At 33.9% G+C, this 144,179-nt stretch overlaps 6 protein-coding genes, 1 long non-coding RNA gene and 3 pseudogenes across 7 annotated transcripts; 9 read left to right on the top strand and 1 right to left on the bottom strand.

The window, feature by feature from the left end:
* The first annotated feature begins 2,993 nt into the window (after positions 1 to 2,993).
* Positions 2,994 to 10,647, top strand: LOC149260164 (bidirectional sugar transporter SWEET3b-like; annotated as a pseudogene).
* Positions 10,648 to 10,733: 86 nt separating this feature from the next.
* LOC149260163 (uncharacterized) lies at positions 10,734 to 20,198 on the top strand. The gene is made up of 5 exons (XM_089457070.1): positions 10,734 to 12,806; positions 12,920 to 14,310; positions 14,740 to 14,849; positions 14,982 to 16,708; positions 20,082 to 20,198. Exons 1-5 carry the CDS (start codon positions 10,734 to 10,736, stop codon positions 20,196 to 20,198), a joined length of 5,418 nt encoding a protein of 1,805 aa, XP_089313196.1.
* Positions 20,199 to 57,698: 37,500 nt separating this feature from the next.
* On the top strand, positions 57,699 to 58,881 carry LOC149260162 (bidirectional sugar transporter SWEET3b-like; annotated as a pseudogene).
* Positions 58,882 to 67,427: 8,546 nt separating this feature from the next.
* On the top strand, positions 67,428 to 68,998 carry LOC149260161 (bidirectional sugar transporter SWEET3b-like). Its single transcript, XM_089457055.1, has 7 exons — positions 67,428 to 67,497; positions 67,592 to 67,679; positions 67,843 to 68,065; positions 68,178 to 68,339; positions 68,461 to 68,583; positions 68,659 to 68,853; positions 68,939 to 68,998. Exons 1-7 carry the CDS (start codon positions 67,428 to 67,430, stop codon positions 68,996 to 68,998), a joined length of 921 nt encoding a protein of 306 aa, XP_089313181.1.
* A 9,712-nt stretch (positions 68,999 to 78,710) lies between these two features.
* LOC149260160 (bidirectional sugar transporter SWEET3b-like) lies at positions 78,711 to 80,126 on the top strand. The gene is made up of 6 exons (XM_089457047.1): positions 78,711 to 78,747; positions 78,926 to 78,962; positions 79,126 to 79,348; positions 79,488 to 79,653; positions 79,706 to 79,833; positions 79,935 to 80,126. Exons 1-6 carry the CDS (start codon positions 78,711 to 78,713, stop codon positions 80,124 to 80,126), a joined length of 783 nt encoding a protein of 260 aa, XP_089313173.1.
* A 14,230-nt stretch (positions 80,127 to 94,356) lies between these two features.
* LOC149260159 (uncharacterized) lies at positions 94,357 to 94,849 on the bottom strand. Its single transcript, XR_016248040.1, has 2 exons — positions 94,805 to 94,849; positions 94,357 to 94,523 (listed from the first exon to the last, which is right to left on the bottom strand). It is a non-coding gene; the product is annotated as an uncharacterized LOC149260159 (long non-coding RNA).
* A 2,190-nt stretch (positions 94,850 to 97,039) lies between these two features.
* Positions 97,040 to 98,622, top strand: LOC149260158 (bidirectional sugar transporter SWEET3b-like). The gene is made up of 6 exons (XM_089457031.1): positions 97,040 to 97,092; positions 97,428 to 97,650; positions 97,790 to 97,951; positions 98,071 to 98,181; positions 98,283 to 98,477; positions 98,563 to 98,622. The coding sequence occupies exons 1-6, from the start codon at positions 97,040 to 97,042 to the stop codon at positions 98,620 to 98,622; spliced, it is 804 nt and encodes a 267-aa protein (XP_089313157.1).
* A 9,433-nt stretch (positions 98,623 to 108,055) lies between these two features.
* Positions 108,056 to 109,672, top strand: LOC149260157 (bidirectional sugar transporter SWEET3b-like). The gene is made up of 7 exons (XM_089457025.1): positions 108,056 to 108,125; positions 108,220 to 108,307; positions 108,471 to 108,627; positions 108,826 to 108,987; positions 109,109 to 109,231; positions 109,333 to 109,527; positions 109,613 to 109,672. The coding sequence occupies exons 1-7, from the start codon at positions 108,056 to 108,058 to the stop codon at positions 109,670 to 109,672; spliced, it is 855 nt and encodes a 284-aa protein (XP_089313151.1).
* A 9,739-nt stretch (positions 109,673 to 119,411) lies between these two features.
* On the top strand, positions 119,412 to 120,896 carry LOC149260156 (bidirectional sugar transporter SWEET3b-like). Its single transcript, XM_089457017.1, has 6 exons — positions 119,412 to 119,448; positions 119,627 to 119,663; positions 119,827 to 120,049; positions 120,189 to 120,350; positions 120,472 to 120,594; positions 120,696 to 120,896. Exons 1-6 carry the CDS (start codon positions 119,412 to 119,414, stop codon positions 120,894 to 120,896), a joined length of 783 nt encoding a protein of 260 aa, XP_089313143.1.
* A 9,870-nt stretch (positions 120,897 to 130,766) lies between these two features.
* LOC149260155 (bidirectional sugar transporter SWEET3b-like) lies at positions 130,767 to 132,701 on the top strand (annotated as a pseudogene).
* Positions 132,702 to 144,179: the final 11,478 nt, after the last annotated feature.

Raw genomic sequence — 144,179 nt, 5'->3', positions numbered from 1 at the left:
CAAAACCTCTCTTCCTTGGGCTATTTTTAACAATTATAAATAATAAGTCAAAATTTGATAACTTCAATTCAAATTAAAAAATTAATTTCTATAACATGCAAATATTTACTATTATAATAATATTATTTACTATTTTAGGAAATTAAATTATTGAATTGTTTGAAAATAGAAAAATAAATAAACACAAAATTTCATGGAAACATTCTTTAAAATTTTATGAAAAGATTCTTTCAAATCTTTCAAATCACTCTAAATTGTTTTTTTAATATATTTCTAGGCTTTTATGAATCATATTTACAAAATTAAAGGGTTTATAAGACTAATCCTATTAATATTATCAACATTTAATATATTAATCCTAGTGTTTAATATTCATGTTATGGGTTACCATGAATATGTATAATATTAATATTCCCTCTAGTTTATAATATTAATACCTTGTGTTCTCAATATTAATCTCTTGAATTTTTAATATTAGACTATTGGATTTATTAATCTCTTAGATTTTCTATAATAATTGGTTAGATTGATAATATTAATCCTTTAGATTTAATATTATTACATGGGTTTATAATGCATTGGATTTATATTGATATAGATAATATTATCATATTATTATAATATAATAATTATTATTATAAATTGCAATTATAATTATTATAATTATTTCATTAATATTATAATATTATTTTATTATTATGGATATAATAATATAATAATTATTATTAAATTTATATCATTAATATCTATCAATATTTCAACCAAATTTATTAATATAATTGATATAATATATCAATTACATTTATCATAGTATGTATCACATGAAAAATTGTATTGTTTGTGTAATAGCTTTTACGATTGTTCATGGAATAGCTTTTACTTTGTTAGTGGGTAACATGATGGTAACATAAAACTGATTCAGAATGAAATATAATATAATATACTATATATTACCATTGATATTATTTACATGTTTAAGGTGGACTCCTTAATTTCATAAGCATATACTTATATTATTCTTTATTATCCCATAACTATTTTCTCAAAATACGGGGGTGACGCAAATCAAATATTCTGGGCTATTACCCTACCCATTTCGCGAACTATGCTACCTCGCCTTCTTTCTCACTACCCTGAATCCCATGCCTACCTTGGAGAATAGAGAACTTAGTTATAATTTTTATAGCCACATAAGAGCTAAGTTAGTTATAATTCCCAGATAAGAGCTCACTTACTCTCTCACCACCTTAACTTGGATATAATTCCCGGATAAGAGCTCAATTACACTCTCGCGACCTTACCTTTTTCAATGACATCAGTGAACACAAACTATGTGATTTTAGAATTTTATATCCTTTCATGCTTTACATTTCATGTTGTTTGAGTGTTGCATGTACAATACTTAAAGGGTAATTAGATTTTATGATTTAGGAAAATTAGATTTTATGATTTAGGAAATGATGATTTTTATGATTAGGAATATTTGTTTTCGGGATAATGAGAGGACTACGTAAATTTTTAGGTTTATAATAACATGCTTTTTAATAGTTTTATGCTGAGTGTTTAAAATAACCCATTTTACTTGGTAGTTGTATATCACGACTAAAATACATTTCAATGTTTTAGGCTATGTTCTAAAAAATTAGTATGTAAACAATTTAATTTAAATGTAGCATAATGCTGAAACTAATTGGACGACATAGAAAATTTATAGTTATGATGATTTTAAATTTAAAGTGGATTAGTTTAAGATTTTAAGTCAAATTGATATTTCATCAAGAATGAGGAAGACATATATACTTAATTTGAGCTACATAAATTTTATTTCAGAAAATTTTAATGTAAACTAATTAAATTTTTTGATCTATATTTCTTATTTTTATCATCAATAAATTTTATTATTTACAATATAATATAGGGGATATCATACTACTCAAAACCTTAGTTTTATTGATTTCTATATTTTTAATTGGGATTATAAGCTTATAAGGTAAAAAACCATACATAAAGGCACCAAAATAATAAAAATGAATAGAAAACATTTTTAAACTCCCAATTGAATGAAAATAATGCTTATGCGTACCTAGGCAGAATGACGTAAAGAAAAGCCACGGGAAATTAAAAGGCAACAACCATCAAAGCATTCCTAAAGGCAGCACTGAGTGGCATTTCCAAACTAGAGCAAACCCTAGACAATAAACTAAAATCTGGGACACTAAACCCTAGACATTTGTAAAATTGTGGAGTTTGATATCATAAACTCTTGGCCACCAAAATTTTAGAGTGTTCTAATTGTTTTTATGTGAAAAATGGATTTAGTATTATTGAAAAGTTTGGGCCACCAAAATTTTGGAGTTTGACATCAAAAATTCTTGGCCATGAAAATTTTGGAATTTGACATAAAAAATTCATGGCCACCTAAATTTTAAAGCTTTCTAATTGTGTTTTTGATAATGTAAATGGATTTAGTATCATCAAAAGTCATGAGCCACCAAAATCTTAGAGCTAGATATCAAAAACTATGGGCGGCCAAAATTTTAGAGCTCGAAAACTCTAACCTATATTTACAAAAAAATTTGCCTAATTTTACCAAAATCATATGGAAATTTTCATAATTTTCTAGGTGGGAAAATTGGAAACCTAATTAGTCTAAACAAAACCGAACCAAACCAGATGAACCTAACCTAGTGGGATATCATAATCGATGCGGATCTATGTTTTCTTACCTTACTGTACTCGTAATATTTACCCAGCATTTGTGATATTTTTATGCTACCATCTCGTCTTTTGCTCTGTTGTCGAATAGGTGAGAATATACGTGCAGGGACCCGCAGAGATCACGTTCCCGGAACCCTTCAACGAATGGAAGTAAAATTTACACCAGAGCTATAAGTATGCACCCCACACTATAGTATCTTCACCCCCTCGTTTTTCGCTTTTAAGTTTAACCATCCCGCAGACACAGAGTTTCGCGTTTCCAGAACATAGAAACGATGAATAACTTTGTACGTCTAGGGGCTGGCATTTTAGGTTCGTCAACGCTACCGTACTCCGCAATATTATGTTAGCTCTCTTTTTTCTGTTATTATAAACGTCATAGTTTTCAAGTTGGACGTATAGATTGAATGTTTAGATTCTAGTTCCTGTTAAACTGTAGCTGAACTATATAGTAACGTCAGCGTCTGGTTAATGTTACATGACTTTACAGGAAGTGCCATTGCTCTTCTTATGTACGGAGCATCAATGTAAGTGTAATAGTTATCACCGCATAACCCATATTATTAATTTCTGATATTATTTTAGTGTAATCGCCCTGAATAGTACTAGGTTGAAGCGAGTTAATAAACGATGATAATATTTTAACCCTGAACAGAACCACATTCAAGAAGGTGATCCAAATGAGAAGTACGGAGAGTTTTTCAGGCTTTCCATACGCAATAGCGTTGTACAACTGCATTCTGTACACGTGGTATGGATCGCCTCTAATCAGCAATGGGTGGGAAAACATTGTTGTTATGGTTGTCAATGCTGTTGGCTTCCTACTTGAGTGCTGCTTTATTTGCATCTATCTCACTTTCGCTCCACCTAAACCCAAGGTATTATCTTGTCATATTTATTTGCTGCAAATAGTTTTGAGGTTCCATAAGACCTATTTTTGTCAATCAACATGACATAGATCCTTGGTATCATTTGGCAGTTCAAAATCAGTTAATGTTCAATGAATATTTTTTGCAGAGGAAAATGGTAGGAATGGTTATAGGCGTGTTGATGGTGTTTGGAACTATTGCAATAACTTCCTTTTTGGCTGTCCATGATCACAACAAAAGGGAAGGCCGTTGTAGGAACTGCAGGATTAGTGGCAACTGCCATTCTCTACGCTTCTCCACTATCTGTAATTGTAAGCTTTACACTGCATTAGCTCTTTATAATGGCGCATCCATCGTTTAGATTTAGTTATTGTTACGTGTACAACATGGCATTTATTGTTAATATTTCTTACCGAGTTTCTTAAACTGCAGAGAACGGTAATTCAAACCAAGAGCGTGGAATTCATGCCCAGCTTCTATTTCTCCTTCTTTGCTTTCCTTGGGAGTGTGCTTTGGATGGTATATGGCGCTCTTAGCAAGGATATCATCATCATGGTAAGGTTACTACTTTATATCAGAGAATTCCTCTGGCGTATAGTGTTTCTTGTTCTCACTGACGTTATAAGCTACAACTGAATCATACTTTGTTTTTGCAGGCACCAAACTTTGTCGGTGTGCCATTAGGGTTGGCTCAGATGATTTTATTCTGTGTTTATCGAGCCAAAAAGAGCCAACGCGTTGAAAACGAAAAGATGGATGGAGGCAAACAACGGGACTTTATCAAAGAGAGGAGCGACGTGGAAAAACCAAAATGCCCCTTGGATGACCAAGATATCGAAATGCAGTTGAATGTATGACTTGGCCGAAGCCGACCAAACTCTTTATCCTCTGCGATAAAATTTGCATCGTATTTTCGTTATTTTACACACTTGCTACTGTGCAGCCATATCGAATTACGACTCGGGCTTTCAGTCAGTGCATGATACCGAAGTGTGATAAGTTCATGTAAAATTTTGTGGACTCTATGATTTATTAAAACAGTCCAGTTTCCATATCTGTCATTCAGCAATGTCCGTAAATCTTGTGCTATCTATATAGAAGAATGTAAAATTTAAATCTATTATCATAGAATTTAATTAAATTTTGAACCAGCCAAGCACAAAACATTTGGGGTATCCATATGCGTAAAGCGAAAGCAACTTTAGTGCAACTCTCAGCTTCGAATGCGATGCACGCCCTAACTCGAATTTCAAACAAATGGCTGACAAATGCATGACGAAATCATGACTGAAATATGCCAGACAGAATAATGGAAAGCGCAAAACAGTAGGCTTGATGTAACAGATGCAAGAGCACAAATGCCCTGGGCTATAGAACTCAAATAAATTATTAGCTATCCTTAAACATTAAATAACTTTTTAGCAGGAGTGACATGTAAAGTTCATATAATTTTCACAACTGTAGTATGTTGTTTTTTTTGGGAATTAGTTTTTTTTTTGGGAATTAGAAATGTATTAATTATTTCTTTTATATAGGTTTTGGTAGGTTATCTGGAGTCTAGACTCTAAATATTGACGGTTAGTAAAGCATGTGAATTAATATTGGTATAAATATTATTAGTACTTAAAAAAAATTCTACACTGTTGAATTCAACAACATTGTTGTGTGTTATTATAGGGTGTTATGGTTACTAATTTAGTGTTTAATTACTATAGCAATTTAATTTCCGCCTATGTCTAAGGAATTTGAAGAATCTTTTATCTAAGAATGATGGATGTTCTTGTAGAGTTGTTACCCAACCATTGCACTTAAGAGCCTCTACCAAGAACCATAGTTGTAATAGTGGAGCCCCCATCTTAAGCTGTAGCTCCATCTTAAGTTGTAGTCATGAGCCTAGAGCCTCCATTGTAAGTTGCTTCCCTAAAGTGTTGTCATGGTGAGCTTGAGTCACAGTAGTCACTTTATCATCAATAAGAACTTTATGTGACTCAACTTAATGCTGGGAAGTGTTTCAAAAACCATTTTTGAATGGGCCATTTGCAGAGAAAACTCTACCACTTTGAGCAAGGGGCTACCATCATATGTAGGAAGGAAACAATGGAACAAAGCGAGCAATAGAGAGATAAACCGAATCAAGGGTTTGTAAACCCACACTACTACATGTGGGGGGTGTTTTCAGACAATATTTAAGACAATTTTCGAGTCAATTGTCTTAACTTGAGAAAAAAAGAAACTTGTGTATTGTCTTAATTATTGTGTTTAAGCGGGTTTCTCAAAATTATTGTCTTAAAAATTTGTCTCTATAAAGACAATGTCTTAAAAATTTGTCTCTATAAAGATAGAGACATTAGTATCTTAATTTCCCACAATTCATAATTTCTACCCAATAAAATAGGAGGGGGTGGAAGATAAGGACCACTGAAAATATCCATTCTTTGATGAATATGATATTTTCCAATATTTATCATGGTCTTGAGCTTGCAAAAAACCTTCAAACAAATACAATTTATATGCAAAACAAATGAGAGTTGTAGATTCCACTCTAGCAAACAACTAGGGCTCACAATGCTCATCCTTTTGATATGGTGGCTTCCTCAAATACCAAATTTTTCTCATCACCCCCTCAACAAAAGAGACTATGAAAGTAACATAACTAGGAGTTTTTAATGGATGTGGGTTTCCAAAGTCCTTGATTTGGTGTATCTCTCAAATGAATTTGAAAATGGTCCTCTATACTAGGGCATTTTTAATGGAAATGGGTTTACAAACCATTGTTTTGGTTTACCTCTCGATTTCTTTCTTTGTTTTATTGCTGGCTTCCCACATATGATGGTAGCCCCTTGCTCAAAATGTTAGAGGTTTCTATGAAAATGGTTCATTCAATAGTTGTTGTTCAAACAGCTATCAATATCAAGTTGAGTCACTTAAAAGTTTTTGTAAATGATAAAGTGACTATTGTGACGCAAGATCACAATGGAAACACTTAGGGAGTTGGCTTACAGTCGAGGCTGTAGGATCGTGACTACAATTTAAGATGGGGGCTCGAGTATAGCGACTATGGTGCTTGTTAGAGGATATTATCTGCAATGGTTGGGGTAGCAACTCTACAAGAGCGTGATTCATTCTTAGGTAGAGGATTCTTCAAATTCCCTAGCCTCGTACCACTATGGGAGACATAGGAGAAAATTAAGTTGCTATAATAATTAAACACTAGATAAGTCACAACAACATCCTATAATAACACACTAAAATGTTGTTGAATTCCACAATTTAGAAGAACCTTTAAAATGCTAATGATAATTATATCAACTTTAACTCACATGCTTTAATAACTATCACTTTATTTAGACTTGAAACACCACATAACCTACCAAAACCTATACAAAAGAAGTAATTAATACATTTCTAACTCCAACCAAAAACAACATTGTACAATTGTGGAAACCATATGAACTTTACCTGTCACTTATGTTAAAAGGTTATTAAATGTTTAGGGATAGCTAATAATTTATTTGACTTCTATAGCTAGAGGGAACTTGAACTTTTGCATCTACGGCATCGAGCCCATTGTTTTCCCATTATTGTGTCGGGAAGCCATGATTGTCTAGAAGGAAGTTATTTTCATCTTCCACCTTCTTAGTATTGCAAATCTGGAAAATTCTATCATCCTAGGGAGTCTTGGGAGTAGACGATCGCTTGGTGTCACTCTGAAGTTCACGAGATTTAGTTCTAATCCTAGCAATATCCATTTTACTCTTAGTGCTAGTCAACATAGAGAGATAATTATGGTTATCAACGGTGGGGTTGATCACCTCCTTATAGTACCTTAGCTTCCTTTTATCCTCCATCTTCTTAACATCCCACATCTTGTCCCTAAAATTGGGGTTAATGGTATCTTTGATATTGTCCTTGCTTCCCATGATGATCTCCTCCTTAATCCCCCAAATTTTTAGAAAATACTGAGCATCCTAATGCCACCCAAGCTTGGGGCAGATGTGTGGGTTTTGACTAGAGTTAGAAGAAATTTTTGGCGGCCTCTTGGATTCCATATTGTGAAGCTTCTTCTTATACATCAGATATGTAAACATAGTCGCACTTTCAATGGGGGACAGGCCAACTTCGATGAAGAGGATATGATACGGAGTATTTCCCTTGATGTTGAGGTTGTAGTTTATGAACTGCTTTTCGATCATTTCAATATTTCTCCACAACTCCCTAGATATACTGCACCCCCAAACTTCACATATCTATAAGATAACAGAGATGATGAGAGTCTCAAAGAGGAACTTTTTTTACTCCAAATGTAAAGATCAACTGCCTTACAATTGTTTTCTAGCACATAACAAGCTTTGAAACCTCCAATAATTCTTTTCTTGATGCTATAATTTGAGTGGAGCTGATGAGGAAAGTTAATACCCAAATATTTATAAGAAGAAACCTACTCAAGAAAATTGTTATCATAGACACAACTACCACGGGTGATGTTTTTACACTAGCCTTTAGTTGACTCGATTTTTTTTCCTCTCTCCTCCTCCTAGCACAAGGAAAAACCGCCCCCTGGTTCGACTTGCTGATGAGGCCCATACTTTAATATTTAGATTATTATTTTAAATAATATTATTAATAATATTATTATTTTAAATAATAATGATAATAATAATACTTTTATTAGTATAAATCAGTAATATTCATTCATTTGTTAATTCAAGAAAATTTTAGGAAAAAATCACATAGAGAGTATTTGGTCAACGCGTTTCGAACCACCGAGTGTGGTCCATCTACAGGACACCACCGAGTGTGGTCCATCTACAGGACAAGATGAAGAGGCAGATCTCGGAGGAAGTTTAAATAAGATGATAGGTCAACCTAACGGTTAGAGGAAAATGACTATATTTGAATGGGGAGCGAATTTATATATATATATAATATTATAAACGAACCAAAATTCTAATTACATTAAATTTCTTAAATAATTAATAAATAATAATTTAATTTATTGAAATAAATATTTAATATATTAATTAGCTTATTCATTCCTTATTTATTAATGTATTTGTTTATTTGATTATCCAAATAGGAAAAATGGAGTAAAATAAAATAAAATAAAAATATATAAATAACTAAATAACTAAACTAAATAAAATATAAATAAATAAATAATAAAGAGGATAAATAAATATATAAAAATAAAAATATAACCCAATTATATATATATATATATATAATAAAGGGGATAAAGAAACAATAATAAAATGAAAACTATTTAAAATTATATAGAAAATAAGAAAGACGGTGTTAAGAAAAAAACATATTATTAATAATAATAATAAATGTTAATAGTAATAATTGAAATTCATCACAAATACATAATATTACTAAAAAAACAATAAAAATAAATAATAAGAGAGGGGGAATCCTCTATAAAACAAAAAGGGATAAAAAGCTCAGAAAAAGAGGGGAAAGAGTAAGAGGAGAGGGTACTAATTTTCAAGTCATCATCCCTACTAACGTTATTAGAGGATCCCTCAATTCCAATGGCTTCCTTAAACTTGCATTGATGAAATGAGAAATTTTTGCGAAGAGCTTAACCTCCACAATGCATATGTGATGCTTGGTCCTCCCAAGTTTGTTAGCAAAAACATGTTCTTTAACCCTTTGGTCAATAGACCAACCCATTTCTCCTATGTATGAGGACCCACACAAACATATGATGACATAAACACATTTCAAAATCCATAGGGTTCACCTAGTCTTTAACCGACTTTAGGGAGCCTCTAATGGTGTTGAGGGGTCTAAAGGTCGAGGGAACATTATGTTTCCTCGGGATTCTCACAATATTTTCTGTCGTCCCTTGGATGAAGCGGAGGTGAGCTCCTGAATGTCGATCAAATGTGTCAGTCTTAACCTTACGACCCTTACTATCTTTGACGAAAGCTTTAACAAACCTCTCTTCCTTGGGCTACTTTTAACAATTATAAATAATAAGTCAAAATTTGATAACTTCAATTCAAATTAAAAAATTAATTTCCTTAACATGCAAATATTTAATATTATAATAATATTATTTACTATTTTAGGAAATTAAATTATTGAATTGTTTGAAAATAGAAAAATAAATAAACACAAAATTTCATGGAAACATTCTTTAAAATTTTATGAAAAGATTCTTTCAAATCACTCTAAATTGTTTTTTTAATATATTTCTAGGCTTTTATGAATCATATTTACAAAATTAAAGGCTTTATAATACTAATCCTATTAATATTATCAACATTTAATATATTAATCCTAGTGTTTAATATTCATGTTATGGTTTACCATGAATGTGTATAATATTAATATTCCCTCTAGTTTATAATATTAATACCTTGTGTTCTCAATATTAATCTCTTGAATTTTTAATATTAGACTATTGGATTTATTAATCTCTTAGATTTTCTATAATAATTGGTTAGATTGATAATATTAATCCTTTAGATTTAATATTATTACATGGGTTTATAATGCATTGGATTTATATTGATATAGATAATATTATCATATTATTATAATATAATAATTATTATTATAAATTGTAATTATAATTATTTCATTAATATTATAATATTATTTTATTATTATGGATATAATAATATAATAATTATTATTAAATTTATACCATTAATATCTATCAATATTTCAACCAAATTTATTAATATAATTGATATAATATATGTTGGGATAGAATTCATGCTTCACACTGGGGTTGACGATATGGAGGATCGGTATGGAGGAATGCATGGGCTAGGGTTTGATCCGGGAACCCTAGGCCATAGGCCTAGGTGATGCAGGTGGCACAGGGAAGGCTCTGTCGGTACGGGGTTTGGCGTAGCTGGCGTATACACCGAGGACGGTTTAGGCGGACAACTGGAGAGGGCGACAGCTGGGGATTAGGACTGCAAGCGTTTTGGTTCCGGAGAACGGGGTTTTGCGGTTTACGGCTGTTTTCGGTATTACTCTTTTGCGAATCCTCTGTGGTGAAAACCCCTCTGGCGGTATTTCCCTTGCGGTTTTTTCTTGAAACGGTCAAAACAGAGGTGGTTTCTGCAGCTTCTCATCGGTTTACGTCTGTAAGGCGGTCTCAGATTTTTACGGAGAGTTTTAACCATGGTAAAACAAAGCGAATCGGTTGATCTTGACCCAGCCCCGGAAGACATTCTTACGGTCTGGGTAAAGGAGGTCATGGAGAAAAATATCAATGAGATCTTAGGGCATTCAGTCAGCCAAACGTCTGCATTATTCCCGGGTGGAGGTCCGTGGCGTTCAAATCCGGCAAAAGGGTTATTGGAAGAAAGTTTGGAGCTCGCTAGCGGTTTCGGAAAAGGAGGCAGGGTTTCGGAGGAGATAAACCCTCATGCATGGTCGGGCTCGCTGAAAGACAAGGTTAGTTCCTCGCCAAACAGTAAGTCCCTTTCCCCTTCAAAAATTTTTGTTTCATCGGGCGGCCTTGAGGACATCATCAATTTTTCCCAAAATAAAGGGGTGTGGAGGACGGTGGGGGGTGTTCAGTGTGTTGGGAAAGGTTCGGGAGATAGGAACAGCCAGCCGGCTGTTAACAGACCCCTCTTTACAAAAGAATCTTTGCAGAGTTTTTCCAAGGAGGAGGAGGATCTTGCGGGTTCTTGCAAGCCTTCGAATTCGGGGGTTTCGGCAAACCCTTTTGTTTCTGGAAAGGCGGAGGTAGGCGGCTTTACGACATCAGGAGAAGCGGGAAGTCCTGTGGAGGGTTTGATTGAAACCCCATCCGGAAATGAGTTTCAAAGAATCGTGGATGATGGAAATTTCCATCAAAGGGATGAAGGAGGTTCGAACCCTGACTCAGGAGGTAGAGAATCGGAGCCGGCACCTGAGAAGGTAGGGGAAAAAAGAAAGAAGGCCAAAGCGTGGAAAAAGAAGCGGGTCACAAACCTGGTTCTAGGGATGGACGTTCAGGTCGAGGATGCTCTGGATGTGGCAGAATGTACCCTTGTGGGCAGAGCAAGAGGGAGGTATGTTTCTGGAAAATTTTTAAAGCAGTGGGCAGAGAGTCAGTGGTTGGAGACCCCGGCAAATTCATTCAGGACCGCCACGTTGGTAAAGGGTTGGTTTATGGTTAAATTCGATTCTAAGGAAGCTATGGAATGGGTCGAGGGGAGAAACTGGGCATTCGGGAATAGGCCTGTATTTTTTAAAAGATGGTCTCCTCTGTTCGATGCTTCAAAGGAGAAGGTTGACGAAATCCCTGTATGGGTCAGGGCACCAATTCTCCCTCCGTTCTTATGGGTGGACTCAGTCTTTAAGTCAATTGGGAACCATTTGGGCACGTATCTGGATGTTGATAGATCTTTCCTGCATACCTTAGAAAGAGCGGTGGCGAGGATCCTCGTAAGGCTTAATCCGACGGATGGGCTTGCTGAATCGTTTACTCTGCAGTATAAGGACTATGTTTATGAGCAGATCTTAGATTATGAACTTTTCCCCTTCAGATGCCACCGCTGTCATGAGTACGGGCATTTAGCGAGGGATTGCCCGCTGGGGAAAAGAAGAAGGAAGGCACAGTACAAGGAAGAGGAATGGGAGGGAATGCTGGGGAAATCCGAGGTTCAGATGAAGGCAAACAACACTGAGGTAGATCATCAGAAAGAAGATCCTATCCACCTGTCGGAAGAAGGCGTGCCGCGGGAGGAGGAGATTCCGGCTCGTGATGCAGAGGTCCAGCCCCACATGGAAAAGCCAGAGGCAGCTCTGGTCGCCCCATCTGAGGAAGCCCCATCCGGTATGCAGTCTTCTCCATTATTTTTCTCTGTAAATTCTGAATCTTATAACGGTGACATAGCGTCGGATGTCCCTATGGTTCCAAATTATGATGATCCTCTTCAAAACATTGAATCACTCTCAGAAGCTATTCCTTCTCTAAATCTGAACTGTGAGGATCTTCCTAAGAAGAGTCAGGGGTTGGGTAGTTCGTCTGCTGTCCGACATTATAACCTCAGATCTCACAATAAGAGACCCGCCTTCACCCATGACATCCTGGAGACGGTGGGTGGTCTTAGTCCTGAGACGTCTAAGGGCACCTCTAAGAAAGGCAGAGGACGGAAATCTCTTTTTTCAAAAGCTCAAGTTAAGGCAAAATTTGATGTGGCTGACGGGAAACAAATGTCGATTCCTGGGGCGCTTAGAGCAGCAAAAACCCCTGAGTCGGTTATCAAATGATCTGTCTTTCTTGGAATTGCAGGGGTTTAGCTAGTAAACCCAAAAAACTAGCTCTGAAAGATCTAATCACTCGTCACAACCCGGATTTAGTTTTCCTCCAGGAAACCCTGGGCAAAAGTGCTGAAGTTGAAACCATCCTACGATCCCTCTTTCCGGGTTGGGTTTTCACTGTACTAGATGCTGCTGGTCACTCTGGAGGTCTTGCCATTGGTTTCAAGGAAGGAAGATTTAAGGTTCAAAATTGCTGGGGTATGCCCCATGCTCTTGGTATGGAGATCCTCTCTAATGATTTTGATCAGCCTTTGTTGTTTATAAATGTGTATGGACCCTGTCAGGGTAGGGTCCCATTTTGGAATGACTTTTTTTCTAAAGAGCTGTTAACAAATAAAAACCTGATAATAGGGGGTGATTTAAATTTCTCTCTGGGGATTGCAGAAGCCTGGGGGCCCTCTGCGAGGGAAGACCCGTTGACAGATTTTTTCTCAAAAGCTCTTCAGACTTTTAAATTGATTGATGTAAATATTATAAAGGCTAAGCCGACTTGGAGGAACAGAAGAACGGGAGAGGGGAGAATTGCAAAAAGATTGGATCGTTTTCTCATTAACGAACCGCTGGCTTCATATATTCCTCTGTTCAGGCAATGGGTGGGGGAAGGGGGAAACTCGGATCATTTTCCCATATTCCTTGAATTCTCAAAGCCCCCTTCTAAGCCGGCCTCACCTTTCAAATTCAATGCCTCTTGGCTTCAGGAGGAGTCTTTTCAACAGCTTTTCAGGAATACCTGGAGACATCCGGGGCCAAATTCTCCGGATAATAAAGGAGCCCATTTTATGGAGAATTTAAAAAGGCTTAAGAGAGCAACCATCGAATGGGCTTCAGCCAAAAGAAGGAAACAAAATGAGGAGTTGGTTAAAATTGACGAGGCTCTAAGTTTGCTGGAGGATCCTGAATCTGATGCTTATGTAACCCAGGAGTCGAAAGAAAAAATTTTGGCTTTAGAAAAGAGTAGAGCAAAGATTTTGTTGGACAAAGAAGAGGAGTGGAGGCTGAAAAGTAGGGCCATTTGGTTGAAAGCTGGGGATGAAAATACAAAATTTTTCCATAACTATGCAAAGGGCCGGAAAAATGCAAATACTATATGGAAGATGAAAGATCCTGAAGGAAGGGAGGTGTCTTCTTTTGAAGCCGTTTCCTCCCTGGGTAAGAGCCACTTTCAATCTCTCTTTTCTGATCCTGGGGGGATCTCTTTAGCCGAAATTATCAGAACAGCCCAAGCTTTCCCTAGGTTCGTGGAAGGGGAGGAAGCTGAAAACCTCTATAGGGAAGTGGATAAGGAGGAAGTAGAGCGTATTATAAAAGCAATGCCAAAAGATAAAAGCCCGGGCCCGGATGGCTGGACTATAGAGCTATTTTCTCACTTTTTTGATCTTATTGGTGATGAGCTTACTGAAGTTGTGGAGGAATCTAGAAAGAAAGGAGAAATCTATGGCCCGTTTAACTCAACTTTCATTGCCCTCATCCCAAAAAAAGAGAATCCGGATTCTTTTGAAGACTTCAGACCCATCTCCCTTTGCAATACCATTTACAAGATTATTGCAAAAATCATTGCGGTTCGTCTAAAACCTATTTTATCTGTTTGTATATCAAATGAGCAATTTGGATTCCTGGACGGTCGGCAAATTCATGAAGCGATAGGTGTGGCCCAGGAAACCATCCACAGCATCAGACAAGCAAAGAAAAAAGGGGCAGTGTTAAAAATTGATCTTTCCAAAGCCTATGATAGGATTAGCTGGTCGTATCTCAGGTTATTATTGACACATCTTGGATTCAAGGTGGAGTTTATAAATTGGATAATGGGGTGCATTACAAATGTAAGTTTCGTTGTATTGATAAATGGGGCTGCCTCTCATTTTTTCAAAAGACAGAGAGGTCTGAGACAAGGATGCCCTCTTTCTCCCTTGCTCTTCCTCCTCACTGCTGAAGGTCTCAGTAGACTGATATTAAAAGCCAAGCGATCAGGTTTGCTCACAGGTTTGGAAGTTGTTGTTAACCTATTCATAACTCATCTCCTATTTGTTGATGATATATTGTTATTCATAAATGGGAATATAAATGAAATAAAAGTTCTTAAAGACATCATTGACCTGTTTCTGAAAGCTACAGGACTTCAAATCAATCCCAGAAAGTCTCATTTTATCATGGAAGGCTTCAACAGGCAAGAGGAGACTGCAATTACATCCTACTTGCCTTTTGAAACCTGCCATATGGATCGGCCTTTCAAGTACCTTGGCTTTTGGTTAAAGCCGTCTTCATACCGAAAACAGGATTGGCATTGGTTAGTGGCAAAAATTGAACAAAGGATATCCCACTGGAGCTTCAAGTGGTTTTCAAGAGCTGGTAGATTGACTCTAGTAAATTTAGTTCTCCAAGCCATTCCGGTCTTCTGGGCAGCACTGACATGGATTCCCAAAGGGATTATTCATAAAATCAAGCAGATTTGTAGCAGATTTCTGTGGTCTGGTTCTAAGGAAGACTCTGTGCTTCCCTGGGTAGCTTGGGATAAGATTGCTAGACCAAAGGAGTGGGGAGGGTGGGGAGTAAAGCAGCTCGTGGATTTTAGTCAATCTCTGGTGGCAAAATCAGGCTGGCGAATTGTTAAGGCGGAGAACCTTTGGACTAGAGTAGTCAAAAGGAAATACATTGATCCAGTACCGCTTGAAGACTGGATCAGAAGTCCAAACAAGAAAGACAGAAATTGCTCGGTCATTTGGAAGGCAACTACTGAGGCGTTTAAAATTATTGAACAAGGCTTAGCATGGCAAGTGGGGAACGGAGAAAATCTGCGGATTGGCAAGGATCCATGGGTAGGGTGCAATGACCTATTTGCATTATCTCCTGGTCTGATTGCACATCTTGACGCAAAAGGAATCAAAAATTTAAATCAAATAGCAAGCATGGAGTTATCGTCCATCTGGGGACAGGCTTGGAAATCAGAAGAGGACTTGGACATCGATCCCATTTGGAGAGCTGAGTGGCGGGGTTTCATCCAGGAACTAAATCGATCAAATGTCAGGCTAAAGGACAATCCAGATTCACTGGTTTGGGCACATGCAGAGACTGGTTTTTACTCCCCAAAGGCCGGCTATAACTTCCTGATGAAAATAAAGGGATGGGACCCCCCGGTTTGGTGGGCGAATCCTCTGTTTAAGCTGAAATGTCCCAAAAAGGCCAGAATCTTTCTCTGGTGCGCCTTAAAAAACAAGATCCCTACTTGGGAAATTCTACAAGCTCGCTTCAAGCAGGGGCCGAGTAGATGCCCATTATGTCTGGTTGAATCTGAATCCATTCCTCACCTATTTTTGAGCTGTTCTTTCACTAGACAAGTCTGGGAGGAAACAAAAAAACTTTTGAACATTACCGCGAGATGGGAAGGGGAAGATCTATCTGCTGCTTGGGAATTTTGGTGGTCCCACTATCCTGAGAAAAACCTGAGGAACCTTCCTCCTATTGTCTGTTGGGGTATTTGGATTGCCCGGAATGGATGCATTTTTAAAGAAAAAGCCACCCCAGCGGATGTCATTGCAATTCAAGCCTCAACTATTTTTGCTAGCATTCCTGAACCGGAAAGTCCTTCACCATCAAACCAGCGAAAGGAATTCATCATCAGAGAAGGCATCCCATGGGCTTTCTTTGATGGGGCAGCTCAAAACAACTCCGCTGGAGCCGGAATTATTATCCATCTAAGTCCCTCACATACATTAAAAGCCTCAGTGGGTCTTGGGATGGGCACAAACAATTTCGCTGAATTATCAGCCCTAAAACTTCTCCTTTGCTGGCTCATTCATAGAAATGTCCTCACAGTTCAGATTTTTGGAGACTCTGCAAATGTTGTAAACTGGGTCAATGGGAAATTTAGATGCAGAAATTATATGATGATGCCACTGTTAGAAGAAATTCAAAATCTAAAACTTCATTTTAATGTTTTCTCCATTGATCATATTTACAGGGATAAAAATGAAGAGGCAGACAGGTATTCTAAAGCAGGTTTACAGCAGATTCTGGGTTCGTGGAGGATAACAGAGCAGTTTCAGGATCAGATCCGTGTGTCGGATCTTCCACCATACTCATAATATATCTCTTTTTCTGTTCTGAACATGCTTGAAAATGCTCCTGAAGCAGGAGAGACAGTTATTTTTGTTTTTTGATATTATGCATTGGGTTGTTTTTCCTTAAAAAAAAAAAAGGAGGCCCAGATACTTTGAGACAGTTTGGACTATTATTTTTTGATATGGCTGTACAGGCCGCGTTCAGGAGAACTTTTTAGTCTCTTGTTAAAAGACATGGTTTAAAGACACCACAGAGGAGATTTGAATATCTCAATGGCTCAAGCAATTTTTGCTGAATGTTCACTCATTCGATTGTAACTTTTTTATTTTGACTAATAGAAAAGTTCGGCTTTTTTCTTCGGAAAAATAATTGATATAATATATCAATTACATTTATCATAGTACGTATCACATGAAAAATTGTTTCTGTAATAGCTTTTACGATTGTTCATGGAATAGCTTTTACTTTGTTACTGAGTAACATGATGGTAACATAAAACTAATTCAGAATGAAATATAATATAATATACTATATATTACCATTGATATTATTTACATGTTTAAGGTGGACTCCTTAATTTCATAAGCATATTCTTATATTATTCTTTATTATCCCATAACTATTTTCTCAAAATACGGGGGTGACGCAAATCAAATATTCTGGGCTATTACCCTACCCATTTCGTGAACTATGCTACCTCGCCTTCTTTCTCACTACCCTGAATCCCACGCCTACCTTGGAGAATAGAGAACTTAGTTATAATTTGTATAGCCACATAAGAGCTAAGTTAGTTATAATTCCCAGATAAGAGCTCACTTACTCTCTCACCACCTTAACTTGGATATAATTCCCGGATAAAAGCTCAATTACACTCTCGCGACCTTACCTTTTTCAATGACATCATGGAACACGAACTATGTGATTTTAGAATTTTATATCCTTTCATGCTTTACATTTCATGTTGTTTGAGTGTTGGGTGTACAATACTTAAAGGATAATTAGATTTTATGATTTAGGAAAATTAGATTTTATGATTTAGTAAATGATGATTTTTATGATTAGGAATATTTGTTGTCAGGATAATGAGAGGACTATGTAAATTTCTAGGTTTATAATAACATTCTTTTTAATAGTTTTATGGTGAGTGTTTATAATAACCCATTTTACTTGGTAGTTGTATATCACGAGTAAAATACATATCAATGTTTTAGGCTATGTTCTAAAAAATTAGTATGTAAACAATTTAATTTAAATGTACATAATGTTGAAACTAATTGGACGACATAGAAAATTTATAGTTATGATGATTTTAAATTTAAAGTACATTAGTTTAAAATTTTAAGTCAAATTGATATTTCATCAAGAATGGGGAAGACATATATAATTAATTTGAGCTACATAAATTTTATTTCAAAAAATTTAAATGTAAACTAATGAAATTTTTTGATCTATATTTCTTATTTTTATCATCAATAAATTTTATTATTTACAATATAATATAGGGGATATCATACTACTCAAAACCTTAATTTTATTGATTTCTATTTTTTTAATTGGGATTATATACTTATAAGGTAAAAAACCATACATCATAAAGGCACCAAAATAATAAAAATGAATAGAAAACATTTTTTAACTCCCAATTGAATGAAAATACTGCTTATGGGTATCTAGGCAGAATGAAATAAAGAAAAGCCACGGGAAATTAAAAGGCAACAACCATCAAAGCATTCCTAAAGGCAGCACTGAGTGGCATTTCCAAACTAGAGCAAACCCTAGACAATAAACTAAAATCAGGGAAACTAAACCCTATACATTTGTAAAATTGTGGAGTTTGATATCATAAACTCTTGGCCACCAAAATTTTAGAGTGTTCTAATTGTTTTTATGTGAAAAATGGATTTAGTATTATTGAAAACTTTGGGCCACCAAAATTTTGGTGTTTGATATCAAAAACTCTTGGCCACGAAAATTTTGGAATTTGACATAAAAAATTCATGGCTACCTAAATTTTAAAGCTTTCTAATTGTGTTTTTGATAATGTAAATGGATTTAGTATCACCAAAAGCCATGAGCCACCAAAATTTTAGAGCTCCATATCAAAAACTATGGGCGCCCAAAATTTTAGAGCTTCACAACTCTTACCTATATTTACAAAAAAATTGCCTAATTTTACCAAAATCATATGGAAATTTTCATAATTTTCTAGGTGGGAAAATTGGAAACCTAATTAGTCTAAACAAAACCGAACCAAACCAGATGAACCTAACCCAGTGGAATATCACAATCGATGCGGATCTATGTTTTCTTACCTTACTGTACTCGAATATTTACCGAGCCTTTGTGATATTTTTATGCTACCATCTCGTCTTTTGCTCTCTTGTCGAATAGGTGACAATATACGTGCAGGGACCCGCAGAGATCACCTTCCAGGAACCCTTCAACGAATGGAAGTAAAATTTACACCAGAGCTATAAGTATGCACCCCACACTATAGTATCTTCACCCCCTCGTTTTTCGCTTTTAAGTTTAACCATCCCGCAGGCACAGAGTTTCGCGTTTCCAGAACATAGAAACGATGAATAACTTTGTACGTCTAGGGGCTGGCATTTTAGGTTCGTCAACGCTACCCTACTCCGCAATATTATGTTTGCTCTCTTTTTTCTGTTATTATAAACGTCATAGTTTTCAAGTTGGACGTATAGATTGAATGTTTAGACTCTAGTGCCTGTTAAACTATAGCTGAACTATATAGTAACGTCAGCGTCTGGTTTATCTTACATGACTTGAAGTGCCATTGCTCTTCTTATGTACGGAGAATTTATGTAAGTGTAATATTTATCACCGCATAACCCATATTATTAATTTCTGATATTATTTTAGTGTAATCGCCCTGAATAGTACTAGGTTGAAGCGAGTTTGTTGGACACCTAATCCTAAAGGGTTAGTGTGGAATTCGAATGGACAAAGCAGTCCAAGAGACCTTGGGATCTGAATCCCAAGAGTCACCTATTGTACTATAAATGTACATCTTTTGTTAATAAAAATTACACTCACTGATTTATCTTTCCTATTGTGTTTACTATCCATGTGAGTTTAACATGGTATCAGAGCCATGATGTGTGGCCTGTGTAGTTTTTTCATGGTTTATTTTAGCTGAGCGCCTCTGTCCTGCGTGCCTCTGTCCTGACACTGAGCACTGTCCTGACACTGCGTGCCTCTGTGAGACTGCACATTGTCCATAGTTATGCCCTACTGAATGGGCGTTTTTGATATTGAATGCACCTGAGAAGCATAAGCGTTCATGCAGAAAATATACCCTTGATAATCTGCCCTGACATCGTATAATCTGCTGCCATGGGTGCCAAATGGTGTATCAATCTCAGGTGGAATTGAGAAGAACGTTAAGGCAACGTACAAAATGATGCTTTCTGCATAGAAAACGCTCCCCCTCACTGTCCACCTACTCTAATGCTCTGAAATCTGCCTGTCAACCCTGGCGTTCATGAAAGTTGGTTGTTGCTGAGAGATTGGCCCGTGTGTGTGTCGTTTCAATTTCCTCAGCCAGTGGTAATGCATTGGCAGAGTAACGTTTCTGCTCAGCACTTTACAACATGTTTGAGTGCCGAATGTGAGCTCTTTGGGCGCTGTGTGAGTGGAATGTGAGCGAGCTCCATTTTGAAGATTGTGATTTGTATTATTATGTCTGTCAGAGGTGTTTTGCTGAAGGTTGGACGCTGTGCATTGAAACCAAAAACCAAAACTAGAATGCCATTTGAAAGCGGCAAGAAATCCCTTTGAATACAGAACGCACCTATGCTGGGAATGGCGATCAAATTATCCTCTTCTCCAACGAGCTCAGACGCTGCAATGCACAGAACCGAAGATTGAAAGGGTTCTTCTTCTTGGCGGTGTGTAGAGGATTCAGATTTACGGTTGTTTGGAGTTTGTTGATAGTCACAGCAATCGCATTGTCTAAGAGTGATTAAAACGTCAGAGAAGAAAGGCAAAGAGCTTTTGGACGGTCCAGTTTCAAGAGTAATATAGAAAGCGGTGTTTTTGAGCCACTGCCAGACGAAGGCACGAACAGGGATGCATTGACTAAGTTTGCCAGGGCACTCTCAGATGAAAGAAAATTGCGTCGCTAATCCTCGGAATAGCATCCTCTGTACCTGGAATTGCTGTATTAAATAAAATCTAAATTGGAAGAATCTCTCGGACAGCAAAATTAGAGGAGAAACCTGATGGGAAGTGAACCTGTGAACCATTCCACTACCAAATTTATTCTCTAAGTTATATAAATAACTGGATTATGGAGGCGCCGTCGGCAATCAAGTTTTGTGAATGCTGTTAATTACGTTGAAGAGCCCACTCATGTTTCCGCCTGAGGTTTTCCTCCTCTTCAGGAGAGAGATCGTTCTCAATGTCGAAAATCTGGCGAATCTCTTCTACGGTTTTCCCAGTAAGCATGTTAGCAACAGTTTGACATGTGAAGTCAAGGGGTCTATATCCAGGTAGTTGGCTGTCGTTATAAGTGCAAAAAAAAAGAGAGTGGGTGGATCAGCGATTAGAGGTGTCACAAAATTGGTTTTCCATATTTCCACACTAACGGCGGCTGCTGCATTGTGGGCATGATGGAGTTCGCAGAAATCCTTAACCAGTTTCAAAATTTTGCTTGAAACGTTCACGTTCAGCACAGGAAAGGGTGTCGTTATCGTTATACCATCACTCTCAATCGACCTCTTGAGAACGTTGGACATCAATGCCACTGTCGTAATGCAGGTCCGTGGAAGCGTAAAACAAAGAATGATATTCTTCATTGTAAGCACCTTTTATTTCATAAAGACAGCTCAAAGTAGCAGGTAGTGGCAGCATCGAATATCGAGATTGTATCGCCCCTTCAGAAAGGAGTACGATCTATTAGGGTTTCTAACAGTTGGATTCAACCTCTGACAAGGAGCAGCAATTTCTTGAACGAGAATGGAGTTAACCCAAATGCAATCCTATTGTTTTTAAAGAGGGAAATTCTGCTTAATGCAATATTCAACGAATATTCAGTATACCTTTGATTATGCTGTTCATGGTATTTAAACGCTGCTGTTTGAACAGCAAAGCTTATGCGCATCGTTCATGGTATTTAAACACTGCCTATTGTAATATTTAAACGCTGCTGTTTGAACGCTGGTCATTGAACGCTGCCCATTGCATAACACCCTTGCAGTGAGAACCAATTTACTCTCGGTTTTGTCAAAGTTCAAGACTCTGCTGCACCGTGTTTCCTCAGAGCTTGTAAAAGACCAATCTTTGCGGGGATCTTACCAGAGAATTTGTTGTTTGAGAAATCCAGAAGTTGCAGGCTGTTGAGATCCCAAAGCCAATCCACGGCCACTTCTTTGATAAAGCCTCCAGATTAGCAGCTACATCAACTGACTTGAAATGTATTTTTTAAGATCCTGATCTGAACTCTGTATGGATCGAACCCGCTCTTGAGATGATAATGACATTATATCTTTGAAGAAAAGAGGTATTGACTCGCTGATTCCAGAGTTGTTGATTCCTTGTTATATTCACTACTGCATAAGTATGTATGGTTCATGAAAGTAGTGTTCTTTTAGCATCACAGTGATTGTTGTTGGTTGATTGGCACATTGATTGTTAAAGTCCAGAAAATGCCTTTAATTTATGATGTATTAGATTTATTAAATACTTTGATACAATCCAATGACGATGGGATGGTAAACATCAACAAGGACAATCTTTCCGATATCATAAACTGTCTACAGAATGCACAGGAAAAGATTGATTTTCTGCAACTGGAATCTCAGTTCCAGCGAGATGAGCTTCAACAGAAGCGTAGTAATTCTGAGCCTATTGAGAATATTGAGACGGACTCCCATCAACATCAACAGTATAAAGTTGAGGTTGAATCACATCCAGTGCCCTATTCAAAAGCAGTTGTAAATGCAGATGCAGAAACTCAGTCTGCACTTCCCAAGCCCATCATCAGACCTTGGGAACAGCTTGTCCACAACAAGCACAGAACTGGTCTTGGATATGACAAGGACTTGTCCTTTCATATTCCAGACTATGCCAAGCCCATTCAGTTTCAGAGTGCTGGATTCATTTATGACAGTTCACCTGCTTCTCATGGCAGCTCACCTTCAGCTGTTCCAGATTCTGCCCCTCTTCCACAGCAACAACAACAACAAAAACAACAGATCGTGAAATGCCAACACTGTGATCGAGTTGGCCATATGAAAGATCACTGTTTTGATCTTCATCCATGTGAGCACTGTCATAAAACCAGCCATTCTTCACACAGGTGCTTCAAAAACAAACGTCCTGCAAGAACAAAGATTCATCTTGGATGGATCGCTTCTTGGCAATGGGCATCAACAGCCAAGAAGATATTCCAAACACATGTCAGAACTTGTTCCAGAGTACTGAACAGTCTTGCAGTTGAGTTTTCTCCATCTTCTCACCTTGTATCTGACAGGGGGGGAAATGATGGTCATCTACAAGCTTCAAAGTCACATCAAGCGAGCCTGAGCCACAACCTGCCACACCAGTTTCAGAGTTGTAGCCAGAGACAAAGATGCCCGTGATCACAGATTGAGAACACTTCCTCTAGCAGAAGGCACCAGCTTCTTGCCAGTTTTGGAAGAGTTCCAGGAATTGCATTAAGCATTCCAGAGTTGTTGGTTATCCTTAAACCATCACAAGTTGAGACTTCCCTTTTCAGGTTGAAGTTTTACCTTTTATGCGGGGTGAGACCTCCCTTTTATGGTTGAAGGTTTCCCTCTTTGAAACAATAGGATCACTTCCTCTAGCAGAAAACTTCAGTTTCTTGCCAGTTTTGGAAGAGTTCCGGGAACTGCACTAAGCGTTCCAGTGTTGGTGGTCATCCTTAAACCACCGCCCTTTTTATACCAACATTTCATAGAGCACATTCAGCCTAGTGCTGCCATGCATTCTTTGCACATTTTGTATTACAGCTCTCTTCTTGGACTCATACATAACCCTTCGGATTAAGGGGGGGAATGTTGGACACCTAATCCTAAAGGGTTAGTGTGGAATTCGAATGGACAAAGCAGTCCAAGAGACCTTGGGATCTGAATCCCAAGAGTCACCTATTGTACTATAAATGTACATCTTTTGTTAATAAAAATTACACTCACTGATTTATCTTTCCTATTGTGTTTACTATCCATGTGAGTTTAACAGAGTTATTCAAATGAGAAAGGCAGAGAGGTTCATGGTATTAATAAACGATGATAGTATTTTAACCCTGAACAGAACTGCATTCAAGAAGGTGACCCAAATGAGAAGTACGGAGAGTTTTTCAGGCTTTCCATACGCAATAGCGTTGTACAGCTGCATTCTGTACACGTGCTATGGATCGGCTCTAATCAGCAATGGGTGGGAAAACATTGTTGTTATGGTTGTCAATGCTGTTGGCATCCTACTTGAGTGCTGCTTCATTTGCATCTATCTCACTTTCGCTCCACCTAAACCCAAGGTATTATCTTGTCATATTTATTTGCTGCAAATAGTTTTGAGGTTCCATAAGGCCTATTTTTGTCAATCAACATGACATAGATCCTTGGAATCATTTGGCAGTTCAAAATCAGTTAATGTTCAATGAATATTTCTTGCAGAGGAAAATGGTAGGAATGGTTATAGGCGTGTTGGTGGTGTGTGGAACTATTGCAATAACTTCTTTTTTGGCTGTCCATGATCACAACAAAAGGAAGGCCATTGTAGGAACTGCAGGATTAGTGGCAACTGCCATTCTCTACGCTTCCCCACTATCTGTAATTGTAAGCTTTACACTGCATTAGCTCTTTATAATGGCGCATCCATCGTTTAGATTTAGTTATTGTTACGTGTACAACATGGCATTTATTGTTAATATTTCTTACCGAGTTTCTTAAACTACAGAGAACGGTAATTCAAACCAAGAGCGCGGAATTCATGCCCAGCTTCTATTTCTCCTTCTTTTCTTTCCTTCGAAGTGTGCTGTGGATGGTATATGGCGCTCTTAGCAAGGATATAGTGTTTCTTGTTCTAACGGACGTTATAAGCTACAACTGAATCATGCTTTGTTTTTGCAGGCACCAAACTTTGTCGGTGTGCCATTAGGGTTGGCTCAGATGATTTTATTCAGTGTTTATCGAGCCAAAAAGAGCCAACGCGTTGAAAACGAAAAGATGGATGGAGGCAAACAACGCGACTTTATCAAAGGGATGAGCGACGTGGAAAAACCAAAATGCCCCTTCGATGACCAAGATATCGAAATGCAGTTGAATGTATGACTTGGCCGAAGCCGACCAAACTCTTTATCCTCTGCGATAAAATTTGCATCGCATTTTCTTTATTTTACACGCTTGCTAGTGTGCAGCCATATCCGAATTACGACTCGGGCTTTCAGTCAGTGCATGATACCGAAGTGTGATAAGTTCATGTAAAATTCTGTGGACTCCATGATTTATTAAAACAGTACAGTTTCCATATCTATAATTCAGCAATGTCCGTAAATCTTGTGCTATCTATATAGAAGAATGTAAAATTTAAATCTATTATCATAGAATTTAATTAAATTTTGAACCAACCAAGCACAAAACATTTGGGGTATCCATATCCGTAAAGCGAAAGCAACTTTAGTGCAACTCTCAGCTTCGAATGCGATGCACGCCCAAACTCGAATTTCAAACAAATGGCTGACAAATGCATGACGAAATCATGACTGAAATATGCCAGACAGAATAATGGAAAGCGGAAAACAGTAGGCTTGATGTAACAGATGCAATAGGACAAATGCCCTGGGCTATAGAACTCAAATAAATTATTAGCTATCCTTAAACATTAAATAACTTTTTAACAGAAGTGACATGTAAAGTTCATATAATTTTCACAACTGTAGTATGTTGTTTTTTTTGGGAATTAGTTTTTTTTGGGAATTAGAAATGTATTAATTATTTCTTTTATATAGGTTTTGGTAGGTTATGTGGAGTCTAGAGTATAAATATTGACGGTTAGTAAAGCATGTGAATTAATATTGGTATAAATATTAATAGCATTTAAAAAAAAATTACACTCTTGAATTTAACAACATTGTTGTGTGTTATTATAGGGTGTTATGGTTACTAATTTAGTGTTTAATTACTATAGTAATTTAATTTCCTCCTATGTCTAAGGAATTTACAGAATCTTTTATCTAAGAATGATGGATGTTCTTGTAGAGTTGTTACCCAACCATTGCACTTAAGAGCCTCTACCAGGAACCATAGTTGTAATAGTGGAGCCCCCATCTTAAGTTGTAGCTCCATCTTAAGTTGTAGTCACGCGCCTAGAACCTCGATTGTAAGTTGCTTCCCTAAAGTGTTGTCATGGTGAGCTTGAGTCACAGTAGTCACTTTATCATCAATAAGAACTTTATGCGACTCAACTTAATGTTGGGAAGTGTTTCAAAAACCATTGTTGAATGGACCATTTGCAGAGAAAACTCTACCACTTTGAGCAAGGGGCTACCATCATATGTAGGAAGGAAACAATGGAACAAAGCGAGCAATAGAGAGATAAACCAAATCAAGGGTTTGTAAACCCACACTACTACATGTGGGGGGTATTTTCACACAATATTTAAGACAATTTTCGAGTCAATTGTCTTAAATTGAGAAAAAAGGAAACTTGTGTATTGTCTTAATTATTGTGTTTAAGCGGGTTTCTCAAAATTATTGTCTTAAAAATTTGTCTCTATAAAGACAATATAGAACATATATTATTCTTGTCTCTATAAAGATAGAGACATTAGTGCCTCTTAAGAGACAGTTTCATTTGTCTCTATAGAGACACTTTCATTTTTGTCTATAGAGAGACTTTCATTTTTGTCTATTTAGAGACAATTACATTTTTTTCTCTTCAAGGACAATAGCTGAGATTAAAAACGTACCATTTCTATAAAGACTATATGTCCATAATTCCAACTATTGTTTCTCTAGAGAGAATATGAAAAAATATTAAAAAAAAAAAATAGAATCATTTTAAATGTTATTTTGAAGTGGTTTCAACATTTAATGTTCGCAAATAGTGATTTTAATTACTTGAAATCTCTGTTCTTTATGGAAAAAAAAGGAATAAATTCAAATTTTTTGAAAGCTAACAATAACGTCATTTTTAATATAAATGAAAAACAATTTCCAAAACTTTATAGCTTTGGAAAGAAACCTTGAAAATAAGAAGGCAACGCACGTATATTTGTTGAAAATACATTCATGTCATTGAATTCGAACATGCAAGATCCTTAGTTGGAACTTCATTTCATAACATATTATGAGGCAAAAAAAAATGTTCAAGATATCTCCATTCTATAAGAGATTTCACTCTCGAACATTTAAATCCCAAATCTTGAATCCCATTAAAAAAATCAAAATTCACATTTCCTTAATTTCCTATCATCCCCTAAGGCCTAGTAGATTGTAGCATACAGTTTAATTATAGTTCCATGCTACCTGAATGCTTTTGCTTTTTCAGTTAAAATGATCATAAATTTCATAATCCATAAAATGATATTATGTTCTTAAGAATGCTTGCTTGGTTATTATCGCTTCATCCTAGGGGACAAATGCATGGCAGAATCATGGCCACCCGACAGAATATTGGGAAAACAATGGGCTCGATGTCGTAGATGCAGAAGTTCAACTGCCCTCTCGCTATAGAAGCCAAATACATTATTAATTATCCGTAAACATTTAATAACCTTTTAACATAGGTGACATGTAAAGTTCATATAATTTCCACCACTTAGGTTGCCCATACCAAAATTTACTATCTATTTTTAATGTCATTTAATTTGTCATGGGATATGTAAGGTACAATTATGAGGTGCACTTAACTTTCCTTAAAAACTGCACAAGCAACCTTTCCTCCTCAAATTCTGAATCCATGTCGACTCCTACATCCCAACCATCATTTGAATTTTTATATAAATTTAGATAAACAAATTCATATAGTGATATCTACATTGGGGGATCAAAAGGGTTTTTATAACAAAGGTGGTTTCAATTTCATCTTGTACATGTGTATCTTCATTTTCTTCACCATGTTTTCTCTTTTCGTCTCATACAAAATTATTATTTTCTTCGAAAATTTCTTTATTAAATTTGTTTATATTGTTTATGACAGCTACACTCTTCATGTCTTACATTTATTATTCTACATCGATAGGCGCTTCCATGACTTCTTAAATTAATATTGCAATATCAAAATCCTCTAGTTCGTTTGTCACAATAATCACTTCGTCAACAACTGCAATGCTCCATTGATCGGTGCTGCTGACATTTTCACTTTATGTCCTTTGTAGAATATTTCAAGCTTCTTTGGATGTGGTTTTTGTAGCAATATTAGGAGGCATCCTCTCATCCAAGCCTTTTTGAATAAGAAACAATGATGTTTCATACTCCTTGTTCTCTTCAAGTTTCTCCCTCTATCCTTGAGTCATGGCCTCATAGGCTACCTGGCTTGAGGGTTCTTCAAATGCATTCAAAAAAATGTCCCATAAATAATCTATTAGTATCTTAATTTCCCACAATTCATATTTTCTACCCAATAAAATAGGAGGGGGTGGAAGATAAGGACCACTGAAAATATCTATTCTTTGATGAATATGATATTTTCCAATATTTATCATGGTCTTGAGCTTGCAAAAAACCTTCAAACAATTACAACTTATATGCAAAACAAATGAGAGTTGTAGATTCCACTCTAGCAAACAACTAGGGCTCACAATGCTCATCCTTTCGATATGGTGGCTTCCTCAAATACCAAATGTTTCTCATCACCCCCTCAACAAAAGAGACTATGAAAGTAACATAACTAGGATTTTTTAATGGATGTGGGTTTCCAAAGTCCTTGATTTGGTGTATCTCTCAAATGAATTTGAAAATGGTCCTCTATACTAGGGCATTTCTAATGGAAATGGGTTTACGAACCATTGTTTTGGGTTACCTCTCTATTTCTTTCTTTGTTGCATTGCTGGCTTCCCACATATGATGGTAGCCCCTTGCTCAAAATGGTAGAGGTTTCTATGAAAATGGTTCATTCAATAGTTGTTGTTCAAACACCTATCAATATCAAGTTGAGTCACTTAAAAGTTTTTGTAAATGATAAAGTGACTATTGTGACGCGAGATCACAATGGAAACACTTAGGGAGTTGGCTTACAGTCGAGGCTGTAGGCTCGTGACTACAATTTAAGATGGGGGCTCGAGTATTGTGGCTATGGTTCTTGGTAGAGGATATTATCTGCAATGGTTGGGGTAGCAACTCTACAAGATCATGATTCATTCTTAGGTAGAGGATTCTTCAAATTCCCTAGCCTGGTACCACTATGGGAGACATAGGAGAAAATTAAGTTGCTATAATAATTAAACACTAGATAAGTCACAACAACATCCTATAATAACACACTAAAATGTTGTTGAATTCCACAATTTAGAAGAATCTTTAAAATGCTAATAATAATTATATCAACTTTAACTCACATGCTTTAATAACTATCACTTTATTTAGACTTGAAACACCACATAACCTACCAAAACCTATACAAAAGAAGTAATTAATACATTTCTAACTCCAACCAAAAAAAACATTGTACAATTGTGGAAATCATATGAACTTTACCTGTCACTTATGTTAAAAGGTTATTAAATGTTTAGGGATAGCTAATAATTTATTTGACTTCTATAGCTAGAGGGAACTTGAACTTTTGCATCTACGGCATCGAGCCCATTGTTTTCCCATTATTGTGTCGGGAAGCCATGATTGTCTAGAAGGAAGTTATTTTCATCTTCCACTTTCTTAGTATTGCAAATCTGGAAAATTCTATCATCCTAGGGAGTCTTGGGAGTAGACGATCGCTTGGTGTCACTCTGAAGTTCACGAGATTTAGTTCTAATCCTAGCAATATCCATTTTACTCTTAGTGCTAGTCAACATAGAGAGATAATTATGGTTATCAATGGTGGGGTTGATCACCTCCTTATAGTACCTTAGCTTCCTTTTATCCTCCATCTTCTTAACATCCCACATCTTGTCCCTAAAATTGGGGTTAATGGTATCTTTGATATTGTCCTTGCTTCCCATGATGATCTCCTCCTTAATCCCCCAGATTTTTAGAAAATACTGAGCATCCTAATGCCACCCAAGCTTGGGGCACATGTGTGGGTTTTGACTAAAGTTAGAAGCAATTTTTGGGGGCCTCCTGGATTCCATATTGTGAATCTTCTTCTTATACATTAGATATGTAAACATAGTCGCACTTTCAATGGGGGACAGGCCAACTTCGATGAAGAGGATATGATACGGAGTATTTCCCTTGATGTTGAGGTTGTAGGTTATGAACTACTTTTCGATCATCTCAATATTTCTCCACAACTCCCTAGATATACTGCACCCCCAAACTTCACATATCTATAAAATAACAGAGATGATGAGAGTCTCAAAGAGGAACTTTTTTTACTCCAAATGTAAAGATCAACTGCCTTACCCAAATATTTATAAGAAGAAACCTACTCAAGAAAATTGTTATCATAGACACAACTACCATGGGTGATGTTTTTACACTAGCCTTTAGTTGACTCGATTTTTTTCCTCTCTCCTCCTCCTAGCACAAGGCAAAACCACCCCCTGGTTCGACTTGCTGATGAGGCCCATACTTTAATATTTAGATTATTATTTTAAATAATAATGATAATAATAATATTTTTATTAATATAAATTAATAATATTCATTCATTTGTTAATTCAAGAAAATTTTAGGAAAAAATCACATAGAGAGTATTTGGTCAACGCGTTTCAAACCACCTAGTGTGGTCCTTCTACAGGACAAGATGAAGAGGCATATCTCGGAGGAAGTTTAAATAAGATGATAGGTCAACCTAACGGTTAGAGGAAAACGACTATATTTGAGTGGGGAGCGAAATATATATATATATATATATATATATATATATATATATATATATATATATATATATAATATTATAAACCAACCAAAATTCTATTTACATTAAATTTATTAAATAATTAATAAATAATAATCTAATTATTTGAAATAAATATTTAATATATTAATTAGCTTATTAATTCCTTATTTATTAATGTATTTATTTATTTTATTATCCAAATAGGAAAAATTGAATAAAATAAAATAAAATAAAAATATATAAATAACTAAATAACTAAACTAAACTAAATAAAATATAAATAAATAAATAATAAAGAGGATAAATAAATATATAAAAATAAAAATTGAGGGCGTGCATTAAAAAGAATAAAACTAAAAATACAACCAATTATTAATATATATATATATATATATATATATATATATATATATATATATTCACACACAAAATAAATAGTAAAAGGGAAAAAAAACAATAATAAAATGAAAACTATTTAAAATTATATAGAAAATAAAAAAGGCGGTGTTAAGAAAAAACATATTATTAATAATAATAGCAAATGTTAATAGTAATAATTGAAATTCATCACAAATACATAATATTACTAAAAAAACAATAAAAATAAGTAATAAGAGAGAGGGAATCCTCTATAAAACAAAAAGGGATAAAGAGTTCAGAAAAAGAGGGGAAAGAGTAAGAGGAGAGGGCAGAAATCCAACAGTTACTAATTTTCAAGTCATCATCCCTACTAACGTTATTAGAGGATCCCTCAATTCCAATGGCTTCCCTAAACTTACATTGATGAAATGAGAAATTTTTGGGAAGAGCTTAACCTCCACAATGCATATGTGATGCTTGGTCTTCACTGCATGTTCCGCTAAAGCCCAGGATTTGGTCCTCCCATGTGTGTTAGCAAAAACATGTTCTTTAACCCTTTGGTCAATAGACCAACCCATTTCTCCTATGTATGAGGACCCACACGAACATGTGATGACATAAACACATTTCAAAATCCATAGGGTTCACCTGGTCTTTAACCAACTTTAGGGAGCCTCTAATGGTGTTGAGGGGTCTAAAGGTCGAGGGAACATTATGTTTCCTCAGGATTCTCACAATATTTTTTGTCGTCCCTTGGATGAAGCGGAGGTGAGCTCCTGAATGTCGATCAAATGTGTCAGTCCTAACCTTACGACCCTTAGCATCTTTGACGAAAGCTTTAACAAAAACTCTCTTGCTTGGGCTATTTTTAATAATTATAAATAATAAGTCAAAATTTGATAACTTCAATTCAAATTAAAAAATTAATTTCTATAACATGCAAATATTTACTATTATAATAATATTATTTACTATTTTAGGAAATTAAATTATTGAATTGTTTGAAAATAGAAAAATAAATAAACACAAAATTTCATAGAAACATTGTTTAAAATTTTACGAAAAGATTCTTTCAAATCTTTCAAATCACTCTAAATTGTTTTTTTAATATATTTCTAGGCTTTTATGAATCATATTTACAAAACTAAAGGGTTTATAATACTAATCCTATTAATATGATCAACATTTAATATATTAATCCTAGTGTTTAATATTCATGTTAGGGTTTACCATGAATATGTATAATATTAATATTCCCTATAGTTTATAATATTAATACCTTGTGTTCTCAATATTAATCTCTTGAATTTTTAATATTAGACTATTGGATTTATTAATCTCTTAGATTTTCTATAATAATCAGTTAGATTGATAATATTAATCCTTTAGATTTAATATTATTACATGGGTTTATAATGCATTGGATTTATATTGATATAGATAATATTATCATATTATTATAATATAATAATTATTATTATAAATTGTAATTATAATTATTATAATTATTCATTAATATTATAATATTATTTTATTATTATGGATATAATGATATAATAATAATTATTAAATTTATACCATTAATATCTATCAATATTTCAACCAAATTTATTAATATAATTGATATAATGTATTAATTACATTTATCATAGTATGTATCACATGAAAAATTGTTTGTGTAATAGCTTTTACGATTGTTCATGGAATAGCTTTTACTTTGTTAGTGGGTAATATGATGGTAACATAAAACTGATTCAGAATGAAATATAATATAATATACTATATATTACCATTGATATTATTTACATGTTTAAGGTGGACTCCTTAATTTCATAAGCATATTCTTATATTATTCTTTATTATCCCATAACTATTTTCTCAAAATACGGGGTGACCCAAATCAAATATTCTGGGCTATTACCCTACCCATTTCGTGAACTATGCTACCTCGCCTTCTTTCTCACTACCCTGAATCCCACATCTACCTTGGAGAATAGAGAACTTAGTTATAATTTGTATAGCCACATAAGAGCTAAGTTAGTTATAATTCCCAGATAAGAGCTCACTTACTCTCTCGCCACCTTAACCTGGATATAATTCCCGGATAAGAGCTCAATTACACTTTCGCGACCTTACATTTTTCAATGACATCAGGGAACACGAATTATGTGATTTTAGAATTTTATATCCTTTCATGCTTTACATTACATGTTGTTTGAGTGTTGCGTGTACAATACTTAAAGGGTAATTAGATTTTATGATTTAGGAAAATTAGATTTTATGATTTAGGAAATGATGATTTTTATGATTAGGAATATTTGTTTTCTGGATAATGAGAGGACTACGTAAATTTTTAGGTTTATTATAACATGCTTTTTAATAGTTTTATGGTGAGTGTTTATAATAACCCATTTTACTTGGTAGTTGTATATCACAAGTAAAATACATTTCAATGTTTTAGGCTATGTTCTATAAAATTAGTATGTAAACAATTTAATTTAAATGTAGCATAATGGTTAAACTAATTGGACGACATAGAAAATTTATAGTTATGATGATTTTAAATTTAAAGTAGATTATTTTAAGATTTTAAGTCAAATTGATATTTCATCAAGAATGGGAAGACATATATACTTAATTTGAGCTACATAAATTTTATTTCAAAAAATTTAAATGTAAACTAATTAAATTTTTTGATCTATATTTCTTATTTTTATCATCAATCAATTTTATTATTTACAATATAATATAGGGGATATCATACTACTCAAAACCTTAATTTTATTGATTTCTATTTTTTTAATTGGGATTATAAACTTATAACGTAAAAAACCATACATCATAAAGGCACCAAAATAATAAAAATGAATAGAAAACATTTTTTTAACTCCCAATTGAATGAAAATAATGCTGATGCTTACCTAGGCAGAATGACGTGAAACTAAAAGGCAACAACCATCAAAGCATTCCTAAAGGCAGCACTGAGTGGCATTTCCAAACTAGATCAAACCCTAGACAATAAATTAAAATCTGGGACATTAAACCCTAGACATTTTTAAAATTGTGGAGTTTGATATCATAAACTCTTGGCCACGAAAATTTTGGAATTTGACATAAAAAATTCATGGCCACCTAAATTTTAAAGCTTTCTAATTGTGTTTTTGATAATGTAAATGGATTTAGTATCATCAAAAGCGATGAGCCACCAAAATTTTAGAGCTCAATATCAAAAACTATGGGCTCCCAAAATTTTAGAACTTGACAACTCAAACCTATATTTACAAAAAAATTTGCCTAATTTTACCAAAATCATATGGAAATTTTCATGATTTTCTAGGTGGGAAAATTGGAAACCTAATTAGTCTAAACAAAACCAAACCAAACCAGATGAACCTAACCCAGTGGAATATCATAGTCGATTCCGATCTATGTGTTTTTTACCTTACTGTACTCGAATATTTACCCAGCCTTTGTGATATTTTTATGCTAACATCTCGTCTTTAGCTCTGTTGTCTAATAGGTGACAATATACGTGCATGGACCCGCAGAGATCACCTTCCCGGAACCCTTCAACGAATGGAAGTAAAATTTACACCAGAGTATGCACCCCACACTATAGTATTTCACCCCCTCGTTTTTCGCTTTTAAGTTTAACCATCCCGCAGACACATAGTTTCGCGTTTCCAGAACATAGAAACGATGAATAACTTTGTACGTCTAGGGGCTGGCATTTTAGGTTCGTATGTTTGCTCTCTTTTTTCTGTTATTATAAACGTCATAGTTTTCAAGTTGGACGTATAGATTGAATGTTTAGATTCTAGTTCCTGTTAAACTGTAGCTGAACTATATAGTAACGTCAGCGTCTGGTTTATCTTACATGACTTTACAGGAAGTGCCATTGCTCTTCTTATGTACGGAGCATCTATGTAAGTGTAATAGTTATCACCGCATAACCCATATTATTAATTTCTGATATTATTTTAGTGTAATCGCCGTGAATAGTACTAGGTTGAAGCGAGTTATTCAAATGAGAAAGGCAGAGAGGTTCATGGTATTAATAAACGATGATAATATTTTAACCCTGAACAGAACTACATTCAAGAAGGTGATCCAAATGACAAGTACGGAGAGTTTTTCAGGCTTTCCATACGCAATAGCGTTGTACAACTGCATTCTGTACACGTGGTATGGATCGCCTCTAATCAGCAATGGGTGGGAAAAAATTGTTGTTATGGTTGTCAATGCTGTTGGCATACTACTTGAGTGCTGCTTTATTTGCATCTCCACCTGAACCCAAGGTATTATCTTGTCATATTTATTTGCTCCAAATAGTTTTGAGGTTCCATAAGGCCTATTATTGTCAATCAACATGACATAGATCCTTGGAATCATTTGGCAGTTCAAAATCAGTTAATGTTCAATGAATATTTCTTGCAGAGGAAAATGGTAGGAATGGTTATAGGCGTGTTGATGGTGTTTGGAACTATTGCAACAAAAGGAAGGCCATTGTAGGAACTGCAGGATTAGTGGCAACTGCCATTCTCTACGCTTCTGCACTATCTGTAATTGTAAGCTTTACACTGCATTAGCTCTTTATAATGGCGCATCCATCGTTTAGATTTAGTTATTGTTACGTGTACAACATGGCATTTATTGTTAATATTTCTTACGGAGTTTCTTAAACTGCAGAGAACGGTAATTCAAACCAAGAGCGTGGAATTCATGCCCAGCTTCTATTTCTCCTTCTTTGCTTTCCTTGGAAGTGTGTTGTGGATGGTATATGGCGCTCTTAGCAAGGATATCATCATCATGGTAAGGTTACTACTTTATATCAGAGAATTGCTCTGGCGTATAGTGTTTCTTGTTATCACTGACGTTATAAGCTACAACTGAATCATACTTTGTTTTTGCAGGCACCAAACTTTGTCGGTGTGCCATTAGGGTTGGCTCAGATGATTTTATTCTGTGTTTATCGAGCCAAAAAGAGCCAACGCGTTGAAAACGAAAAGATGGATGGAGGCAAACAACGCGACTTTATCAAAGAGAGGAGCGACGTGGAAAAACCAAAATGCCCCTTGGATGACCAAGATATCGAAATGCAGTGGAATGTATGACTTGGCCGAAACCGACCAAACTATTTATCCTCTGCGATAAAATTTGCATCGTATTTTCGTTATTTTACACACTTGCTAGTGTGCAGCCATATCGAATTATGACTCGGGCTTTCAGTCAGTGCATGATACTGAAGTGTGATAAGTTCATGTAAAATTCTGTGGACTCTATGATTTATTAAAACAATCCAATTTCCATATCTGTCATTCAGCATTGTCCGTAAATCTTGTGCAATGTCCGTAAATCTTGTGATATCTATATAGAAGAATGTAAAATTTAAATTTATTATCATAGAATTTAATTAAATTTTGAACCAGCGAAGCACAAAACATTTGGGGTATCCATATGCGTAAAGCGAAAGCAACTTTAGTGCAACTCTCAGCTTCGAATGCGATGCACGCCCAAAAACGAATTTCAAACAAATGGCTTACAAATTCATGACGAAATCATGACCGAAATATGCCAGAGAGAATAATGGAAAGCGGAAAACAGTAGGCTTGATGTAACAGATGCAAGAGGACAAATGCCCGGGCTATAGAACTCAAATAAATTATTAGCTATCCTTAAACATTAAATATCTTTTTAACGGAAGTGACATGTAAAGTTCATATAATTTTCACAACTGGAGTATGTTGTTTTTTTTTGGAATTAGAAATGTATTAATTATTTCTTTTATATAGGTTTTGGTAGGTTATGTGGAGTTTAGAGTCTAAATATTGACAGTTAGTAAAGCATGTAAATTAATATTGTTATAAATATTATTGGCATTTAAAAAAAAATTCTACACTGTTGAATTCAACAACATTGTTTTGTGTTATTATAGGGTGTTATGGTCACTAATTTAGTGTTTAATTACTATAGCAATTTAATTTCGTCCTATGTCTAAGGAATTTGAAGAATCTTTTATCTAAGAATGATGGATGTTCTTGTAGAGTTGTTACCGAACCATTGCACCTAAGAGCCTCTACCAAGAACCATAGTTGTAATAGTGGAGCCCCCATCTTAAGCTGTAGCTCCATCTTAAGTTGTAGTCACGAGCCTAGAGCCTCAATTGTAAGTTGCTTCCCTAAAGTGTTGTCATGGTGAGCTTGAGTCACAGTAGTCACTTTATCATCAACAAGAACTTTATGTGACTCAACTTAATGCTGGGAAGTGTTTCAAAAACCATTGTTGAATGGGCCATTTGCAGAGAAAACTCTACCACTTTGAGCAAGGGGCTACCATCATATGTAGGAAGGAAACAATGGAACAAAGCGAGCAACAAAGAGATAAACCGAATCAAGGGTTTGTAAACCCACACTACTACATGTGGCTACTACATGTGGGGGGTGTTTTCAGACAATATTTAAGACAATTTTATAGTCAATTGTATTAATTTGAGAAAAAAGGAAACTTGTGTGTTGTCTTAATTATTGTGTTTAAGCGGGTTTTTCAAAATTATTGTCTTAAAAATTTGTCTCTATAAAGGCAATATAGAACATATATTATTCTTGTCTCTATAAAGATAGAGACATTAGTGCCTCTTAAGAGACAGTTTCATTTGTCTCTATAGAGACAATTTCATTTTTGTCTATTAAGAGACTTTCATTTTTGTCTCTTTAGAGACAATTACATTTTTTTCTCTTCAAGGACAATAGCTGAGATTAAAAACATACTATTTCTATACAAAGTATATGCCCATAATTCCAACTATTGTTTCTCTAGAGAGAATATGAAAAAATATTAAAGAAAAAAACAGAAACATTTTAAATGTTATTTTGAGGTGGTTTCAAAATTTAATGTTCCCAAATAGTGATTTTAATTTCTTGAAATCTCTGTTCTTTATGGAAAAAAAAGGAATAAATTCCAATTTTTTTAAAGCTAACAACAAAGTCATTTTAAATATAAATGAAAAAACAATTTCCAAAACTTTCCAGCTTTGGAAAGAAACCTTGAAAATAAGAAGGAAACACACATATATTTGTTGAAAATACATTCACGTCATTGAATTCGAACATGCAAGATCCTTAGTTGGAACTTCATTTCATAACATATTATGAGGCAAAAAAAAAAATTCAAGATTTATCCATTCTATAATAGAGTTCACTCTCCAACATTTAAATCCCAAATCCCGAATCCCATTAAAAAAATCAAAATTCACATTTCCTTAATTTCCTATCATACCCTAAGGCCTAGTAGATTGTAGCATACAGTTTAATTATAGTTCCATGCGACCTGAATGCTTCTGCTTTTATAGTTAAAAAGATCATAAATTTCATAATCCATAAAATGATATTATGTTCTTAAGAATGCTTTTGGTTATTATCGCTTCATCCTAGGAGACAAATACATGGCAGAATCATGGCCACCCGACAGAATATTGGGAAAACAATGGGCTCGATGCTGTAGATGCAGAAGTTCAACTACCCTCTCGCTATAGAAGCCAAATACATTATTAATTATCCATAAACATTTAATAACCTTTTAACATAAGTGACATGTAATGTTTATATAATTTCCACCACTTACGTTGCCCATACCAAAATTTACTATCTATTTTTAACGTCATTTAATTTGTCATGGGATATGTAAGGTACAATTATGAGGTGCACTTAACTTGCCTTAAACACTGCACAAGCAACCTTTCCTCCTCAAATTCTGAATCCATGTCGACTCCTACATCCCAACCATCATTTGAATTTTTACGTAAATTTAGATAAACAAATTCATATAGTGATATCTTCATCGGGGGAACAAAAGGGTTTTTATAACAAAGGTGGTTTCAAATTCATCATGTACATGTGTATCTTCATTTTCTTCACCATGTTTTCTCTCTTCATCTCATACAAAATCATTTTTTTCTTCGAAAATTTCTTTATTAAATTTGTTTATATTGTTTATGACAACTAGACTCTTCATGTCTTACATTTATTATTCTATGTCGATAGGCCCTTCCATGACTTCTTAAATTAATATTGCAATATCAAAATCCTCTAGTTCTTTTGTCACAATAATCACTTCATCAACAACTGCACTGCTCTATTGATCGGTGTTGCTGACATTTTCACTTTATGTCCTTTGTAGAATATTTCAAGCTTCTTTGGATGTGGTTTTTGTAGCAATATTAGGAAGTATCCTCTCATCCAAGCCTTTTTGAATAAGAAACAATGATGTTTCATACTCCTTGTTCTCTTCAAGTTTCTCCCTCTAACCTTGAGTCATGGCCTCATAGGCTACCTGGCTTGGGGGTTCTTCAAACCCATTCATAAAAATGTCCCATAAGTAATCAATTAGTGTCTTAATTTCCCACAATTCATAATTTCTACCAAAGAAAATAGGAGGGGGTGGAAGATAAGGACCACTGAAAATATCCATTCTTTGATGAATATGATATTTTCCAATATTTATCATGGTCTTGAGCTTGCAAGAAACCTTCAAACAATTACAATTTATATGCAAAACAAATGAGAGTTGTAGATTCCACTCTAGCAAACAACTAGGGCTCACAATGCTCATCCTTTCGATATGGTGGCTTCCTCAAATACCAAATGTTTCTCATCACCCCATCAACAAAAGCGACTATGAAAGTAACATAACTAGGAGTTTTTAATGGATGTGGGTTTCCAAAGTCCTTGATTTGGTGTATATCTCAAATGAATTTGAAAATGGTCCTCTATACTAGGGCATTTTTAATGGAAATGTGTTTACAAACCATTGTTTTGGTTTACCTCTCTATTTCTTTCTTTGTTGCATTGCTGGCTTCCCACATATGATGGTAGGCCCTCGCTCAAAATGGTAGATGTTTCTATGAAAATGGTTCATTTAACAACTGTTGTTCAAACAACTATCAATATCAAGTTGAGTCACTTAAAAGTTTTTGTAAATGATAAAGTGACTATTGTGGCGCAAGATCACAATGGAAACACTTAGGGAGTTGGCTTACAATCGAGACTGTACACTTGTGACAACAATTTAAGATGGGGCATCGAGCATTGCGACTATGGTTCTTGGTAGAGGATATTATCTCCAATGGTTGGGTAGAAACTCTACAAGAGCATGATTCATTCTTAGGTAGAGGATTCTTCAAATTCCTTAGCCTGGTACCACTATGGGAGACATAGGAGAAAATTAAGTTGCTATAATAATTAAACACTAGATAAGTCACAACAAAATCCTATAATAACACACTACAATGTTGTTGAATTCTACAATTTAGAAGAATCTTTAAAATGCTAATAATAATTATATCAACTTTAACTCACATGCTTTACTAACTATCACTTTATTTAGACTTGAAACACCACATAACCTACCAAAACCTATACAAAAGAAGTAATCAATACATTTCTAACTCCAAGCGAAAACAACATTGTACAATTGTGGAAATCATATGAACTTTACCTGTCACTTATGTTAAAAGGTTATTAAATGTTTAGGGATAGATAATAATTTATTTGACTTCTATAGCTAGAGGGACCTTGAAATTTTTCATCTACGGCATTGAGCCCATTGTTTTCCTATTATTGTGTCAGGAAGGCATGATTGTCTAGAAGGAAGTTATTTTCATCTTCCACCTTCTTAGTATTGAAAATCTGGAAAATTCTATCATCCTAGGGAGTCTTGGGAGTAGACGATCGCTTGGTGTCACTCTGAAGTTCACGATATTTAGTTCTAATCCTAGCAATATTCATTTTACTCTTACTGCTAGTCAACATAGAGAGATAATTATGGTTATCAACGGTGGGGTTGATCACCTCCTTATAGTACCTTAGCTTCCTTTTATCCTCCATCTTCTTAACATCCCACATCTTGTCCCTAAAATTGGGGTTAATGGTATCTTTCATATTTTCCTTGCTTCCCATGATGATCTCCTCCTTAACACCCAAAGTTTTAGAAAATACTGAGCATCCTAATGCCACCCAAGCTTGGGGCACATGTGTGAGTTTTGACTAAAGTTAGAAGCAATTTTTGGGGGCCTCTTGGATTCCATATTGTGAATCTTCTTCTTATACATCAAATATGTAAACATAGTCGCACTTTCAATGGGGGACAGGCCAACTTCGATGAAGAGGATATGATACGGAGTATTTCCCTTGATGTTGAGGTTGTAGGTTATGAACTGCTTTTGGATCATCTCAATATTTCTCCACAACTCCCTAGATATGCTGCACCCCCAAACTTCACATATCTATAAGATAACAGAGATCATGAGAGTCTCAAAGAGGAACTTTTTTTACTCCAAATGTAAAGATCAACTACCTTACAATTGTTTCCTAGCACATAATAAGCTTTGAAACCTCCAATAATTATTTTCTTGATGCTATAATTTGAGTGGAGCTGATGAGGAAAGTTAATACCCAAATATTTATAAGAAGAAACCTACTCAAGAAAATTGTTATCATAGACACAACTACCACGGGTGATGTTTTTACACTAGCCTTTAGTTGACTCGATTTTTTTTCCTCTCTCCTCCTCCTAGCACAAGGCAAAACCGCACCCTGGTTCGACTTGCTGATGAGGCCCATACTTTAATATTTAGATTATTATTTTAAATAATATTATTAATAATATTATTATTTTAAATAATAATGATAATAATAATATTTTTATTAATATAAATTAATAATATTCATTCATTTGTTAATTCAAGAAAATTTTAGGAAAAAATCACATAGAGAGTATTTGGTCAACGCGTTTCGAACCACCTAGTGTGGTCCATCTACAGGACAAGATGAAGAGGCAAATCTCGGAGGAAGTTTAAATAAGATGATAGGTCAACCTAACGGTTAGAGGAAAACGACTATATTTGAATGTGGAGCGAAATTTATATATATATAATATTATAGACGAACCAAAATTCTATTTACATTAAATTTCTTAAATAATTAATAAATAATAATTTAATTTATTGAAATAAATATTTAATATATTAATTAGCTTATTCATTCCTTATTTATTAATGTATTTACTTATTTGATTATCCAAATAGGAAAAATTGAGTAAAATAAAATAAAATAAAAATATATAAATAACTAAATAACTAAGCTAAACTAAATAAAATATAAATAAATAAATAATAAAGAGGATAAATAAATATATAAAAATAAAAAGTGAGGGCATGCATTAAAAAGAATAAAAATAAAAATATAACCAATTATATGCGGATAAATAAATATATATATATATATATATATATATATATATATATATATATATATATATATATATATATATATATATATATATATCCGCACACAAAATAAATAATAAAAGGGATAAAAAAAACAATAATAAAATGAAAACTATTTAAGATTATATAGAAAATAAAAAAGACGGTGTTAAAAAAAAAACATATTATTAATAATAATAATAAATGTTAATAGTAATAATTGAAATTCATCACAAATACATAATATTACTAAAAAACAATAAAAATAAATAATAAGAGAGGGGGAATCCTCTATAAAACAAAAAGGGATAAAAAGCTCACAAAAAGAGGGGAAAGAGTAATAGGAGAGGGCAGAAATCCAACAGTTACTAATTTTCAAGTCATCATCCCTACTAACGTTATTAGAGGATCTCTCAATTCCAATGGCTTCCCTAAATCAGAAATTTTTGCGAAGAGCTTAACCTCCACAATGCATATGTGATGCTTGGTCTTCACTGCATGTTCCGCTAAAGCCCAGGATTTGGTCCTCCCAAGTTTGATAGCATCAACATGTTCTTTAACCCTTTGGTCAATAGACCAACCCATTTCTCCTATGTATGAGGACCCACACGAAAATGGGATGACATAAACACATTTTAAAATCCATAGTGTTCACCTGGTCTTTAACTGACTTTAGGGAGCCTCTAATGGTGTTCAGGGGTCTAAAGGTTGAGGGAACATTATGTTTCCTCAGGATTCTCACAATATTTTCTGTCGTCCCTTGGATGAAGCAAAGGTGAGCTCCTGAATGTCGATCAAATGTGTCAGTCTTAACCTTACGACCCTTACCATCTTTGACGAAAGTTTTAACAAAACCTCTCTTCCTTGGGCTATTTTTAATAATCATAAATAATAAGTCAAAATTTGATAACTTCAATTCAAATTAAAAAATTAATTTCTATAACATGCAAATATTTACTATTATAATAATATTATTTACTATTTTAGGAAATTAAATTATTGAATTGTTTGAAAATAGAAAAATAAATAAACACAAAATTTCATGGAAACATTCTTTAAAATTTTATGAAAAGATTCTTTCAAATCACTCTAAATTGTTTTTTTAAGATATTTCTAGGCTTTTATGAATCATATTTACAAAACTAAAGGGTTTATAATACTAATCCTATTAATATTATCAACATTTAATATATTAATCCTAGTGTTTAATATTCATGTTAGGGTTTACCATGAATATGTATAATATTAATATTCCCTTTAGTTTATAATATTAATATCTTGTGTTCTCAATATTAATCTCTTGAATTTTTAATATTATAATATTGGATTTATTAATGTCTTAGATTTTCATAGTACGTATCGCTTGAAAAATTGTTTGTGTAATAGCTTTTACGTATGTTCATGGAATAGCTTTTACTTTGTTAGTGGGTAACATGATGGTAACATAAAACTGATTTAGAATGAAATATAATATAATATACTATATATTACCATTGATATTATTTACGTGTTTAAGGTGGACTCCTTAATTTCATAAGCATATTCTTATATTATTCTTTATTATCCCATAACTATTTTCTCAAAATACAGGGGTGATGCAAATCAAATATTTTGGGCTATTACCCTACCCATTTCGTGAACTATGCTACCTCCCCTTCTTTCTCACTACCCTGAATCCCACGCCTACCTTGGAGAATAGAGAACTTAGTTATAATTTGTATAGCCACATAAGAGCTAAGTTAGTTATAATTCCCACATAATAGCTCACTTACTCTCTCACCACCTTAACTTGGATATAATTCCCGGATAAGAGCTCAATTACACTCTCGCGACCTTACCTTTCTCAATGACATCAGGGAACACGAACTATGTGATCGTAGAATTTTATATCCTTTCATGCTTTACATTTCATGTTGTTTGAGTGTTGCGTGTACAATACTTAAACGGTAATTAGATTTTATGATTTAGGAAAATTAAATTTTATGATTTAGGAAATGATGATTTTTATGATTAGGAATATTTGTTGTCGGGATAATGAGAGGACTATGTAAATTTTTAGGTTTATAATAACATGCTTTTTAATAGTTTTATGGTGAGTGTTTATAATAACCCATTTTACTTGGTAGTTGTATATCACGAATAAAATACATTTCAATGTTTTAGGCTACGTTCTAAAAAATTAGTATGTAAACAATTTAATTTAAATGTAGCATAATGTTGAAACTAATTGGACGACATAGAAAATTTATAGCTATGATGATTTTAAATTTAAAGTAGATTAGTTTAAGATTTTAAGTCAAATTGATATTTCATCAAGAATGGGGAAGACATATATACTAAATTTGAGCTACATAAATTTTATTTCAAAAAATTTAAATGTAAACCAAATAAATTTTTTGATCTATATTTCTTATTTTTATCATCAATAAATTTTATTATTTACAATATAATATAGGGGATATCATACTACTCAAAATCTTAATTTTATTGATTTCTATTTTTTTTAATTGGGATTATAAACTTATAAGGTAAAAAACCATACATCATAAAGGCACCAAAATAATAAAAATGAATAGAAAACATTTTTTTAACTCCCAATTGAATGAAAATAATGCTTATGCGTACCTAGGTAGAATGACGTAAAGAAAAGCCACGGGAAATTAAAAGGCAACGACCATCAAAGCAATCCTAAAGGCAGCACTGAGTGGCATTTCCAAACTAGATCAAACCCTAGACAATAAACTAAAATCTGGGACACTAAACCCTAGACATTTGTAAAATTGTGGAGTTTGATATCATAAACTCTTGGCCACCAAAATTTTAGAGTGTTCTAATTGTTTTTATGTGAAAAATGGATTTAGTATTATTGAAAACTTTGGGCCACCAAAATTTAAGAGTTTGACATCAAAAACTTTTGGCCATGAAAATTTTGGAATTTCACATAAAAAATTCATGGCCACCTAAATTTTAAAGCTTTCTAATTATGTTTTTGATAATGTAAATGGATTTAGGATCATCAAAAGCCATGAGCCACCAAAATTTTAGAGCTCGATATCAAAAACTATGGCCGCCCAAAGCTTGACAACTCTAACCTATATTTACAAAAAATTTTGCCTAATTTTACCCAAATCATATGGAAATTTTCATGATTTTATAGGTGGGAAAATTGGAAACCTAATTAGTCTAAACAAAACCAAACCAAACCAGATGAACCTAACCCAGTGGAATATCATAATCGATCCCGATCTATGTTTTTTTTACCTTACTGTACTCGAATATTTACCCAGCCTTTGTGATATTTTTATGCTACCATCTCGTCTTTTGCTCTGTTGTCTAATAGGTGACAATATACGTGCAGGAACCCGCAGAGATCACCTTCCCGGAACCCTTCAACGAATGGAAGTAAAATTTACACCAGAGCTATAAGTATGCACCCCACACTATATTAGCTTCACCCCCTCGTTTTTCGCTTTTAAGTTTAACCATCCTGCAGACACAGAGTTTCGCGTTTCCGGAACATAGAAACGATGAATAACTTTGTACGTCTAGGGGCTGGCATTTTAGGTTCGTCAACGCTACCATACTCCGCAATATTATGTTTGCTCTCTTTTTTCTGTTATTATAAACGTCATAGTTTTCAAGTTGGACGTATAGATTGAATGTTTAGATTCTAGTTCCTGTTAAACTGTAGCTGAACTATATAGTAACGTCAGCGTCTGGTTTATCTTACATGACTTTACAGGAAGTGCCATTGCTCTTGTATCTATGTAAGTGTAATAGTTATCACCGCATAACCCATATTATTAATTTCTGATATTATTTTAGTGTAATCGCCCTGAATAGTACTAGGTTGAAGCGAGTTATTCAAATGAGAAAGGCAGAGAGGTTCATGGTATTAATAAACGATGATAATATTTTAACCCTGAACAGAACTACATTCAAGAAGGTGATCCAAATGATAAGTACGGAGAGTTTTTCAGGCTTTCCATACGCAATAGCGTTGTCCAACTGCATTCTGTACACGTGGTATGGATCGCCTCTAATCAGCGATGGGTGGGAAAACATTGTTGTTATGGTTGTCAATGCTGTTGGCATCCTACTTGAGTGCTGCTTTATTTGCATCTATCTCACTTTCGCTCCACCTAAACCCAAGGTATTATCTTGTCATATTTATTTGCTGCAAATAGTTTTGAGGTTCCATTACGACTATTTTTGTCAATCAACATGACATAGATCCTTGGAATCATTTGGCAGTTCAAAATCAGTTAATGTTCAATGAATATTTCTTGCAGAGCAAAATGGTAGGAATGGTTATAGGCGTGTTGATAGTGTTTGGAACTATTGCAATAACTTCCTTTTTGGTTGTCCATGATCACAACAAAAGGAAGGCCGTTGTAGGAACTGCAGGATTAGTGGCAACTGCCATTCTCTACGCTTCTCCACTATCTGTAATTGTAAGATTTACACTGCATTAGCTCTTTATAATGGCGCATCCATCGTTTAGATTTAGTTATTGTTACGTGTACAACATGGCATTTATTGTTAATATTTCTTACCGAGTTTCTTAAACTGCGGAGAACGGTAATTCAAACCAAGAGCGTGGAATTCATGCCCAGCTTCTATTTCTCCTTCTTTGCTTTCCTTGGAAGTGTGCTGTGGATGGTATATGGCGCTCTTATCAAGGATATCATCATCATGGTAAGTTACTACTTTAGATCAGAGAATTCCTCTGGCGTATAGTGTTTCTTGTTCTCACTGACGTTATAAGCTACAACTGAATCATACTTTATTTTTGCAGGCACCAAACTTTGTCGGTGTGCCATTAGGGTTGGCTCAGATGATTTTATTCTGTGTTTATCGAGCCAAACAACGCGACTTATCAAAGAGAGGAGCGACGTGGAAAAACCAAAATGCCCCTTGGATGACCAAGATATCGAAATGCAGTTGAATGTATGACTTGGCCGAAGCCGACCAAACTCTTTATCCTCTGCGATAAAATTTGCATCGTATTTTCGTTATTTTACACACTTGCTAGTGTGCAGCCATATCGAATTACGACTCGGGCTTTCAGTCAGTGCATGATACCGAAGTGTGATCAGTTCATGTAAAATTCTGTGGACTCTGTGATTTATTAAAACAGTCCAGTTTCCGTATCTGTCATTCAGCATTGTCCGTAAATCTTGTGCAATGTCGGTAAATCTTGTGATATCTATATATAAGAATGTAAAATTTAAATCTATTATCATAGAATTTAATTAAATTTTGAACCAGCGACGCACAAAACATTTGGGGTATCCATATGCGTAAAGCGAAAGCAACCTTAGTGCAACTCTCAGCTTCGAATGCGATGCACGCCCAAACTCGAATTTCAAACAAATGGCTGACAAATGCATGACGAAATCATGACTGAAATATGCAAGACAGAATAATGGAAAGCGGAAAACAGTAGGCTTGATGTAACAGATGCAAGAGGGCAAATGCCCTGGGCTATAGAACTCAAATAAATTATTAGGTATCCTTAAACATTAAATAACTTTTTAACAGAAGTGACATGTAAACTTCATATAATTTTCACAAGTGCAGTATGTTGTTTTTTTTTTGGGAATTAGAAATGTATTAATTATTTCTTTTATATAGGTTTTGGTGGGTTATGTGGAGTGTAGAGTCTAAATATTGATGGTTAGTAAAGCATGTGAATTAATATTGGTATAAATATTATTAGCATTTAAAAAAAAAAATTACACTGTCGAATTCAACAACATTGTTGTGTGTTATTATAGGGTGTTATGGTTACTAATTTAGTGTTTAATTACTATAGCAATTTAATTTCCTCCTATGTCTAAGGAATTTGAAGAATCTTTTATCTAGGAATGATGGATGTTCTTGTAGAGTTGTTAGCCAACCATTGCACTTAAGAGCCTCTACCAAGAACCATAGTTGTAATAGTGGAGCCCCCATCTTAAGCTGTAGCTCCATCTTAAGTTGTAGTCACGAGCCTAGAGCCTCGATTGTAAGTTGCTTCCCTAAAGAGTTGTCATGGTGAGCTTGACTCACAATAGTCATTTTATCATCAATAAGAACTTTATGTGACTTAACTTAATGCTCGGAAGTGTTTCAAAAACCATTGTTGAATGGGCCATTTGTAGAGAAAACTCTACCACTTTGAGCAAGGGGCTACCATCATATGTAGGAAGGAAACAATGGAACAAAGCGAGCAATAGAGAGATAAACCGAATCAAGGGTTTGTAAACCCACACTACTACATGTTGGGGGTGTTTTCAGACAATATTTAAGACAATTTTAGAGTCAATTGTCTTAACTTGAGAAAAAAGGAAACTTGTGTATTGTCTTAATTATTGTGTTTAAGCAGGTTTCTCAAAATTATTGTGTTAAAAATTTGTCTCTATAAAGACAATATAGAACATATATTATTCTTGTCTCTATAAAGATAGAGACATTAGTGCCTCTTAAGAGACAGTTTCATTTGTCTCTATAGAGACACTTTTATTTTTGTCTATAGAGAGACTTTCATTTTTGTCTCTTTAGAGACAATTACATTGTTTCTCTTCAAGGACAATAGCTGAGATTAAAAACATACCATTTCTATACAGACTATATGTCCATAATTCCAACTATTGTTTCTCTAGAGAGAATATGAAAAAATATTAAAAAAAAAAACAGAATCATTTTAAATGTTATTTTGAGGTGGTTTCAACATTTAATGTTCGCAAATAGTGATTTTAATTACTTGAAATCTCTGTTCTTTATGGAAAAAAAAGGAATAAATTCCAATTTTTTTAAAGCTAACAATAAAGTCATTTTAAATATAAATGAAAAAACAATTTCCAAAACTTTACAGCTTTGGAAAGAAACCTTGAAAATAAGAAGGCAACGCACGTATATTTGTTGAAAATACATTCATGTCATTGAATTCGAACATGCAAGATGCTTAGTTGGAACTTCATTTCATAACATATTATGAGACAAAAAAAAAATGTTCAAGATTTCTCCATTCTATAAGAGAGTTCACTCTCCAACATTTAAATCCCAAATCCTGAATCCCATTAAAAAAATCAAAATTCACATTTCCTTAATTTCCTATCATCCCCTAAGGCCTAGTAGATCGTAGCATACAGTTTAATTATAGTTCCATGATACTTGAATGCTTCTGCTTTTTCAGTTAAAATGATCATAAATTTCATAACATAAAATGATATTATGTTCTTAAGAATGCTTGCTTGGTTATTATCGCTTCATCCTAGGAGACAAATGCATGGCAGAATCATGGCCACCCGACAGAATATTGGGAAAACAATGGGCTCGATGTCGTAGATGCAGAAGTTCAACTCCCCTCTCGCTATAGAAGCCAAATACATTATTAATTATCCGTAAACATTTAATAACCTTTTAACATAGGTGACATGTAAAGTTCATATAATTTCCACCACTTAAGTTGCCCATACCAAAATTTACTATCTATTTTTAATGTCATTTAATTTGTCATGGGATATGTAAGGTACAATTATGCGGTGCACTTAACTTGCCTTAAACACTGCACAAGCAACCTTTCCTCCTCAAATTTTGAATCCATGTCGACTCCTACATCCCAACCATCATTTGAATTTTTACGTAAATTTAGATAAACAAATTCATATAGTGATATCTACATCGGGGGAACAAAAGGGTTTTTATAACAAAGGTGGTTTCAATTTCATCATGTACATGTGTATCTTCATTTTCTTCACCATGTTTTCTCTCTTCATCTCATACAAAATCATTTTTTTCTTCGAAAATTTCTTTATTAAATTTGTTTATATTGTTTATGACAACTACACTCTTCATGTCTTACATTTATTATTCTACATCGATAGGCCCTTCCATGACTTCTTAAATTAATATTGCAATATCAAAATCCTCTAGTTCTTTTGTCACAATAATCACTTCGTCAACAACTGCAATGCTCTATTGATCGGTGTTGCTGACATTTTCATTTTATGTCCTTTGTAGAATATTTCAAGCTTCTTTGGATGTGGTTTTTGTAGCAATGTTAGGAAGCATCCTCTCATCCAAGCCTTTTTGAATAAGAAACAATGATGTTTCATACTCCTTGTTCTCTTCAAGTTTCTCCCTCTAACCTTGAGTCATGGCCTCATAGGCTACCTGACTTGAGGGTTCTTCAAACCCATTCAAAAAAATGTCCCATAAATAATCTATTAGTATCTTAATTTCCCACAATTCATAATTTCTACCAAAGAAAATAGGAGGGTGTGGAAGATAAGGACCATTGAAAATATCCATTCTTTGATGAATATGATATTTTCCAATATTTATCATGGTCTTGAGCTTGCAAAAACCTTCAAACAATTACAATTTATATGCAAAACAAATGAGTGTTGTAGATTCCACTCTAGCAAACAACTAGGGCTCACAATGCTCATGCTTTCGATATGGTGGCTTCCTCAAATACCAAATGTTTCTCATCACCCCTTCAACAAAAGAGACTATGAAAGTAACATAACTAGGAGTTTTTAATGGATGTGGGTTTCCAAAGTCCTTGATTTGGTGTATCTCTCAAACGAATTTGAAAATGGTCCTCTATACTAGGGCGTTTTTAATGGAAATGGGTTTACAAACCATTGTTTTGGTTTACCTCTCTATTTCTTTCTTTGTTGCATTGCTGGCTTCCCACATATGATGGTAGCCCCTTGCTCAAAATGGTAGAGGTTTCTATGAAAATGGTTCATTCAACAGCTGTTGTTCAAACACCTATCAATATCAAGTTGAGTCACTAAAAGTTTTTGTAAATGATAAAGTGACTATTGTGATGCAAGATCACAATGGAAACACTTAGGGAGTTGGCTTACAATCGAGGTTGTAGGGTCGTGACTACAATTTAAGATGGGGGCTCGAGTATTGCGACTATGGTTCTTGGTAGAGGATCTTATCTTCAATGGTTGGGGTAGCAACTCTACAAGAGCATGATTCATTCTTAGGTAGAGGATTCTTCAAATTCCCTAGCCTGGTACCACTATGGGTGACATAGGAGAAAATTAAGTTGCTATAATAATTAAACACTAGATAAGTCACAACAACATCCTATAATAACACACTACAATGTTGTTGAATTCCACAATTTAGAAGAATCTTTAAAATGCTAATAATAATTATATCAACTTTAACTCACATGCTTTAATAACTATCACTTTATTTAGACTTGAAACACCACATAACCTACCAAAACCTATACAAAAGAAGTAATTAATACATTTCTAACTCCAACCAAAAACAACATTGTACAATTGTGGAAATCATATGAACTTTACCTGTCACTTATGTTAATAAGGTTATTAAATGTTTAGGGATAGCTAATAATTTATTTGACTTCTATAGCTAGAGGGAACTTGAACTTTTTCATCTACGGCGTCGAGACCATTGTTTTCCCATTATTGTGTCGGGAAGCCATGATTGTCTAGAAGGAAGTTATTTTCATCTTCCACCTTCTTAGTATTGCAAATCTGGAAAATTCTACCATCCTAGGGAGTCTTGGGAGTAGACGATCGCTTGGTGTCACTCTGAAGTTCACGAGATTTAGTTCTAATCCTAGCAATATTCATTTTACTCTTAGTGCTAGTCAACATAGAGAGATAATTATGGTTATCAACGGTGGGGTTGATCACCTCCTTATAGTACCTTAGCTTCCTTTTATCCTTCATCTTCTTACATCCCACATCTTGTGCCTAAAATTGGAGTTAATGCTATCTTTGATATTGTCCTTGCTTCCCATGATGATCTCCTCCTTAATCCCCCAAAGTTTTAAAAAATACTGAGCATCCTAATGCCACCCAAGCTTGGGTCACATGTGTGGGTTTTGACTAAAGTTAGAAGCAATATCTGGGGGGCCTCTTGGATTCCATATTGTGAAGCTTCTTCTTATACATCAGATATGTAAACATAGTCGCACTTTCAATGGGGGACAGGCCAACTTCGATGAAGAGGATATGATACGGAGTATTTCCCTTGATGTTGAGGTTGTAGGTTATGAACTGCTTTTCGATCATCTCAATATTTCTCCACAACTCCCTAGATATACTGCACCCCCAAACTTCACATATCTATAAGATAACAGAGATGATGAGAGTCCCAAAGAGGAACTTTTTTTACACCAAATGTAAAGATCAACTGCCTTACAATTTTTTTCTAGCACATAATAAGTTTTGAAACCTCCAATAATTCTTTTCTCGATGCTATAATTTGAGTGGAGCTGATGAGGAAAGTTATTACCCAAATATTTATAAGAAGAAACCTACTCAAGAAAATTGTTATCATAGACACAACTACCATGGGTGATGTTTTTACACTAGCCTTTAGTTGACTCGATTTTTTTTCCTCTCTCCTCCTCCTAGCACAAGGCAAAACCACCCCCTCGTTCGACTTGCTGATGAGGCCCATACTTTAATATTTAGATTATTATTTCAAATAATATTATTAATAATATTATTATTTTAAATAATAATGATAATAATAATATTTTTATTAATATAAATTAATAATATTCATTCATTTGTTAATTGAAGAAAATTTTAGGAAAAAATCACATAGAGTATTTGGTCAATGCGTTTCGAACCACCGAGTGTGGTCCATCTACAGGACAAGATGAAGAGGTAGATCTTGGAGGAAGTTTAAATAAGATGATAGGTCAACCTAACGGTTAGAGGAAAACAACTATATTTGAGTGGGGAGCGAAATTTATATATATAATATTATAAACCAACCAAAATTCTATTTACATTAAATTTCTTAAATAATTAATAAATAATAATTTAATTATTTGAAATAAATATTTAATATATTAATTAGCTTATTCATTCCTTATTTATCAATGTATTTATTTATTTGATTATCCAAATAGGAAAAATTGAGTAAAATAAAATAAAATAAAAATATATAAATAACTAAATAACTAAACTAAACTAAATAAAATATAAATAAATAAATAATAAAGAGGATAAATAAATATATAAAAATAAAAAGTGAGGGCGTGCATTAAAAAGAATAAAAATAAAAATATAACCAATTATTAATATATATATATATATATATATACACACACACACAAAATAAATAATAAAAGGGGATAAAAAAACAATAATAAAATGAAAACTATTTAAAATTATATAGAAAATAAAAAAGATGGTGTTAAGAAAAAAACATATTATTAATAATAATAACAAATGTTAATAGTAATAATTGAAATTCATCACAAATACATAATATTACTAAAAAAACAATAAAAATAAATAATAAGAGAGAGGGAATCCTCTATAAAACAAAAAGGGATAAAAAGCTCAGAAAAAGAGGGAAAAGAGTAAGAGGAGAGGGCAGAAATCCAACAGTTACTAATTTTCAAGTCATCATCCCTACTAACGTTATTAGAGGATCCCTCAATTCCAATGGCTTCCCTAAACTTGCATTGATGAAATGAGAAATTTTTGCGAAGAGCTTAACCTCCACAATGCATATGTGATGCTTGGTCTTCATTGCATGTTCCGCTAAAGCCCAGGATTTGGTCCTCCCAAGTTTGTTAGCAAAAACATGTTCTTTAACCCTTTGTTCAATAGACCAACCCATTTCCCCTATGTATGAGGACCCACACGAACATGTGATGACATAAACACATTTCAAAATCCATAGGGTTCACCTGGTCTTTAACCGACTTTAGGGAGCCTCTAATGGTGTTCAGGGGTCTAAAGGTCGAGGGAACATTATGTTTCCTCAGGATTCTCACAATATTTTCTGTCGTCCCTTGGATGAAGCGGAGGTGAGCTCCTGAATGTCGATCAAATGTGTCAGTCTTAACCTTACGACCCTTACTATCTTTGACGAAAGCTTTAACAAACCTCTCTTCCTTGGGCTACTTTTAACAATTATAAATAATAAGTCAAAATTTGATAACTTCAATTCAAATTAAAAAATTAATTTCTATAACATGCAAATATTTACTATTATAATAATATTATTTACTATTTTAGGAAATTAAATTATTGAATTGTTTGAAAATAGAAAAATAAATAAACACAAAATTTCATGGAAACATTCTTTAAAATTTTATGAAAAGATTCTTTCAAATCTTTCAAATCACTCTAAATTGTTTTTTTAATATATTTCTAGGCTTTTATGAATCATATTTACAAAATTAAAGGGTTTATAATACTAATCCTATTAATATTATCAACATTTAATATATTAATCCTAGTGTTTAATATTCATGTTAGGGTTTACCATGAATATGTATAATATTAATATTCCCTCTAGTTTATAATATTAATACCTTGTGTTCTCAATATTAATCTCTTGAATTTTTAATATTAGACTATTGGATTTATTAATCTCTTAGATTTTCTATAATAATCGGTTAGATTGATAATATTAATCCTTTAGATTTAATATTATTACATGGGTTTATAATGCATTGGATTTATATTGATATAGATAATATTATCATATTATTATAATATAATAATTATTATTATAAATTGTAATTATAATTATTATAATTATTTCATTAATATTATAATATTATTTTATTATTATGGATATAATAATATAATAATTATTATTAAATTTTACAATTAATATCTATCAATATTTCAACCAAATTTATTAATATAATTGATATAATATATCAATTACATTTATCATAGTACGTATCACATGAACAATTGTTTGTGTAATAGCTTTTACGATTGTTCATGGAATAGCTTTTACTTTATTAGTGGGTAACATGATGGTAACATAAAGCTGATTCAGAATGAAATATAGTATAATATAATATATATTACCATTGATATTATTTACATGTTTAAGGTGGACTCCTTAATTTCATAAGCATATTCTTATATTATTCTTTATTATCCTATAACTATTTTCTCAAAATACGGGGGTGACACAAATCAAATATTCTGGGCTATTACCCTACCCATTTCGTGAACTATGCTACCTCACCTTCTTTCTCACTACCCTGAATCCCATGCCTACCTTGGAGAATAGAGAACTTAGTTATAATTTGTATAGCCACATAAGAGCTAAGTTAGTTATAATTCCCAGATAAGAGCTCACTTACTCTCTCACCAACTTAACTTGGATATAATTCCCGGATAAGAGCTCAATTACACTCTCGTGACCTTACCTTTTTCAATGACATCAGGGAACACGAACTATGTGATTTTAGAATTTTATATCCTTTCATGCTTTACATTTCATGTTGTTTGAGTGTTGCATGTACAATACTTAAAGGGTAATTAGATTTTATGATTTAGGAAAATTAGATTTTATGATTTAGGAAATGATGATTTTTATTATTAGGAATATTTGTTGTCGGGATAATGAGAGGACTACCTAAATTTTAGGTTTATAATAACATGCTTTTTAATAGTTTTATGGTGAGTGTTTATAACAACCCATTTTACTTGGTAGTTGTATATCATGAGTAAAATACATTTTAATGTTTTAGGCTATGTTCTAAAAGAATAGTATGTAAACAATTTAATTTAAATGTAGCATAATGTTGAAACTAATTGGACGACATAGAAAATTTATAGTTATGATGATTTTAAATTTAAAGTGGATTAGTTTAAGATTTTAAGTCAAATTGATATTTCATCAAGAATGGGGAAGACATATATACTTAATTTGAGCTACGTAAATTTTATTTCAAAAAATTTAAATGTAAACTAATTAAATTTTTTGATCTATATTTCTTATTTTTATCATCAATAAATTTTATTATTTACAATATAATATAGGGGATATCATACTACTCAAAACCTTAATTTTATTGATTTCTATTTTTTTAATTGGGATTATAAACTTATAAGATAAAAAACCATACATCATAAAGGCACCAAAATAATAAAAATGAATAGAAAACATTTTTTAACTCCCAATTGAATGAAAATAATGCTTATGCGTACCTAGGCAGAATGACGTAAAGAAAAGCCACGGGAAATTAAAAGGCAACAACCATCAAAGCATTCCTAAAGGCAGCACTGAGTGGCATTTCCAAACTAGAGCAAATTCTAGACAATAAACTAAAATCTAGGACACTAAACCCTAGACATTTGTAAAATTGTGGAGTTTGATATCATAAACTCTTGGCCACCAAAATTTTAGAGTGTTCTAATTGTTTTTATGTGAAAAATGGATTTAGTATTATTGAAAACTTTGGGCCACCAAAATTTTGGAGTTTGACATCAAAAACTCTTGGCCATGAAAATTTTGGAATTTGACATAAAAAATTTATGGCCACCTAAATTTTAAAGCTTTTTAATTGTGTTTTTGATAATGTAAATGGATTTAGTATCAGCAAAATCCATGAGCCACCAAAATTTTAGAGCTCGATATCAAAAACTATGGGCGCCCAAAATTTTAGAGCTTGAAAACTCTAACCTATATTTACAAAAAAATTTGCCTAATTTTACCAAAATCATATGGAAATTTTCATAATTTTCTGAGTGGGAAAATTGGAAACCTAATTAGTCTAAACAAAACCGAACCAAACCAGATGAACCTAACCCAGTGGAATATCATAATCGATGCGGATCTATGTTTTCTTACCTTACTGTACTCGAATATTTACCCAGCCTTTGTGATATTTTTATGCTACCATCTCGTCTTTTGCTCTGTTGTCGAATAGGTGACAATATACGTGCAGGGACCCGCAGAGATCACGTTCCCGGAACCCTTCAACGAATGGAAGTAAAGTTTACACCAGAGCTATAAGTATGCACCCCACACTATAGTATCTTCACCCCCTCGTTTTTCGCTTTTAAGTTTAACCATCCCGCAGACACAGAGTTTCGCGTTTCCAGAACATAGAAACGATGAATAACTTTGTACGTCTAGGGGCTGGCATTTTAGGTTCGTCAACGCTACCGTACTGCGCAATATTATTTTAGCTATCTTTTTTCTGTTATTATAAACGTCATAGTTTTCAAGTTGGACGTATAGATTGAATTTTTAGATTCTAGTTCCTGTTAAACTGTAGCTGAACTATATAGTAACGTCAGCGTCTGGTTTATCTTACATGACTTTACAGGAAGTGCCATTGCTGTTCTTATGTACGGAGCATCAATGTGAGTGTAATAGTTATCACCGCATAGAAGGTGATCCAAATGAGAAGTACGGAGAGTTTTTCAGGCTTTCCATACGCAATAGCGTTGTACAACTGCATTCTGTACACGTGGTATGGATCGCCTCTAATCAGCAATGGGTGGGAAAACATTGTTGTTATGGTTGTCAATGCTGTTGGCTTCCTACTTGAGTGCTGCTTTATTTGCATCTATCTCACTTTCGCTCCACCTAAACCCAAGGTATTATCTTGTCATATTTATTTGCTGCAAATAGTTTTCAGGTTCCATAAGGCCTATTTTTGTCAATCAACATGACATAGATCCTTGGTATCATTTGGCAGTTCAAAATCAGTTAATGTTCAATGAATATTTCTTGCAGAGGAAAATGGTAGGAATGGTTATAGGCGTGTTGATGGTGTTTGGAACTATTGCAATAACTTCCTTTGGCTGTCCATGATCACAACAAAAGGAGGGTCGTTGCAGGAACTGCAGGATTAGTGGCAACTGCCATTCTCTACGCTTCTCCACTATGTGTAATTGTAAGCTTTACACTGCATTAGCTCTTTATAATGGCGCATCCATCGTTTTGGATTTAGTTATTGTTACGTGTACAACATGGCATTTATTGTTAATATTTCTTACCGAGTTTATTAAACTGCAGAGAACGGTAATTCAAACCAAGAGCGTGGAATTCATGCCCAGCTTCTATTTCTCCTTCTTTGCTTTCCTTGGAAGTGTGCTGTGGATGGTATATGGCGCTGTTAGCAAGGATATCATCATCATGGTAAGGTTACTACTTTATATCAGAGAATTCCTCTGGCGTATAGTGTTTCTTGTTCTCACTGACGTTATAAGCTACAACTGAATCATACTTTGTTTTTGCAGGCACCAAACTTTGTCGGTGTGCCATTAGGGTTGGCTCAGATGATTTTATTCTGTGTTTATCGAGCCAAAAAGAGACAACGCGTTGAAAACGAAAAGATGGATGGAGGCAAACAACGCGAATTTATCAAAGAGAGGAGCGACGTGGAAAAACCAAAATGCCCCTTGGATGACCAAGATATCGAAATGCAGTTGAATGTATGACTTGGCCGAAGCCGACCAAACTTTTTATCCTCTGCGATAAAATTTGCATCGTATTTTCGTTATTTTACACACTTGCTAGTGTGCAGCCATATCGAATTACGACTCGGGCTTTCAGTCAGTGCATGATACCGAAGTGTGATAAGTTCATGTAAAATTTAAATCTATTATCATAGAATTTAATTAAATTTTGAACCAGCCAAGCACAAAACAGGGGTATCCATATGGTTAAAGCGAAAGCAACTTTAGTGCAACTCTCAGCGTCGAATGCGATGCACGCCCAAACTAGAATTTCAAACAAATGGCTGACAAATGCATGACGAAATCATGACTGAAATATGCCAGACAGAATAATGGAAAGCGGAAAACAGTAGGCTTGATGTAACAGATGCAAGAGGACAAATGCCCTGGGCTATAGAACTCAAATAAATTATTAGGTATCCTTAAACATTAAATAACTTTTTAACAGAAGTGACATGTAAAGTTCATATAATTTTCACAACGCAGTATGTTGTTTTTTTTTGGAATTAGTGTTTTTTTGGGAATTAGAAATGTATTAATTATTTCTTTTATATAGGTTTTGGTAGGTTATGTGGAGTCTAGAGTCTAAATATTGACGGTCAGTAAAGCATGTGAATTAATATTGGTATAAATCTTATTAGCATTTAAAAAAATTCTACATTGTTGAATTCAACAACATTGTTGTGTGTTATTATAGGGTGTTATGGTTACTAATTTAGTGTTTAATTACTATAGCAATTTAATTTCCTCGTATGTCTAAGGAATTTGAAGAATCTTTTATCTAAGAATGATGGATGTTCTTGTAGAGTTGTTACCCAACCATTGCACTTAAGAGCCTCTACCAAGAACCATAGTTGTAATAGTGTAGCCCCCATCTTAAGCTGTAGCTCCATCTTAAGTTGTAGTCACGAGCCTAGAGCCTCGATTGTAAGTTGCTTCCCTAAAGTGTTGTCATGGTGAGCTTGAGTCACAGTAGTCACTTTATCATCAATAAGAACTTTATGCGACTCAACTTAATGCTGGGAAGTGTTTCAAAAACCATTGTTGAATGGGCCATTTGCAGAGAAAACTCTACCACTTTGAGCAAGGGGCTACCATCATATGTAGGAAGGAAACAATGGAACAAAGCGAGCAATAGAGAGATAAACCGAATCAAGGGTTTGTAAACCCACACTACTACTTGTGGGGGGTGTTTTTAGACAATATTTAAGACCATTTTCGAGTCAATTGTCTTAACTTGAGAAAAAAGGAAACTTGTGTATTGTCTTAATTATTGTGTTTAAACGGATTACTCAAAATTATTGTCTTAAAAATTTGTCTCTATAAAGACAATATAGAACATATATTATTCTTGTCTCTACAAAGATAGAGACATTAGTGCCTCTTAAGAGACAGTTTCATTTGTCTCTATAGAGACACTTTCATTTTTGTCTATAAAGAGACTTTCATTTTTGTCTCTTTAGAGACAATTACATTTTTTTCTCTTCAAGGACAATAGCTGAGATTAAAAACATACCATTTCTATACAGACTATATGTCCATAATTCCAACTATTGTTTCTCTCGAGAGAATATGAAAAAATATTAAAAAAAAAAGAATCATTTTAAATGTTATTTTGAGGTGGTTTCAACATTTAATGTTCGCAAATAGTGATTTTAATTACTTGAAATCTCTGTTCTTTATGGAAAAAAAAGGAATAAATTCCAATTTTTTGAAAGCTAACAATAAAGTCATTTTAAATATTAATGAAAAAACAATTTCCAAAACTTTATAGCTTTGGAAAGAAACCTTTAAAATAAGAAGGCAACGCACGTATATTTGTTGAAAATACATTCATGTCATTGAATTCGAACATGCAAGATCCTTAGTTGGAACTTCATTTCATAACATATTATGAGGCAAAAAAAAATGTTCAAGATTTCTCCATTCTATAAGAGAGTTCACTCTCCAACATTTAAATCCCAAATCCTGAATCCCATTAAAAAAATCAAAATTCACATTTCCTTAATTTCCTATCATCCCCTAAGGCCTAGTAGATTGTAGCATACAATTTAATTATAGTTCCATCCTACCTGAATGCTTCTGCTTTTTTAGTTAAAATGATCATAAATTTCATAATCCATAAAATGATATTATGTTCTTAAGAATGCTTGCTTGGTTATTATCGCTTCATCCTAGGGGACAAATGCATGGCAGAATCATGGCCACCCAACAGAATATTGGGAAAACAATGGGCTCGATGTCGTAGATGCAGAAGTTCAACTGCCCTCTCGCTATAGAAGCCAAATACATTATTAATTATCCGTAAACATTTAATAACCTTTTAACATAGGTGACATGTAAAGTTCATATAATTTCCACCACTTAGGTTGCCCATACCAAAATTTACTATCTATTTTTAATGTCATTTAATTTGTCATGGGATATGTAAGGTACAATTATGAGGTGCACTTAACTTGCCTTAAACACTGCACAAGCAACCTTTCCTCCTCAAATTTTGAATCCATGTCGACTCCTACATCCCAACCATCGTTTGAATTTTTACGTAAATTTAGATAAACAAATTCATATAATGATATCTACATCGGGGGAACAAAAGGGTTTTTATAACAAAGGTGGTTTCAATTTCATCATGTACATGTGTATCTTCATTTTCTTCACCATGTTTTCTCTCTTCGTCTCATACAAAATCATTATTTTCTTCGAAAATTTCTTTATTAAATTTGTTTATATTGTTTATGACAGCTACACTCTTCATGTCTTACATTTATTATTCTACATCGATAGGCCCTTCCATGACTTCTTAAATTAATATTGCAATATCAAAATCCTCTAGTTCTTTTGTCACAAAAATCACTTCGTCAACAACTGCAATGCTCTATTGATCGGTGTTGCTGACATTTTCACTTTATGTCCTTTATAGAATATTTCAAGCTTCTTTGGATGTGGTTTTTGTAGCAATATTAGGAAGCATCCTCTCATCCAAGCCTTTTTGAATAAGAAACAATGATGTTTCATACTCCTTGTTCTCTTCAAGTTTCTCCCTCTAACCTTGAGTCATGGCCTCATAGGCTACCTGGCTTGAGGGTTCTTCAAACGCATTCAAAAAAATGTCCCAAATAATCTATTAGTATCTTAATTTCCCACAATTCATAATTTCTACCCAATAAAATAGGAGGGGGTGGAAGATAAGGACCACTGCAAATATCCATTCTTTGATGAATATGATATTTTCCGATATTTATCATCGTCTTGAGCTTGCAAAAAAACTTCAAACAATTACAATTTATATGCAAAACAAATGAGAGTTGTAGATTCCACTCTAGCAAACAACTAGGGCTCACAATGCTCATCCTTTTGATATGGTGGCTTCCTCAAATACCAAATGTTTCTCATCACCCCCTCAACAAAAGAGACTATGAAAGTAACATAACTAGGAGTTTTTAATGGATGTGGGTCTCCAAAGTCCTTAATTTGGTGTATCTCTCAAATGAATTTGAAAATGGTCCTCTATACTAGGGCATTTTTAATGGAAATGGGTTTACAAACCATTGTTTTGGTTTACCTCTCTATTTCTTTCTTTGTTGCATTGCTGGCTTCCCACATATGATGGTAGCCCCTTGCTCAAAATGGTAGAGGTTTCTATGAAAATGGTTCATTCAACAGCTATTGTTCAAACACCTATCAATATCAAGTTGAGTCACTTAAAAGTTTTTGTAAATGATAAAGTGACTATTGTGATGCAAGATCACAATGGAAACACTTAAGAAGTTGGCTTACAATCGAGGCTGTAGGCTCGTGACTACAATTTAATATGGGGGCTCGAGTATTGTGACTATGGTTCTTGGTAGAGGATATTATCTGCAATGGTTGCGGTAGCAACTCTACAAGAGCATGATTCATTCTTAGGTAGAGGATTCTTCAAATTCCCTAGCCTGATACCACTATGGGAGACATAGGAGAAAATTAAGTTGCTATAATAATTAAACACTAGATAAGTCATAACAACATCCTATAATAACACACTACAATGTTATTGAATTCCACAATTTAGAAGAATCTTTAAAATGCTAATAATAATTATATCAACTTTAACTCACATGCTTCAATAACTATCACTTTATTTAGACTTGAAACACCACATAACCTACCAAAACCTATACAAAAGAAGTAATTAATACATTTCTAACTCCAACCAAAAACAACATTGTATAATTGTGGAAATCATATGAACTTTACCTGTCACTTATGTTAAAAGGTTATTAAATGTTTAGGGATAGCTAATAATTTATTTGACTTCTGTAGCTAGAGGGAAATTGAACTTTTGCATCTACGGCATCGAGCCCATTGTTTTCCCATTATTGTGTCGGGAAGCCATGATTGTCTAGAAGGAAGTTATTTTCATCTTCCACCTTCTTAGTATTGCAAATCTGGAAAATTCTATCATACTATGGAGTCTTGGGAGTAGACGATCGCTTGGCGTCACTTTGAAGTTCACGAGATTTAGTTCTAATCCTAGCAATATTCATTTTACTCTTAGTGCTGGTCAACATAGAGAGATAATTATGGTTATCAACGGTGGGGTTGATCACCTCCTTATAGTACCTTAGCTTCCTTTTATCCTCCATCTTCTTAACATCCCACATCTTGTCCCTAAAATTGGGGTTAATGGTATCTTTGATATTGTCCTTGCTTCCCATGATGATCTCCTCCTTAATCCCAAAATTTTTTAGAAAATACTGAGCATCCTAATGCCACCCAAGCTTGGGGCACATGTGTGGGTTTTGACTAAAGTTAGAAGCAATTTTTGGGGGCCTCTTGGATTCCATATTGTGAAGCTTCTTCTTATACATCATATATGTAAACATAGTCGCACTTTCAATGGGGGACAGGCCAACTTCGATGAAGAGGATATGATACGGAGTATTTCCCTTGATGTTGATGTTGTAGGTTATGAACTGCTTTTGGATCATCTCAATACTTCTCCACAACTCCCTAGATATACTGCACCCCCAAACTTCACATATCTATAAGATAACAGAGATGATGAGAGTCTCAAAGAGGAACTTTTTTTACTCCAAATGTAAAGATCAACTGCCTTACAATTGTTTTCTAGCAAATAATAAGCTTTGAAACCTCCAATAATTCTTTTCTCGATGCTATAATTTGAGTGGAGCTGATGAGGAAAGTTAATACCCAAATATTTATAAGAAGAAACCTACTCAAGAAAATTGTTATCATAGACACAACTACCATGGGTGATGTTTTTACACTAGCCTTTAGTTGACTCGATTTTTTTCCTCTCTCCTCCTCCTAGCACAAGGCAAAACCACCCCCTGGTTCGACTTGCTGATGAGGCCCATACTTTAATATTTAGATTATTATTTTAAATAATATTATTATTTTAAATAATAATGATAATAATAATATTTTTATTAATATAAATTAATAATATCCATTCATTTGTTAATTCAAGAAAATTTTAGGAAAAAATCACATAGAGAGTATTTGGTCAACCCGTTTCGAACCACCAAGTATGGTCCATCTACAGGACAAGATGAAGAGGCAAATCTCGGAGGAAGTTTAAATAAGATGATAGGTCAACCTAACGGTTAGAGGAAAACGACTATATTTGAGTGGGGAGCGAAATTTATATATATATATAATATTATAAACCAACCAAAATTCTATTTACATTAAATTTCTTAAATAATTAATAAATAATAATCTAATTATTTGAAATAAATATTTAATATATTAATTATCTTATTAATTCCTTATTTATTAATGTATTTATTTATTTGATTATTGAAATAGGAAAAATTGAGTAAAATAAAATAAAATAAAAATATATAAATAACTAAATAACTAAACTAAATAAAATATAAATAAATAAATAATAAAGAGGATAAATAAATATATAAAAATAAAAAGTGAGGGCGTGCATTAAAAAGAATAAAAGTAAAAATATAACCAAATTAATATATATATATATATATATATATATATATATATATATATATTCACAGACAAAATAAATAATAAAAGGGGATAAAAAAACAATAATAAAATGAAAACTATTTAAAATTATATAGAAAATAAAAAAGGCGGTGTTAAGAAAAAAACATATTATTAATAATAATAACAAATGTTAATAGTAATAATTGAAATTCATCACAAATACATAATATTACTAAAAAAACAATAAAAATAAATAATAAGAGAGAGGGAATCCTCTATAAAACAAAAAGGGATAAAAAGCTCAGAAAAAGAGGGGAAAGAGTAAGAGGAGAGGGCAGAAATCCAACAGTTACTAATTTTCAAGTCATCTGTTAGCAAAAACATGTTCTTTAACCCTTTGGTCAATAAACCAACCCATTTCTCCTATGTATGAGGACCCACACGAACATGTGATGACATAAACACATTTCAAAATCCATAGGGTTCACCTAGTCTTTAACCGACTTTAGGGAGCCTCTAATGGTGTTGAGGGGTCTAAAGGTCGAGGGAACATTATGTTTCCTCAAGATTCTCACAATATTTTCTGTCGTCCCTTGGATGAAGCGGAGGTGAGCTCCTGAATGTTGATCAAATGTGTCAGTCTTAACCTTATGACCCTTACCATCTTTGACGAAAGCTTTAACAAAACCTCTCTTCCTTGGGCTATTTTTAATAATTATAAATAATAAGTCAAAATTTGATAACTTCAATTCAAATTAAAAAATTAATTTCTATAACATGCAAATATTTACTATTATAATAATATTATTTACTATTTTAGGAAATTAAATTATTGAATTGTTTGAAAATAGAAAAATAAATAAACACAAAATTTCATGGAAACATTCTTTAAAATTTTATGAAAAGATTCTTTCAAATCTTTCAAATCACTCTAAATTGTTTTTTTAATATATTTCTAGGCTTTTATGAATCATATTTACAAAACTAAAGGGTTTATAATACTAATCCTATTAATATTATCAACATTTAATATATTAATCCTAGTGTTTAATATTCATGTGAGGGTTTACCATGAATATGTATAATATTAATATTCCCTATAGTTTATAATATTAATACCTTGTGTTCTCAATATTAATCTCTTGAATTTTTAATATTAGACTATTGGATTTATTAATCTCTTAGATTTTCTATAATAATTGGTTAGATTGATAATATTAATCCTTTAGATTTAATATTATTACATGGGTTTATAATGCATTGGATTTATATTGATATAGATAATATTATCATATTATTATAATATAATAATTATTATTATAATATAATAATTATTATTATAAATTGTAATTATTAATAATTATAATTATTTCATTAATATTATAATATTATTTTATTATTATGGATATAATAATATAATAATTATTATTAAATTTATATCATTAATATCTATCAATATTTCAACAAAATTTATTAATATAATTGATATAATGTATCAATTACATTTATCATAGTACGTATCACATGAAAAATTGTTTTTGTAATAGCTTTTACGATTGTTCATGGAATAGCTTTTACTTTGTTAGTGGGTAATATGATGGTAACATAAAACTGATTCAGAATGAAATATAATATAATATACTATATATTACCATTGATATTATTTACATGTTTAAGATGGACTCCTTAATTTCATAATCATATTCTTATATTATTCTTTATTATCCCATAACTATTTTCTCAAAATACGGGGTGACGCAAATCAAATATTCTGGGCTATTACCCTACCCATTTCGTGAACTATGCTACCTCGCCTTCTTTCTCACTACCCTGAATCCCACGCCTACCTTGGAGAATAGAGAACTTAGTTATAATTTGTATAGCCACATAAGAGCTAAGTTAGTTATAATTCCGAGATAAGAGCTCACTTACTCTCTCACCACCTTAACTTGGATATAATTCCTGGATAAGAGCTCAATTACACTCTCGAGACCTTACCTTTTTCAATGACATCAGGGAACACGAACTATGTGATTTTAGAATTTTATATCCTTTCATGCTTTACATTTCATGTTGTTTGAGTGTTGCGTGTACAATACTTAAAGGGTAATTAGATTTTATGATTTAGGAAAATTAGATTTTATGATTTAGGAAATGATAATTTTTATGATTAGGAATATTTGTTGGAGTTTGATATCATAAACTCTTGGCCACCAAAATTTAGAGCTCGATGTCAAAAATTATGGGCTCCAAAAATTTTAGAGCTTGACAACTCTAACCTATATTTACAAAAAAATTTGCCTAATTTTACCAAAATCATATGGGAATTTTCATGATTTTCTAGGTGGGAAAATTGGAAACCTAATTACTCTAAACAAAACCAAACCAAACCAGATGAACCTAACCCAGTGGAATATCATAATAGATGCCGATCTATGGTTTTTTTACCTTGCTGTTCTCGAATATTTACCCAGCCTTTGTGATATTTTTATGCTACCATCTCGTCTTTTGCTCTGTTGTCTAATAGGTGACAATATACGTGCAGGGACCCGCAGAGATCACCTTCCTGGAACCCTTCAACGAATGGAAGTAAAATTTACAACAGAGCTATAAGTATGCACCCCACACTATAGTATCTTCACCCCCTCGTTTTTCGCTTTTAAGTTTAACCATACCGCAGTTTCGCGTTTCCAAAACATAGAAACGATGAATAACTTTGTACGTCTAGGGGCTGACATTTTAGGTTCGTCAACGCTACCATACTCCGCAATATTATGTTTGCTCTCTTTTTTCTGTTATTATAAACGTCATAGTTTTCAAGTTGGACGTATAGATTGAATGTTTAGATTCTAGTTCCTGTTAAACTGTAGCTGAACTATATAGTAACGTCAGCGTCTGGTTTATCTTACATGACTTTACAGGAAGTGCCATTGCTCTTCTTATGTACGGAGCATCTATGTAAGTGTAATAGTTATCACCGCATAACCCATATTATTAATTTCTGATATTATTTTAGTGTAATCGCCCTGAATAGTACTAGGTTGAAGCGAGTTATTCAAATGAGAAAGGCAGAGAGGTTCATGGTATTAATAAACGATGATAATATTTTAACCCTGAACAGAACTACATTCAAGAAGGTGATCCAAATGAGAAGTACGGAGAGTTTTTCAGGCTTTCCATACGCAATAGCGTTGTACAACTGCATTCTGTACACGTGGTATGGATCGCCTCTAATCAGAAATGGGTGGGAAAACATTGTTGTTATGGTTGTCAATGCTGTTGGCATCCTACTTGAGTGCTGCTTTATTTGCATCTATCTCACTTTCGCTCCACCTAAACCCAAGGTATTATCTTGTCATATTTATTTGCTGCAAATAGTTTTGAGGTTCCAGAAGGCCTATTTTTGTCAATCAACATGACATAGATCAGTTAATGTTCAAAGAATATTTCTTGCAGAGGAAAATGGTAGGAATGGTTATAGGCGTGTTGATGGTTTTTGGAACTATTGCAATAACTTCCTTTTTGGCTGTCCATGATCACAACAAAAGGAAGGCCGTTGTAGGAACTGCAGGAATAGTGGCAACTGCCATTCTCTACGCTTCTCCACTATCTGTAATTGTAAGCTTTACACTGCATTAGCTCTTTATAATGGCGGATCCATCGTTTAGATTTAGTTATTGTTACGTGTACAACATGGCATTTATTGTTAATATTTCTTACGGAGTTTCTTAAACTGCAGAGAACGGTATTTCAAACCAAGAGCGTGGAATTCATGCCCAGCTTCTATTTCTCCTTCTTTGCTTTCCTTGGAAGTGTGCTGTGGACGGTATATGGCGCTCTTAGCAAGGATATCATCATCATGGTAAGGTTACTACTTTATATCAGAGAATTCCTCTGGCGTTATAAGCTACAACTGAATCATACTTTGTTTTTGCAGGCACCAAACTTTGTCGGTGTGCCATTAGGGTTGGCTCAGATGATTTTATTCTGTGTTTATCGAGCCAAAAAGAGCCAACGCGTTGAAAACGAAAAGATGGATGGAGGCAAACAACGCGACTTTATCAAAGAGAGGAGCGACGTGGAAAAACCAAAATGCCCCTTGGATGACCAAGATATCGAAATGCAGTTGAATGTATGACTTGGCCGAAGCCGACCAAACTCTTTATCCTCTGCGATAAAATTTGCATCGTATTTTCGTTATTTTACACACTTGCTAGTGTGCAGCCATATCGAATTACGACTGGGGCTTTCAGTCAGTGCATGATACCGAAGTGTGATAAGTTCATGTAAAAATCTGTGGACTCTATGATTTATTAAAACAGTCCAGTTTCCATATCTGTCATTCAGCAATGTCCGTAAATCTTGTGCAGTGTCCGTAAATCTTGTGATATCTATATAGAAGAATGTAAAATTTAAATCTATTATCATAGAATTTAATTAAATTTTGAACCAGCGAAGCACAAAACATTTGGGGTATCCATATGCGTAAAGCGAAAGCAACTTTAGTGCACCTCTCAGCTTCGAATGCGATGCACGCCCAAACTCGAATTTCAAACAAATGGCTGACAAATGCATGACGAAATCATGACTGAAATATGCCAGAGAGAATAATGGAAAGCGGAAAACAGTAGGCTTGATGTAACAGATGCAAGAGGACAAATGGCCGGGCTATAGAACTCAAATAAATTATTAGGTATCCTTAAACATTAATTAACTTTTTAACAGAAGTGACATGTAAAGTTCATATAATTTTCACAACTGGAGTATGTTTTTTTTTTTTTTTTGGAATTGAAAATGTATTAATTATTTCTTTTATATAGGTTTTGGTAGGTTATGTGGAGTTTAGATAGGTTATGTGGAGTTTAGAGTCTAAATATTGACAGTTAGTAAAGCATGTAAATTAATATTGTTATAAATATTATTAGCATTTAAAAAAATAAATCTACACTGTTGAATTCAACAACATTGTTGTGTGTTATTATAGGGTGTTCTGGTTACTAATTTAGTGTTTAATTACTATAGCAATTTAATTTCCTCCTATGTCTAAGAATGATGGATGTTCTTGTAGAGTTGTTACCCAACCATTGCACTTAAGAGCCTCTACCAAGAACCATAGTTGTAATAGTGGAGGCCCCATCTTAAGCTATAGCTCCATCTTAAGTTGTAGTCACGAGCCTAGAGCCTCGATTGTAAGTTGCTTCCCTAAAGTGTTGTCATGGTGAGCTTGAGTCACAATAGTCACTTTATCATCAATAAGAACTTTATGTGACTCAACTTAATGCTGGGAAGTGTTTCAAAAACCATTGTTGAATGGGCCATTTGCAGAGAAAACTCTACCACTTTGAGCAAGGGGCTACCATCATATGTAGGAAGGAAACAATGGAACAAAGCGAGCAATAGAGAGATAAACCGAATCAAGGGTTTGTAAACCCACACAACTACATGTGGGGGGTGTTTTCAGACAATATTTAAGACAATTTTAGAGTCAATTGTCTTAACTTGAGAAAAAAGCAAACTTGTGTATTGTCTTAATTATTGTGTTTAAGCGGGTTTCTCAAAATTATTGTCTTAAAAATTTGTCTCTATAAAGATAGAGACATTAGTGCCTCTTAAGAGACAGTTTCAGTTGTCTCTATAGAGACACTTCCATTTTTGTCTATAGAGAGACTTTCATTTTTGTCTCTTTAGAGACAATTACATTTTTTTCTCTTCAAGGAAAATAGCTGAGATTAAAAACATACTATTTCTATACAGACTATATGCCCATAATTCCAACTATTGTTTCTCTAGAGAGAATATGAAAAAATATAAAAAAAAAACAGAATCATTTTAAATGTTATTTTGAGGTGGTTTCAAAATTTAATGTTCGCAAATAGTGATTTTAATTACTTGAAATCTCTGTTCTTTATGGAAAAAAAAGGAATAAATTCCAATTTTTTTAAAGCTAACAATAAAGTCATTTTAAATATAAATGAAAAAACAATTTCCAAAACTTTACAGCTTTGGAAAGAAACCTTGAAAATAAAAAGGCAACGCACGTATATTTGTTGAAAATACATTCACGTCATTGAATTCGAACATGCAAGATCCTTAGTTGGAACTTCATTTCATAACATATTATGAGGCAAAAAAAAAAATTTCAAGATTTCTCCATTCTATAAGAGAGTTCACTCTCCAACATTTAAATCCCAAATCCTGAATCCCATTAAAAAAATCACAATTCACATTTCCTTAATTTCCTATCATCCCCTAAGGCCTAGTAGATTGTAGCATACAGTTTAATTATAGTTCCATGCTACCTGAATGCTTCTGCTTTTTCAGTTAAAATGATCATAAATTTCATAATCCATAAAATGATATTATGTTCTTAAGAATGCTTGCTTGGTTATTATCGCTTCATCCTAGGAGACAAATGCATGGCAGAATCATGGCCACCCGACATAATATTGGGAAAACAATGGGCTCAATGCCGTAGATGCAGAAGTTCAACTACCCTCTCTCTATAGAAGCCAAATACATTATTAGTTATCCGTAAACATTTAATAACCTTTTAACATAAGTGACATGTAATGTTTATATAATTTCCACCACTTAGGTTGCCCATACCAAAATTTACTATCTATTTTTAATGTCATTTAATTTGTCATGGGATATGTAAGGTACAATTATGAGGTGCACTTAACTTGCCTTAAACACTGCAAAAGCAACCTTTCCTCCTCAAATTCTGAATCCATGTCGACTCCTACATCCCAACCATCATTTGAATTTTTACGTAAATTTAGATAAACAAATTCATATAGTGATATCTACATCGGGGGAACAAAAGGGTTTTTATAATAAAGGTGGTTTCAATTTCATCATGTACATGTGTATCTTCATTTTCTTCACCATGTTTTCTCTCTTCATCTCATACAAAATCATTTTTTTCTTCGAAAATTTCTTTATTAAATTTGTTTATATTGTTTATGACAACTACACTCTTCATGTCTTACATTTATTATTCTACATCGATAGGCCCTTCCATGACTTCTTAAATTAATATTGCAATATCAAAATCCTCTAGTTCTTTTGTCACAATAATCACTTCGTCAACAACTGCAATGCTCTATTGATCGGTGTTGCTGACATTTTCACTTTATGTCCTTTATAGAATATTTCAAGCTTCTTTGGATGTGGTTTTTGTAGCAATATTAGGAAGCATCCTCTCATCCAAGCCTTTTTGAATAAGAAACAATGATGTTTCATACTCCTTGTTCTCTTCAAGTTTCTCCCTCTAACCTTGAGTCATGGCCTCATAGGCTACCTGGCTTGAGGGTTCTTCAAACCCATTCAAAAAAATGTCCCATAAATAATCTATTAGTATCTTAATTTCCCACAATTCATAATTTCTACCAAAGAAAATAGGAGGGGGTGGAAGATAAGGACCACTGAAAATATCCATTCTTTGATGAATATGATATTTTAAAATATTTATCATGGTGTTGAGCTCTAGCAAACAAACCTTTCGATATGGTGGCTTCCTCAAATACAAAATGTTTCTCATCACCCCCTGAACAAAAGAGACTATGAAAGTAACATAACTAGGAGTTTTTAATGGATGTGGGTTTCCAAAGTCCTTGATTTGGTGTATCTCTCAAATGAATTTGAAAATGGTCCTCTATACTAGGGCGTTTTTAATGGAAATGGGTTTACAAACCATTGTTTTGGTTTACCTCTCTATTTCTTTCTTTGTTGCATTGTTGGCTTCCCACATATGATGGTAGCCCCTTGCTCAAAATGGTAGAGGTTTCTATGAAAATGGTTCATTCAACAACTGTTGTTCAAACACCTATCAATATCAAGTTGAGTCACTTAAAAGTTTTTGTAAATGATAAAGTGACTATTGTGACGCAAGATCACAATGGAAACACTTAGGGAGTTGGCTTACAATCGAGGCTGTAGGCTCGTGACTACAATTTAAGATGGGGGCTCGAGTATTGCGACTATGGTTCTTGGTAGAGGATATTATCTCCAATGGTTGGGTTTTCAACTCTACAAGAGCATGATTCATTCTTAGGTAGAGGATTCTTCAAATTCCTTAGCCTCGTACCACTTTGGGAGACATAGGAGAAAATTAAGTTGCTATAATAATTAAACACTAGATAAGTCACAACAACATCCTATAATAACACACTACAATGTTGTTGAATTCCACAATTTAGAAGAATCTTTAAAATGCTAATAATAATTATATCAACTTTAACTCACATGCTTTAATAACTATCACTTTATTTAGACTTGAAACACCACATAACCTACCAAAACCTATACAAAAGAAGTAATTAATACATTTCTAACTCCAACCAAAAACAACATTGTACAATTGTGGAAATCATATGAACTTTACCTGTCACTTATGTTAAAAGGTTATTAAATGTTTAGGGATAGCTAATAATTTATTTGACTTCTATAGCTAGAGGGAACTTGAACTTTTGCATCTACGGCATCGAGCCCATTGTTTTCCCATTATTGTGTCGGGAAGCCATGATTGTCTAGAAGGAAGTTTTTTTCATCTTCCACCTTCTTAGTATTGCAAATCTGGAAAATTCTATCATCCTAGGGAGTCTTGGGAGTAGACGATCGCTTGGTGTCACTCTGAAGTTCACGAGATTTAGTTCTAATCCTAGCAATATTCATTTTACTCTTAGTGCTAGTCAACATAGAGAGATAATTATGGTTATCAACGGTGGGGTTGATCACCTCCTTATAGTACCTTAGCTTCCTTTTATCCTCCATCTTCTTAACATCCCACATCTTGTCCCTAAAATTGGGGTTAATGGTATCTTTGATATTGTCCTTGCTTCCCATGATGATCTCCTCCTTAATCCCCCAAATTTTTAGAAAATACTGAGCATCCTAATGCCACCCAAGCTTGGGGCACATGTGTGGGTTTTGACTAAAGTTAGAAGCAATTTTTGGGGGCCTCTTGGATTCCATATTGTGAAGCTTCTTCTTATACATCAGATATGTAAACATAGTCGCACTTTCAATGGGGGACAGGCCAACTTCGATGAAGAGGATATGATACGAAGTATTTCCCTTGATGTTGAGGTTGTAGGTTATGAACTGCTTTTGGATCATCTCAATATTTCTCCACAACTCCCTAGATATACTGCACCCCCAAACTTCACATATCTATAAGATAACAGAGATGATGAGAGTCTCAAAGAGGAAATTTTTACTCCAAATGTAAAGATCAACTGCCTTACAATTGTTTTCTAGCACATAATAAGCTTTGAAACCTCCAATAATTCTTTTCTCGATGCTATAATTTGAGTGGAGCTGATGAGGAAAGTTAATACCCAAATATTTATAAGAAGAAACCTACTCAAGAAAATTGTTATCATAGACACAACTACCATGGGTGATGTTTTTACACTAGCCTTTAGTTGACTCGATTTTTTTTCCTCTCTCCTCCTCCTAGCACAAGGCAAAACCACCCCCTGGTTCGACTTGCTGATGAGGCCCATACTTTAATATTTAGATTATTATTTTAAATAATATTATTAATAATATTATTATTTTAAATAATAATGATAATAATAATATTTTTATTAATATAAATTAATAATATTCATTCATTTGTTAATTCAAAAAAATTTTAGGAAAAAATCACATAGAGAGTATTTGGTCAACGCGTTTCGAACCACCGAGCGTGGTGCATTTACAGGACAAGATGAAGAGGCAGATCTCGGAGGAAGTTTAAATAAGATGATAGGTCAACCTAACGGTTAGAGGAAAACGACTATATTTGAGTGGGGAGCGAAATATATATATATATATATATATATAATATTATAAACCAACCAAAATTCTATTTACATTAAATTTCTTAAATAATTAATAAATAATAATTTAATTATTTGAAATAAATATTTAATATATTAATTAGCTTATTCATTCCTTATTTATTAATGTATTTATTTATTTGATTATCCAAATAGGAAAAATTGAGTAAAATAAAATAAAATAAAAATATATAAATAACTAAATAACTAAACTAAACTAAATAAAATATAAATAAATAAATAATAAAGAGGATAAATAAATATATAAAAATAAAAAGTGAGTGCGTGCATTAAAAAGAATAAAAATAAAAATATAACCAATTATATATATATATATATATATATATATATATATATATATATATATATATATATATATATATAATATATATACACACACAAAAAATAAATAATAAAAGGGGATAAAAAACAATAATAAAATGAAAACTATTTAAAATTATATAGAAAATAAAAAAGACGGTGTTAAGAAAAAAACATATTATTAATAATAATAACAAATGTTAATAGTAATAATTGAAATTCATCACAAATACATAATATTACTAAAAAAACAATAAAAATAAATAATAAGAGAGAGGGAATCCTCTATAAAACAAAAAGGGATAAAAAGCTCAGAAAAAGAGGGGAAAGAGTAAGAGGAGAGGGCAGAAATCCAACAGTTACTAATTTTCAAGTCATCATCCCTACTAACGTTATTAGAGGATCCCTCAATTCCAATGGCTTCCCTAAACTTGCATTGATGAAATGAGAAATTTTTGCGAAGAGCTTAACCTCCACAATGCATATGTGATGCTTGGTCTTCACTGCATGTTCCGCTAAAGCCCAGGATTTGGTCCTCCCAAGTGTGTTAGGAAAAACATGTTCTTTAACCCTTTGGTCAATAGACCAACCCATTTCTCCTATGTATGAGGACCCACACGAACATGTGATGACATAAACACATTTCAAAATCCATAGGGTTCACCTGGTCTTTAACCGACTTTAGGGAGCCTCTAATGGTGTTGAGGGGTCTAAAGGTCGAGGGAACATTATGTTTCCTTAGGATTCTCACAATATTTTCTGTCGTCCCTTGGATGAAGCAGAGGTGAGCTCCTGAATGTCGATCAAATGTGTCAGTATTAACCTTACGACCCTTACCATCTTTGACGAAAGCTTTAACAAAACCTCTCTTCCTTGGGCTATTTTTAATAATTATAAATAATAAGTCAAAATTTGATAACTTCAATTCAAATTAAAAAATTAATTTCTATAACATGCAAATATTTACTATTATAATAATATTATGTACTGTTTTAGGAAATTAAATTATTGAATTGTTTGAAAATAGAAAAATAAATAAACACAAAATTTCATGGAAACATTCTTTGAAATTTTATGAAAAGATTCTTTCAAATCTTTCAAATCACTCTAAATTGTTTTTTAATATATTTCTAGGCTTTTATGAATCATATTTACAAAATTAAAGGGTTTATAATACTAATCCTATTAATATTATCAACATTTAATATATTAATCCTAGTGTTTAATATTCATGTTAGGGTTTACCATGAATATGTATAATATTAATATTCCCCCTAGTTTATAAGATTAATACCTTGTGTTCTCAATATTAATCTCTTGAATTTTTAATATTAGACTATTGGATTTATTAATCTCTTAGATTTTCTATAATAATCGGTTAGATTGATAATATTAATCCTTTAGATTTAATATTATTACATGGGTTTATAATGCATTGGATTTATATTGATATAGATAATATTATCATATTATTATAATATAATAATTATTATTATAAATTGTAATTATAATTATTATAATTATTTCATTAATATTATAATATTATTTTATTATTATCGATATAATAATATAATAATTATTATTAAATTTACACCATTAATATCTATCAATATTTCAAACAAATTTATTAATATAATTGATATAATATATCAATTACATTTATCATAGTACGTATCACATGAAAAATTGTTTATGTAATAGCTTTTACGATTGTTCATGGAATAGCTTTTACTTTGTTAGTGGGTAATATGATGGTAACATAAAATTGATTTAGAATGAAATATAATATAATATACTATATATTACCATTGATATTATTTACATGTTTAAGGTGGACTCCTTAATTTCATAAGCATATTCTTATATTATTCTTTATTATCCCATAACTATTTTCTCAAAATACGGGGTACGGAAATCAAATATTCTGGGCTATTACCCTACCCATTTCATGAACTATGCTACCTCGCCTTCTTTCTCACTACCTGAATCCCACGCCTACCTTGGAGAATAGAGAACTTAGTTGTAATTTGTATAGCCACATAAGAGCTAAGTTAGTTATAATTCCCTGATAAGAGCTCACTTACTCTCTCACCACCTTAACTTGGATATAATTCTCGGATAAGAGCTCAATTACACTCTCGCGACCTTACCTTTTTCAATGACATCAGGGAACACGAACTATGTGATTTTAGAATTTTATATCCTTTCATGCTTTACATTTCATGTTGAGTGTTGCGTGTACAATACTTAAAGGGTAATTAGATTTTATGATTTAGGAAAATTAGATTTTATGATTTAGGAAATGATGATTTTTATGATTAGGAATATTTGTTGTCGGGATAATGAGAGGACTACGTAAATTTTTAGGTTTATAATAACATGCTTTTTAATAGTTTTATGGTGAGTGTTTATAATAACCCATTTTACTTGGTAGTTGTATATCACGAGTAAAATACATTTCAATGTTTTAGGCTATGTTCTAAAAAATTAGTATGTAAACAATTTAATTTAAATGTAGCATAATGTTGAAACTAATTGGACGACATAGAAAATTTATAGTTATGATGATTTTAAATTTAAAGTAGATTATTTTAAGGTTTTAAGTCAAATTGATATTTCATCAAGAATGGGGAAGACATATATACTTAATTTGAGCTACATAAATTTTATTTCAAAAAATTTAAATGTAAACTAATTAAATTTTTTGATCTATATTTCTTATTTTTATCATCAATCAATTTTATTATTTACAATATAATATAGAGGATATCATACTACTCAAAACCTTAATTTTATTGATTTATATTTTTTTAATTGGGATTATAAACTTATAAGGTAAAAAACCATACATCATAAAGGCACCAAAATAATAAAAATGAATAGAAAACATATTTTTAACTCCCAATTGAATGAAAATAACGCTTATGCTTACCTAGGCAGAATGACGTAAATAAAAGCCACGGGAAATTAAAAGGAAACAACCATCAAAGCATTCCTAAAGGCAGCACTGAGTGGCATTTCCAAACTAGATCAAACCCTAGACAATAAACTAAAATCTGGGAGACTAAACCCTAGACATTTTTAAAATTGTGGAGTTTGATATCATAAACTCTTGGCCACCAAAATTTTAGAGTGTTCTAATTGCTTTTATGTGAAAAATGGATTTAGTATTATTGAAAACTTTGGGCCACCAAAATTTTGGAGTTTGACATCTAAAACTGTTGGCCACGAAAATTTTGGAATTTGACATAAAAAATTCATGGCCACCTAAACTTTAAAGCTTTCTAAATGTGTTTTTGATGATGTAAATGGATTTAGTATCATCAAAAGCCATGAGCCACCAAAATTTTATAGCTCGATATCAAAAACTATGGGCTCCCAAAATTTTAGAGCTTAACAACTCTAACCTATATTTACAAAAAAAATTGCCTAATTTTACCAAAATCATATGGAAATTTTCATGATTTTCTAAGTGGGAAAATTGGAAACCTAATTAGTCTAAACAAAACCAAACCAAACCAGATGAACCTAACCCAGTGGAATATCATAATCGATGCCGATCTATGTTTTTTTTACCTTACTGTACTCGAATATTTACCCAGCCTTTGTGATATTTTTATGCTACCATCTCGTCTTTTGCTCTGTTGTCTAATCGGCGACAATAGACGTGCAGGGACCCGCAGAGATCACCTTACCGGAACCCTTAACGAATGGAAGTAAAATTTACACCAGAGCTATAAGTATGCACCCCACACTATAGTATCTTCACCCCCTCGTTTTTCGCTTTTAAGTTTAACCATCCCGCAGACACAGAGTTTCGCGTTTCCAAAACATAGAAACGATGAATAACTTTGTACGTCTAGGGGCTGGCATTTTAGGTTCGTCAACGCTACCATACTCCGCAATATTATGTTTGCTCTCTTTTTTCTGTTATTATAAACGTCATAGTTTTCAAGTTGGACGTATAGATTGAATGTTTAGATTCTAGTTCCTGTTAAACTGTAGCTGAACTATATAGTAACGTCAGCGTATGGTTTATCTTACATGACTTTACAGGAAGTGCCATTGCTCTTCTTATGTACGGAGCATCTATGTAAGTGTAATAGTTATCACCGCATAACCCATATTATTAATTTCTGATATTATTTTAGTGTAATCGCCCTGAATAGTAGTAGGTTGAAGCGAGTTATTCAAATGAGAAAGGCAGAGAGGTTCATGGTATTAATAAACGATGATAATATTTTAACCCTGAACAGAACTACATTCAAGAAGGTGATCCAAATGAGAAGTACGGAGAGTTTTTCAGGCTTTCCATACGCAATAGCGTTGTACAACTGCATTCTGTACACGTGGTATGGATCGCCTCTAATCAGCAATGGGTGGGAAAACATTGTTGTTATGGTTGTCAATGCTGTTGGCATCCTACTTGAGTGCTGCTTTATTTGCATCTATCTCACTTTCGCTCCACCTAAACCCAAGGTATTATCTTGTCATATTTATTTGCCGCAAATAGTTTTGAGGTTCCAGAAGGCCTATTTTTGTCAATCAACATGACATAGATCCTTGGAATCATTTGGCAGTTCAAAATCAGTTAATGTTCAATGAATATTTCTTGCAGAGGAAAATGGTAGGAATGGTTATAGGCGTGTTGATGGTTTTTGGAACTATTGCAATAACTTCCTTTTTGGCTGTCCATGATCACAACAAAAGGAAGGCCGTTGTAGGAACTGCAGGATTAGTGGCAACTGCCATTCTCTACGCTTCTGCACTATCTGTAATTGTAAGCTTTACACTGCATTAGCTCTTTATAATGGCGCATCCATCGTTTAGATTTAGTTATTGTTACGGTAATTCAAACCAAGAGCGTGGAATTCATGCCCAGCTTATATTTCTCATTCTTTGCTTTCCTTGGAAGTGTGTTGTGGATGGTATATGGCGCTCTTAGCAAGGATATCATCATCATGGTAAGGTTACTACTTTATATCAGAGAATTCCTCTGGCGTATAGTGTTTCTTGTTCTCACTGACGTTATAAGCTACAACTGAATCATACTTTGCTTTTGCAGGCACCAAACTTTGTCGGTGTGCCATTAGGGTTGGCTCAGATGATTTTATTCTGTGTTTATCGAGCCAAAAAGAGCCAACGCGTTGAAAACGAAAAGATGGATGGAGGCAAACAACCCGACTTTATCAAAGAGAGGAGCGACGTGGAAAAACCAAAATCCCCTTGGATGACCAAGATATCGAAATGCAGTTGAATGTATGACTTGGCCGAAGCCGACCAAACTCTTTATCCTCTGCGATAAAATTTGCATCGTATTTTCGTTATTTTACACACTTGCTAGTGTGCAGCCATATCGAATTACGACTCGGGCTTTCAGTCAGTGCATGATACCGAAGTGTGATAAGTTCATGTAAAATTCTGTGGACTCTATGATTTATTAAAACAGTCCAGTTTCCATATCTGTCATTCAACAATGTCCGTAAATCTTGTGCAATGTCCGTAAATCTTGTGATATCTATATAGAAGAATGTAAAATTCAAATCTATTATCATAGAATTTTATTAAATTTTGAACCAGCGACGCACAAAACATTTGGGGTATCCATATGCGTAAAGCGAAAGCAACTTTAGTGCAACTCTCAGCTTCGAATGCGATGCACGCCCAAACTCGAATTTCAAACAAATGGCTGACAAATGCATGACGAAATCATGACTGAAATATGCCACACAGAATAATGGAAAGCGGAAAACAGTAGGCTTGATGTAACAGATGCAAGAGAACAAATGCCCGGGCTATAGAACTCAAATAAATTATTAGGTATTCTTAAACATTAAATAACTTTTTAACAGAAGTGACATGTAAATTTCTTATAATTTTCACAACTGGAGTATGTTGTTTTTTTTGGAACTAGAAATGTATTAATTATTTCTTTTATATAGGTTTTGGTAGGTTATGTTGAGTTTAGAGTCTAAATATTGACAGTTAGTAAAGCATGTAAATTAATATTGTTATAAATATTATTAGCATTTAAAAAAAAAATTCTACACTGTTGAATTCAACAACATTGTTGTGTGTTATTATAGGGTGTTCTGGTTACTAATTTAGTGTTTAATTACTATAGCAATTTAATTTCCTCCTATGTCTAACGAATTTGAAGAATCTTTTATCTAAGAATGATGGATGTTCTTGTAGAGTTGTTACCCAACCATTGCACTTAAGAGCCTCTACCAAGAACCATAGTTGTAATAGTGGAGCCCCCATCTTAAGCTGTTGCTCCATCTTAAGTTGTAGTCACGAGCCTAGAGCCTTGATTGTAAGTTGCTTCCCTAAAGTGTTGTCATGGTGAGCTTGAGTCATAGTAGTCACTTTATCATCAATAAGAACTTTATGTGACTCAACAAAATGCTGGGAAGTGTTTCAAAAACCATTGTTGAATGGGCCATTTGCAGAGAAAACTCTACCACTTTGAGCAAGGGGCTACCATCATATGTAGGAAGGAAACAATGAAACAAAGCGAGCAATAGAGAGATAAACCGAATCAAGGGTTTGTAAACCCACACTACTACATGTGGGGGGTGTTTTCAGACAATATTTAAGACAATTTTCGAGTCAACTGTCTTAACTTGAGAAAAAAGTAAACTTGTGTATTGTTTTAATTATTTTGTTTAAGCAGGTTTCTCAAAATTATTGTCTTAAGAATTTGTCTCTATAAAGACAATATAGAACATATATTATTCTTCTCTCTATAAAGATAGAGACATTAGTGCCTCTTAAGAGACAGTTTCATTTGTCTCTATAGAGACACTTTCATTTTTGTCTATAGAGAGACTTTCATTTTTGTCTCTTTAGGGACAATTACATTTTTTTCTCTTCAAGGACAACAGCTGAAATTAAAAACATACTATTTCTATACAGACTATATGCCCATAATTCCAACTATTGTTTCTCTAGAGAGAATATGAAAAAATATTAAAAAAAAACAGAATCATTTTAAATGTTATTTTGAGGTGGTTTCAAAATTTAATGTTCGCAAATAGTGATTTTAATTACTTGAAATCTCTGTTCTTTATGGAAAAAAAAGGAATAAATTCCATGTACGGAGCATCCATGTAAGTGTAATAGTTATCACCGCATAACCCATATTATTAATTTCTGATATTATTTTAGTGTAATCGCCCTGAATAGTACTAGGTTGAAGCGAGTTATTCAAATGAGAAAGGCAAAGAGGTTCATGGTATTAATAAACGATGATAATATTTTAACCCTGAACAGAACTACATTCAAGAAGGTAATCCAAATGAGAAGTACGGAGAGTTTTTCAGGCTTTCCATACGCAATAGCGTTGTACAACTGCATTCTGTACACGTGATATGGATCGCCTCTAATCAGCAATGGGTGGGAAAACATTGTTGTTATGGTTGTCAATGTTGTTGGCATCCTACTTGAGTGCTGCTTTATTTGCATCTATCTCACTTTCGCTCCACCTAAACCCAAGGTATTATCTTGTCATATTTATCTGCTGCAAATAGTTTTGAGGTTCCATAAGGCCTATTTTTGTCAATCAACATGACATAGATCATTGGAATCATGTGGCAGTTCAAAATCAGTTAATGTTCAATGAATATTTCTTGCAGAGGAAAATGGGAGGAATGGTTATAGGCGTGTTGATGGTGTTTGGAACTATTGCAATAACTTCCTTTTTGGCTATCCATGATGACAACAAAAGGAAGGCCGTTGTAGGAACTCCAGGATTAGTGGCAACTGCCATTCTCTACACTTCTCCACTATCTGTAATTGTAAGCTTTACACTGCATTAGCTCTTTATAATTTTTTTTTTCCCGTGGAAAAAATCTGTAACCTTTATTTAAAAAATGAAAAGTTACAATTGCAGATGCATAGAGCATTTCCATAAGCTGCCCATTGGGCTCAAGTGCTTCCGCACCCTTCACAACGATACACAACGATCGTGCAAAAATGGAAAAAAAAGAGAAAAGAAGAAAAAGAAGAGGGAAGAAGGGAGAAAGCAAGGAAAACTGAATTTGGATCTTCAGGTTTTCCTTCCCTTTTTCTTTTCGACCTTGCGCCACTCTCCTTGAGTAGGCTCAATCGAGGCTATGACTAACTGTGTTTCTGCTCTCTGCGGGCCTACTTCCTTGTCTGAATCTGAGGTATCTGATTGATGAAGTCGTTTAATCCCTCCCATGCTCTGATCTTCATTTGTCTTCTCTTCCTGATTTGGGTAGAACTGTGGAGTCTTGTTTTCTATTGTATTTTCCTTCTGGGTTCCCATTGTTCGGGGTACCTCAACATTCTCTATGGGGGTATCGTCCTCTTCTGCTTCTGATTCTTCATCCTCTGAGATAGGGGGGGAGAATTGCCATCCTTTCCTCTGCTTCCCTTTCTGCTTTCTTTTACTGTTAGCTTTCTTGGCTTCTGGACATGTGCTTTGCAAGTGTCCTGTTTGTCTGCACATCCTACATCTGAAGGCGGTATTTTCATAGTCTAGTGCTTGCAGCCAATTTTGTTGTTTGTAGATCAGCCTTATGTTGTCTGGCAGCCCTTTACTTAGATCTACTTCCACACAGATGCATGCAAAAGTGAAAATCCTTTCATCGATCCTTTCCATATCTGTTTTGATGTATTTCCCTATGCTGTTCCCGATTCCTTCCAAGACTCTTTCACTCCAAAAGTGAAGGGGAAGGTTATGTAGACGAACCCAAACCGGCACTTTTGATACAGTCATTTTGTTTGGATCAAAATCTTTAAACCATGGGGTCATGAACAGCCCCGCCGTTCCCTAGAACCAAGGCCCAGCACTGATGATGGTATCTCTGGCCTCCTTGGATATAAATCTGACTATGAAAAACCCTTTGGAGCATAGATGAATGTCGCATTCCATGGTCCAAGTGGTAAAAATCCAATGAAATAGATCTGATGGTTTTGGCCAGAAGCTGTTGAAGCGACATATTAGAGCTTGTGTTTCATAAGACTTAACATAATCACCAAGCCCTGTGGAATCAATATTAAAAGCTGGAGTTTGTCCTAGCTGGTCTACTATGTAAGGCCGAGGTGTGTATCCGCCTTGGTCTGGGGAGGATCCTGATTCCCTGTTGCCTTGGAGAATGTTTTTGTAGGATGAAGCTCCCTTAGGTTTGTGCTGGGGTGTTGTTTTCCCCTTCTCCACTCCTGAACTGCTTGGTTGTCCCTGAGATGGGGCCCCTCCTCTCAGCGTGAGGTTCAAAACAATAGTTTCTCCTGGACTGATCTCGTAGCTTCCCAGGGTTCTGTTGTCCTGGAGGAACCACCTGCCACTGACTAAGTGTTGGATCTGGCCAGGATAGCCAGTCAATGCACAAATTTGCTGCTTTAGCTGCGAAACAGAGCTATCTGCACTTACCCATACTAAGAGGGATTTCATCTCAGGGGTTTTAACAAAGATCTGAAATCGATTTTTAATTACCTGGTATCTGCGTTTTGGCTGAGCTCTGCCTGCGCCGGTGTCTTTGCTGGTTGCCAGGTGGTCCAGGTGTGAGCATTCTTCCAGATCTTGCCTCCTGTTGGGTCGATCTGTCTTTTGTATGACGAAGGCTGCATGCCCTCTGCTCAATCGATGCCTGTTCCCGCCGATCTGTTGCCTGGGTTCTGTATAATCTTGAAGCTTGCTCCAATCAGCTAGATCCGGCCTGGATCTGAAGGATTTGAGGCTCAGATCGTGTAGATCCGGCCCAGATCTGCAGAGTTTGGGCCATTCAATTGTGTGATGGGCCAGATTTGCAACATGCAGGTCCCTATCTTTACATGCAGAAGCCGTGAGAGGAGGGTCAATGTTGGCGTGAACGATCAAGCCAAACCCTGACGATTTTCCGCCTCCGAATTGGGTTCTGAACCCAAAAACAATTATTGTGTGCAGATCTCTGATCTTGTGCATCTTTGCGAGCTTCACTTCCTGATCCGCCTTTGATACGTTTGGCCCATCAAGCAAGTGATGATTTGGGCGAAGGGTATCTGCTATGCCCGGAACGTCAAATATTTTCCAGGCGTTTGACCGCATATCCAAACCCATGCCGGCAGCTCGAAAGGAGTCATAGCGCTCCAGCCTCACACACTTGAGGCCGGTCCTGTGGAGGGCAGTGGCTGTGGCCAGCCCTGCAATGCCTCCTCCAACAGCCGTAAAGTCTGTGGTTCCATTACCAGAGCAGGAGAAATTCTCAGCGAAGGCCATCTCTCGTTTTCTTCTCACGATCTCGAATAACAAGATTCCATTAGCTCTTTATAATGCTTCATCCATCGTTTAGATTTAGTTATTGTTACGTGTACAACATGGCATTTATTGTTAATATTTCTTATCGAGTTTCTTAAATTGCAGAGAACGGTAATTCAAACCAAGAGCGTGGAATCCATGCCCGGCTTCTATTTCTCCTTCTTTTCTTTCCTTGGAAGTGTGTTGTGGATGGTATATGGCGTTCTTAGCAAGGAGTTACTACTTTATATCAGAGAATTCCTCTGGTGTATAGTGTTTCTTGTTCTCACTGACGTTATAAGCTACAACTGAATCATACTTTATTTTTTATCAGATGGCTAAATACCTTTTGTTGATACTCTTAGAGCAAAACACTTTCGCATCTGATACGATTCAATTATTTGATGTTCCCGTCGAATCGATATCAAATGATCTTTCATTCCTTTATTTCCATAGAAAAGAAGGGAAAGGTAGGGATGACAGGATTTGAACCTGCGACATTTTGTACCCAAAACAAACATGCTACCAAGCTGCGCTACATCCCTTCTAATCATTAGACAATGTTATTTTAATTTTATTTTATAGAATTCGAAATATGTTTCCCACATTTTTCCACCTTCATTTCTCTTCGGTCTCGTGAGTGAAAATACTTTATACATGTAAGGTCTATTATCTAGAATATCACTATTCATTATGGTGATGAAACATCTTTTTCCTTTTCTATAAATAGGACCACGGCCCGGATCACATTATATATATTCATCAGTTCCGAGTTTTCTCTAGGATTCATAACTATTGATACGGTTGAATCACTTACACATTATGATCAATAAGGAGAATTTACAATGCAAGATCTAAAGGCCTATCTTTCCACAGCGCCTGTGTTAGCTATTTTATGCGTCAGTTTTTTAGCCGCCCTATTGATAGAAATCAATCGTTTTTTTCCAGATGCTCTTATTCTTTCCTTTTTTTAATTTTTTTCCTCCCCTTAAAGCCAAGGGAAAAAAGATTGTGCTAGATTGACTTCTCCTACCTCTTGGAGAAATTAGTGCATTCAGCCCCAAAAAGGATCTAAGTTTAGGACTGGAAGGGGGTAGAATTCAAGTAGAAATATCAATGTAAAGATTCTTTCCACATTCAATTTTGTAAGTAAAACTTAAAACTCACTCCTGATTAATCATTTTTTTACTTTCAAATGTTTCACCGTAGGTTCTCCGGCTATCAACTTCTATCCCTTTTTCCCTTTTTATTTTTGAGGTCGAAAAGCAAAACCAATATTCAAAGTAAGTTTATGGCCAAGAGCGGAGATATAAGAGTAACAATTACTTTGGAGTGCACTAGTTGTACCCAAGATAGTGTTTATAAAAGATTCCTGGGGATTTCTAGATATACGACTCGGAAAAATCGGTGCAATACACCTATTTGATTGGAATCAAATAAATTTTGTCCCTATTGTTACAAGCATACCATTCATGGAGAGATAAAAAAAAGAGAATCCCAAATTGGACTAATATCCGTGGATAAGGATTTAGTCATTATTTCCTTCGTATCATGACCATAAAAAATATCTAGAAGATGATCCTCCATACCCAGAGCGAATGAGTTATAAACTAGATCAGCTATTTGATTAGTACCTTCGTAACCCAGGAAGGGTCGATATCCCAAGGAAAAATTTTGGATATGAGCTGGGGCGGAAATAACTCCACAGGGAATTTCAAGACGTTTATCAATATGACGTTCCATTTGAGTACCAAATATTGCAGAGGGTTCCACGCGAGAGATAATATCTCCTACTTCGGCATGATCATCTGTGATGATTATCTCATCACAAAAATCTTTAATTTGCTCTTTGAACCATTCTGCATCATATTTACAATAAGTACCTGTACAACTCACACAAATTCCGATCTCTCTAGCAAGTATCTTAGTGATTGAAGCAGCATGAGTTGCATCACCAAAAACAACTGTTTCTTTCCCCGTAAAATTCTGACAATCGATAGATCTTGAGAACCAAGCAACTTGGGAAACGAATCGAGTTTGTCCATCGATATAGGATTCGTAATCAACCCTTTTGCTTGATAAAATAGGAGCCGCCAAGGTCTCAAGAGATTTCTTTATCTGTCGGATGCACTCGGCCATATCTACAGCTCCCATAGGAGTTGTAGATACATAAGGCATTCCAAATTCCTTATTCAAATACATCGCCGTCATTAAGCCCACTTCACGATAAGGAATTAAATTGAACCGAGCTTTCGATAAATTTTTCGGATCCTCTACAGATCCTCCTTCAGGAATTATTTGATCAATTCTGATGTCCAGATCTTTTAATAAACATCTCAACTCACGACAATCATGTTGATTATGAAAACCCAGAGTAAGAATCCCAATTATATTTACAGAAGGTGCATCTGTTACGAATTGATCCAATGTATGGGATTTCTCCAAATAATATCAAACTACCTGTTCCAAAGTCCTATCCGCTGCCTGAATTTCATTCACTTGATAATGATCCACATCCGCAAAAATGACGTTGCAATCGGAGATTATGGATGCTCTATCCACAAAGTTTTTTAAATCCTGTTGCAAGATACTAAAATTCAGAGTCTCTTGCTGGATATATCTGTGGTGCAAGATGGGAATAAGGATCAATTTGAGATAAGGTTCAATTTATGAAATTAGCCCATTGGATGTATGCTGGTCCTGCTCATATTGGAACTCTACGAGTAGCTAGTTCATTCAAAAATGTTCATGCCATTATGCATGCTCCTCTAGGAGATGATTATTTTAATGTAATGCGTTTTATGTTAGAACGGGAAAGAAATTTTACTCCTGCAACTGCTAGTATAGTAGATCGTCACGTACTAGCACGTGGATCTCGAAAAAGAGTTGTGGATCATATTATTCGAAAAGATAAGGAGGAAGCTCCCGATCTGATAATATTAACACCTACATGTACCTCTAGTATCTTGCAAGAGGATTTAAAAAACTTTGTGGATAGAGCATCCATAATCTCCGATTGCAACGTCATTTTCGCGGATGTGGATCATTATCAAGTGAATTAAATTCAGGCAGCGGATAGAAATTTGGAACAGGTAGTTCGATATTATTTGGAGAAATCCCATACATTGGATCAATTCGTTTACCATCTAGCAATAAGTCGAAGAGCAACATGTATCAATGGATAATGAGGACCCATACTTACCATCAGGGGGTCTTTCAGCAAGCATGATTATGTGTAACCCCTCTTCGATTCGTTTTCTAAATGAGAAAAATAAAAAGAAAAAAGAATGACTGGATCCTGGATCTCTAAAAGTTGGACTGGAATTGAAAAGTTCGAAATTAACGGGTTTTTAGCCCACGGATATCCAATTGACCAATTAAATCATCGTAACAAAGTTTATCCCTCTTGGATAGATAAACCAGAGCGTTTGCTCAAAATTTTCCACAAACCCCTTTGGGATGAATAGTCTCTTCCATGCAATTGCAGATGCTGGGTAAGTCTTAGGACCCGATTGGTTAAATAAAATACCTGAGATTCAACAGATACTCTCTGTTTATTGGGAATCAGAGATGAAATAATGGAAAAATTATTGATCATAAAGAAAACACAAATTTTTCCAGGGCTTAATTTTTTTTCGAGTCAGAAAAAAGAATTAGATCCATTCTTTCCTTTTCATGGTTCATATAATAATTCTGATTCGTTCCGTCCGACCATTTAAGAAAAAATGGTTGGATCCTTCCTATATTCTTGGAGGAACATCTGGTTTTAACCTATGGAAAAATATGATACGAGATGTAGAATCTTTTTACATTGATGAAACAGAATGAACAGATTGGTTCAATTTTTTCCATATCCTGAAACTCCATTGAATCAATCCATTCTTTTTTTTTACGAAAACGGAATTGAAGCAAAAAATTTATCAATTGACAGTTAGGGGATACATACGTATTCTCAACATCACGGATCGACTCCCATCATTTGTATTGAACCAATATCTATTCATGCAAATAATATCCTCTAATCGATAACTAGGCCAAAGAAAACGTTTAATTATTTGTGTTGTATCTACGCTAAGATGTTGGTCTCTTCCCATGAGTTCTTCATCATTTTGTATGTCTTTTCCATTGGAAAATCCTACATGATCGTTCTCCAGATCAAACCGATTCAAGATTCGAAATTCTCTACGATGTTTTGGAAGCAAAATATCTTCTAAATTGAGGGAAATAAAAATCATTTTTTCATCCCCCAGAATTTTCCCGCGTTGCATAGATCCATCATAAAAATATCCATCTATCCATTCTCCGGCTCTTTTTTTAAACTTCAATGAAATACTTACGATTTTATACATAAGGAATTGGTCATCCACTATGCTTGATAAATGATTACCATTCTGCATCATGTTTACAATAAGTACCTGTACAACTCACACGAATTCCCATCTCTCTAGCAAGTATCTTAGTGATTGAAGCAGCATGAGTTGCATCACCAAAAACGACTGTTTCTTTCCCCGTAAAATTTTGACAATCGATAGATCTTGAGAACCAAGCAGCTTGGGAAACGAATCGAGTTTGTCCATCGATATAGGATTCGTAATAAACCCTTTTGCTCGATAAAATAGGAGCTGCCAAGGTCTCAAGAGATTTCTTTATCTATCGGATGCACTCGGCCATATCTATAGCTCCCATAGGAGTTGTAGATACATAAGGCATTCCAAATTCCTTATTCAAATACATCGTTGTCATTAAGCCCACTTCACGATAAGGAATTAAATTGAACCGAGCTTTCGGTAAATTTTTTAGATCCTCTACAGATCCTCCTTCAGGAATTATTTGATTAATTCTAATGTCCAGATCTTTTAATAAACGTCTCAACTCACGACAATCATGTTGATTATGAAAACCCAGAGTAAGAATCCCAATTATATTTACAGAAGGTGTGTACGGAAAGAACACAATATTATTTGGAAGAACAAGGAGAACAAGATCGAGTCAAGATTATACAGAGATGATACAGATCAAATTGTTCTTCTTGCACCAAGGAGAAGACCCTATGCAACCATTAACTACTTTATAGAAATAAAGTGAAATCCTACCGGAACAGAATTTGTAACTAGCACTGCTATCCTCTCATCTAGCAAGCAAATATTTACCCCCGTGGATGGAAATACTTCTTGATTTGGTTCGATGTAAGAGTACAACTACATTTCCAAAATCCATGTTGTCTATTCGGAACAGGTTGACCCCTTCGCTCTCTCGTGGTACAATCCTCTTCGCGCTGAGCCCTCACTTTTCCACCGGTGCACAGAAACAAGATATAGGACTGATTTCGTTCATCAGTTCATCATATCAGATCAAAAATAACTTTCTTTTCCGTATACTCTCCCTGGTATCGGTTGAGCCCTCACTTTTCCACCGGTCCACAGAAACAAGATATAGGACTGATTTCGTTCATCAGTTCATCATATCAGATCAAAAATAACTTTCTTTTCCATATACTCTCCCTGGTATCGGTTGCAGTAACTCCATACTAAATGCAAGCTTTTTGTATGGCAGGTGAAATCCCTTGCTAAGCCACTGTGTGAAGCTCAATAAACGGGCAGCAGTATTCCTGTAAAAGAGAGATTAAAAAGTTAGCTTGCTCTAAAACCAGGATGACCTGTCAAAGAAAAACTAAGCGACCCACTTTTTCATTTTATGAAGGAACAGAGTGAACAGATTAACATGTTAGCTTACTCTAAAACCAGGATGACCTGTCAAAGGAAAAACTAAGCAATCCACTTTCTCATTTTATGAAGGAACAGAGTGATAGCAAATTTCAATCCTTGTAATCCAAAGATTCCAAACTGAACAATGGAAATAGAAAATTGGCATAAGTTACTTCCAGATAGCCCTTCAGCTTCGCAGGGCCAAACGACCATGCAATTTAGATCGTGGTCTAGCACTTACAGAAATTTACTTTAAACCTTGTTTCCAGCATACTTGTATCAAAGTTACAATCCAATCAGAGAAATTTACCATAACTGAAGCAGAGATAATGGTTAGAGACCCAGATTTTCTTTCGTTTCCTCTGCTAATACTATCCACCGTACTCTGTGGCAGGGGAGGATCCGAGCAACAGGGGAATGGAGCCTTAATCACCATTTGAGCCTAGTGAGCCCGACTTATAAGATATTGTATAGCCTACTGATAAGTCCAATTTTCTTAGATTCTTGAAAAGCTCCAAAGACCATTTTAAAGAGTTGCAAGAGAAATGACAGTCATCTCGAAATACCAACCTAATGACAAGAGTTAAGAGTAAAGAGGCTCAGATAGTCCAACGGGGAAATTACGAGAGATCTGAAGTATACAGACAACTAGTATTCTTTGTCCCAATTTCGCAGAGTTTCACAAGCATGAAGCATCTTAGAACATAAGCGACATCCAATGATACCACTAACTTTGCAACTTATAATTTTGAGATTTACACCAGGATTGTCTTCTTTCTAATGGTGAAAATGCCTATAACAATTCCTAGTTTGAGAGCCAAGTGCCCAATCAGAGCAATTTACAGGTGCTGAAACAGGGATGATGCCCCTATCGTATTATCTTAAGCTGAAATTCCTCTCTAGATACTCGGATTTTCTTTCACCTCCTCTGCTATTACTGCCCACTATACTCTCCTATACGTTGTGGGAGGAACCTACCAACAGGGGATCAGGGCCTTCATTACCACTTAGCCTAGTGAACCCTACTTATAAGATATTGTATAGCCTACTGATAAGTCCTATTTTCTGAGATTCTTGAATAGCTGTAAAGATCATTGTAAGGATCGCAAGAGAAATGACAGTCATCTCCAAATACCAACCCAATGACGGGAGTCCAGAGTAAAGACGCTCGCACAGTCAAACGAGGGATTTACTAGAGATCTGAATTATATAGACACCTGGTATTCTTTGTGCCAGTTTCAAACAAATGCAGAGTTTCGCAAGCATCAAGCATCTTACAAGACAAGAAACATCCAGCGACACCACTAACTTTGCGACTTAGAACTTCGGGATTTACACTAGGATTATCTTCGTTTTAATGCTAAAATTGCCTCTAGCGATACATAGCTTGAGAGCCAAGTGCCCAATCAGAGCAATTTACCCGAGCTGAAGCAGGGATGACGCTCCTCTCCTATTATCTTAAGGAGAAATTCCTCTCTAGAGACCCGGATTTTCTTTCACTTCCTCTACTACTACTGGCCACTGTATTCTCCTGGAGGAACCCAGCAACAGGGGATTGGGGCCTTAATCACCATTTGAGCCTATTGAGCCCTACTAATAAGACACTGTAAAGCTTGCTGATAAGTCCCATTTTCTGGCATTCTTGAATAACTCCAAAGAACATTGTAAATGATAGTGACAGGATTGATAGTCATCTCCATACAGCAACCTGATGATAAGAGTCGAGAGTAAACGGCCCACACATGTCAGAGAAGGGAATTACGAGAGATCTGAAGTATATAAACAACTGGTATTCTTTGTCTCAACTTCTGACAAATGCAGAGTTTCGACAGCATGAAGCATCTTAGAAAACAAGTGATATCCAATGATACCGCTAACTTTGTGACTTAGAGCTTTGGGATTTACTCTAGGATTATCTTCTTGCTAATGGTAAAACTGTCTATAACAGTACATAGCTTGAGAGACAACTGCCCAATCGGAGCAATTTATTTATCGGAGCTGAAGCATGGATGGTGCCCCTGTCCATTTTCCTTCACTCCCTCTGCTATTACTCGCCACTGTACTCTCCGGGAGCAATCCAGGAGCAGGGTATTGGGGCCTTAATCACCATTTGAGCTTAACGAGCCCTAATAGTAAGACACTGTAAAGCCTACTGATAAGTCTATTTTCTGACATTCTTGATTAGCTCCAAAGACCATTGTAAAGGATACCAAGAGGATTGATAGTCATCACCCTACACCAACCTAATGACAAAATTCAAGAGTAAAAGGCGGACACATGTCAAATAAAGGACTTATGAGAGATCTGAAGCATATAGACAACTGGGATACTTTGTCCCAACTTCAAACAAATACAGAGTTTCGACAACATGATGCTTTCAATCTGAAGTATATAGACAACTGGGATACTTTGCCCCAACTTCAAACAAATGCAGAGTTTCGACAGCATGATGCTTTCAAACAAATGCAGAGTTTCGATAGCATGAAGCATCTTAGAAGACAAGTGACATTCAAACAAATGCAGAGTTTCGACAGCATGATGCTTTCAAACAAATGCAGAGTTTCGACAACATGAAGCATCTTAGAAGACAAGTGACATCCAATGATACCACCAACATTGTAACTTAGAATTTTGGGATTTACTCTAGGATTATCTTCTTTCTAATGGTGAAATTGCCTATAACATTAAATAGCTTGAGAGCCAAGTGCCCAAAAACTTCTATCCTATGTATTACCCTGAATCTGTCTTTACTGGACGAACCATTAAGGACAGCTGGACCTATTTCACAGGCACGGATCCATGGTTTTGGATTGTGACTAAACTTAAACAAACTAATACCATGACATTATGTTTTCAATATTATCCCTATATTCTAATAGTGGACATCTGTCTCTCCAACATAGTATGAGTTTTTCTGCTTTTAATCTGATCCAGAGCTCTAGATGATCGAGTTGGTACCGAAAAACAAGTGGGCACAGACTGCAAATCACTCTCAAATAGCCAATTGCTTGAAAAGCATAAGTAAAACTAAATACCGATCTTTAGCATTAAAGAACCACACAGTTTGAAATTACAGGCCAATAATTGCAAATTTTACAGGATTGTAGCGCTAAATCCTAATCTGTTATAATCTTCTCTTTCATGGCAGAAAATAATTAAGAAACGAAAATGAAAAGCGAAAATAATCCATTACAGAGCAAACCTGCATAAGAGGAGACGAAATCCCCGTGCATTGAGAAGTTTGCGCCTCTAAACGGGCGAATTTGCTTGCCCGAAGAATCATATATCATCTAAATGAAATGATCTGACACAGCTTTAAGTAGATGAAGCATGCAAAGGGAATCGATATACAACTCTGGTTTCCACGACATAAGATAAGACACTGAATGGTGGATTCTAATTATTTAGAGGGTAGCAAAAATGATCTCGTCATCCTCGTGTCCTCAGATATAGCAAGCTCAATTGCTCAGTAACCACAATATCCGGAAATCTGGTGGTTATTATTGTGTAATGTTAATAGTAATTGCCATTGCTATATATACACCACTATTGCTCAGTAAAAACACTATTGTGGACAGCATTTAATGAGGGTTAATGATTTAACGGCATTAATGAGCGTGAATGATTGGTTGCACAGTATCCCGGCGTTTCAGAGAAGGATCCAACTGTGACAGTGTATCTCCCCTGTAGTTGTGGTTCCCAAGTACTGCCAATAAAACCCAAATTTCAGTATTCTTTATTAAACCTATGCCTTTAATATTCACATTAACTTCAAATATAAAAAAACCATGCCAACGAGTTAATCCAAGAACAATCTCATGCCCATGCTCGCAATGCAGAGGGCAAACTCAATACTGGTAAGAAACTGCTTAATAACACGCAGTTTAATTAGGAATTTGCAGGGTCTGGTGCTGAGAGCTGTACCAAGTTTCTCTCTTTCTGTAGTTCTATATAATGGAAAAAAATTATGATAACGACGATAAGTACCCAAATGCCATGGCTTCTGAAGGCTACTGGCGGTATAAATGGCAGAAAATGACTGCTCAAAGCTTTGATCATCTGTTCCATTCAACCCATCTTCATAAAAATTATCTCCAGTTGAAATGACAAAATCGATATTCAACGGTTGGGCGATCTTCCCCATCTGTTACAGAGTCAGATATTAAGACATTATACATTTTAATCAGAAAACTCCAAGCAACTGCAGACAAACAATTGAAGTAATGAACAGCGAGTGGGAGGCAGCAGCGAGTGCAGCTGTGCAGCAACTTTGGACTGATTGTATAAACCTTTTCTGCCCCAGTCGCCCACCACAAGGAATTTGAGAGGATCGGCAGCCATGATACAGTTGCTGGAAAGTAGTAGGAACGCCGTGGAGAACATTAAAATGCAGCGCCAGGAGTAGTGTAGGGCAGCTTGAAGCTCCATCGCCATTTTCAGTGGAGGCCTGAGAGGTGGCAGACGGTGGTAGCCAGCTGCCTTAGAGGTGAGAGGTGGCAGCTGTATAATAAACTTTGCATGCGTCTAAGTTTCATGTTTCCAGACTTTAGATAAAATATAACTTGTCACCACATTTTTAAGCGAGCCATCCAAACTTTGGTTAAAAAAAAAATCGGATTTGGAAATTCAGTAACCCGGCAATAAGACCTCCAATATAAAACTTTGGATAAAAAGCAAAAAAACATGCAAGCTCTAAAATAAAACTTTGGATAAAAGGGAAAAACATCAATTTAATGCTCCGGTCAACTCAAATTAATAGAAAGTCAACGCCTGATCGAACGCTATTAGTCCTAGGCAGGGACTAATAACCCATTTTACTTGGTAGTTGTATATCACGAGTAAAATACATTTCAATGTTTTAGGCTATGTTCTAAAAAATTAGTATGTAAACAATTTAATTTAAATGTAGCATAATGTTGAAACTAATTGGACGACATAGAAAATTTATAGTTATGATGATTTTAAATTTAAAGTGGATTAGTTTAAGATTTTAAGTCAAATTGATATTTCATCAAGAATGGGGAAGACATATATACTTAATTTGAGCTACATAAATTTTATTTCAAAAAATTTAAATGTAAACTAATTAAATTTTTTGATCTATATTTCTTATTTTTATCATCAATAAATTTTATTATTTACAATATAATATAGGGGATATCATACTACTCAAAACCTTAGTTTTATTGATTTCTATTTTTTTAATTGGGATTATAAGCTTATAAGGTAAAAAACCATACATAAAGGCACCAAAATAATAAGAATGAATAGAAAACATTTTTTAACTCCCAATTGAATGAAAATAATGCTTATGCGTACCTAGGCAGAATGACGTAAAGAAAAGCCACGGGAAATTAAAAGGCAACAACCATCAAAGCATTCCTAAAGGCAGCACTGAGTGGCATTTCCAAACTAGAGCAAACCCTAGAAAATAAACTAAAATCTGGGACACTAAACCCTAGACATTTGTAAAATTGTGGAGTTTGATATCATAAACTCTTGGCCACCAAAATTTTAGAGTGTTCTAATTGTTTTTATGTGAAAAATGGATTTAGTATTATTGAAAACTTTGGGCCACCAAAATTTTGGAGTTTGACATCAAAAATTCTTGGCCATGAAAATTTTGGAATTTGACATAAAAAATTCATGGCCACCTAAATTTTAAAGCTTTCTAATTGTGTTTTTGATAATGTAAATGGATTTAGTATCATCAAAAGTCATGAGCCACCAAAATCTTAGAGCTCGATATCAAAAACTATGGGCGGCCAAAATTTTAGAGCTCGAAAACTCTAACCTATATTTACAAAAAAATTTGCCTAATTTTACCAAAATCATATGGAAATTTTCATAATTTTCTAAGTGGGAAAATTGGAAACCTAATTAGTCTAAACAAAACCGAACCAAACCAGATGAACCTAACCCAGTGGGATATCATAATCGATGCGGATCTATGTTTTCTTACCTTACTGTACTCGAATATTTACCCAGCATTTGTGATATTTTTATGCTACCATCTCGTCTTTTGCTCTGTTGTCGAATAGGTGACAATATACGTGCAGGGACCCGCAGAGATCACGTTCCCGGAACCCTTCAACGAATGGAAGTAAAATTTACACCAGAGCTATAAGTATGCACCCCACACTATAGTATCTTCACGTTTTTCGCTTTTAAGTTTAACCATCCCGCAGACACAGAGTTTCGCGTTTCCAGAACATAGAAACGATGAATAACTTTGTACGTCTAGGGGCTGGCATTTTAGGTTCGTCAACGCTACCGTACTCCGCAATATTATGTTAGCTCTTTTTTTTCTGTTATTATAAACGTCATAGTTTTCAAGTTGGACGTATAGATTGAATGTTTAGATTCTAGTTCCTGTTAAACTGTAGCTGAACTATATAGTAACGTCAGCGTCTGGTTAATCTTACATGACTTTTCTTATGTACGGAGAATAGTGTAATAGTTATCACCGCATAACCCATATTGTTAATTTCTGATATTATTTTAGTGTAATCGCCCTGAATAGTACTAGGTTGAAGCGAGTTATTCAAATGAGAAAGGCAGAGAGGCTCATGGTATTAATAAACGATGATAATATTTTAACCCTGAACAGAACCACATTCAAGAAGGTGATCCAAATGAGAAGTACGGAGAGTTTTTCAGGCTTTCCATACGCAATAGCGTTGTACAACTGCATTCTGTACACGTGGTATGGATCGCCTCTAATCAGCAATGGGTGGGAAAACATTGTTGTTATGGTTGTCAATGCTGTTGGCTTCCTACTTGAGTGCTGCTTTATTTGCATCTATCTCACTTTCGCTCCACCTAAACCCAAGGTATTATCTTGTCATATTTATTTGCTGCAAATAGTTTTGAGGTTCCATAAGACCTATTTTTGTCAATCAACATGACATAGATCCTTGGTATCATTTGGCAGTTCAAAATCAGTTAATGTTCAATGAATATTTCTTGCAGAGGAAAATGGTAGGAATGGTTATAGGCGTGTTGATGGTGTTTGGAACTATTGCAATAACTTCCTTTTTGGCTGTCCATGATCACAACAAAAGGAAGGCCGTTGTAGGAACTGCAGGATTAGTGGCAACTGCCATTCTCTACGCTTCTCCACTATCTGTAATTGTAAGCTTTACACTGCATTAGCTCTTTATAATGGCGCATCCATCGTTTAGATTTAGTTATTGTTACGTGTACAACATGGCATTTATTTTTAATATTTCTTACCGAGTTTCTTAAACTAGAGAACGGTAATTCAAACCAAGAGCGTGGAATTCATGCCCAGCTTCTATTGCTTTCCTTGGAGTGTGCTGTGGATGGTATATGGCGCTCTTAGCAAGGATATCATCATCATGGTAAGGTTACTACTTTATATCAGAGAATTCTTCTGGCGTATAGTGTTTCTTGTTCTCACTGACGTTATAAGCTACAACTGAATCATACTTTGTTTTTGCAGGCACCAAACTTTGTCGGTGTGCCATTAGGGTTGGCTCAGATGATTTTATTCTGTGTTTATCGAGCCAAAAAGAGCCAACGCGTTGAAAACGAAAAGATGGATGGAGGCAAACAACGGGACTTTATCAAAGAGAGGAGCGACGTGGAAAAACCAAAATGCCCCTTGGATGACCAAGATATCGAAATGCAGTTGAATGTATGACTTGGCCAAAGCCGACCAAACTCTTTATCCTCTGCGATAAAATTTGCATCGTATTTTCGTTATTTTACACACTTGCTAGTGTGCAGCCATATCGAATTACGACTCGGGCTTTCAGTCAGTGCATGATACCGAACTGTGATAAGTTCATGTAAAATTCTGTGGACTCTATGATTTATTAAAACAGTCCAGTTTCCATTTCTGTCATTCAGCAATGTCCGTAAATCTTGTGCAGTGTCCGTAAATCTTGTGATATCTATATAGAAGAATGTAAAATTTAAATCTATTATCATAGAATTTAATTAAATTTTGAACCAGCGAAGCACAAAACATTTGGGGTATCCATATGCGTAAAGCGAAAGCAACTTTAGTGCAACTCTCAGCTTCGAATGCGATGCACGCCCAAACTCGAATTTCAAACAAATGGCTGACAAATGCATCACGAAATCATGACTGAAATATGCCAGACAGAATAATGGAAAGCGAAAAACAGTAGGCTTGATGTAACATATGCAAGAGGACAAATGCCCTCGGCTATAGAACTCAAATAAATTATTAGCTATCCTTAAACATTAAATAACTTTTTAAAAGAAGTGACATGTAAAGTTCATATAATTTTCACAACTGCAGTATGTTGTTTTTTTTTGGAATTACAAATGTATTAATTATTTTTTTTATATAGGTTTTGGTAGGTTATGTGGAGTTTAGAGTCTAAATATTAACAGTTAGTAAAGCATGTGAATTGATATTGGTATAAATATTATTAGCATTTAAAAAAAAATGATACATTGTCGAATTCAACAACATTGTTGTGTGTTATTATAGGGGTTTATGGTTACTAATTTAGTGTTTAATTACTATAGCAATTTAATTTCCTCCTATGGCTAAGGAATTTGAAGAATCTTTTATCTAAGAATGATGGATGTTCTTGTAGAGTTGTTACCCAACCATTGCACTTAAGAGCCTCTACCAAGAACCATAGTTGTAATAGTGGAGCCCCCATCTTAAGCTGTAGCTCCATCTTAAGTTGTAGTCACGAGCCTAGAGCCTCGATTGTAAGTTGCTTCCCTAAAGTGTTGTCATGGTGAGCTTGAGTCACAGTAGTCACTTCATCATCAATAAGAACTTTATGTGACTCAACTTAATGCTGGGAAGTGTTTCAAAAACCATTGTTGAATGGGCCATTTGCAGAGAAAACTCTACCACTTTGAGCAAGGGGCTACCATCATATGTAGGAAGGAAACAATGGAACAAAGCGAGCAATAGAGAGATAAACCGAATCAAGGGTTTGTAAACCCACACTACTACATGTGGGGGGTGTTTTCAGACAATATTTAAGACAATTTTCGAGTCAATTGTCTTAACTTGAGAAAAAAGGAAACTTGTGTATTGTCTTAATTATTGTGTTTAAGCGGGTTTCTCAAAATTATTGTCTTAAAAATTTGTCTCTATAAAGACAATATAGAACATATATTATTCTTGTCTCTATAAAGATAGAGACATTAGTGCCTCTTAAGAGACAGTTTCATTTGTCTCTATAGAGACACTTTCATTTTTGTTTTCTTCAAGGACAATAGCTGAGATTAAAAACATACTATTTCTATACAGACTCTAAGTCCATAATTCCAACTATTGTTTCTCTAGAGAGAATATGAAAAAATATTAAAAAAAAAAAACAGAATCATTTTAAATTTTATTTTGAGGTGGTTTCAACATTTAATGTTCGCAAATAGTGATTTTAATTACTTGAAATCTCTGTTCTTTATGGAAAAAAAGGAATAAATTCCAATTTTTTTAAAGTTAACAATAAAGTCATTTTAAATATAAATGAAAAAACAATTTCCAAAACTTTACAGCTTTGGAAAGAAACCTTGAAAATCAGAAGGCAACGCACGTATATTTGTTGAAAATACATTCATGTCATTGAATTCGAACATGCAAGATCCTTAGTTGGAACTTCATTTCATAACATATTATGATGCAAAAAAAAATGTTCAGGATTTCTCCAATCTATAAGAGAGTTCACTCTCCAACATTTAAATCCCAAATCCCAAATCCTGAATCCCATTAAAAAAAATCAAAATTCACATTTCCTTAATTTCCTATCATCCCCTAAGGCCTAGTAGATTGTAGCATACAGTTTAATTATAGTTCCATGCTACCTGAATGCTTCTGCTTTTTCAGTTAAAATGATCATAAATTTCATAATCCATAAAATTATATTATGTTCTTAAGAATGCTTGCTTGGTTATTATCACTTCATCCTAGGAGACAAATGCATGGCAGAATGATGGCCACCCGACAGAATATTGGGAAAACAATGGGCTCGATGTCGTAGATGCAGAAGTTCAACTGCCCTCTCGCTATAGAAGACAAATACATTATTAATTATCCGTAAACATTTAATAACCTTTTAACATAGGTGACATGTAAAGTTCATATAATTTCCACCACTTAGGTTGCCCACACAAAAATTTACTATCTATTTTTAATGTCATTTAATTTGTCATGGGATATGTAAGGTACAATTATGAGGTGCACTTAACTTGCCTTAAACACTGCACAAGCAACCTTTCCTCCTCAAATTCTGAATCCATGTCGACTCCTACATCCCAACCATCATTTGAATTTTTACGTAAATTTAGATAAACAAATTCATATAGTGATATCTACATCGGGGGAACAAAAGGGTTTTTATAACAAAGGTTGTTTCAATTTCATCATGTACATGTGTATCTTCATTTTCTTCACCATGTTTTCTCTCTTCATCTCATACAAAATCATTATTTTCTTCGAAAATTTCTTTATTAAATTTGTTTATATTGTTTATGACAACTACACTCTTCATGTCTTACATTTATTATTCTACATCGATAGGCCCTTCCATGACTTCTTAAATTAATATTGCAATATCAAAATCCTCTAGTTCTTTTGTCACAATAATCACTTCGTCAACAACTGCAATCCTCTATTGATCGGTGTTGCTGACATTTTCACTTTATGTCCTTTGTAGAATATTTCAAGCTTCTTTGGATGTGGTTTTTGTAGCAATATTAGGAAGCATCCTCTCATCCAAGCCTTTTTGAATAAGAAACAATGATGTTTCATACTCCTTGTTCTCTTCAAGTTTCTACCTCTAACCTTGAGTCATGGCCTCATAGGCTACCTGGCTTGAGGGTTCTTCAAACCCATTCAAAAAAATTTCCCATAAATAATCTATTAGTATCTTAATTTCCCACAATTCATAATTTCTACCAAAGAAAATAGGAGGGGGTGGAAGATAAGGACCACTAAAAATATCCATTCTTTGATGAATATGATATTTTCCAATATTTATCATGGTCTTGAGCTTGCAAAAAACCTTCAAACAATTACAATTTATATGCAAAACAAATGAGAGTTGTAGATTCCACTCTAGCAAACAACTAGGGCTCACAATGCTCATCCTTTCGATATGGTGGCTTCCTCAAATACCAAATGTTTCTCATCGCCCCCTCAACAAAAGAGTCTATGAAAGTAACATAACTAGGAGTTTTTAATGGATATGGGTTTCCAAAGTCCTTGATTTGGTGTATCTCTCAAATGAATTTGAAAATGGTCCTCTATACTAGGGCGTTTTTAATGGAAATGGGTTTACAAACCATTGTTTTGGTTTACCTCTCTATTTCTTTCTTTGTTGCATTGCTGGCTTCCCACATATGATGGTAGCCCCTTGCTCAAAACGGTAGAGGTTTCTATGAAAATGGTTCATTCAACAGCTGTTGTTCAAACACCTATCAATATCAAGTTGAGTCACTTAAAAGTTTTTGTAAATGATAAAGTGACTATTGTGACGCAAGATCACAATGGAAACACTTAGGGAGTTGGCTTACAATCGAGGCTGTAGGCTCGTGACTACAATTTAAGATGGGGGCTCGAGTATTGCGACTATGGTTCTTGGTAGAGGATATTATCTGCAATGGTTGGGGTAGCAACTCTACAAGAGCGTGATTCATTCTTAGGTAGAGGATTCTTCAAATTCCCTAGCCTGGTACCATTATGGGAGAGATAGGAGAAAATTAAGTTGCTATAATAATTAAACACTAGATAAGTCACAACAACATCCTATAATAACACACTACAATGTTGTTGAATTCCACAATTTAGAAGAATCTTTAAAATGCTAATAATAATTATATCAACTCTAAAGCTTTAATTTTAGCAGTATTGCAAATCTGGAAAATTTTATCATCCTCTCTTGGGGAGGGAGTAGTAGACGATCGCTTGGTGTCACTCTGAAGTTCACGAGATTTATTTCTAATCCTAGCAATATTAATTTTACTCTTAGTGCTAGTCAACATAGAGAGATAATTTTGGTTATCAACGGTGGGGTTGATCACCTCCTTATAGTACCTTAGCTTCCTTTTATCCTCCATCTTCTTAACATCCCACATCTTGTCCCTAAAATTGGGGTTAATGGTATCTTTGATATTGTCCTTGCTTCCCATGATGATCTCCTCCTTAATCCCCCAAAGTTTTAGAAAATACTGAGCATCCTAATGCCACCCAAGCTTGGGGCACATGTGTGGGTTTTGCCTAATGTTAGAAGCAATTTTTGGGGGCCTCTTGGATTCCATATTGTGAAGATTCTTCTTATACATCAGATATGTAAACATAGTCGCACTTTCAATGGGGGACAGGCCAACTTCGATAAAGAGGATATGATACGGAGTATTTCCCTTGATGTTGAGGTTGTAGGTTATGAACTGCTTTTGGATCATCTCAATATTTCTCCACAACTCCCTAGGTATACTGCACACCCAAACTTCACATATCTATAAGATAACAGAGATGATGAGAGTATCAAAGAGGAACTTTTTTTACTTCAAATGAAAAGATCAACTGCCTTACAATTGTTTTCTAGCACATAATAAGCTTTGAAACCTCCAATAATTCTTTTCTCGATGCTATAATTTGAGTGGAGCTGATGAGGAAAGTTAATACCCAAATATTATAAGAAGAAACCTACTCAAGAAAATTGTTATCATAGACACAACTACCATGGGTGATGTTTTTACACTAGCCTTTAGTTGACTCGATTTTTTTTCCTCTCTCCTCCTCCTAGCACAAGGCAAAACCACCCCCTCGTTCGACTTGCTGATGAGGGCCATACTTTAATATTTAGATTATTATTTTAAATAATATTATTATTTTAAATAATAATGATAATAATAATATTTTTATTAATATAAATTAATAATATTCATTCATTTGTTAATTCAAGAAAATTTTAGGAAAAAATCACATAGAGAGTATTTGGTCAACGCGTTTCGAACCACCGAGGGTGGTCCATCTACAGGACAAGATGAAGATGCAGATCTCGGAGGAAGTTTAAATAAGATGATAGGTCAACCTAACGGTTAGAGGAAAACGACTATATTTGAGTGGGGAGCGAAATTTATATATATATATATATAATATTATAAACCAACCAAAATTCTATTTACATTAAATTTCTTAAATAATTAATAAATAATAATTTAATTATTTGAAATAAATATTTAATATATTAATTAGCTTATTCATTCCTTATTTATTAATGTATTTATTTATTTGATTATCCAAATAGGAAATATTGTGTAAAATAAAATAAAATAAAAATATATAAATAACTAAATAACTAAACTAAACTAAATAAAATATAAATAAATAAATAATAAAGAGGATAAATAAATATATAAAAATAAAAAGTGAGGGTGTGCATTAAAAAGAATAAAAATAAAAATATAACCAATTATTATATATATATATATATATACACACACACAAAATAAATAATAAAAGGGGATAAAAAAACAATAATAAAATGAAAACTATTTAAAATTATATAGAAAATAAAAAAGACGGTGTTAAGAAAAAAACATATTATTAATAATAATAACAAATGTTAATAGTAATAATTGAAATTCATCACAAATACACAATATTACTAAAAAAACAATAAAAATAAATAATAAGAGAGAGCGAATCCTCTATAAAACAAAAAGGGATAAAAAGCTCAGAAAAAGAGGGGAAAGAGTAAGAGGAGAGGGCAGAAATCCAACAGTTACTAATTTTCAAGTCATCATCCCTACTAACGTTATTAGAGGATCCCTCAATTCCAATGGCTTCCCTAAACTTGCATTGATGAAATGAGAAATTTTTGCGAAGAGCTTAACCTCCACAATGCATATGTGATGCTTGGTCTTCACTGCATGTTCCGCTAAAGCCCAGGATTTGGTCCTCCCAAGTTTGTTAGCAAAAACATGTTCTTTAACCCTTTGGTCAATAGACCAACCCATTTCTCCTATGTATGAGGACCCACACGAACATGTGATGACAGAAACACATTTCAAAATCCATAGGGTTCACCTGGTCTTTAACCGATTTTAGGGAGCCTCTAATGGTGTTGAGGGGTCTAAAGGTCGAGGGAACATTATGTTTCCTCAGGATTCTCACAATATTTTTTGTCGTCCCTTGGATGAAGCGGAGGTGAGCTCTTGAATGTTGATCAAATGTGTCAGTCTTAACCTTACGACCCTTACCATCTTTGACGAAAGCTTTAACAAACCTCTCTTCCTTGGGCTATTTTTAACAATTATAAATAATAAGTCAAAATTTGATAACTTCAATTCAAATTAAAAAATTAATTTCTATAACATGCAAATATTTACTATTATAATAATATTATTTACTATTTTAGGAAATTAAATTATTGAATTGTTTGAAAATAGAAAAATAAATAAACACAAAATTTCATGGAAACATTCTTTAAAATTTTATGAAAAGATTCTTTCAAATCTTTCAAATCACTCTAAATTGTTTTTTTAATATATTTCTAGGCTTTTATGAATCATATTTACAAAATTAAAGGGTTTATAATACTAATCCTATTAATATTATCAACATTTAATATATTAATCCTAGTGTTTAATATTCATGTTAGGGTTTACCATGAATATGTATAATATTAATATTCCCTCTAGTTTATAATATTAATACCTTGTGTTCTCAATATTAATCTCTTGAATTTTTAATATTAGACTATTGGATTTATTAATCTCTTAGATTTTCTATAATAATTGGTTAGATTGATAATATTAATCCTTTAGATTTAATATTATTACATGGGTTTATAATGCATTGGATTTATATTGATATAGATAATATTATCATATTATTATAATATAATAATTATTATTATAAATTGCAATTATAATTATTATAATTATTTCATTAATATTATAATATTATTTTATTATTATGGATATAATAATATAATAATTATTATTAAATTTATATCATTAATATCTATCAATATTTCAACCAAATTTATTAATATAATTGATATAATATATCAATTACATTTATCATAGTATGTATCACATGAAAAATTGTATTGTTTGTGTAATAGCTTTTACGATTGTTCATGGAATAGCTTTTACTTTGTTAGTGGGTAACATGATGGTAACATAAAACTGATTCAGAATGAAATATAATATAATATACTATATATTACCATTGATATTATTTACATGTTTAAGGTGGACTCCTTAATTTCATAAGCATATACTTATATTATTCTTTATTATCCCATAACTATTTTCTCAAAATACGGGGGTGACGCAAATCAAATATTCTGGGCTATTACCCTACCCATTTCGCGAACTATGCTACCTCGCCTTCTTTCTCACTACCCTGAATCCCATGCCTACCTTGGAGAATAGAGAACTTAGTTATAATTTTTATAGCCACATAAGAGCTAAGTTAGTTATAATTCCCAGATAAGAGCTCACTTACTCTCTCACCACCTTAACTTGGATATAATTCCCGGATAAGAGCTCAATTACACTCTCGCGACCTTACCTTTTTCAATGACATCAGGGAACACAAACTATGTGATTTTAGAATTTTATATCCTTTCATGCTTTACATTTCATGTTGTTTGAGTGTTGCATGTACAATACTTAAAGGGTAATTAGATTTTATGATTTAGGAAAATTAGATTTTATGATTTAGGAAATGATGATTTTTATGATTAGGAATATTTGTTTTCGGGATAATGAGAGGACTACGTAAATTTTTAGGTTTATAATAACATGCTTTTTAATAGTTTTATGCTGAGTGTTTAAAATAACCCATTTTACTTGGTAGTTGTATATCACGAGTAAAATACATTTCAATGTTTTAGGCTATGTTCTAAAAAATTAGTATGTAAACAATTTAATTTAAATGTAGCATAATGTTGAAACTAATTGGACGACATAGAAAATTTATAGTTATGATGATTTTAAATTTAAAGTGGATTAGTTTAAGATTTTAAGTCAAATTGATATTTCATCAAGAATGGGGAAGACATATATACTTAATTTGAGCTACATAAATTTTATTTCAAAAAATTTAAATGTAAACTAATTAAATTTTTTGATCTATATTTCTTATTTTTATCATCAATAAATTTTATTATTTACAATATAATATAGGGGATATCATACTACTCAAAACCTTAGTTTTATTGATTTCTATATTTTTAATTGGGATTATAAGCTTATAAGGTAAAAAACCATACATAAAGGCACCAAAATAATAAAAATGAATAGAAAACATTTTTAAACTCCCAATTGAATGAAAATAATGCTTATGCGTACCTAGGCAGAATGACGTAAAGAAAAGCCACGGGAAATTAAAAGGCAACAACCATCAAAGCATTCCTAAAGGCAGCACTGAGTGGCATTTCCAAACTAGAGCAAACCCTAGACAATAAACTAAAATCTGGGACACTAAACCCTAGACATTTGTAAAATTGTGGAGTTTGATATCATAAACTCTTGGCCACCAAAATTTTAGAGTGTTCTAATTGTTTTTATGTGAAAAATGGATTTAGTATTATTGAAAACTTTGGGCCACCAAAATTTTGGAGTTTGACATCAAAAATTCTTGGCCATGAAAATTTTGGAATTTGACATAAAAAATTCATGGCCACCTAAATTTTAAAGCTTTCTAATTGTGTTTTTGATAATGTAAATGGATTTAGTATCATCAAAAGTCATGAGCCACCAAAATCTTAGAGCTAGATATCAAAAACTATGGGCGGCCAAAATTTTAGAGCTCGAAAACTCTAACCTATATTTACAAAAAAATTTGCCTAATTTTACCAAAATCATATGGAAATTTTCATAATTTTCTAGGTGGGAAAATTGGAAACCTAATTAGTCTAAACAAAACCGAACCAAACCAGATGAACCTAACCTAGTGGGATATCATAATCGATGCGGATCTATGTTTTCTTACCTTACTGTACTCGTATATTTACCCAGCATTTGTGATATTTTTATGCTACCATCTCGTCTTTTGCTCTGTTGTCGAATAGGTGACAATATACGTGCAGGGACCCGCAGAGATCACGTTCCCGGAACCCTTCAACGAATGGAAGTAAAATTTACACCAGAGCTATAAGTATGCACCCCACACTATAGTATCTTCACCCCCTCGTTTTTCGCTTTTAAGTTTAACCATCCCGCAGACACAGAGTTTCGCGTTTCCAGAACATAGAAACGATGAATAACTTTGTACGTCTAGGGGCTGGCATTTTAGGTTCGTCAACGCTACCGTACTCCGCAATATTATGTTAGCTCTCTTTTTTCTGTTATTATAAACGTCATAGTTTTCAAGTTGGACGTATAGATTGAATGTTTAGATTCTAGTTCCTGTTAAACTGTAGCTGAACTATATAGTAACGTCAGCGTCTGGTTAATCTTACATGACTTTACAGGAAGTGCCATTGCTCTTCTTATGTACGGAGCATCAATGTAAGTGTAATAGTTATCACCGCATAACCCATATTATTAATTTCTGATATTATTTTAGTGTAATCGCCCTGAATAGTACTAGGTTGAAGCGAGTTATTCAAATGAGAAAGGCAGAGAGGCTCATGGTATTAATAAACGATGATAATATTTTAACCCTGAACAGAACCACATTCAAGAAGGTGATCCAAATGAGAAGTACGGAGAGTTTTTCAGGCTTTCCATACGCAATAGCGTTGTACAACTGCATTCTGTACACGTGGTATGGATCGCCTCTAATCAGCAATGGGTGGGAAAACATTGTTGTTATGGTTGTCAATGCTGTTGGCTTCCTACTTGAGTGCTGCTTTATTATCTCACTTTCGCTCCACCTAAACCCAAGGTATTATCTTGTCATATTTATTTGCTGCAAATAGTTTTGAGGTTCCATAAGACCTATTTTTGTCAATCAACATGACATAGATCCTTGGTATCATTTGGCAGTTCAAAATCAGTTAATGTTCAATGAATATTTCTTGCAGAGGAAAATGGTAGGAATGGTTATAGGCGTGTTGATGGTGTTTGGAACTATTGCAATAACTTCCTTTTTGGCTGTCCATGATCACAACAAAAGGAAGGCCGTTGTAGGAACTGCAGGATTAGTGGCAACTGCCATTCTCTACGCTTCTCCACTATCTGTAATTGTAAGCTTTACACTGCATTAGCTCTTTATAATGGCGCATCCATCGTTTAGATTTAGTTATTGTTACGTGTACAACATGGCATTTATTGTTAATATTTCTTACCGAGTTTCTTAAACTGCAGAGAACGGTAATTCAAACCAAGAGCGTGGAATTCATGCCCAGCTTCTATTTCTCCTTCTTTGCTTTCCTTGGGAGTGTGCTTTGGATGGTATATGGCGCTCTTAGCAAGGATATCATCATCATGGTAAGGTTACTACTTTATATCAGAGAATTCCTCTGGCGTATAGTGTTTCTTGTTCTCACTGACGTTATAAGCTACAACTGAATCATACTTTGTTTTTGCAGGCACCAAACTTTGTCGGTGTGCCATTAGGGTTGGCTCAGATGATTTTATTCTGTGTTTATCGAGCCAAAAAGAGCCAACGCGTTGAAAACGAAAAGATGGATGGAGGCAAACAACGGGACTTTATCAAAGAGAGGAGCGACGTGGAAAAACCAAAATGCCCCTTGGATGACCAAGATATCGAAATGCAGTTGAATGTATGACTTGGCCGAAGCCGACCAAACTCTTTATCCTCTGCGATAAAATTTGCATCGTATTTTCGTTATTTTACACACTTGCTAGTGTGCAGCCATATCGAATTACGACTCGGGCTTTCAGTCAGTGCATGATACCGAAGTGTGATAAGTTCATGTAAAATTCTGTGGACTCTATGATTTATTAAAACAGTCCAGTTTCCATTTCTGTCATTCAGCAATGTCCGTAAATCTTGTGCAGTGTCCGTAAATCTTGTGATATCTATATAGAAGAATGTAAAATTTAAATCTATTATCATAGAATTTAATTAAATTTTGAACCAGCGAAGCACAAAACATTTGGGGTATCCATATGCGTAAAGCGAAAGCAACTTTAGTGCAACTCTCAGCTTCGAATGCGATGCACGCCCAAACTCGAATTTCAAACAAATGGCTGACAAATGCATGACGAAATCATGACTGAAATATGCCAGACAGAATAATGGAAAGCGAAAAACAGTAGGCTTGATGTAACATATGCAAGAGGACAAATGCCCTCGGCTATAGAACTCAAATAAATTATTAGCTATCCTTAAACATTAAATAACTTTTTAAAAGAAGTGACATGTAAAGTTCATATAATTTTCACAACTGCAGTATGTTGTTTTTTTTGGAATTACAAATGTATTAATTATTTTTTTTATATAGGTTTTGGTAGGTTATGTGGAGTTTAGAGTCTAAATATTAACAGTTAGTAAAGCATGTGAATTAATATTGGTATAAATATTATTAGCATTTAAAAGAAAATGATACATTGTCGAATTCAACAACATTGTTGTGTGTTATTATAGGGGTTTATGGTTACTAATTTAGTGTTTAATTACTATAGGAATTTGAAGAATCTTTTATCTAAGAATGATGGATGTTCTTGTAGAGTTGTTACCCAACCATTGCACTTAAGAGCCTCTACCAAGAACCATAGTTGTAATAGTGGAGCCCCCATCTTAAGCTGTAGCTCCATCTTAAGTTGTAGTCACGAGCCTAGAGCCTCGATTGTAAGTTGCTTCCCTAAAGTGTTGTCATGGTGAGCTTGAGTCACAGTAGTCACTTCATCATCAATAAGAACTTTATGTGACTCAACTTAATGCTGGGAAGTGTTTCAAAAACCATTGTTGAATGGGCCATTTGCAGAGAAAACTCTACCACTTTGAGCAAGGGGCTACCATCATATGTAGGAAGGAAACAATGGAACAAAGCGAGCAATAGAGAGATAAACCGAATCAAGGGTTTGTAAACCCACACTACTACATGTGGGGGGTGTTTTCAGACAATATTTAAGACAATTTTCGAGTCAATTGTCTTAACTTGAGAAAAAAGGAAACTTGTGTATTGTCTTAATTATTGTGTTTAAGCGGGTTTCTCAAAATTATTGTCTTAAAAATTTGTCTCTATAAAGACAATATAGAACATATATTATTCTTGTCTCCATAAAGATAGAGACATTAGTGCCTCTTAAGAGACAGTTTCATTTGTCTCTATAGAGACACTTTCATTTTTGTTCTCTTCAAGGACAATAGCTGAGATTAAAAACATACTATTTCTATACAGACTCTAAGTCCATAATTCCAACTATTGTTTCTCTAGAGAGAATATGAAAAAATATTAAAAAAAAAAACAGAATCATTTTAAATTTTATTTTGAGGTGGTTTCAACATTTAATGTTCGCAAATAGTGATTTTAATTACTTGAAATCTCTGTTCTTTATGGAAAAAAAAGGAATAAATTCCAATTTTTTTAAAGTTAACAATAAAGTCATTTTAAATATAAATGAAAAAACAATTTCCAAAACTTTACAGCTTTGGAAAGAAACCTTGAAAATCAGAAGGCAACGCACGTATATTTGTTGAAAATACATTCATGTCATTGAATTCGAACATGCAAGATCCTTAGTTGGAACTTCATTTCATAACATATTATGATGCAAAAAAAAATGTTCAGGATTTCTCCAATCTATAAGAGAGTTCACTCTCCAACATTTAAATCCCAAATCCCAAATCCTGAATCCCATTAAAAAAAATCAAAATTCACATTTCCTTAATTTCCTATCATCCCCTAAGGCCTAGTAGATTGTAGCATACAGTTTAATTATAGTTCCATGCTACCTGAATGCTTCTGCTTTTTCAGTTAAAATGATCATAAATTTCATAATCCATAAAATTATATTATGTTCTTAAGAATGCTTGCTTGGTTATTATCACTTCATCCTAGGAGACAAATGCATGGCAGAATGATGGCCACCCGACAGAATATTGGGAAAACAATGGGCTCGATGTCGTAGATGCAGAAGTTCAACTGCCCTCTCGCTATAGAAGACAAATACATTATTAATTATCCGTAAACATTTAATAACCTTTTAACATAGGTGACATGTAAAGTTCATATAATTTCCACCACTTAGGTTGCCCACACAAAAATTTACTATCTATTTTTAATGTCATTTAATTTGTCATGGGATATGTAAGGTACAATTATGAGGTGCACTTAACTTGCCTTAAACACTGCACAAGCAACCTTTCCTCCTCAAATTCTGAATCCATGTCGACTCCTACATCCCAACCATCATTTGAATTTTTACGTAAATTTAGATAAACAAATTCATATAGTGATATCTACATCGGGGGAACAAAAGGGTTTTTATAACAAAGGTGGTTTCAATTTCATCATGTACATGTGTATCTTCATTTTCTTCACCATGTTTTCTCTCTTCATCTCATACAAAATCATTATTTTCTTCGAAAATTTCTTTATTAAATTTGTTTATATTGTTTATGACAACTACACTCTTCATGTCTTACATTTATTATTCTACATCGATAGGCCCTTCCATGACTTCTTAAATTAATATTGCAATATCAAAATCCTCTAGTTCTTTTGTCACAATAATCACTTCGTCAACAACTGCAATCCTCTATTGATCGGTGTTGCTGACATTTTCACTTTATGTCCTTTGTAGAATATTTCAAGCTTCTTTGGATGTGGTTTTTGTAGCAATATTAGGAAGCATCCTCTCATCCAAGCCTTTTTGAATAAGAAACAATGATGTTTCATACTCCTTGTTCTCTTCAAGTTTCTACCTCTAACCTTGAGTCATGGCCTCATAGGCTACCTGGCTTGAGGGTTCTTCAAACCCATTCAAAAAAATTTCCCATAAATAATCTATTAGTATCTTAATTTCCCACAATTCATAATTTCTACCAAAGAAAATAGGAGGGGGTGGAAGATAAGGACCACTAAAAATATCCATTCTTTGATGAATATGATATTTTCCAATATTTATCATGGTCTTGAGCTTGCAAAAAACCTTCAAACAATTACAATTTATATGCAAAACAAATGAGAGTTGTAGATTCCACTCTAGCAAACAACTAGGGCTCACAATGCTCATCCTTTCGATATGGTGGCTTCCTCAAATACCAAATGTTTCTCATCGCCCCCTCAACAAAAGAGTCTATGAAAGTAACATAACTAGGAGTTTTTAATGGATATGGGTTTCCAAAGTCCTTGATTTGGTGTATCTCTCAAATGAATTTGAAAATGGTCCTCTATACTAGGGCGTTTTTAATGGAAATGGGTTTACAAACCATTGTTTTGGTTTACCTCTCTATTTCTTTCTTTGTTGCATTGCTGGCTTCCCACATATGATGGTAGCCCCTTGCTCAAAACGGTAGAGGTTTCTATGAAAATGGTTCATTCAACAGCTGTTGTTCAAACACCTATCAATATCAAGTTGAGTCACTTAAAAGTTTTTGTAAATGATAAAGTGACTATTGTGACGCAAGATCACAATGGAAACACTTAGGGAGTTGGCTTACAATCGAGGCTGTAGGCTCGTGACTACAATTTAAGATGGGGGCTCGAGTATTGCGACTATGGTTCTTGGTAGAGGATATTATCTGCAATGGTTGGGGTAGCAACTCTACAAGAGCGTGATTCATTCTTAGGTAGAGGATTCTTCAAATTCCCTAGCCTGGTACCATTATGGGAGAGATAGGAGAAAATTAAGTTGCTATAATAATTAAACACTAGATAAGTCACAACAACATCCTATAATAACACACTACAATGTTGTTGAATTCCACAATTTAGAAGAATCTTTAAAATGCTAATAATAATTATATCAACTTTAACTCACATGCTTTAATAACTATCACTTTATTTAGACTTGAAACACCACATAACCTACCAAAACCTATACAAAAGAAGCAATTAATACATTTCTAACTCCAACCAAAAACAACCTTGTACAATTGTGGAAATCATATGAACTTTACCTGTCACTTATGTTAAAAGGTTATTAAATGTTTAGGGATAGCTAATAATTTATTTGACTTCTATAGCTAGAGGGAACTTGAACTTTTGCATCTACGGCATCGAGCCCATTGTTTTCCCATTATTGTGTCGGGAAGCCATGATTTTCTAGAAGGAAGTTATTTTCATCTTCCACCTTCTTAGTATTGCAAATCTGGAAAATTTTATCATCCTAGGGAGTCTTGGGAGTAGACGATCGCTTGGTGTCACTCTGAAGTTCACGAGATTTATTTCTAATCCTAGCAATATTAATTTTACTCTTAGTGCTAGTCAACATAGAGAGATAATTTTGGTTATCAACGGTGGGGTTGATCACCTCCTTATAGTACCTTAGCTTCCTTTTATCCTCCATCTTCTTAACATCCCACATCTTGTCCCTAAAATTGGGGTTAATGGTATCTTTGATATTGTCCTTGCTTCCCATGATGATCTCCTCCTTAATCCCCCAAAGTTTTAGAAAATACTGAGCATCCTAATGCCACCCAAGCTTGGGGCACATGTGTGGGTTTTGCCTAATGTTAGAAGCAATTTTTGGGGGCCTCTTGGATTCCATATTGTGAAGATTCTTCTTATACATCAGATATGTAAACATAGTCGCACTTTCAATGGGGGACAGGCCAACTTCGATAAAGAGGATATGATACGGAGTATTTCCCTTGATGTTGAGGTTGTAGGTTATGAACTGCTTTTGGATCATCTCAATATTTCTCCACAACTCCCTAGGTATACTGCACACCCAAACTTCACATATCTATAAGATAACAGAGATGATGAGAGTATCAAAGAGGAACTTTTTTTACTTCAAATGAAAAGATCAACTGCCTTACAATTGTTTTCTAGCACATAATAAGCTTTGAAACCTCCAATAATTCTTTTCTCGATGCTATAATTTGAGTGGAGCTGATGAGGAAAGTTAATACCCAAATATTATAAGAAGAAACCTACTCAAGAAAATTGTTATCATAGACACAACTACCATGGGTGATGTTTTTACACTAGCCTTTAGTTGACTCGATTTTTTTTCCTCTCTCCTCCTCCTAGCACAAGGCAAAACCACCCCCTCGTTCGACTTGCTGATGAGGGCCATACTTTAATATTTAGATTATTATTTTAAATAATATTATTATTTTAAATAATAATGATAATAATAATATTTTTATTAATATAAATTAATAATATTCATTCATTTGTTAATTCAAGAAAATTTTAGGAAAAAATCACATAGAGAGTATTTGGTCAACGCGTTTCGAACCACCGAGGGTGGTCCATCTACAGGACAAGATGAAGATGCAGATCTCGGAGGAAGTTTAAATAAGATGATAGGTCAACCTAACGGTTAGAGGAAAACGACTATATTTGAGTGGGGAGCGAAATTTATATATATATAATATTATAAACCAACCAAAATTCTATTTACATTAAATTTCTTAAATAATTAATAAATAATAATTTAATTATTTGAAATAAATATTTAATATATTAATTAGCTTATTCATTCCTTATTTATTAATGTATTTATTTATTTGATTATCCAAATAGGAAATATTGTGTAAAATAAAATAAAATAAAAATATATAAATAACTAAATAACTAAACTAAACTAAATAAAATATAAATAAATAAATAATAAAGAGGATAAATAAATATATAAAAATAAAAAGTGAGGGTGTGCATTAAAAAGAAAAAAATAAAATATAACCAATATATATATATATATATATATATATATATATATATATATATATAAATAATAAAAGGGGATAAAAAAACAATAATAAAATGAAAACTATTTAAAATTATATAGAAAATAAAAAAGACGGTGTTAAGAAAAAAACATATTATTAATAATAATAACAAATGTTAATAGTAATAATTGAAATTCATCACAAATACACAATATTACTAAAAAAACAATAAAAATAAATAATAAGAGAGAGCGAATCCTCTATAAAACAAAAAGGGATAAAAAGCTCAGAAAAAGAGGGGAAAGAGTAAGAGGAGAGGGCAGAAATCCAACAGTTACAAGTAATTTTCAAGTCATCATCCCTACTAACGTTATTAGAGGATCCCTCAATTCCAATGGCTTCCCTAAACTTGCATTGATGAAATGAGAAATTTTTGCGAAGAGCTTAACCTCCACAATGCATATGTGATGCTTGGTCTTCACTGCATGTTCCGCTAAAGCCCAGGATTTGGTCCTCCCAAGTTTGTTAGCAAAAACATGTTCTTTAACCCTTTGGTCAATAGACCAACCCATTTCTCCTATGTATGAGGACCCACACGAACATGTGATGACAGAAACACATTTCAAAATCCATAGGGTTCACCTGGTCTTTAACCGATTTTAGGGAGCCTCTAATGGTGTTGAGGGGTCTAAAGGTCGAGGGAACATTATGTTTCCTCAGGATTCTCACAATATTTTTTGTCGTCCCTTGGATGAAGCGGAGGTGAGCTCTTGAATGTTGATCAAATGTGTCAGTCTTAACCTTACGACCCTTACCATCTTTGACGAAAGCTTTAACAAACCTCTCTTCCTTGGGCTATTTTTAACAATTATAAATAATAAGTCAAAATTCGATAACTTCAATTCAAATTAAAAAATTAATTTCTATAACATGCAAATATTTACTATTATAATAATATTATTTACTATTTTAGGAAATTAAATTATTGAATTGTTTGAAAATAGAAAAATAAATAAACACAAAATTTCATGGAAACATTCTTTAAAATTTTATGAAAAGATTCTTTCAAATCTTTCAAATCACTCTAAATTGTTTTTTTAATATATTTCTAGGCTTTTATGAATCATATTTACAAAATTAAAGGGTTTATAATACTAATCCTATTAATATTATCAACATTTAATATATTAATCCTAGTGTTTAATATTCATGTTAGGGTTTACCATGAATATGTATAATATTAATATTCCCTCTAGTTTATAATATTAATACCTTGTGTTCTCAATATTAATCTCTTGAATTTTTAATATTAGACTATTGGATTTATTAATCTCTTAGATTTTCTATAATAATTGGTTAGATTGATAATATTAATCCTTTAGATTTAATATTATTACATGGGTTTATAATGCATTGGATTTATATTGATATAGATAATATTATCATATTATTATAATATAATAATTATTATTATAAATTGCAATTATAATTATTATAATTATTTCATTAATATTATAATATTATTTTATTATTATGGATATAATAATATAATAATTATTATTAAATTTATATCATTAATATCTATCAATATTTCAACCAAATTTATTAATATAATTGATATAATATATCAATTACATTTATCATAGTATGTATCACATGAAAAATTGTATTGTTTGTGTAATAGCTTTTACGATTGTTCATGGAATAGCTTTTACTTTGTTAGTGGGTAACATGATGGTAACATAAAACTGATTCAGAATGAAATATAATATAATATACTATATATTACCATTGATATTATTTACATGTTTAAGGTGGACTCCTTAATTTCATAAGCATATACTTATATTATTCTTTATTATCCCATAACTATTTTCTCAAAATACGGGGGTGACGCAAATCAAATATTCTGGGCTATTACCCTACCCATTTCGCGAACTATGCTACCTCGCCTTCTTTCTCACTACCCTGAATCCCATGCCTACCTTGGAGAATAGAGAACTTAGTTATAATTTTTATAGCCACATAAGAGCTAAGTTAGTTATAATTCCCAGATAAGAGCTCACTTACTCTCTCACCACCTTAACTTGGATATAATTCCCGGATAAGAGCTCAATTACACTCTCGCGACCTTACCTTTTTCAATGACATCAGGGAACACAAACTATGTGATTTTAGAATTTTATATCCTTTCATGCTTTACATTTCATGTTGTTTGAGTGTTGCATGTACAATACTTAAAGGGTAATTAGATTTTATGATTTAGGAAAATTAGATTTTATGATTTAGGAAATGATGATTTTTATGATTAGGAATATTTGTTTTCGGGATAATGAGAGGACTACGTAAATTTTTAGGTTTATAATAACATGCTTTTTAATAGTTTTATGCTGAGTGTTTAAAATAACCCATTTTACTTGGTAGTTGTATATCACGAGTAAAATACATTTCAATGTTTTAGGCTATGTTCTAAAAAATTAGTATGTAAACAATTTAATTTAAATGTAGCATAATGTTGAAACTAATTGGACGACATAGAAAATTTATAGTTATGATGATTTTAAATTTAAAGTGGATTAGTTTAAGATTTTAAGTCAAATTGATATTTCATCAAGAATGAGGAAGACATATATACTTAATTTGAGCTACATAAATTTTATTTCAAAAAATTTAAATGTAAACTAATTAAATTTTTTGATCTATATTTCTTATTTTTATCATCAATAAATTTTATTATTTACAATATAATATAGGGGATATCATACTACTCAAAACCTTAGTTTTATTGATTTCTATATTTTTAATTGGGATTATAAGCTTATAAGGTAAAAAACCATACATAAAGGCACCAAAATAATAAAAATGAATAGAAAACATTTTTAAACTCCCAATTGAATGAAAATAATGCTTATGCGTACCTACCTAAACAGAATAGAAAAAAATGCCCTAGGCAGAATGACGTAAAGAAAAGCCACGGGAAATTAAAAGGCAACAACCATCAAAGCATTCCTAAAGGCAGCACTGAGTGGCATTTCCAAACTAGAGCAAACCCTAGACAATAAACTAAAATCTGGGACACTAAACCCTAGACATTTGTAAAATTGTGGAGTTTGATATCATAAACTCTTGGCCACCAAAATTTTAGAGTGTTCTAATTGTTTTTATGTGAAAAATGGATTTAGTATTATTGAAAACTTTGGGCCACCAAAATTTTGGAGTTTGACATCAAAAATTCTTGGCCATGAAAATTTTGGAATTTGACATAAAAAATTCATGGCCACCTAAATTTTAAAGCTTTCTAATTGTGTTTTTGATAATGTAAATGGATTTAGTATCATCAAAAGTCATGAGCCACCAAAATCTTAGAGCTAGATATCAAAAACTATGGGCGGCCAAAATTTTAGAGCTCGAAAACTCTAACCTATATTTACAAAAAATTTTGCCTAATTTTACCAAAATCATATGGAAATTTTCATAATTTTCTAGGTGGGAAAATTGGAAACCTAATTAGTCTAAACAAAACCGAACCAAACCAGATGAACCTAACCTAGTGGGATATCATAATCGATGCGGATCTATGTTTTCTTACCTTACTGTACTCGTATATTTACCCAGCATTTGTGATATTTTTATGCTACCATCTCGTCTTTTGCTCTGTTGTCGAATAGGTGACAATATACGTGCAGGGACCCGCAGAGATCACGTTCCCGGAACCCTTCAACGAATGGAAGTAAAATTTACACCAGAGCTATAAGTATGCACCCCACACTATAGTATCTTCACCCCCTCGTTTTTCGCTTTTAAGTTTAACCATCCCGCAGACACAGAGTTTCGCGTTTCCAGAACATAGAAACGATGAATAACTTTGTACGTCTAGGGGCTGGCATTTTAGGTTCGTCAACGCTACCGTACTCCGCAATATTATGTTAGCTCTCTTTTTTCTGTTATTATAAACGTCATAGTTTTCAAGTTGGACGTATAGATTGAATGTTTAGATTCTAGTTCCTGTTAAACTGTAGCTGAACTATATAGTAACGTCAGCGTCTGGTTAATCTTACATGACTTTACAGGAAGTGCCATTGCTCTTCTTATGTACGGAGCATCAATGTAAGTGTAATAGTTATCACCGCATAACCCATATTATTAATTTCTGATATTATTTTAGTGTAATCGCCCTGAATAGTACTAGGTTGAAGCGAGTTATTCAGATGAGAAAGGCAGAGAGGCTCATGGTATTAATAAACGATGATAATATTTTAACCCTGAACAGAACCACATTCAAGAAGGTGATCCAAATGAGAAGTACGGAGAGTTTTTCAGGCTTTCCATACGCAATAGCGTTGTACAACTGCATTCTGTACACGTGGTATGGATCGCCTCTAATCAGCAATGGGTGGGAAAACATTGTTGTTATGGTTGTCAATGCTGTTGGCTTCCTACTTGAGTGCTGCTTTATTTGCATCTATCTCACTTTCGCTCCACCTAAACCCAAGGTATTATCTTGTCATATTTATTTGCTGCAAATAGTTTTGAGGTTCCATAAGACCTATTTTTGTCAATCAACATGACATAGATCCTTGGTATCATTTGGCAGTTCAAAATCAGTTAATGTTCAATGAATATTTCTTGCAGAGGAAAATGGTAGGAATGGTTATAGGCGTGTTGATGGTGTTTGGAACTATTGCAATAACTTCCTTTTTGGCTGTCCATGATCACAACAAAAGGAAGGCCGTTGTAGGAACTGCAGGATTAGTGGCAACTGCCATTCTCTACGCTTCTCCACTATCTGTAATTGTAAGCTTTACACTGCATTAGCTCTTTATAATGGCGCATCCATCGTTTAGATTTAGTTATTGTTACGTGTACAACATGGCATTTATTGTTAATATTTCTTACCGAGTTTCTTAAACTGCAGAGAACGGTAATTCAAACCAAGAGCGTGGAATTCATGCCCAGCTTCTATTTCTCCTTCTTTGCTTTCCTTGGGAGTGTGCTTTGGATGGTATATGGCGCTCTTAGCAAGGATATCATCATCATGGTAAGGTTACTACTTTATATCAGAGAATTCCTCTGGCGTATAGTGTTTCTTGTTCTCACTGACGTTATAAGCTACAACTGAATCATACTTTGTTTTTGCAGGCACCAAACTTTGTCGGTGTGCCATTAGGGTTGGCTCAGATGATTTTATTCTGTGTTTATCGAGCCAAAAAGAGCCAACGCGTTGAAAACGAAAAGATGGATGGAGGCAAACAACGGGACTTTATCAAAGAGAGGAGCGACGTGGAAAAACCAAAATGCCCCTTGGATGACCAAGATATCGAAATGCAGTTGAATGTATGACTTGGCCGAAGCCGACCATCGTATTTTCGTTATTTTACACACTTGCTAGTGTGCAGCCATATCGAATTACGACTCGGGCTTTCAGTCAGTGCATGATACCGAAGTGTGATAAGTTCATGTAAAATTCTGTGGACTCTATGATTTATTAAAACAGTCCAGTTTCCATTTCTGTCATTCAGCAATGTCCGTAAATCTTGTGATATCTATATAGAAGAATGTAAAATTTAAATCTATTATCATAGAATTTAATTAAATTTTGAACCAGCGAAGCACAAAACATTTGGGGTATCCATATGCGTAAAGCGAAAGCAACTTTAGTGCAACTCTCAGCTTCGAATGCGATGCACGCCCAAACTCGAATTTCAAACAAATGGCTGACAAATGCATGACGAAATCATGACTGAAATATGCCAGACAGAATAATGGAAAGCGAAAAACAGTAGGCTTGATGTAACATATGCAAGAGGACAAATGCCCTCGGCTATAGAACTCAAATAAATTATTAGCTATCCTTAAACATTAAATAACTTTTTAAAAGAAGTGACATGTAAAGTTCATATAATTTTCACAACTGCAGTATGTTGTTTTTTTTGGAATTACAAATGTATTAATTATTTTTTTTATATAGGTTTTGGTAGGTTATGTGGAGTTTAGAGTCTAAATATTAACAGTTAGTAAAGCATGTGAATTAATATTGGTATAAATATTATTAGCATTTAAAAAAAATGATACATTGTCGAATTCAACAACATTGTTGTGTGTTATTATAGGGGTTTATGGTTACTAATTTAGTGTTTAATTACTATAGCAATTTAATTTCCTCCTATGGCTAAGGAATTTGAAGAATCTTTTATCTAAGAATGATGGATGTTCTTGTAGAGTTGTTACCCAACCATTGCACTTAAGAGCCTCTACCAAGAACCATAGTTGTAATAGTGGAGCCCCCATCTTAAGCTGTAGCTCCATCTTAAGTTGTAGTCACGAGCCTAGAGCCTCGATTGTAAGTTGCTTCCCTAAAGTGTTGTCATGGTGAGCTTGAGTCACAGTAGTCACTTCATCATCAATAAGAACTTTATGTGACTCAACTTAATGCTGGGAAGTGTTTCAAAAACCATTGTTGAATGGGCCATTTGCAGAGAAAACTCTACCACTTTGAGCAAGGGGCTACCATCATATGTAGGAAGGAAACAATGGAACAAAGCGAGCAATAGAGAGATAAACCGAATCAAGGGTTTGTAAACCCACACTACTACATGTGGGGGGTGTTTTCAGACAATATTTAAGACAATTTTCGAGTCAATTGTCTTAACTTGAGAAAAAAGGAAACTTGTGTATTGTCTTAATTATTGTGTTTAAGCGGGTTTCTCAAAATTATTGTCTTAAAAATTTGTCTCTATAAAGACAATATAGAACATATATTATTCTTGTCTCTATAAAGATAGAGACATTAGTGCCTCTTAAGAGACAGTTTCATTTGTCTCTATAGAGACACTTTCATTTTTGTCTATAGAGAGACTTTCATTTTTGTCTCTTTAGAGACAATTACATTTTTTTCTCTTCAAGGACAATAGCTGAGATTAAAAACATACTATTTCTATACAGACTCTAAGTCCATAATTCCAACTATTGTTTCTCTAGAGAGAATATGAAAAAATATTAAAAAAAAAACAGAATCATTTTAAATTTTATTTTGAGGTGGTTTCAACATTTAATGTTCGCAAATAGTGATTTTAATTACTTGAAATCTCTGTTCTTTATGGAAAAAAAAGGAATAAATTCCAATTTTTTTAAAGTTAACAATAAAGTCATTTTAAATATAAATGAAAAAACAATTTCCAAAACTTTACAGCTTTGGAAAGAAACCTTGAAAATCAGAAGGCAACGCACGTATATTTGTTGAAAATACATTCATGTCATTGAATTCGAACATGCAAGATCCTTAGTTGGAACTTCATTTCATAACATATTATGATGCAAAAAAAAATGTTCAGGATTTCTCCAATCTATAAGAGAGTTCACTCTCCAACATTTAAATCCCAAATCCCAAATCCTGAATCCCATTAAAAAAAATCAAAATTCACATTTCCTTAATTTCCTATCATCCCCTAAGGCCTAGTAGATTGTAGCATACAGTTTAATTATAGTTCCATGCTACCTGAATGCTTCTGCTTTTTCAGTTAAAATGATCATAAATTTCATAATCCATAAAATTATATTATGTTCTTAAGAATGCTTGCTTGGTTATTATCACTTCATCCTAGGAGACAAATGCATGGCAGAATGATGGCCACCCGACATAATATTGGGAAAACAATGGGCTCGATGTCGTAGATGCAGAAGTTCAACTGCCCTCTCGCTATAGAAGACAAATACATTATTAATTATCCGTAAACATTTAATAACCTTTTAACATAGGTGACATGTAAAGTTCATATAATTTCCACCACTTAGGTTGCCCACACAAAAATTTACTATCTATTTTTAATGTCATTTAATTTGTCATGGGATATGTAAGGTACAATTATGAGGTGCACTTAACTTGCCTTAAACACTGCACAAGCAACCTTTCCTCCTCAAATTCTGAATCCATGTCGACTCCTACATCCCAACCATCATTTGAATTTTTACGTAAATTTAGATAAACAAATTCATATAGTGATATCTACATCGGGGAACAAAAGGGTTTTTATAACAAAGGTGGTTTCAATTTCATCATGTACATGTGTATCTTCATTTTCTTCACCATGTTTTCTCTCTTCATCTCATACAAAATCATTATTTTCTTTACTAAATTTGTTTATATTGTTTATGACAACTACACTCTTCATGTCTTACATTTATTATTCTACATCGATAGGCCCTTCCATGACTTCTTAAATTAATATTGCAATATCAAAATCCTCTAGTTCTTTTGTCACAATAATCACTTCGTCAACAACTGCAATCCTCTATTGATCGGTGTTGCTGACATTTTCACTTTATGTCCTTTGTAGAATATTTCAAGCTTCTTTGGATGTGGTTTTTGTAGCAATATTAGGAAGCATCCTCTCATCCAAGCCTTTTTGAATAAGAAACAATGATGTTTCATACTCCTTGTTCTCTTCAAGTTTCTACCTCTAACCTTGAGTCATGGCCTCATAGGCTACCTGGCTTGAGGGTTCTTCAAACCCATTCAAAAAAATTTCCCATAAATAATCTATTAGTATCTTAATTTCCCACAATTCATAATTTCTACCAAAGAAAATAGGAGGGGGTGGAAGATAAGGACCACTAAAAATATCCATTCTTTGATGAATATGATATTTTCCAATATTTATCATGGTCTTGAGCTTGCAAAAAACCTTCAAACAATTACAATTTATATGCAAAACAAATGAGAGTTGTAGATTCCACTCTAGCAAACAACTAGGGCTCACAATGCTCATCCTTTCGATATGGTGGCTTCCTCAAATACCAAATGTTTCTCATCGCCCCCTCAACAAAAGAGTCTATGAAAGTAACATAACTAGGAGTTTTTAATGGATATGGGTTTCCAAAGTCCTTGATTTGGTGTATCTCTCAAATGAATTTGAAAATGGTCCTCTATACTAGGGCGTTTTTAATGGAAATGGGTTTACAAACCATTGTTTTGGTTTACCTCTCTATTTCTTTCTTTGTTGCATCTTCCCACATATGATGGAAGCCCCTTGCTCAAAACGGTAGAGGTTTCTATGAAAATGGTTCATTCAACAGCTGTTGTTCAAACACCTATCAATATCAAGTTGAGTCACTTAAAAGTTTTTGTAAATGATAAAGTGACTATTGTGACGCAAGATCACAATGGAAACACTTAGGGAGTTGGCTTACAATCGAGGCTGTAGGCTCGTGACTACAATTTAAGATGGGGGCTCGAGTATTGCGACTATGGTTCTTGGTAGAGGATATTATCTGCAATGGTTGGGGTAGCAACTCTACAAGAGCGTGATTCATTCTTAGGTAGAGGATTCTTCAAATTCCCTAGCCTGGTACCATTATGGGAGAGATAGGAGAAAATTAAGTTGCTATAATAATTAAACACTAGATAAGTCACAACAACATCCTATAATAACACACTACAATGTTGTTGAATTCCACAATTTAGAAGAATCTTTAAAATGCTAATAATAATTATATCAACTTTAACTCACATGCTTTAATAACTATCACTTTATTTAGACTTGAAACACCACATAACCTACCAAAACCTATACAAAAGAAGCAATTAATACATTTCTAACTCCAACCAAAAACAACCTTGTACAATTGTGGAAATCATATGAACTTTACCTGTCACTTATGTTAAAAGGTTATTAAATGTTTAGGGATAGCTAATAATTTATTTGACTTCTATAGCTAGAGGGAACTTGAACTTTTGCATCTACGGCATCGAGCCCATTGTTTTCCCATTATTGTGTCGGGAAGCCATGATTTTCTAGAAGGAAGTTATTTTCATCTTCCACCTTCTTAGTATTGCAAATCTGGAAAATTTTATCATCCTAGGGAGTCTTGGGAGTAGACGATCGCTTGGTGTCACTCTGAAGTTCACGAGATTTATTTCTAATCCTAGCAATATTAATTTTACTCTTAGTGCTAGTCAACATAGAGAGATAATTTTGGTTATCAACGGTGGGGTTGATCACCTCCTTATAGTACCTTAGCTTCCTTTTATTCTCCATCTTCTTAACATCCCACATCTTGTCCCTAAAATTGGGGTTAATGGTATCTTTGATATTGTCCTTGCTTCCCATGATGATCTCCTCCTTAATCCCCCAAAGTTTTAGAAAATACTGAGCATCCTAATGCCACCCAAGCTTGGGGCACATGTGTGGGTTTTGCCTAATGTTAGAAGCAATTTTTGGGGGCCTCTTGGATTCCATATTGTGAAGATTCTTCTTATCCATCAGATATGTAAACATAGTCGCACTTTCAATGGGGGACAGGCCAACTTCGATAAAGAGGATATGATACGGAGTATTTCCCTTGATGTTGAGGTTGTAGGTTATGAACTGCTTTTGGATCATCTCAATATTTCTCCACAACTCCCTAGGTATACTGCACACCCAAACTTCACATATCTATAAGATAACAGAGATGATGAGAGTATCAAAGAGGAACTTTTTTTACTTCAAATGAAAAGATCAACTGCCTTACAATTGTTTTCTAGCACATAATAAGCTTTGAAACCTCCAATAATTCTTTTCTCGATGCTATAATTTGAGTGGAGCTGATGAGGAAAGTTAATACCAAAATATTATAAGAAGAAACCTACTCAAGAAAATTGTTATCATAGACACAACTACCATGGGTGATGTTTTTACACTAGCCTTTAGTTGACTCGATTTTTTTTCCTCTCTCCTCCTCCTAGCACAAGGCAAAACCACCCCCTCGTTCGACTTGCTGATGAGGGCCATACTTTAATATTTAGATTATTATTTTAAATAATATTATTATTTTAAATAATAATGATAATAATAATATTTTTATTAATATAAATTAATAATATTCATTCATTTGTTAATTCAAGAAAATTTTAGGAAAAAATCACATAGAGAGTATTTGGTCAACGCGTTTCGAACCACCGAGGGTGGTCCATCTACAGGACAAGATGAAGATGCAGATCTCGGAGGAAGTTTAAATAAGATGATAGGTCAACCTAACGGTTAGAGGAAAACGACTATATTTGAGTGGGGAGCGAAATTTATATATATATATATAATATTATAAACCAACCAAAATTCTATTTACATTAAATTTCTTAAATAATTAATAAATAATAATTTAATTATTTGAAATAAATATTTAATATATTAATTAGCTTATTCATTCCTTATTTATTAATGTATTTATTTATTTGATTATCCAAATAGGAAATATTGTGTAAAATAAAATAAAATAAAAATATATAAATAACTAAACTAAACTAAATAAAATATAAATAAATAAATAATAAAGAGGTTAAATAAATATATAAAAATAAAAAGTGAGGGTGTGCATTAAAAAGAATAAAAATAAAAATATAACCAATTATATATATATATATATATATATATATATATATATATATATACACACACACACAAAATAAATAATAAAAGGGGATAAAAAAACAATAATAAAATGAAAACTATTTAAAATTATATAGAAAATAAAAAAGACGGTGTTAAGAAAAAAAATATATTATTAATAATAATAACAAATGTTAATAGTAATAATTGAAATTGATCACAAATACACAATATTACTAAAAAAACAATAAAAATAAATAATAAGAAAGAGCCAATCCTCTATAAAACAAAAAGGGATAAAAAGCTCAGAAAAAGAGGGGAAAGAGTAAGAGGAGAGGGCAGAAATTCAATAGTTACTAATTTTCAAGTCATCATCCCTGCTAACATGATTAGAGTATCCCTCAATTCCAATGGCTTCCCTAAACTTGCATTGATGAAATGAGAAATTTTTGCGAAGAGCTTAACCTCCACAATGCATATGTGATGCTTGGTCTTCACTGCATGTTCCGCTAAAGCCCAGGATTTGGTCCTCCCAAGTTTGTTAGCAAAAACATGTTCTTTAACCCTTTGGTCAATAGACCAACCCATTTCTCCTATGTATGAGGACCCACACGAACATGTGATGACAGGAACACATTTCAAAATCCATAGGGTTCACCTGGTCTTTAACCGATTTTAGGGAGCCTCTAATGGTGTTGAGGGGTCTAAAGGTTGAGGGAACATTATGTTTCCTCAGGATTCTCATAATATTTTTTGTCGTCCCTTGGATGAAGCGGAGGTGAGCTCTTGAATGTTGATCAAATGTGTCAGTCTTAACCTTACGACCCTTACCATCTTTGACGAAAGCTTTAACAAACCTCTCTTCCTTGGGCTATTTTTAACAATTATAAATAATAAGTCAAAATTTGATAACGTCAATTCAAATTAAAAAATTAATTTCTATAACATGCAAATATTTACTATTATAATAATATTATTTACTATTTTAGGAAATTAAATTATTGAATTGTTTGAAAATAGAAAAATAAATAAACACAAAATTTCATGGAAACATTCTTTAAAATTTTATGAAAAGATTCTTTCAAATCTTTCAAATCACTCTAAATTGTTTTTTTAATATATTTCTAGGCTTTTATGAATCATATTTACAAAATTAAAGGGTTTATAATACTAATCCTATTAATATTATCAACATTTAATATATTAATCCTAGTGTTTAATATTCATGTTAGGGTTTACCATGAATATGTATAATATTAATATTCCCTCTAGTTTATAATATTAATACCTTGTGTTCTCAATATTAATCTCTTGAATTTTTAATATTAGACTATTGGATTTATTAATCTCTTAGATTTTCTATAATAATTGGTTAGGTTGATAATATTAATCCTTTAGATTTAATATTATTACATGGGTTTATAATGCATTGGATTTATATTGATATAGATAATATTATCATATTATTATAATATAATAATTATTATTATAAATTGCAATTATAATTATTATAATTATTTCATTAATATTATAATATTATTTTATTATTATGGATATAATAATATAATAATTATTATTAAATTTATATCATTAATATCTATCAATATTTCAACCAAATTTATTAATATAATTGATATAATATATCAATTACATTTATCATAGTATGTATCACATGAAAAATTGTATTGTTTGTGTAATAGCTTTTACGATTGTTCATGGAATAGCTTTTACTTTGTTAGTGGGTAACATGATGGTAACATAAAACTGATTCAGAATGAAATATAATATAATATACTATATATTACCATTGATATTATTTACATGTTTAAGGTGGACTCCTTAATTTCATAAGCATATACTTATATTATTCTTTATTATCCCATAACTATTTTCTCAAAATACGGGGTGACGCAAATCAAATATTATGGGCTATTACCCTACCCATTTCACGAACTATGCTACCTCGCCTTCTTTCTCCCTACCCTGAATCCCATGCCTACCTTGGAGAATAGAGAACTTAGTTATAATTTTTATAGCCACATAAGAGCTAAGTTAGTTATAATTCCCAGATAAGAGCTCACTTACTCTCTCACCACCTTAACTTGGATATAATTCCCGGATAAGAGCTCAATTACACTCTCGCGACCTTACCTTTTTCAATGACATCAGGGAACACAAACTATGTGATTTTAGAATTTTATATCCTTTCATGCTTTACATTTCATGTTGTTTGAGTGTTGCATGTACAATAATTAAAGGGTAATTAGATTTTATGATTTAGGAAAATTAGATTTTATGATTTAGGAAATGATGATTTTTATGATTAGGAATATTTGTTTTCGGGATAAGGAGAGGACTACGTAAATTTTTAGGTTTATAATAACATGCTTTTTAATAGTTTTATGCTGAGTGTTTAAAATAACCCATTTTACTTGGTAGTTGTATATCACGAGTAAAATACATTTCAATGTTTTAGGCTATGTTCTAAAAAATTAGTATGTAAACAATTTAATTTAAATGTAGCATAATGTTGAAACTAATTGGACGACATAGAAAATTTATAGTTATGATGATTTTAAATTTAAAGTGGATTAGTTTAAGATTTTAAGTCAAATTGATATTTCATCAAGAATGGGGAAGACATATATACTTAATTTGAGCTACATAAATTTTATTTCAAAAAATTTAAATGTAAACTAATTAAATTTTTTGATCTATATTTCTTATTTTTATCATCAATAAATTTTATTATTTACAATATAATATAGGGGATATCATACTACTCAAAACCTTAGTTTTATTGATTTCTATTTTTTTAATTGGGATTATAAGCTTATAAGGTAAAAAACCATACATAAAGGCACCAAAATAATAAAAATGAATAGAAAACATTTTTAAACTCCCAATTGAATGAAAATAATGCTTATGCGTACCTAGGCGGAATGACGTAAAGAAAAGCCACGGGAAGTTAAAAGGCAACAACCATCAAAGCATTCCTAAAGGCAGCACTGAGTGGCATTTCCAAACTAGAGCAAACCCTAGACAATAAACTAAAATCTGGGACACTAAACCCTAGACATTTGTAAAATTGTGGAGTTTGATATCATAAACTCTTGGCCACCAAAATTTTAGAGTGTTCTAATTGTTTTTATGTGAAAAATGGATTTAGTATTATTGAAAACTTTGGGCCACCAAAATTTTGGAGTTTGACATCAAAAATTCTTGGCCATGAAAATTTTGGAATTTGACATAAAAAATTCATGGCCACCTAAATTTTAAAGCTTTCTAATTGTGTTTTTGATAATGTAAATGGATTTAGTATCATCAAAAGTCATGAGCCACCAAAATCTTAGAGCTAGATATCAAAAACTATGGGCGGCCAAAATTTTAGAGCTCGAAAACTCTAACCTATACTTACAAAAAATTTTGCCTAATTTTACCAAAATCATATGGAAATTTTCATAATTTTCTAGGTGGGAAAATTGGAAACCTAATTAGTCTAAACAAAACCGAACCAAACCAGATGAACCTAACCTAGTGAGATATCATAATCGATGCGGATCTATGTTTTCTTACCTTACTGTACTCGAATATTTACCCAGCATTTGTGATATTTTTATGCTACCATCTCGTCTTTTGCTCTGTTGTCGAATAGGTGACAATATACGTGCAGGGACCCGCAGAGATCACGTTCCCGGAACCCTTCAACAAATGGAAGTAAAATTTACACCAGAGCTATAAGTATGCACCCCACACTATAGTATCTTCACCCCCTCGTTTTTCACTTTTAAGTTTAACCATCCCGCAGACACAGAGTTTCGCGTTTCCAGAACATAGAAACGAAACGATGAATAACTTTGTACGTCTAGGGGCTGGCATTTTAGGTTCGTCAACGCTACTGTACTCCGAAATATTATGTTAGCTCTCTTTTTTCTGTTATTATAAACGTCATAGTTTTCAAGTTGGACGTATAGATTGAATGTTTAGATTCTAGTTCCTGTTAAACTGTAGCTGAACTATATAGTAACATCAGCGTCTGGTTAACCTTACATGACTTTACAGGAAGTGCCATTGCTCTTCTTATGTACGGAGCATCAATGTAAGTGTAATAGTTATCACCGCATAACCCATATTATTAATTTCTGATATTATTTTAGTGTAATCGCCCTGAATAGTACTAGGTTGAAGCGAGTTATTCAAATGAGAAAGCCAGAGAGGCTCATGGTATTAATAAACGATGATAATATTTTAACCCTGAACAGAACCACATTCAAGAAGGTCATCCAAATGAGAAGTATGGAGAGTTTTTCAGGCTTTCCATACGCAATAGCGTTGTACAACTGCATTCTGTACACGTGGTATGGATCGCCTCTAATCAGCAATGGGTGGTAAAACATTGTTGTTATGGTTGTTAATGCTGTTGGCTTCCTACTTGAGTGCTGCTTTATTTGCATCTATCTCACTTTCGCTCCACCTAAACCCAAGGTATTATCTTGTCATATTTATTTGCTGCAAATAGTTTTGAGGTTCCATAAGACCTATTTTTGTCAATCAACATGACATATATCCTTGATATCATTTGGCAGTTCAAAATCAGTTAATGTTCAATGAATATTTCTTGCAGAGGAAAATGGTAGGAATGGTTATAGGCGTGTTGATGGTGTTTGGAACTATTGCAATAACTTCCTTTTTGGCTGTCCATGATCACAACAAAAGGAAGGCCGTTGTAGGAACTGCAGGATTAGTGGCAACTGCCATTCTCTACGCTTCTCCACTATCTGTAATTGTAAGCTTTACACTGCATTAGCTCTTTATAATGGCGCATCCATCGTTTAGATTTAGTTATTGTTACGTGTACAACATGGCATTTATTGTTAATATTTCTTACCGAGTTTCTTAAACTGCAGAGAACGGTAATTCAAACCAAGAGCGTGGAATTCATGCCCAGCTTCTATTTCTCCTTCTTTGCTTTCCTTGGGAGTGTGCTGTGGATGGTATATGGCGCTCTTGTTGGGTATTTTTGATGGGAAAATACCAAAAACCAAGATTCAAACACACAGAGGCAATGCTCTGTTTTACCTCCACAGGATCTTTTTGTGCACAGGGAAGCTTAAAAAAAATTCACTGAGAAACAGAGTATTTCACCACCATAAAAACATTTCTATTAAAAAAAACTGATACAAACTTCATCCTCTTTTAATGAGAGGGATTTACCACTGTAAAATCCTTTTTACGTTCACTGCTGTGAAAAACACCTTACTGCAGTAATAAAAATTTATATAAGTTTACTGCTGTAAAACAATTTCATTATACGCTCATGGATATTACAAAACCTTCAGCACATAAAACATTACGGGCTCAGTTCTCATTTCACCTTGCGTTTTCAGAATATATCTTGTGCACTGCTGTGCATACATCCTCTGGTTCTTCATGCTGCTGCGAACACCAATGTTCTTTTCCTCCCATGTGCAACAACACAACATAAGCACACTTCACTTGTTATATTTTTTATTACAAAATGGTCAACGCACTTATAAAAAATACAACACGTTTTTATGAACATTAATACATGCTTTAAAAAAACATAAAAATCTACCTACGCATATGACAATTCATTAATAATAGGTATGGTCAACGAACTTAATTTTTTTTTACTCCACGCCATGTAGTTAATGCTGGTTGTATGCAGGTGTGCAGGTTTCACTCATGGACAGTGGAGAATGATAGAGCTGATCGGACGGCGGAGGTGAATATCGGAAGGCAGTTTGCAGCCAAACTTTAACGCCCGAGAAATTACGTTGGCTGATGTCAGGGGAGAGCCACGCGGCTACTCCAGATTTTCTCGGGCTCAAGTATACGGAAAGTCCCTTTACCGGAAAGTGGCCTGAGAACTCTCCGGCGGGATTGGTGAACGGTTTCTGGCGGTTTTGGGTGAGAACGTCTGCGTTGAAATTAGATTTCAACACTCCCCTTTAATTTCAACAGCTGGACATTCGGTCATACCCAGACACTTTCTCAAAAATTCAAAGCTTTTCTGATCCAGTGGCTTTGTCAAGATGTCTGCTACCTGTTCTTGGGTCCTGCAATGGTCCAAGACAATTTCTCCATTGTTCACCAATTCTCTGATGTAGTGAAACCTTGTATCAATGTGTTTCGTTCTCTTATGAAACACTGAATTCTTTGACAATGCAATAGCTGAGCTATTGTCACAAAAAATCACTGTCGCTTTTGCCTGCTCTTGGCCTAAGCTCCTCAACATCCTTCTCATCCAAACTGCTTGACATGCTGCTGCTGTAGCTGCCACATATTCAGCCTCTGCTGTAGACAATGCTACAATGGACTGCTTCTTAGAAGCCCATGAAATGGCTCCTGAACCCATATGAAAAACATAACCGGAAGTGCTTTTCCGATCATCTACACTTCCAGCCCAATCACTATCAGTGTATCCAACCAAATCTGAATGTTCTGAGACATTATATAAAATTCCAAACATTTTGGTACCTTTGACATACCTTAAAATTCTCTTTGCTGCTTGCCAATGTGCCTCCTTTGGCCTCTCCATGAATCTGGAAATTAAACTAACAGCATACATAATGTCAGGCCTAGTAGCTGTTAAATACATAAGGCTGCCAACAATACTCTTGTACAAACTAGGATCAAAATCCTTGCTGCTGTCCCCTCTGCTGAGCTTTAATCCCATCACTGTGGGAGTGATTGCTGCCTTGCATTCTTCCATCTTAAATCTGCCCAACACTTGATTTACATATCTAGCTTGTGAGATAAAAATTCCTTTTTCATTTTGATCTACTTCTATGCCTAAGAAGTATCTCAAGAAACCCATGTCAGTCATTTCAAATTCATCCTTCATGACTGATTTAAAATTCTCAATAAGATAAATATCATTTCCAGTGAAAATAACATCATCTACATACAAGACAACAATTAAAATTTTACCATCCTTTTCTTTGATGTAGATGGTGGGTTCTCCTTCACATTTGTCGAATTTATTATCCAATAGATATGAATCTATCTTGCTGTACCATGCTCTTGGCACTTGCTTCAGCCCATAAAGAGCTTTCTTCAATCTGCACACTTTGTGCTCTTCACCTTTCTTCTCATAGCCTAGAGGTTGTTCAACATAAACCTCTTCCTTTAACACTCCATTTAGGAATGCTGACTTCACGTCCATTTGGTAGACTTTCCATTTGTTTTGTGCTGCTATGGACAGCACTGCTCTCACGGTTTCCATTCTTGCAACCGGTGCGAAAGTCTCCTCATAATCTCTCCCATACTGCTGCTTGTACCCCTTGACAACCAGCCTTGCCTTGTGCCTTTCTATCTTGCCTTCAGCATTTCTCTTGGTCTTGTAGACCCATTTCACTCCAATAACTTCTTTGCCTTTTGGTAGCTCAACCAAATCCCATGTTTTGTTTCTCTCTATGGCATTCATCTCCTCATCCATAGCTTCTATCCATTTCCTATCTTTGATTGCATCTTCGAAATGAATAGGATCATCAACATGACAATACAAGGCAAATAAGGAATTCATTCCTTCATCATAAATTTCACTTAGATTTCTAAACTTCTTACCTTGTTCACTTGGTGTGCAAGTGCTTGAAGATGCACTTGAATTTCCTCCTTGTGGTGTGCTTGGAGAAGCACTCTCATTGATCCTCAATGGTGTCCCTTGCTGTCCTTGTGTTGGCGCTGCTGTTTGGGGATGCATTTCAGCCACTTCCTCTTCATCTTCATCATGAGACAAACAGTTTTTAACATTCACTGTTTTCTCTATGCTTCCATCCCAAGCTTCCTCTTCAATGAATTGAACATCTCTGCTGACGAAAAACTTCTTGGTATATGGGATATACAACCTGTAGGCTTTGGATTCCTCACTGTATCCAATGAAAAGACATTTCTCCCCTTTGCTGTCCAACTTCCTCCTTAGCTGATCTGGTATGTGAGCATAGGCCACACATCCAAAAACTCTCATGTGGGTGACTCCTTGCTTTCTCCCACTCCATGCCTCTTTTGGCACTTTGTTCAACACTGCTTTTGTAGGACACCTGTTCAAAATATACACAGCACAATTTACAGCTTCAGCCCAATACTCGTTTGGCAAATGCTTTGCCTTCAACATGCTCCTTGCCATCTCCATGATGGTTCTGTTCTTCCTTTCAGCAACTCCATTTTGCTGTGGGGTGTACCGAGTTGTGAACTGTTTATGTATTCCATTTTCTCTACAAAACTTTAGGAATTCATTTGAGATATACTCACCTCCTCTATCAGTTCTCAATACCTTTATGTGCAGCCCGCTTTGGTTCTCCACAAGTGCTTTGAAGTTTTGGAATTTCTCAAAGACTTCACTTTTGTTCTTGAGGAAATATATCAAAGTCTTTCTTGTAAAATCATCAATGAATGTCAAGAAATATAGGCTGCCTGCTAATGATGGAGCTTGCATTGGTCCACACAAATCTGAGTGGATAATCTCTAAGGGTGCCTTTGCCCTTATGCTCTTCCCTGATGGAAAATTTCTCTGTGTTGTTTTCCCAATATGCAGCCTTCACAAAGGCTGTCCGGTTTCACTATCAATGGTAGTCCTCTTACCATTCCTTTCCTACTCAGCAAATTTAGACCTCAAAAATTTAGATGCCCGAATCTCAAGTGCCATAACCAATTTTCATCCTTTGGCACGCTTTGGAAGGTCTCTTGGGTGACTGCTGCCATTTCCTTCTTGTTCTTCAAGTCTGCCCTGATCCGGAGAGGGAACATCCTGTTCCTTGTCATCTTTACTTCAGCAATGCATCTTTTGCTGGGTGGTATATCCATGATGGTGCACACATCATTTTTAAAGAAAACATTGTACCCCTTATGGACAAGCTGTTCAATACTCAAGAGGTTACATCTCATTCCAGGGACATAGTATACATCTTCTATGGTTTTCCTATCTCCTTGGTTTGTAAATATTTTTACCTCTCCTTTTCCCATAACAGAGACTTTGCTATCAGTTCCTAATGTGACTTCTGATTTCATATTTTGATCTAGAGCAGAAAAGAAGGCTATGTTTCCTGTCATATGGTTGCTGCAACCTGAGTCTAAAAACCATATGTCCTCACTGTTTGTTTCAGTCATGTTACAGGCTAACAACACATTATTTTGACTGTTGTTTTCTCTTGTAACATTTGCATTTTGTCTAATGTTCATATCATCCTGTTTCTTTCTACAATCACTTGCATAATGTCCATACTTTTTGCAATAATAGCATTGAACATTAGATTTATCATACCTTTGTCCTTGAGCATGATGTTGTCCTCCTTGTTGACTGAAGCCTTGGCCTTGGTTCTGATTTGTATTGCTGCCTCTTCCTTGTGCATTTGATGGGCTGTTCCTCCCACCTCTGTTCTGGCTTCTGCCTCTTCCTCTTTTGTTTCCTCTGCCTTGACCTCTTCCTCTTCCAAACGACATCTGGGTCTTGAAGGCTTGCTCAAGAGATGAGTTTTCATTCCTACTCAACCTCTGCTCATGTGTTATCAGTGATGCATGAAGCTCATCAACTGAATAGTTTGAGAGATCCTTTGTCTCTTCAATGGTGGTGACTATGGCATCAAACCTTGAGGGTAAGACCCTCAATATTTTCTCCACAATCCTTTTGTCTTCAATGGTTTCTCCATGAGTTCTCATTTGTGTGATTACACCAATCACATGAGTGAAGAATGAGTCAATGTTATCTGACTCCTTCATGTTCAAGTTCTCAAAATCCTTTCTCAGCAATTGCAGTTTTACTGTCTTCACTCTCTCCATGCCTTGATAGGCTGTCTTGAGGGTTTCCCATGCTTCATTGGATGTCTTAGCTGCTGCTAACCTTGGAAACACACTCTGGTCTACTGCTAGATACAACAACACACGGGCTTTTGAATCCTTCTTCCTATTGCTCTTCAGCTGATCTCTCTCTCCTGGAGTTAATCTATTAAACTCAGTTTCATCTGCTGGTTCTTCAAAGCCATCTTCAACTATTTCCCATAAATCTTGAGATGCAAACATGGCTGTCATGGTTATTGCCCAATAGTCATAGTTTTTCCCATTAAACTGTGGGAGCTGGGTGTTAAACATACCCATACCAGTGCTTGTGCTGGCCATTCCTTGCATTCTGATCTATGCCTCTAAATCCTTGACTGTATGTTTAAAACAACTCACTGCTTCTTCAGCAACACATAAAGAAAACTTTTTAGAGTACCTGAATCCTTTGCCTAAGACTTTACTTTGCTGGAGAAGATCTACTGCTGTAACAAAAGACTCCTCCTTTCAGCTTCTTTGTCACCTTCAAAGAGCCTAAGCCTACTCTGATACCACTGTTGGGTATTTTTTATGGGAAAATACCAAAAACCAAGATTCAAACACACAGAGGCAATGCTCTGTTTTACCTCCACAGGATCTTTTTGTGCACAGGGAAGCTTAAAAAAAAATCACTGAGAAACAGAGTATTTCACCACCATAAAAACATTTCTATTAAAAAAAACTGATACAAACTTCATCGTCTTTTACTGAGAGGGATTTACCACTGTAAAATCCTTTTTACGTTCACTGCTGTGAAAAACACCTTACTGCAGTAATAAAAATTTATATAAGTTTAGTGCTGTAAAACAAATTCATTATACGCTCATGGATATATGGCACTCTTAGCAAGGATATCATCATCATGGTAAGGTTACTACTTTATATCAGAGAATTCCTCTGGCGTATAGTGTTTCTTGTTCTCACTGACGTTATAAGCTACAACTGAATCATACTTTGTTTTTGCATGCACCAAACTTTGTCGGTGTGCCATTAGGGTTGGCTCAGATGATTTTATTCTGTGTTTATCGAGCCAAAAAGAGCCAACGCGTTGAAAACAAAAAGATTGATGGAGGCAAACAACGGGACTTTATCAAAGAGAGGAGCGATGTGGAAAAACCAAAATGCCCCTTGGATGACCAAGATATCGAAATGCAGTTGAATGTATGACTTGGCCGAAGCCGACCAAACTCTTTATCCTCTGCGATAAAATTTGCATCGTATTTTCGTTATTTTACACACTTGCTAGTGTGCAGCCATATCGAATTACGACTCGGGCTTTCAGTCAGTGCATGATACCGAAGTGTGATAAGTTCATGTAAAATTCTGTGGACTCTATGATTTATTAAAACAGTCCGGTTTCCATTTCTGTCATTCAACAATGTCCGTAAATCTTGTGATATCTATATAGAAGAATGTAAAATTTAAATCTATTATCATAGAATTTAATTAAATTTTGAACCAACGAAGCACAAAACATTTGGGGTATCCATATGCGTAAAGCGAAAGGAACTTTAGTGCAACTCTCAACTTCGAATGCGATGCACGCCCAAACTCGAATTTCAAACAAATGGCTGACAAATGCATGACGAAATCATGACTGAAATATGCCAGACAGAATAATGGAAAGTGAAAAACAGTAGGCTTGATGTAACATATGCAAGAGGACAAATGCCCTCGGCTATAGAACTCAAATAAATTATTAGCTATCCTTAAACATTAAATAACTTTTTAAAAGAAGTGACATGTAAAGTTCATATAATTTTCACAACTGCAGTATGTTGTTTTTTTTGGAATTACAAATGTATTAATTATTTTTTTTATATAGGTTTTGGTAGGTTATGTGGAGTTTAGAGTCTAAATATTAACAGTTAGTAAAGCATGTGAATTAATATTGGTATAAATATTATTAGCATTTAAAAAAAAATGATACATTGTCGAATTCAACAACATTGTTGTGTGTTATTATAGGGGTTTATGGTTACTAATTTAGTGTTTAATTACTATAGCAATTTAATTTCCTCCTATGGCTAAGGAATTTGAAGAATCTTTTATCTAAGAATGATGGATGTTCTTGTAGAGTTGTTACCCAACCATTGCACTTAGGAGCCTCTACCAAGAACCATAGTTGTAATAGTGGAGCCCCCATCTTAAGCTGTAGCTCCATCTTAAGTTGTAGTCACGAGCCTAGAGCCTCGATTGTAAGTTGCTTCCCTAAAGTGTTGTCATGGTGAGCTTGAGTCACAGTAGTCACTTCATCATCAATAAGAACTTTATGTGACTCAACTTAATGCTGGGAAGTGTTTCAAAAACCATTGTTGAATGGGCCATTTGCAGAGAAAACTCTACCACTTTGAGCAAGGGGCTACCATCATATGTAGGAAGGAAACAATGGAACAAAGCGAGCAATAGAGAGATAAACCGAATCAAGGGTTTGTAAACCCACACTACTACATGTGGGGGGTGTTTTCAGACAATATTTAAGACAATTTTCGAGTCAATTGTCTTAACTTGAGAAAAAAGGAAAGTTGTGTATTGTCTTAATTATTGTGTTTAAGCGGGTTTCTCAAAATTATTGTCTTAAAAATTTGTCTCTATAAAGACAATATAGAACATATATTATTCTTGTCTCTATAAAGATAGAGACATTAGTGCCTCTTAAGAGACAGTTTCATTTGTCTCTATAGAGACACTTTCATTTTTGTCTATAGAGAGACTTTCATTTTTGTCTCTTTAGAGACAATTACATTTTTTTCTCTTCAAGGACAATAGCTGAGATTAAAAACATAGTATTTCTATACAGACTCTAAGTCCATAATTCCAACTATTGTTTCTCTAGAGAGAATATGAAAAAATATAAAAAAAAAAACAGAATCATTTTAAATTTTATTTTGAGGTGGTTTCAACATTTAATGTTCGCAAATAGTGATTTTAATTACTTGAAATATCTGTTCTTTATGGAAAAAAAAGGAATAAATTCCAATTTTTTTAAAGTTAACAATAAAGTCATTTTAAATATAAATGAAAAAACAATTTCCAAAACTTTACAGCTTTGGAAAGAAACCTTGAAAATCAGAAGGCAACGCACGTATATTTGTTGAAAATACATTCATGTCATTGAATTCGAACATGCAAGATCCTTAGTTGGAACTTCATTTCATAACATATTATGATGCAAAAAAAAATGTTCAGGATTTGTCCAATCTATAAGAGAGTTCACTCTCCAACATTTAAATCCCAAATCCCAAATCCTGAATCCCATTAAAAAAAATCAAAATTCACATTTCCTTAATTTCCTATCATCCCCTAAGGCCTAGTAGATTGTAGCATACAGTTTAATTATAGTTCCATGCTACCTGAATGCTTCTGCTTTTTCAGTTAAAATGATCATAAATTTCATAATCCATAAAATTATATTATGTTCTTAAGAATGCTTGCTTGGTTATTATCACTTCATCCTAGGAGACAAATGCATGGCAGAATGATGGCCACCCGACAGAATATTGGGAAAACAATGGGCTCGATGTCGTAGATGCAGAAGTTCAACTGCCCTCTCGCTATAGAAGACAAATACATTATTAATTATCCGTAAACATTTAATAACCTTTTAACATAGGTGACATGTAAAGTTCATATAATTTCCACCACTTAGGTTGCCCACACAAAAATTTACTATCTATTTTTAATGTCATTTAATTTGTCATGGGATATGTAAGGTACAATTATGAGGTGCACTTAACTTGCCTTAAACACTGCACAAGCAACCTTTCCTCCTCAAATTCTGAATCCATGTCGACTCCTACATCCCAACCATCATTTGAATTTTTACGTAAATTTAGATAAACAAATTCATATAGTGATATCTACATCGGGGGAACAAAAGGGTTTTTATAACAAAGGTGCTTTCAATTTAATCATGTACATGTGTATCTTCATTTTCTTCACCATGTTTTCTCTCTTCATCTCATACAAAATCATTATTTTCTTCGAAAATTTCTTTATTAAATTTGTTTATATTGTTTATGACAACTACAATCTTCATGTCTTACATTTATTATTCTACATCGATAGGCCCTTCCATGACTTCTTAAATTAATATTGCAATATCAAAATCCTCTAGTTCTTTTGTCACAATAATCACTTCATCAACAACTACAATCCTCTATTGATCGGTGTTGCTGACATTTTCACTTTATGTCCTTTGTAGAATATTTCAAGCTTCTTTGGATGTGGTTTTTGTAGCAATATTAGGAAGCATCCTCTCATCCAAGCCTTTTTAAATAAGAAACAATGATGTTTCATACTCCTTGTTCTCTTCAAGTTTCTACCTCTAACCTTGAGTCATGGCGTCATAGGCTACCTAGCTTGAGGGTTCTTCAAACCCATTCAAAAAAATTTCCCATAAATAATCTATTAGTATCTTAATTTCCCACAATTCATAATTTCTACCAAAGAAAATAGGAGGGGGTGGAAGATAAGGACCACTAAAAATATCCATTCTTTGATGAATATGATATTTTCCAATATTTATCATGGTCTTGAGCTTGCAAAAAACCTTCAAACAATTACAATTTATATGCAAAACAAATGAGAGTTGTAGATTCCACTCTAGCAAACAACTAGGGCTCACAATGCTCATCCTTTCGATATGGTGGCTTCCTCAAATACCAAATGTTTCTCATCGCCCCCTCAACAAAAGAGTCTATGAAAGTAACATAACTAGGAGTTTTTAATGGATATGGGTTTCCAAAGTCCTTGATTTGGTGTATCTCTCAAATGAATTTGAAAATGGTCCTCTATACTAGGGCGTTTTTAATGGAAATGGGTTTACAAACCATTGTTTTGGTTTACCTCTCTATTTCTTTCTTTGTTGCATTGCTGGCTTCCCACATATGATGGTAGCCCCTTGCTTAAAATGGTAGAGGTTTCTATGAAAATGGTTCATTCAACAGCTGTTGTTCAAACACCTATCAATATCAAGTTGAGTCACTTAAAAGTTTTTGTAAATGATAAAGTGACTATTGTGACGCAAGATCACAATGGAAACACTTAGGGAGTTGGCTTACAATCGAGGCTGTAGGCTCGTGACTACAATTTAAGATGGGGGCTCGAGTATTGCGACTATGGTTCTTGGTAGAGGATATTATCTACAATGGTTGGGGTAGCAACTCTACAAGAGCGTGATTCATTCTTAGGTAGAGGATTCTTCAAATTCCCTAGCCTGGTACCATTATGGGAGAGATAGGAGAAAATTAAGTTGCTATAATAATTAAACACTAGATAAGTCACAACAACATCCTATAATAACACACTACAATGTTGTTGAATTCCACAATTTAGAAGAATCTTTAAAATGCTAATAATAATTATATCAACTTTAACTCACATGCTTTAATAACTATCACTTTATTTAGACTTGAAACACCACATAACCTACCAAAACGTATACAAAAGAAGCAATTAATACATTTCTAACTCCAACCAAAAACAACCTTGTACAATTGTGGAAATCATATGAACTTTACCTGTCACTTATGTTAAAAGGTTATTAAATGCTTAGGGATAGCTAATAATTTATTTGACTTCTATAGCTAGAGGGAACTTGAACTTTTGCATCTACGGCATCGAGCCCATTGTTTTCCCATTATTGTGTCGGGAAGCCATGATTTTCTAGAAGGAAGTTATTTTCATCTTCCACCTTCTTAGTATTGCAAATCTGGAAAATTTTATCATCCTAGGGAGTCTTGGGAGTAGACGATCGCTTGGTGTCACTCTGAAGTTCACGAGATTTATTTCTAATCCTAGCAATATTAATTTTACTCTTAGTGCTAGTCAACATAGAGAGATAATTTTGGTTATCAACGGTGGGGTTGATCACCTCCTTATAGTACCTTAGCTTCCTTTTATTCTCCATCTTCTTAACATCCCACATCTTGTCCCAAAAATTGGGGTTAATGGTATCTTTGATATTGTCCTTGCTTCCCATGATGATCTCCTCCTTAATCCCCCAAAGTTTTAGAAAATACTGAGCATCCTAATGCCACCCAAGCTTGGGGCACATGTGTGGGTTTTGCCTAATGTTAGAAGCAATTTTTGGGGGCCTCTTGGATTCCATATTGTGAAGATTCTTCTTATACATCAGATATGTAAACATAGTCGCACTTTCAATGGGGGACAGACCAACTTCGATAAAGAGGATATGATACGGAGTATTTCCTTTGATGTTGAGGTTGTAGGTTATGAACTGCTTTTGGATCATCTCAATATTTCTCCACAACTCCCTAGGTATACTGCACACCCAAACTTCACATATCTATAAGATAACAGAGATGATGAGAGTATCAAAGAGGAACTTTTTTTACTTCAAATGAAAAGATCAACTGCCTTACAATTGTTTTCTAGCACATAATAAGCTTTGAAACCTCCAATAATTCTTTTCTCGATGCTATAATTTGAGTGGAGCTGATGAGGAAAGTTAATACCCAAATATTATAGAAGAAACCTACTCAAGAAAATTGTTATCATAGACACAACTACCATGGGTGATGTTTTTACACTAGCCTTTAGTTGACTCGATTTTTTTTCCTCTCTCCTCCTCCTAGCACAAGGCAAAACCACCCCCTCGTTCGACTTGCTGATGAGGGCCATACTTTAATATTTAGATTATTATTTTAAATAATATTATTATTTTAAATAATAATGATAATAATAATATTATTATTAATATAAATTAATAATATTCATTCATTTGTTAATTCAAGAAAATTTTGGGAAAAAATCACATAGAGAGTATTTGGTCAACGCGTTTCGAACCACCGAGGGTGGTCCATCTACAGGACAAGATGAAGATGCAGATCTCGGAGGAAGTTTAAATAAGATGATAGGTCAGCCTAACGGTTAGAGGAAAACGACTATATTTGAGTGGGGAGTGAAATTTATATATATATAATATTATAAACCAACCAAAATTCTATTTACATTAAATTTCTTAAATAATTAATAAATAATAATTTAATTATTTGAAATAAATATTTAATATATTAATTAGCTTATTCATTCCTTATTTATTAATGTATTTATTTATTTGATTATCCAAATAGGAAATATTGTGTAAAATAAAAAAATAAAATAAAAATATATAAATAACTAAATAACTAAACTAAACTAAATAAAATATAAATAAATAAATAATAAAGAGGATAAATAAATATATAAAAATAAAAAGTGAGGGTGTGCATTAAAAAGAATAAAAATAAAAATATAACCAATTATTAATATATATATATATATATATATATATATATATATATATATATATATATATATATATATATACACACACACACACAAAATAAATAATAAAAGGGGATAAAAAAACAATAATAAAATGAAAACTATTTAAAATTATATAGAAAATAAAAAAGACGGTGTT

This window comes from Pinus tabuliformis, chromosome 6, assembly GCF_031772625.1.
Source record: "Pinus tabuliformis cultivar Carrire ecotype Pingquan chromosome 6, CPIR1, whole genome shotgun sequence".
NCBI classification, from domain to species: domain Eukaryota; kingdom Viridiplantae; phylum Streptophyta; class Pinopsida; order Pinales; family Pinaceae; genus Pinus; species Pinus tabuliformis.
Note: the sequence above shows the minus strand (reverse complement) of the source record. Positions and strands in the feature narration are given on the sequence as shown.

Bases quoted from the DNA above. Each gene is read 5' to 3' on its own strand.
- LOC149260163 (XM_089457070.1), top strand. From the start codon at position 10,734: ATGGTAAAACAAAGCGAATCGGTTGATCTTGACCCAGCCCCGGAAGAC. The intron at 14,311-14,739 runs GTTTAACTCAAC...TTTTTTCAAAAG, and splicing joins AAAGGAGAAATCTATGGCCC to ACAGAGAGGTCTGAGACAAG. The intron at 16,709-20,081 runs GTAAACTGGGTC...GGTTTATTTTAG, and splicing joins TTGGAGACTCTGCAAATGTT to CTGAGCGCCTCTGTCCTGCG.
- LOC149260161 (XM_089457055.1), top strand. From the start codon at position 67,428: ATGAATAACTTTGTACGTCTAGGGGCTGACATTTTAGGTTCGTCAACG. The intron at 67,498-67,591 runs GTTTGCTCTCTT...GTTAAACTGTAG, and splicing joins ACCATACTCCGCAATATTAT to CTGAACTATATAGTAACGTC. The intron at 68,066-68,177 runs GTATTATCTTGT...TATTTCTTGCAG, and splicing joins TCGCTCCACCTAAACCCAAG to AGGAAAATGGTAGGAATGGT.
- LOC149260160 (XM_089457047.1), top strand. From the start codon at position 78,711: ATGAATAACTTTGTACGTCTAGGGGCTGGCATTTTAG. The intron at 78,748-78,925 runs GTTCGTCAACGC...ATGACTTTACAG, and splicing joins TCTAGGGGCTGGCATTTTAG to GAAGTGCCATTGCTCTTCTT. The intron at 79,654-79,705 runs GCTTTACACTGC...GTTTAGATTTAG, and splicing joins TGCACTATCTGTAATTGTAA to TTATTGTTACGGTAATTCAA.
- LOC149260158 (XM_089457031.1), top strand. From the start codon at position 97,040: ATGAATAACTTTGTACGTCTAGGGGCTGGCATTTTAGGTTCGTCAACG. The intron at 97,093-97,427 runs GTACTCCGCAAT...AACCCTGAACAG, and splicing joins TTAGGTTCGTCAACGCTACC to AACCACATTCAAGAAGGTGA. The intron at 98,182-98,282 runs GTAAGGTTACTA...TTGTTTTTGCAG, and splicing joins GCAAGGATATCATCATCATG to GCACCAAACTTTGTCGGTGT.
- LOC149260157 (XM_089457025.1), top strand. From the start codon at position 108,056: ATGAATAACTTTGTACGTCTAGGGGCTGGCATTTTAGGTTCGTCAACG. The intron at 108,308-108,470 runs GTAAGTGTAATA...AACCCTGAACAG, and splicing joins CTTATGTACGGAGCATCAAT to AACCACATTCAAGAAGGTGA. The intron at 108,988-109,108 runs GTAAGCTTTACA...CTTAAACTGCAG, and splicing joins CTTCTCCACTATCTGTAATT to AGAACGGTAATTCAAACCAA.
- LOC149260156 (XM_089457017.1), top strand. From the start codon at position 119,412: ATGAATAACTTTGTACGTCTAGGGGCTGGCATTTTAG. The intron at 119,664-119,826 runs GTAAGTGTAATA...AACCCTGAACAG, and splicing joins CTTATGTACGGAGCATCAAT to AACCACATTCAAGAAGGTGA. The intron at 120,595-120,695 runs GTAAGGTTACTA...TTGTTTTTGCAG, and splicing joins GCAAGGATATCATCATCATG to GCACCAAACTTTGTCGGTGT.